The sequence below is a fragment of the Chlorocebus sabaeus genome, chromosome 25 (genome assembly GCF_047675955.1).
Source record: "Chlorocebus sabaeus isolate Y175 chromosome 25, mChlSab1.0.hap1, whole genome shotgun sequence".
Taxonomy (NCBI): domain Eukaryota; kingdom Metazoa; phylum Chordata; class Mammalia; order Primates; family Cercopithecidae; genus Chlorocebus; species Chlorocebus sabaeus.
The window spans coordinates 23,435,305-23,544,664 of record NC_132928.1 but is presented as its reverse complement, the minus strand read 5'-3'; the positions used below and the strand labels follow the sequence as shown (position 1 = coordinate 23,544,664).

Sequence of the window (109,360 nt, the reverse complement as noted above, 5' to 3'; positions counted from 1 at the left end):
GGAATTGATGTCTCCCTGGGTCATGGCACTGCTCTGGCTGCTGCCAGCAGAGCCGCCCATCCCAGGCCCATTGAGTGCTGCGGAAGGACCTCAGAAAGCAATTCTGGACAGGGGCTGGGAGGGTGGGTGGGGGTGTTTCTTGATTTAATTCCTGGGAGGGACAGTCCCTTCCTGACACCAGGTGCCCGTTCTTTGAGACATCAAAGGCTGCACTGTCCTCATCTCAATTGTCCTCCCATCTCTCCAAAAGAAACCAGAGGCTCTGAAGTGGGCTGGAATCTGTGCAAGGGGCTTCAGTAAGGCACCTCTGGAAGTTGGGGTGAAAATTCCCCATGGTGAAATGCGCTAGCTTCAGTACATAATACGGACTCAATAAATATTTGCTAAATGAATGAAAGAGTGAATTGTCTGCAAGCCCAACCCAAGGGATAGTTTGTAGATGTATTGCTTGTGGGGACTAGGGAAACACCCGGGGTCACTCAGAGTTGTCAGGGTGTAGCCAGACAACTGGCTGAAGAAAGCCAGAATTCAAGTGACCCAAGTGTGCCCTGACACCCAGCTGAGGGAAGGATGTGTGCATGGACACTGCCTCGGGGAGCCCTTCCCCAGACCCCTATGTGGACTTAGCTGACAGGTTGCACATTCGTTCCTCTGGCTTCCTCTGCTTCACTCTCATAATACTGACCACAATGAATGGTAATTATGTACAGAATTGTCAGTCTTTCTGCAAACACTGTGAGCTCCCTGAGGAGGGCAAGGGGGCAATGCCTTTTTTGTATCCCTACCCATCTAGCCCAGTGCCCGGCACTTAGGAGGAGCTCAATATAGATTTGTAGAATGAATGAACAATTGTACGATAGAGTCTTTAAACAAAGCAGAGCCAGAGGGCGAGAATTTGTCCATGCATCTTCAGTATTGTCCAGTGTCATGGGTAGCCTGACCTGTTCTAAACTTTGGCCAGGAAATTCCTAGAAAGCAGATGAGTCATTAGGTTCTTCCTGTAGCCAGGTGACAGTGGCCATCAAGATCAAACAACTAAGTCCCCTTGCTGAGACACCATGTCCACCAGGGAATCTTCTGGTTGTTTGTCCTTTAGGGCAGAGAATGCACTGCCCAGCTGGCTGGAGCTTCTAGGGCTGCTTTTGCAGGCATGCTTCTCTTTTAAATGACCCATGGACACTCTGGGCTACCCATTGGTCCAGTGTGAGTTTCATTAATGTGAGTTAGTATCTCCTGAGTCTGACCTACTTTCCATAGTAACACTTGGTTTTCACACAGGTTATTTGGTTTAATTCTTATACCAAACATATAGGTATGTTACTGTCATTTTTTGATGAGTAAACTGAGTTGACTGAAGTGAAATACCTTGTCCAAGGTCACAAAGATTTGGATGGAAGAGACAGGAATCTAACTTGGCTAAAATGGCTTCAAATCCTCTGCTTAGTCTATGATATCATCTTAACCTTTGAGCCTGCGAAGCTAAGGATGAGATCCTATTCAAGACCATACCTTTTAGATACCATCAGGCTCCCTTGCAGGTATAACTCCTAAGGTAACCTGGATGAAGATGTCTGGGGCTTCTGGGACATGTGCTGGAGTTGGAAACTTGTTGTCTGTTCTCCTCAAAACTTTTCTACTGTCTCAGCAAAATTCTGAGCAGGTAGCCCTTGCATCATAGGGACAGTAGGGATAGATGAGCCCAGAGATTCCTCTGAAGTCACCAAGGAAGATGGACAGGGGCCTCAGAATCTGGGGACTGGTCATTGGTGGGAGGTCCAGGAAGAAAGAAAGCAGACCAGAGGCTAGGGAAGCAGAAGACAAGAGGGAGAGTGCCCCTGATGGCTGAAAATGCATCTTGGGGGTATCTTGGGTAGAATTAAAGTGTGGACAAATTTAGGGTTGGTGGAGGGAACACAAATATATGGAGAGACAGGTGACAGGAATAGAAACACAGAGAAAAGGTGAGGGAGACAAAGACTCAGAAACAAAGAGAAAGGAGCCAAGGACACATTAACAGCCATAGCAGCTCAGCCTGGAGTTTTGTTAAATCATCTGTGTTTCATGATGAAAGCGATGAAAAGCAACCCTATGCCTCTCTCTGGAGCAGTATAGAGAATCCTTTGAAAGCAACCTACTTCGCCCCCAGCCCTGGGGTGGGATGCTGCATTCATTCATTCATTCATTCATTCATTCATTCATTCATTCATTCACTGGTAACCCCTTATTGAGTGCCAGGATCCTATACTGGGAAAAATGAAATAAATCAGACACAATCCCTGTCCTGAAAAGATCTCACAATCTGGTGAGGAAGACAGGAAGGTGAAGAGACCACTATAACATGGAACATAGGGTGCTATGGGAATACAGGGGAGAGGCGCCCAGATCAGCCCTCCAGGGAACAGAGAAGGAGCTGGGAAGACTTCTGGCAAGAGGAGGACAGGAAGGTCGGTCACAGCTGCAGCCTGGACACCTGAGCTATAGACTCCAGGCCGGGGAAGACTCCCAGGAAGAAGTAGGATGGCGGCTGCCCCGGAAGCGCTGTTTCTAGAAGGGTTTTCCAGCTTCTTCCCAAGTCCTTTTTGACCTCTGAAAGCACCCAAGATTCTCTGCCTTAAAGCCCATCCCTGTGTTCCCCTGTGATCCAGAGCTTGTGACCACACACACACACAGTCACACTGAACAGTCACACATAACACTGAGTTATGCAGATAAAGCCAAAGTATTCCTAAGGTTCTCTCCTGACACATCTCACCTTTGAGCTGACCTTGCTAAGAAACAGCTGGTTTTCAGATGAGCAAACTCAGGCTAGACCTGCAAAAAGGAGACGAATTCTGCCACCTCTGTCCATCCTTGGGCCTCTGGTCTTATCTGCACCTGCTGGCTTCTTGCACGTGTGCCCTGTGTGGGTGCCAAGGGTGTGGGCAGGAACATGTTTTGGGCAGAGCAGCCCAGTGACTTAAGCAAACACCTTAAGGCTGAAGACAGCAAAGTCTTCACCACCCTGCCCTGCAGTGGCAGGATCTGACCTGGCCCCGCATGGCTGCCAGTTTCATGAGTGCTTGAGAACTGGTGGGACTGCAGAGGTACCCAAGAAGAGGCGAATCCTCACTTCTCTCCCCTGGGAAGCCCAGGGGCTCAAGTCCCCCAGCTGTGAGTACCTTAGGCTGGTCAGGACACATGGAAGGCAAGGTGAGCAGGGTGATGCCAACCAGTGCTTGGTCTTTCAACGCAGGGAACTCCTAGCATGTACCCAGCACTGTGCTAGGCACTGGGCATGCAAGACCCAGTGAGAACCAGTCCTTGGAAGATCAAGACCCTGGCAGGAGCAGGCAGAGGAGGCTTCTAGAATACACACAACAACAGAGCTAGGGGACAGTATGTTAGGAGGAACCTTAGGGTGGACTCTGAGGTGGCAAGGGTCTGGACAGTTCTTGTCTGGAGACAGTGAGGTCAGCATTGATCATGATCCCTGCACATCTGAGGCTGGAGGAAAGGATGTGTCACAAACCATAGAACGGGAGACAAGGAGGGGGCCTTAGGGTCCATCTGGTTCACCCCCCTCGTTTTACATATGAGATACCTGAGGCTCCAGAAAGGGCCAGGGACCTGCCCAAAGTCACCGAGAGAGATAATGGCAATGCTGAGGAGATGGCTCAGGTCGGTGTCTGCCTTAGGACCCCAGCCTATCCCTCCGCCCTGGCTCTGGAGCACAAACCAAGCCCTCTCTCCACAAAGAGGGCAAGAAGTCATGTGGGGACCTCCTCCCACTCCCCATTCGGTCATTACCCAGACACACCCTGTGCTCCGAGGTGCGCATGTGCCGGCTGCCGCTGCAGAGGGACTGTTCTGCCCGTCTGAACTCGGTTGACTTTGTTAAAGGAGTGGTTTAGGGTCGGGGTTGGGGGTGTGGGGGAAGCAGGTCTGCAGTGTCAGGGCTTGGGAGCGCGGGGGGATACAATTCCTAGGTGGGCGAGTCCTGCAGCTTCTAGAAGGAGGAAAGGATTCTGCTCCGAACCAGAAATTGGCCTGGGTGAGGGTGTTCAGGGCAGTTCACACTGCCCTGGGAATGCTGAGACTGGGGCTGGGGCTGGGGAGGAGGTGAGTTCCAGGTGGTTACTGTTGACTGATGGGCCTCCTGGCTGCAATCCTGACACTGGGGCCTTAAGCCAAGCACATATTAACCTGGGCATAGGGGCTGCTTCTAAGGGTGGGATGTAGACCCCAATTCAGGGAGAACTGAGAGAGGTGGAGAAGCATGGAATTGAGAATCTTGGGCACCAGGCCTCACCCTATCTCTAGGATCTGGCTTAGGCAGCGAGGGTATTACGGCAGAGGTGGTGTTTTCCGACTGCAGTAAAGTCGTAGGAAAATTATACCTTCCCATCTCTCTCTTCCTATTCCACATTCTCCAGGAAAGAGTCTGAGACTGGAAGGTGCCTAACACCCACCACCTGATCCAGGCCACCTGACTCTTCCTCCCTGGTGACTCCTGACCACATAGACCCCTGTTTTCTGAATGCCAACAGCTGTGCAGTCTGAACCTCACAGCTGGGGAAGGTGAGGTATTCTAGGTCTTCTAGGTCAGGTTTAGTCCACAGCCTGTGCTCTGAGGTGCGCATGTGCCGGCTGCCGCTGCAGAGGGACTGTTCTGCCTCTGTGAACTCGGCCGACCTTGTTAAAGCAGTGGTTTAGGGTCGGGGTTGGGGGTGTGGGGGAAGCAGGTCTGCAGTGTCAGGGCTTGGGAGCGCAGGGGGATATAACTCCTAGGTGGGCGGGTCCTACAGCTTCTAGAAGGAGGAAAGGATTCTGCTCCGCACCAGAAATTGGCCTGGCTGAGGGTGGTTCCTTGAAGCCCTGAACTGTATCACAAGCACTTGCGAGACATCAGAATGTATTGGAAGAAAGAAAACTTTAGGCTCAGATCTTGGCTCTGGGATTTGCTAGTCATGAGACTTAGGGCAAAGTATTAAACTCCCAGGCTCAATTTATTCATCTGCGAAGGGGGCTGAGTGGCAAAAAAGGAGGTGCGATTGTAAGGTGAATTCCTTTCCTTTGGGCGCAAAGACAGGGCCCAGGAAAGACAGGGCCCAGGAATGACCACTGGTGGCATGGCCATTTGCTTATCTCCATCATCTCTCTGAGAGCACAGTGTATCAGCCCTTCAGCCACACCCCAGCTAGGCAAGACCCTTCTCAACTGCACAATGAATGGCCCTTGTTCCCTTGTCCCAGGGAGCCAGTAGTGCTGAGCTCCCATTTGCAGGTCTTGCCTCACCATCTCCCAGAGATACAGCCAAGTGGCAGAATGGGTTCCAGAAGGCTCCCCTCCCAAGCTTCTCCAGCAGAGCAAAACCATGGTGGCAGTAACTGCACCTGAGCCCTGCAGCCCCAGCCCCCTCTGCTTTTTCTCCTTTTGGAATGTGCCAAGTGGAAAGGGTGTGAGTGAATATGTGTGTGTGTGTGTATGTGTGTGTGGTGTCTGCAGTGTGAATTTTGAACAGGAGTGAGAATGCTTTTCTAAAAGAGAGGGATACTTGGGTATATAGTACACCTTTCCTCTTTCTCCCTCCTCACCTCCACATGCTCCCTAGTGACCAGTGATCTTTGCCTAGCCCTGGATGCAGCTGAGCCCTCTCGCCCTCTAGATACCTGGAGCTTTCCTGCCTAAGGAATAAACCAGACTCTCTAGAGCCAGACCCACAGGTGTAGGCAGCTTTTGCAAGAACAGAGTCTTGCAGCAGGGGCTGCTCCAGTTCACGCTGGAGAGAAGGGAGTGTGGAGGGGCATGTGTCTACCATGAGTGTTTGGGGGACAAGTCCAGAAATTTATCAGCACCCCTCTGCAAAGTAAACCTCCTATTGCTGTGGGGTTTTTTTACCTTCCAAGGTCAGGGTACTTAGCTCCCTGATTCTACCCTCTCCCTCTTTCCAGCATCCTCCCCAGAACTGATCACTGAGGGCTAAAGTGGAGATGGTAGCAGTGTCAAGGATAGGCTTGCAGCCCTAGAGAAAGGGCATGTCCATCCTAGGAAGGAGACTGGAACCAAGCCAGGGCTTTAGTCTGGGACACACTTGGGTGCCCTGAGCAGCCTAAACTCTACTCTCCATCTGGGATTGGGGTCAAGTGTGAACTGTGCATGGGATTCCCTGAGCAAGGTGGGCCCAGTATGAGGGTGGAGGAGGAAAACAGGGACTGGCCTGCTGGGACCTCAGCTGGGGCCACTTCTCTGGGTCTCCCAGCACAGCAGGCAGGCCCTAGGTAGGTGTGACAAAGGCTGGCTGAGTGGCGCTGGGGTCCAGCCCTCAAGAAATACCTTCACCCCCAGAGTACAGGAAACAGACCAGTGAACAAGTGGGTTCTTGGTCAGCTGGGGCTAATTCCTGTGAGCCCTCCAGGACTGTGCTCTGGCCTGGCCTGCTCACAGGGCTGCATTGTTCGCTGGGAGTCTCTTGAGCATTTAGCTTGTCTCATCCTGCTGGGACATTTGTTGGCTGTGATTCCTGCTGAAGACATCTTCATGGGGCAGGCAGGACGCCAAGCTTGTGGGCAGGACTTGAGCGGCTCCACCGAGCCGGGAGCTCAGAAGCAGCAGGGGCTCGCCAGCCTGGGATGTGACCATCTGGGGCTGTTTGCCAAGGGCAGGAGCAAGTTTGCTTGAGAAGTTCTGAGAGCCCCGCTGGCCCTGGCAAGGAGACTGAGTGCAGGCTCTCTCTGCAACCAGTGTCCTGAGATTGGCTCTGTCCCCTCCAGAAACAAGCTGTGTGATTATGGGCGGGTTAATAAACCTCCCTGAGCTCTTGGCCTCCTCATCTGCGAGATGTACCAGCACCTACCTCAGAGCAACTTTGTGAAGATTAAACAAAGTAATGCATGAAAAGCACTTAGCTCAAGGTCTAACACTTTTCAGCTCCAGAGGGCCCAGCCCACTAACACTGCCCTTTCTCTATGCTCTCTCCTCATCCAGCTTGGATTGCTCTCCCTTCTTGCCTCATCTTCCCAAGTACTTCAACTCAAGCCACATCTGCCTGACGCTGCCGCTTGCTCTGGCTGTACCCACACTCCCCTAGCACTCTCAGGTGGTAACTGCAGTTAGATACTTGACCACGTGTTGTCAGGGATTTGGCTCTAATGGGAGGCTTCATTCCTGGAGCATAAGATTTAGGATGTTTGCTTGTTTTGTCTCCTTTGCGGACCAAAACATACTAAGCATTTTAACAAGAGTGCTTACCTGTTGACTGAACGTACCCGTCCTGGGTCCTGCCCCTGGGCAATTAGAGTAACCATAATTTATTGTGGTTGTAGTTATGCTCTTTGGAGATCCGAGGGTTCCAAAGATGTGCTTCAGTTGCAGCCACACCCCACCAGCTGGTGAGCTCATGTGAGTGTGACTTACCCACATTTTGCTGGCTTGTGTCCCCTCCCTCTGACTCAGAGCTCGTGTCCTTCCTCAGCTACAGTTTGCTGTGGTTATGCTTGGGAGTCTCTGGGGTGTCTCTGGGTAGGCTATTCTGCTCCAGACTTGCTCTTACTGTCTCTTGCCCAGAGGTCATGGAGACAGAGTCCCTCCTGAGAATTCTGCCCTCTTGCTCTGGTGCCATGTCCTGGAGCTCCAACCCTCGAGGGTCCATATCTCAGGGCACACTATGACCAGCTGCCACATCGTGTACCATGAGAAGTGTGGGTTGTGGCATCTCTCCAACCTGCATCGCATTGTGTTGTCCCAACCCTGAGGGTGCTATGGCGCAGACTGCTAGTTATCCACCATCAGAGACGAATTATGGTAGGACACATGGTGGCCAAGTGAGACTCCACTTCCCAGCCTTCCTTGGAATGAGGTGTGGCCATGTGGCTGAGTCCTCACTGGACTCTGGAATGGAGAACGCAGCCGGTCACTTACAGGTCTGGGTCTTGAGTTGTTGGGCATGCTTCCTGTATGCCCTCTCCTCTTCCTGCCAGCTGGAGCGTAGATGTGGTGGTGACCCAGCTTTCACTATGCATGATGACAATGGCCTGGCAAATGGGAAAGCAACAGAGGGAAGGAACCAGGGCCTGTGAATGACCTCAGGAAGCGGAGAATGCCAGCAGCCTGGACTGCTCACTTCGAGACTCACTAGTGCCCCAAGAAGAGAAAAACTCCTATACTCTGTAATCTACCATACTGAGGTTCTCTTTATAATGGGACTTTAGTCTTTAACACACACAAGGGCCCTGAGTCTCATTAAGTCCCTGATGGGAACAGCTCTTTCTGCTTCTGCTATAGTGCTGCACCACATCCACCCCGCTGCCCGCCACACCCTCTCTAAGGGCTGAATGGAACCCAAGGGCCTAACTGGGGAAAGAGGTCATAGAAGCCCATTTCCTGAGTTCTCCTTCTCTGCGCCTAGGGATTTGATCACAGGGACTCTTCCTTTCCTGTAAATGCAGGTCTGGAGGACCTTTGATTCACTAGCTCATCAGACCTACTCAGACTCTGGATTCTAGTATAGGGTCATCCGGGTCACCTAGCCATGTGCATCTTTAACAACGGAAGCTTAGTAATTAATGCCCCAGCATAAGTTAAGCCTCATTGAATGAGGGCTCAGTCCTCCTGCTTGGCTCACCTCTGTCTCCTGCTTAGAGTAAGAGAAAGCAAGCATTGGAGATCTTTCGGATCAGAAAAGAACCCTGTGGGTTAGTAACTTCCAGGCCCCTCTTACTGTCTCTTATAGTAAGCAGGTGATAGATGAAGTTGTGCTACTAATCGAGGTTAAGAAAAAATAGTGCTTTAAAAGTTCCTTGCATTTGTAGAGCACTTAGAGTTTATAGAGTGCTTTAGCATGCATTATCTGAAGCTATTTATCCCCATTTTGCATATGTGGAGACTGAGGATCAGTTACCCCCACCTAGGATATGCCCAAGCTTGGGTTAGCTCTCAGGTTTCCCGACTTCTAGCCTTGTGCTCTTATTTCTATACACTGCCAGGCTGAAAAGTAATGTTTTGTGACTTACACTCAGGAAGTTGTGAACATTGAGGATGGCTTCGAGATGAGGGCATTGTGTTCGCTCTGGGGGAGGCATTTCACCAACTGAGGTCTCAGTTCCTTGTGTAAATGTGAAAGACATGCCGACCTCTCCCAGACCAAGCAGAGAGTTTGTTGTTGTCACACACATGGTCCCTATTCCAATTCCTGCCCTTACTCTAAGACTGTAAGGTGAATTGGTCTGTGGGCTTAGATTTGTCTGAGGAAGTTGGGGTTTGAGAGGAAGATGTGTCCTGGGGCCGCTGCTTGCAGGTAAGTTACCCCGAGGTGAACCACACCAGGCTGTCCTCTGGGTGGGGAAGTGCCATCTGAGACAAGTCCTCAGCCCAGGGAGACTGGGATGGGGCTGAGGTGAGGACTTGCTCTTTCACCTCGAGTAGCCCAGCCACACCAGGTGCCTGGGTGGAGTGTGGGATAAAGGGCCAGTGGGGAAGAAAGGTTGGTTTGACCCTAGTGCCCCTGATTTTGCTGCCCCACCAGTTACACAAACACAGCCCTGCACACCTGACATGAGCACACCCACATCAAGAACCACAGACCCCAAGCCCCAGGCCCCTCAGCTTCTATAGAAAAGCAGCATGTAGGATTCAGGTTAGACACAAAGGAAAATTTCCCAAGGTATGGGTATTAGATCAGAGACTGGATAGTGTGGAATTTTCTGAAGGGTGTATGATAGTTTCTATAAACATGAAAAAAATGCTTATCCTCTGGTGAAGGGGGTGGGGGTGGGGCTGGTAGAGACAGTTCAAGTGGACTCGCCTAGAGGTAGCTGGATGAATAATGTGTAAAACCTTACTGGTGAAAGCCTTCAAGCCCAGGCAGAAAGAAAAACAATGAAAGAATGAAGCAAGAGGCACGTAGGAACTATACCCCTTGCTTATGTCTATGCCTGGGAGAGGGAAAGCTCATTCTTGGCTTCGAATACAGAGAAGTGGAACTAATTGCCTGCTGGGCGAGTGGTTACCAGGGAAGCAGGACCCTTTGACTCTCAGAACAGGGAAATGGTGGGGGGTCTGTGAGATGCCGATTTCCGTGTGTCTGGCGGCCCAGTGACAGCTACAGTGGTTATTTGGACTGCCCAAGCAAATGAACTCAGGGGATAGTGTGAGAGGGAAGCCAGGGAGGAGAGCTACAGAGTGGCTGCTGGCCTCTGCTCCACAAAAGCAAACAAACCAAGGCCTTGGGAGAGCAGCTGAGAGGGTCCTATGGAGGTAGGATGATTCCCAGACCCTAATTCTTCCTATTTCCACATTGTATCACGAAACATTTCAAACGTACAGAAAAGTTGAAAGACTTCTATGGTGAACATCGTACACCTGTCACTTATAATCCTCCCTTAACATTTTGTTCTGTGTTGCAGAACACATGTCTACCCAACTACCCATTCCTCTATCCGTCCATAGATCCCTTGTATTTTTGGAAGCATTTCAAAGCACAGTGCAGACATCAGTAGCCATTTAGGCCAATACTTCAGCATCATATCATTAGCAAAGTTCAATATTTGTCACAGTTATTTTTTTCTATGGAGATAAGTTTTACATACAAGGAAATGCACAATTCTCCAATATGTCGCACATGAGTTCTGACAAACACCTACACCTGTGCAACTCAAATCCTTATCAAGGTACAGAACATGAGGATGACTCTAGAAAGCGCCCCCATGCCCAATAAATCCCTGCCCCATCCCCAAGCAACAACTGTTCTGATTCTTTTTTTCTACCAGATTTAGTTTTGCCTGTTCTATGACTTCATCCATATACATGAAATCATACAATATGGACTTGGGTGAAGGTTTCTTCCCTCAGCATAATGACTCCTGCAGACATGGGAAAGAGTCTGCTTTATAAAAAGCCAGACTTTTTTTTTTCTTTTTCTTTTTCACCACCAAAAGTCATGCCCCCACATCTAATCTTCATTAAGTCCAGGGAAGCTGTGTTTACAAGGGCATGGTCAACACCCCAGAGCACTCATACTATTTGTCCTTGACCACCTGAAGGTAAACAGGGCTGAGCCAAGAGACATCTGCGAGCTGGGCTAAGTTTTTTAGCTCCTAGTCTCCTGTTTCTGCTACTAACTGCTCTTTGGGGCACCACCTGCCCCCAGCCCCATGGACTATTCCCACTCCAGGTACATAGGGCTCTGCCTTCTTCATGCCCTCCTCCACCTCCCTAACAAAACCAGAAGGATCTGACCACCAGCCATTTACACTAGATGACTGATAGTCCCGGTTACACTGTAACTGCACTGCCTTCCACGGAGGTGTTGCCTCTACAAGGTATTGACTTGGGTTTATCTCTGAATGGGACCTGATAGGCTCCGCAGCCTTGCACCTCTTGGACTTCTCCCCAAGGCTCCTCTAAGAACGGGGAGTGTGACTGTGTCTCCACAGGAATGCGAAGGTGCAACTCAGCGGCACTCAGTGGGCGCAGCTTCATTCTTAGACACAACCCATAGACAAAGTGCGGAAGACTTAAAACTGTGATGATGTAAAAGTAATGCTGTGGTTCACAGAAACCTGGAGGAGGGGCAGAGGATACAGATTCCCACATCCCTCCCAGAGGCGGGGTGATAGGCACTATCTAGAGATGATGCATTAATAATAAGAAGTAAGGAAAAGAAGGAAGGAAGAAAAGAAGCAAGGAAGGAAGGAAGGAAACAAGGAAGGAAGGAAAGGAGGGAGGGAGGGAAGGAGGGATGGAGGGAAGGAGGGAAGGAAGGAAAGTAGATAGGTAGAGAGATAGAAAGATTTAAAAATATTGAAAGTCCCAAAGGCAGCAACCAGAAGACCCAAAATAACAAAATTAAGAAAAGGGAGAGGAGAGGTTGGAACAGTTTCAGGAGATGTGTCATTGAAGAATCATATATTACCTCAAAAATGCATGTGAGCTGGGTACAGTGGCTCATGCCTGTAATCCCAGCTACACAGGAGGCAGAGGTGAGAGGATCACTGGAGGCTGGGAGTTTGAGACCAGCCTGGGCAACACAGCAAGACTGCCTTTCTTTTCTTTTTTCTTTTCTTCTCTTCTCTTTTCCCCTTCCTTCCTTCCTTCCTTCCTTCCTTCCTTCCTTCCTTCCTTCCTTCCTTCCTTCCTTCCTTCCTTCTCTCTCTCTCTCTCTTTCTCTTTCTCTCCTTCCTTCCTTCTTTCCTTCCTTCTCTCTCTCTCTTTCTCTCCTTCCTTCCTTCCTTCCTTCCTTCCTTCCTTCCTTCCTTCCTTCCTTCCTTCCTTCCTTTCTTTCTTTCTTTCTTTCTTTCTTTCTTTCTTTCTTTCTTTCTTTCTTTCTTTCTTTCTTTCTTTCTTTCTTTCTTTCTTTCTTTCTTTCTTTCTTTCTTTCTTTCTTTCTTCTTTATACAGGGTCTCATTATATTGTCTGGGCTGATCCTGAACTCCTGGGCTCAAGAGATCTGCTACCCTCGGCCTCTCAAAGTGAGCTGCTGTGCCCAGCGGATCCTGTCTCTTACATTAAAAAAGTGCATGTGAATGAGGCATCCACTCCCCACTATGCCCAAGTTTATCTGTGATATGAAAGCAATTCTCCCCTCCCCACACTGCCACATCCGAAGAAAAGTGAGGTGCTAGGTTCTGTGTCACAGTTTTTCCTTCACGTGGAGTTCCCTGACCCACCATGGCATGGCTTCACAGGAGAGGCACAGCCTTTGGCAAAGGCATTTTAGGCATTGATGGGAAATGACAAGTGGTATGTGGGGCCTGAGGGACCCAGAAAATTGCTCTTAGTCCATCCTGCTGGTCCCAAAGGGAAACCCTAGTCGTTCCTTTTATCGGGGCTTTGGTTGGAAGAGGGGGTGTTCCTCCTCCCCAAATGGCCTCTGCCCCTGGGGAAGCTGACTGAGCCACAGGAAGCTTGCTTCTGAAGCAACTCAGAGTGAAGGGGTTCTGGTTCTTTCTCCACTGGTTCTCTCAGCATCAGGAGGCCACCAGAAATGGGCACAGAGCTACCTGCTGCCAGCCTGTTCCCTCCAGTCCTTCCCTTCCCTACCTAGGCTCCCTTCTCCCTCCTGCCCTAACCCTGTGGTTGTTCCTCCAACTCCCAACTTCATCTTAACCACAGTTAGGTTTATCTAACTTGGCTGTATTTCAGAACCTTCTGGAGGAGTTTTTAAAAGTACAGATTCTTAGGCCTTGTACCAAGAAATTCAGGTTGACTGTGCCTTGGTGGGACCTGGTTGTGAGCATTGTGTCAAAGCTCCTCAACTGATTCAAGCACACAACTAGGTTAGAGGTGCCCTGCCTTACCCCCAAACCTACCTTCTTTCCCCACTTGCCTCCCAAATATGTGTTCTATGTTTTCTGGCACACATGACATGACTTTGATTGGTAATTGATGATTTTCCACATCATCACTTTTAAAATCAGATACTCTCTGAAACGTCCCTGTGTCTGCCTACTGTTTCTGCCCCGTCCCTGAGGCCCATCATCTTTATCAGCAGTATCATTGTAGAAGACTCATCCCTGTCTCCCGGAGCTGCTCCTAACTCTGGAGGCTCCAGAAGGCAGCCCGAGCTGGGAGAGAGTGCAGCTCTACATTTTTCTAGCCAAGAGCGAAACAGTCACATTGGGGCCTGGCTCCATGTGTGTCTGTCTCAGCCCCAAATCAAGCCCCTCTTCCTCTGAACAACTGGATTCTTCCAATCTTTTTCGGGGGAGACTCTCCACAGTCCCCAAGGTGAGGAGAACATATTGGTTACGTACATCGGCCAGAACCGGTATCTTTTCCACAGGCACTGCATATCCTTACTGAGCTTACATTAAGCAGTGGAACTGATAATACCATCTCAGCCTGTGACCTCCACTCAGGAAAATAGGCACCAACGAACCTGCTTTAAATGGTTGGGAAATCACCCCTCCTAACCATTCCACCGTATCCATTGTAGGGAAAAAGAAAAAGAAAAAGAAAAGAAAAGCCGGAGACTGAGCAAACAAGCTTTAGGACCAAGATGATAACCCCAAAACAAAATTCCAAGCACCAGTGAAGAAGAGGTTATTCTGGATTGGGGACAGTGTTGTCCAACTCCTCAACTTGCAGCCACTTCCTATGGAACACACCGAATGGAGAAGAAACTAAATGTGTGTGTATGTTTGAATGACACACCTGAGTTACAGTTTGCTAGTTATTTCTGCCTCCTCTGGCAAAGGACAGATAGAGGATTTTCTAGAGAAAAATGACTGAAGTGTGCAAAAACTCATTCGAAAGGTCAAGGGGTGTGTGTATGTGTGTGTGTGTGTCTGTTTTTTTTTGCAAATGACCTTGTTCAAAGAGCTTCAGGCATTTTGTCCTTTAGCAGTCCAGCCCAGGTCCAGGCTGGAGAGTGAGATGGTGAAAAAGAGTCAGAGGTCAAGAAAGACACTCCAATTAGAACCCCCTGATTCTGCTGGGGGGAACCACCTCTCAGCCTCACTCTAGCATGGCTCCTGCTCAAAGGAACATGAGAGTTTTAGCTTGGGGTGGGGGCAACCAGAACCCCCAAAATCTGCTTACTCCCTGGAGCTTTAGCTAGACGACATCAGCTTGAACTGACTGACATCTCCCCTCAGGCCCCTGGGTCTGCCCTGCAGCTTCCCAGGAAAGGAATCACCCAATTAATGAACACCCCAGGCCACCGCCTGGAGGCTAGTGTCAACCTGCTGCTTCCCTGGGTCCGGGGACTTGTGGCGGCCCTCTGGCTTTTCTCCTCCACTCCCAGCAGTCACCCCTCCAATGTTCTGTTTCTAAACATCATGCTTCTCAAAGTTCCATCATGCACAGAACGCTCTTTATCAGTTATATATTTTTCTGCTTATGAAAGTAATTTTTTTGCCCACTATAAAAATGCAAACAAGATAGTAATGTGCAAATAAAAAAGCCAGTCTAAATAATCTCATTTTCCTGAGATAACCCGCCTTAGCAGTTGGGTATACACCCTTTTTGATCTTTCTCTTAAGTGTGTACAAACAGCTTCATGTGCCAAGCTGTTTGTTTCCCCATGCCTTTGCCCATACTGTCTGCCCTGCTTCCTGGAATGCCCTTTCTTCTCCTTTGCCAGGCTGACTTCTGCACAGCCTTCTGAACTTAGCAAACTTTCTCTTTCTGTCGCCCCCCAGCCTGGAACAGGTACCTTCCCCTGGGCTCCTTGACCCTCTGAACAGCGCTGTCATGGCAGCAGCACAGTGAATGATCAACTCTTCTCTGTTTGGGCATCTGTGTCCCCTACTAGAATATAGTATAGGTTAGTGGCGAAGAGGTGAGGGCCAAGGTGGACCCCAGTTCCCTCCCTAGGAGCCCCAGCCCCTCTGACTCTGTCGGACTGTCCCATCCACTTTAGCATCCTCAGTGTCTAGCACACTGCCTAGCACATGGTTGGCGCTCAACAGGTATTTGTTGAATGAGTGAGTGAGTGAATAAGTTCTGGGTCACCACAGGTGTCCCCACTATGGGACTTTTATATACAGGTAGAGAGCTGCAGAGAGGGGCAATCACCCCAAAACAGAAGAACTCCATGTTGCTGAGCCTCCAAAGCTTCCACTAACTTATATTAGCTGTGTAATGTTGAGGGAAGTCCTCTCAGGATGCCATGAGAATAAGAATTTATAAAGTGGGGCTCCCTCCTACCTCCCACCATGGCTACACTCCCACTCCCCCTTAGGAGGCAAGGAGGCCCTTTCCCTCAAGCCCAGTGAAATACCAAGAGCTCAGGTCTCTAATAAAGCTTGGCATGCTTGCCTCCCAGGGGCAGAGCTCCAGATGTACCAGCTGTGTGACCTTTGGCAGGTGCCATAACCACTCTGAGCCTCCTCCTGCAACAGGAAAATTAGAATGCGTTCAGTAATACCTATGTCACAGGTTAGGGAGGAAGACTAAATTACGTGTGAACATTGGAGGCTCTGTCAATTCCATAGCTCTTTGTTCTACCTCCCCCTAACCCCAACCCCAGGGGGTTCAAAGTAAGATCAGGGTGCTAGAAACCTGGACTTTAGCTCTGCCTCTCAGCCCAGGTGACTATGGGTGCATCTGTTTCCTCATCTGTAATATGGAGCCAGGAGTGTTGGACAAGATGGTTCCGAAGGCCCCTGCCAGCCTCTCACATTCAAATTGCTCTGAGAAGTAAAATGTTCTGCAAAGTGCCCCAAGTCCTTGGGCTATCATCTGGTCATGAGAAAAAAGGCTCTGCCAGTGGCCAGCTCGCTCTCTCTTGTGCCATAGCCCCTGCCAGTCAGAACTGGGAACATGGAGACTGGCAGGCCACCAGCTGGAACACCCCTGACCCTGGATTTCTGTGCTGGGCACTGTGACACTACCTGATGCTGCTCCTTCCCAGTCCCCAGCAAGGGACAGATGTGAGGATAGTTTGTGTGATGCGTCTTTTGACTTTTTTGGAATGTGATTCTGCTCTTGAGGAGTGTGGGCTCTAGTTGGGGAGGGAACACTGATGGGTGACCCTGATGTGGGGAGTACTCATTGAGCACTGGAGTCTGCAGGGGCTCTTGAGGGCTGGGGTTGAGCTGGGCTTTGAAAGGTGCTTATGATTTGGGTATGTTAGAGGGAGGGTCTGTTGTGGGGAGTTGAGAGTTGGGTGTCCGAGGGCCAGTGGCAAGGCCAGGCTGGCTGAGGCTGAGTAGGCAGTGTCTATTCAACAGAGCAGGCATTGGATCGATCAAGCACTCCCCTTCTGGAGAGTACCAGATACCACGCAGAGGGAGGACAATGGTTGAAGCCACCTTTTTCTGGAAGCCACCTACCTCTTTGACTACCAGGGAGCTGGATAGATGTTCCTTTTCATTGTTTCTCGAAGCTGAGCTTATGGTAGAAACATAGTGAATACTCAAAGTGAGAGTTTTATACTAGGGGACTGCACAGGGCTTGTCTCATTCATCCTCATAGGGAAGCAGGGACCATGAACCCCACTTTATAACTGAAAATCCTGGGGCTCAGGAATGCCAGTCGCCTGCCCCAGATCACAGACCTAGTTAGCAACAGAGCCAGAATCCCCAGCCCAGGACTCTGCACTTGAAGTTCTGAACACAAGGGTGTCTGGAACTCCCGGAAGCTTCTCTGGGGTGAGAGTGGGTAGGCAGCAGGCTTGCACAGAGACTGATTGAATCTAGAGGTCAGAGCTACAGGAATGGGGTGGAGTCTCCCCTGAACGGGGTGAAGAAGCAGTGGGGGAGTGTTTGCTGCTCGGGGAGGCTCAGGAGCCTTGAGCTGGGCTATCAGGTTCAGGACTGGAGTGACTCCCGAGACAGGGAGGCAGAGATGAGAGGGTCGACTGGACAGGCTTACAGATCCTCACTCAGGCTGGAAGTCAGCCACCACCTGCCCTTCTCCCCACTTCATCCAGCAGCCAAACTTCTTCATTAACAAGGAAGCCAGTCTCTGCTGGTTTGGGGCCTGGGACCAAGTGAAAACTCTTGTCACTGAAGAAGCTGAGGCCAGGCCAGGCTGTGTCATTTCTTTTCTTCTCTGGGACTTTCCTACCCCTTCCTCCTCTGGCTTCCTGCTGCTCTGGGCCCAGAGCTGGGGGATGGTGGGAGAGGGTTTCACTGTCCTTCAGTGGCCAGATCCTAGGTCCTGAGCCTGCCTCTCCATCTGCCTCCTGCTTGATGTGGGCAGGATCCATCCTCCTTGCAGGATCCATCTACCAAATACCTTTGGTGTTTTGGGAAGGTGGTCCGGGAGCAGCGTTCCTGGACCGTCAGCATCCTCTGGGGAGCTGATGAAGAATGAGTTGGCTGGACCTCATTCTAGGTTTTTAGAATCAGAATGTTGGGGAATGGAACCCAGGAATCCTCATTCTAACAAGCTCTCCCAGGAGTTCTTAGGAACAGTGAAGCCTAGAGCCACCACATGAGATCATCTCTCCATCCCCTGGCTGGGGAGACTGCTCTCCCAGGATGCCAGGAGGGAGTGTGGCTTGGTGGCAGTAAGATAAGACTGGCTCAATGAGCAGAGTTTGAGAAACAGGCGGGAAGGCATTCCCCTGGCTGGATGTCCCTGAAGCAGAAAAGTGCTTTCTCACCTCCTGGTCCGCCACTCCCATGCCACCCCCACCTCAGACTTCTTCACTCAAGAGCCCTCTCCCTCCGGCAGAGCCAACCAGGAACGCGCAGGTTCAGGTCCAAAGAGGAAAGCCGAGGAAGGGCTTGGAGATGGGCCAAGGTGAGAGCCAAGGAAGTAATGAAAGATATTTTTAGGATTACTTCTTCCAAAAAAGGCTGAGGAGGCACTTTATCACCATCCAAGAACTGGGAGAGGCTTATTTATCAGACTCTTGACCAAGCAACTGGAGATTAAATGACAGCTGAAAGGAGTCAGGTGAGAGCAGAGGAAGGGACCTGTGAGTTACTGATATGGGTCCAGGAGGGAGCTGTAGACGCTGCCAGCCTGGTGGTTTTGGAGGACAGTTCATTAGTTCATTCAGTTGCTCCTCAAAGGTGTTTTACTGTCTACTACGTGCCTGGCACTTGCTCAGTACAGGGAACAGAGCCTGAACAAGGGACACCTGATTCCTCCCTCATGAGCTGAAGGTCAGGGAGAGTGTCCTGTCTGTCTGGAAAGCCTTTTCCTTGTCCCTGTCCACAGGCAGATACCTGGGTGGCACGCACAGGTGTGGTTCTTGCCCAAACAGCCTGGCATGGCTTGGATCCCCAAGGGGAATTGGGAGGTGGGGTGAGGCTGTACCAGGGATCCTGGGTGGGAGTGGGAGGTTGTGCCTGGCAGGCTGGATGCCCTTCTGTGGAGTCACTCTCCTTCCTGTGGGTGCCCCCTCCCCTGCCAACTGCCTCTCACTTTATGCAGGGACATATCTAGAAGGTCGACTGCTGCCAGCTGTCAAGCATGTCACCTCCTTTCCACAGCAGCCTCCTATGTGACTAAAAGGCTATGAGACAGCCACACCGAGCAGCCCAGGCTGCCACCCAAACTCTGACGTCCTGCTGGGGAAAGCTCCATTTCAGAGCAGGTGTCCCAGTCTGGCTTGCCAGGCCTGCGAGGAACCCTCCTCAACCCCGTGACTGCTGGAGCTGCCTCGGCCCTGCTTTTCCCTAGCTGGACGTCTGGTTTTCAGATACCTCTTTTCCTCACTGGGGCCCTCAGCTCACTTCAGCTTCCTCTCGGAGAACCTGGTGGGGGTCAGGGAATTGTTTCTGCTTTGCTGTCTGTCTCTCAATATATCAGCCAACCCACTTTATTTTTTGAGGGTTTCTATAGCCCAGCATTTCCAAGGGAATAAGAGGAGCACAGGAGAAGCCTCTGTTGCAGCCTCTCAGGGTGACCTGGATTGGTACATATGGAGCAATGATTCAAGCCCCAAATGATTCATTCATTCAAGCCCCAAAACACAGGGAAATGGGAGTAGAACCCCGGGCATCCCAGGTCTGTGTCTAACTCCCATTCCTGAGTCACCGGTGACCTCTGGTAAGTTCCAGAACCTCTCTGGATTCTCCCTCTGTAAAATGGGAGGGTGATTTCTGTGATTCCCAGAACCAAGGCAGGATGAGTAAAGGGGCGGGTGGGATGACGGATTGTGTTTACTGAGCACCTATCATGTGCTGGGAGCGGTGCTGAGTACTTTATATAGTTGATCTCATTTCATCATCTTAGCAGCCCTATGCAGTAGCACTGTTATTATTTCTATTTTATAGAAGAGGAAACCGAGGGGAGGGGAAAGGAGTAACTTGCCCAGCAGTGAGTTGGAGTAGGCTCCCGGCCTGTTGGAGCAGGCTCCGTACTGGCAGTGACCAGGAGAGAGGAAGGGCAGGCAGGGGAGTGTGGCCAGTGGCTCCCAGGCCCCAGGGTTGCCACTGGAAGTTCCGGGCCCAGAGATGCCGCCTCCTCCCTCAGACCTGGAAATAGGACCCCAAGTCCTCTCTCGCCCAGTGCATGCTACAGAGTGACCGCCGGTTGCCTGCCGGAGCAACACACCTGCCGGAAAACACCTATGTTTCTTCTCTCTCCCCAAACTGAGGTCCGTAACGTCCCCTCCACGTAACCATGCTCACGCGCCTCAGCTCCACACAACTCCTTTGCTGTTTTCAGAGCATTCTCCTGCTCTGTCTTTCCAATGCTGTTCTTCCCATTTGCCAGATGAGGGGACTGAGAGGCCTGGGTTGGTTCAGAGACTCACCCGGGGCCGCATGGTTGGTGGACTTTCACCCCAGCCTGCCCTTCACCAAACTGAGGTGTCCATATGGAAGGCCCTGAAAGATTCTCGGCCCTGCTCCCAGGGCCCTTCATGGCCTAACACCCCTTGAATCAGAATTCTGAGGACTCCAGGATGAGGCAGAGCCCATACTTGCTGCATTCATTCAGTCGTTCATTTATTCAGTCACATTTATCTGCCACGTTTAGGAGTTGTGTCAGATGTTTTCAGCACGAAAATGCCTCAGGAGCTCAGAGGCCGGAATAAGGAAAGCAGAAAGTGAGCAGGCCGGCCGTTAAAATACCAGATGTGAGTGCTGAGGAGGAACACCTCAATTTGGGAGGCAAGGATGGCTTCCTGGAGGAGGTAATGAGGTGAAGTCTAGGCTGAGACTTGAAAGATGAATAAAACTGGTCCCTGAAAATTAGGCAGGGAGTGGAAGGGAGGGATGTTCATGGCAGAGCAAACAGCAGTCGTGAAGCCCTGATTGCAGGGGAGCTCAGCGCACCTGCTGCTGCTTACTCAGCTCCCGCCCAGGCTCCCTTGCCCTTGATCTTTGCATCTCCCAACTACTTGTGACCCCCGCCCACCCAATGGGCAATGGGCGCATCCCCCTCAATGGGGAAACCCTGGTGTGGGCATCATGGCATCTGCTGTGTCCACTGCCTTGGCACAGAGATGCCTCATCTGAATGTGGATCATCTCCTTCCGGGGGTAACTGGAGAAGAAGCGCAGGTGAGGCGGCAGGTACAGTAGCAAGGAACATCCTGCTATTGGCTCTGTCCTGGAGACCAGCGGAAAGCCTTTGTCCCAGCGGTGCATAATGGGTTTCAGGAGAGAGCTTCAATATTTGCTGCAAACAGAAGCACAAAGGATGTGGAGGGCTATTGTGGGTTCTCCAAAGAGGAGCTAATCCTCCGGCAAGCAGCCCAGCCAGAAGGGGTTCGAGTGCTGGGTGGGCCAGCCACTGGGGGTGCTGTCATTTACAAGCAACTGCAGGAGATAATAGCGCCCAGGGAGACAATCCCTACACAGGTGGAGGGAGGTGGTGAGAGACACTCCCCACAGGAGGGAGGGTGAGGGGGGACAGCACCTGTCCTGAAAGCTCGGGAGCACAGGCGATGCTCCCCATACCCCCATGCGCCCCAAGCCCCATGCCTGGACTACAGCTCTCTCCAGGCCTGGGCTGTCTTGGCAGCTGTTCCTTCACTGGGGGTCACTTGCGTCTGGGGGTGGGAATGGGGGTAGGGGTCAGCCAGGGCTCTCAGGCCTCTCTCCTCTCTCTCTCCCTCCAGCTTTCTCTCCTGGCCTCTTTTTGGTCCACTGCACACAGACAAGTCATTTCTTGGCTTCAGGGGGCCAAGGAGAGGGAAACGTTATATTTGCATATCATTAGCATAAAGAGAATATATTTGCATGAAGTCTATTTTCAGCTCCTCCCTCCTCCAAATCTGCCCCACCATCTCTAAATATGCTACATAAATGTCCTGTCCAGTCACCAACACAAAGGAGTCGTGAGGGGTGGGGGCTGTTGGGAAAGGAGTTTTCTTGTGGTCGGAGTGGGGTGAAGCAGAGCCCAAGGGAGAAATCTGCAATCCCAGGAATGGGAGAGATTGGAAAACCCAACTCTTCAAGCTTTGTGTTAGCACAAGGAGCTCGGTCAGGATCCCTCACTTCCAGACACCTCCAGGGGTGCAAAATGATGGGTTTGGAAAGAAGAGGGAGAAATGTGACTGATTTACATAAATTTACATAATTTAATGTAATTTGCATGGGTAGAATTATTCAGTTTTTGAGACATCTTTTAATTCAATCTTTTTGTTTCCTAAAAGGTTCTTCTTTCTTTGAGTTTTCTTTCCTTTGCTTCTTGTCAGCTTCCTAAGACGTGGATCTGCCTCCTCTCCAGGAGGGAGAAGCGGACTGGGTAGCAGCATGGTGCAGGGGGTGGGGAGGTGAAAACAGGCAGTGTAGACATCTGAGTGTAGACATCTGAGGTTTCTGCCAGGTCCCAGCAGTACCACCTCCCTCCTCCACCAGTCCATCCAGGATGCCCCAAAGATCCTCAGGTCTGGCATGTTCTCCTTAAGTCCGCCCTGTGGGCTCTAATTTCCACTCACAGATATGTGGGAGTGGAGCAGGGATGGGGCTGGTTTATCTGTTCATTTTTCATAGGGCAGCCAAAGCCACCCAGAAAGCCCGACTCCCAGGCCACATTTTGGCAGAGACCCACCTGCATCTAGAAATCAAAAGCCTTGCCCCTGAGGACAAGACACTGTCTTAAGAAGCATCCTCTGAGCCTCTCAGCAGACACCCTGCCCCAAGCAGTCACGAAGGGCCCCTCTTCTTCCAGGTTATGGGCCTTCTCTTTCCTTGGGGTGGGAAGAGAAGGGGGAAGAAAACTGATCCTTCTCATAGCAGAAGCCTGGAAATCTATTTAGCGATTTCCACTGACAGTCAGTTATGACTGTATATAAGATAAAGGAGGCTGGATTCAGCTGAAGCTAAACTGAAGGGAAACACCAGCAAGAGTCATTTGCTGGCTGAATACCTTTCTCTGCTCCCAGCCTACTTCTACCTTCTCTGGCCTTTTTCACTCTTCTCTCTTATCGCCTAAACAAGCTTTTTGGAAACATTGTTATAATAATTATTAGCAGACTCTAATGTTATTTCAACGATTCATAATTGTTCCAAAATCGACCTCAGATCACATTGCTGTACTACCTGGAAAGCTTCGGTGGCTACCCCCACGCCTGTCCAGGTCTGTTAGGGCCTGTATGGTGTGGACACACCTTCCTCTCACTGCACCTCTTACCTCTGTCTCCCTTTCTTGGGACTCTTCAGGCGCACAGGCCGCCTCCTGCTTGGAGAACTTTCCGAGCTCATGCACACCTCAGCCCTTCCTCCCAGGTCCCTCGAAGGTCTACCAGCTCCCTGTCACTGCTCAGGGCTCAGCTCTGATGTCCCTTCCTCAGACAGGCCTTCCTCCACCTCCCAGCCTAGGTAGGCCTTCCCTGTGGATCAACCCGTGCCCATCTTATTTACGTGATAACTTGTTTGTCCTATTTTTCGCATGGACAGAGACCTCACCTGCTTTCTCCATCTCTGTGTCTCCAGTACCTGGCAAAGCACCAAGAGCATAGTAGGTGCTCAAGCCAGATTTGTTGACTGGACAAGTGTGGATGAGTTGGGGGTTGGTGACAGATGGTGGATTTTGGAGGCTGTTCTGATTGTGGTTTTGTTGCTCACTGGTGAATGGCCATGGGCAGATTTTTCAGCTCTCTGGGCCTCCATTTCTCCCCTGGGACTAGGATAATAACAACTTCTACCCTGAAGGTTAATTTCAGCATTGTACATAAGTGTCTGGTGGTAATTGGCACTGTTAGGGACTCATTAAATCGTGATTATTAATACTAATAATGATACCTTTGTTTCACACTTACTCTGTACCAGGATCTGGTCCTGCCCTCAAATATTTAGTTTATTGGATGACACAGAGACCTGCCTGGCCAATTATGAAACAAGGGTGACTGTAGCTTAGAGGTATGAAAAGGCACCATAGGAACAAAGAGGCAAGAGCAGTGAATGTACAACCTCTTCACGAGAATAGTGTTTTACGGTTTATATCCTATATGCACCTCTATAGTTCATTTGATTGCTCCCTAAACCTTTAAAGGAGGCGGGGCAGGCCTCAGTATCTACATTGTATAATAGGAGAGCAGAGGTTCAAAGAGAAGACACCATGGGCTCAAGGTCACACTCTAGCCCCTTGTTCTGCTTTATTCATCTTCCACAGCATTGAATCCTCTGGACACCTTGTGTAATTGCTGGAATGCAAGCTCTGTGACCGCCTGTTTTGTTCATTGCTCCATGCCCAGCCCCTAGAACAGTACTGGCACATAGTAAGCACTCAGTAAGTGTATGTGGAATGAATGAATGAAGGACAGAAGAGTTAGTGAGTGGCAGAGCTAGGCTCAAACTTCTCAAGCAGGAGGGAGAAAAGCTAGTTAAGGGGACCAGTTTCTGGAGCCGAGCTGTTTGGGTTTGGATCTCAGCTTTGCCACATAATAGCTGTGCAACTTGACAAGTTACTTAACTTCTTTGTGCCCCACTTTCCTCATCTGCCTAATGGGAAAGATAATATAATCTTATGAACCTAGTTCATAAGATTATTGTGACAATTACCATGAGTTAACATTCATAAAGTGCTCAGAACATGCCTGGTACATAATATGCCACAACACTTAAAGAGAAAATACTAGGTATCTTGACTCCAAATCCAGTATTCTTTCTCTGTACCAGATTATAAAGAACTTTATAGTTTCAAAATCACCAATATATTTATGGCTTTATTTTCTCTTTTCAGCATCCTTGTGAAGTAAGCAATAAATCATTACTATTGCCATTTTACAGGGGAGAAAGCTGAATGAAGCTGGAAATGACAGGTCTGGCTCAAGGTCAGAGGCTTTATTGTCTGACTTCAAATATATTTCTCTATGACTCTGCAGGTAATCTCCTTCCCCAGATCTAGCCTGAAAGAAAACAAACAAACAAGCCAAAGGCGGAAAGAAATCAGAGCCTAGCAGAGATTCTCATAAGGTCTAAAAGAAGGCCTATTTTCAGGGTTTGGAAATCCATTAAGTTTCTCTAATCATAGGCTGTCTAAATAAGACCAAAGATGCTGGAGAGTTTAAGGTCAGGGGAAACTCCTATAGATTCAAAAGGGACTGACCCAAGCCTGTAAGCATCTGGGGAGATACCTGCCAACTACGGGTGGCCTTTCCTTCCAATGAGCAGCTCCTTCATGAGGAGCATCCGGTGGGCCCAGAACATGCCAGGTGCTGTGGGGGCAGGGAAGACACGGCGAGTTTGTCCCGAAGGGATCTTTTGTCCAGTTTGGAGGGTGGAGGCAGAATCTTCATGGTGCTAAGCTTGTCCACTACCTGCTTCCAGAGACTCTAAGTAGGTGTAAGAATTGGATTTTAAATTTTTTTTTTTTTTTTTTTTAAGTGACCCCAATGCTAACCAGATGATTTGAGTTCCAGAGGGCATTCAGAGGAGGAGATGTAGAGGTGGTAAAAGAATTCTTGACTTCTTTCGTTTGCTCACTCATTCATTCATTCAGCTCTCATTTATTGTATCCTTAGCCTACAACGGGGAGTCCCAGAGTCCAATGCCCGAATTCACAAATAGATTGTAAAAAATGCTTTGAGTATCTACCATGTGCCGGCCACGTTTCATACATAAGTAGAGTGCTTCGAGGGAAGTATCCTCATCCTGGTGAGACAAGGGAGACTCAGAGGCTAAGTGACATGCCCAAGGTCACTCGGTTATGGAAAAGTCAGTATTCACACCCAGGAGGCCTGCCTGACTCCACAGCTCAGCCTATGGTTTAGATCTTTACACTGGAATATTTGAGTCATAAAAAAGAGTATGTGTTGGCCGGGCACGGTGGCTCACGCCTGTAATCCCAGCACTTTGGGAGGCCGAGGCAGGTGGATCACCTGAGGTCAGGAGTTCGAGACCAGCCTGGCCAACATAGTGAAATCCTGTCTCTACTAAAAATACAAAAAAATTAGCCAGGCATGGTGGCACATGCCTGTAATCCCAGCCACTAGGGAGGCTGAGGCAGGAGAATAGCTTGAACCCAGGAGGCGGAGGTTGCAGTGAGCCAAGGTCGCACCACTGCACTCCAGCCTCGGCGACAGAGCAAGACTCCGTCTCGGAAAAAAACAACAAAAAAAGAGTATGTGTTAACGCACAACTAAGATCGAAAATACGATAATAAAATGACTGACAGTGATCAAGGAATAAACCGTTTCCAATAAGGCCTGTCATGGTGTGTGCCTCACCCCTACTACACTCCCCCGTTTCCCTACCACCCCCACTCCAAGGTGACCGCTATCTAAATCCCAGTTTCATCATTCCCTTGCTATGTTTTTGGTTGTTTTCACCACGCGTTTCTGATAAACATGTGTGAAGACAACCCTTCAGTTTTGTTTTGTTTTGAATTTTATGTGTTTTGTGATGTCTTCTGCAGCTTGCTTTGCATCTTCCACAGGCTTCTGAGATTCACCCAGCTGATATACGCGGCTTCAGTTTATTCATTTCCACTGCTGTGAAATTCCATTGTTTGAACACACTGTACCGCATTTTATGTATCCAATGTCCTGTAGAAGGACGTCTAGGTCATTTTCAGTTGTGGTTTTTTTTGTTTTGTTTTGCTATTGCAAACAACGCTACAAAGAAAATTCTTCATCATGTCTTCTGATGCACCTGACGGGGTTATGGAGGTGCAGGGGTGGGCTTGCAGGGTTGCGGGGCTTGTGTGTAGCATATTTTTACTCAATACAGCTCCAAGGTAGTTGTACCATTTTCCTTGCAGCTTATAAGCTGGAGGAGAGTCTTCTGAGGGGCCACTGTTGAGCTTAGGAAAGGGGGCGCCAAAGTGTTGACTACCTAGCAAACCTTGAAATTAACCTTGAGAACCATCTACCCTAAGAATGGTAATTTATATGGTAGTCCACGGAGCAGTGCACAGGCTTGATATTTATCTCCAGAGCTGAGCCTCTGAGGTTGGAAACACCTGCAGTTACTGACCAGCGTCCCAGGAGAAAACTGGCCTCTTAACTGACACAGGAGAACCAAGAACATTTGTGCCCATCTCACCCGACCTGCGAGACTTGGCATCTTTGCCAGAGCATGTGAGCTTGTGGGATTTTTAAAGCGTGTCCTTCTCTTGCAGCAGAATCTAAATTTGTCAGCCTTGGATTCAAGGGCATGTGATGTGACTGACTGGAGGCAGCTAGATCCTGGCTGAGATTCCGCCTCTTTCCCTGCTTGCTCTTCCTCCTTCTCACTCCCTTGCCTTCTACTAATATTTATGTCCTTCTTTTATATTTTTGATTGGGTAATGCATTCAAAGAGGTGGAAGTTGAAAGTATAAAACTCTGTGAGGGAAAGTCTTGCTCCCACTACTCACTCCCACTTGCCTGCTCCCTTTTATTGAAGGTCATCACTTTTGTTATATATCCTTCTAGAATCGGATTTTGTTTTGTTTTGTTTTTGGTGTGTGTTATTTCTGAAAGTGTCTCACTCGGTTACCCAGGCTGGAGTGCAGTGGTGCAATCACAGATCACTGCAGCTTGGAACTCCTGGGCTCAAGTCATCCTCCAGCCTCAACCTCCTGAGTAGCTGGGACTACAGGTGCGCACCACCAGGCCTGGCTATTTTTAAATATTTTTTGTTTTGCTTTGTTTTTTTTGTAGATATGGGGTTTTGTCATGTTGCACAGGCTGGTCTCAAACTCTTGGGCTCGAGTGATCCACTGGCCTTGGCCTGCCAAAATGCTGGGATTACAGATATGAGCCACTGTGCCTGGCCAAGTTTTTAAATGTATAAGCAAATATGAATATAAAGTCTTATTAAAACCTCCTATTATAGAAAAGATAGCATACTATATACATGATTCTGCCTTTGCCTTTTCTCATAAAGAGGTATCTTGGATGTCTAGTCCAAATCATCATAATAAACATTTTGTTATTCTTTTTAAAAAGCTTTGTTAATATTCTATTGTATTCTACTAATATTTCTCACTTACTGTGCACAAATCTCTTTGCTGGGTGCTGGGGTCAAAATGATGAATCAAAAGAGGTCCTGCCTTTAAGGAGAGTACAGCCTAAGGGCAAATAGACAAACGATTATGATGAAATACTGCAGGAGCTATTCATTCCCAAAATATGAAGTACCAACTGCTTGTCAAGCATTGCTCTGGGCAGAGGGGAGATGATGGAAAATAAAACCCATGAAAATCCCTGCCCCGTGGCACTTCTGTCCTAGCAGAGTTGATGCTCTGGCACTGTGATAAGGGGTGGGCACATGGCAGGGCCCCTAACCCGGTCTGGGGGTCAGGGAAGGCTACCTGGAGGAAATAGGTGGACTGAGAGATAATGAGGGTGGTGTTGGCAGGACTTGGTTGGATTTGACCAGGAGGGAATGGAAACCTCAGTCCTCTCATCTAAAATGAGGCAAATAACCCCGTCCCTGAGCTGCTCTGAGACTCTCTGATACAAGTAAGGCTCAGGGCAGTGGTGCTGTGCCACAGCCCCAGACCCATCCCTTCATCTGCTCCCGTGCTGCCCCCACCTCACCCCGAGCCATGGTGTCCATACTCCAGCAGGCACTCTGCCTTCCTGTCTTCTCAGCCCACTCCCCTCCCCATCACACACACACAACACACACAACACACACACACCACATGCCCACACCACATGCCACACCGCACACTGCACACATACACATGCACGCACCACATACCACACCACACATCACACACACATCACACCACACCATGCACACACACACCCCTCACACCACACACCCACCCACACACATGCACACACCACATACCACACTGCACATCACACACAATCACAACATGCATACACACACCCCCCTCACACCGCACACCACGTACACACACACACTACACCACACCACACATGCACACACCACATTCCTCACTGCACACCACACACACCACATACCACACTGCACACCACATGCACACATCACACCATGCATACACACACACACCCCTCACACCACACACCACATACACACACACTACATCACACAAATGCCACACATGCACACACCACATTTCACACTGCACACCACACACACAACACACACACAACACACATGCACAAACCACATTCCACACTGCACACCACACACACAACACACATGCACACACCACATACCACACTGCACACCACACACACACATCGCACCATGCATACACACACACCCCTCACACTACACACCACACACACACACTACACACACACACCCCACACATGCACATACCACATGCCACACTGCACACTGCACACACACACACCACATACCACACCACACATCACACACACATCACACACCATGCACATACACACTCCTCACACCACACACCACATACACACACACATGCATATACCACACACCACACCGCACACCACACACACACATCACACCACACCACGCACACACACCCCTTACACTACACCGCACACACACAACACACACCACATGCACACACCACATACCAAACACCACACCACACACCACACACACACACCACACATGCATACCCCCTCGCACCACACACCACACATACACTACACCACACACACACCACACATGCACACGCCACATCGCACACCACACACACCACACACACATACACACCCCTCGCACTGCACACCACACACACACTACACCATACCTGCACACACCACATACTGCACCGCATACCACACACACATCATACCAAATATACACACACCCCTCACACTGCACACCACATACATACACACTACACCACACATACACCACACATGCACATACCACACCGCATATCACACCTCACACCACAGACACACATTACACCACGCATACACACACCCCTCACACTGCACACCACACACACATCACACGTGCACATACAACATACCACACCCTACACCACACACACACATTACACCACAAATACCACACACACCCCACACACCAAGCACACCACACATGCACACACCATATACCACATACATGCGGGCACACACACCCCCCACACCACACACACCACACACTACACCACACATACCACACACGCATCACACACACCACATACTACACACAGGCACACACCACACCACATATATCACATACATACACACTTCACACTACACCACACGTGCACACATGCATACACCACACCACATATACACATGCACACCACATACATAGGCACATCGCACCACACATGCACGTATCCACACATCACATATACACCCCTCCACACACACACACCATACACCACACATGCAAACACAGCACAACCAGCCACACCCACCTCCCCACAGACCCCACCCACACCACACCACACCACAAACACCATACACCACAAACACACAACATATCATTCACACACAACACACACATCATACATACACTACACACATCACACATACACAGTCATCATATGCCCACACCACATACCACACACATACACACACACATATACACAGACACTCCACACCACATACATACACACATTACACCACACACACAACACACCCCACATGCACACACCACATACACACTACACCACACATACCACACACACACCTCACACACCCCCTACACAACACACCACACATCGACACACCACATACCACACCGCACACCACATACACACACATTACACCACACATACTATACACACACCACACCTCATGTACACATACCACATACCACACACGGACACACACCACGTACATACATACACACCCCTCACACCACACACCACATACACACACATTACACCACACATACTACCCCCACACCCCTCACACACAATACAAACATATACACACACATTACATCACACATACCACACACAGTACTCATACCACACACATACCACATACACACCACACACGCACACACCACATACTACACACAAGCACACATACACCACACTACACATACACAGGTCACACTACATACAGCACACGTGCACACATACATACACCACACCACACATCATACACATGCACACCACATATATATGCACATCACACCACACATGCCACACATGTACGTACCCACACATATCACATACACACCACACACATTACACCACACACATATCACACATACACACATGCCACCTACACCCACCCACACACACACTCATGCTCAGACCCCACCCATTCACACCACATACAAACACTCATCATACACACACACCACACACACTGCAAATGCACATCATACTATACACACAACATATACATCACACATACCACATACCATACACACACCACACACACACAGCCACATCAAAGACACACACATACCACGTACCACCCCCACACACAACACACACCACCCCCAGACATGTATACAATCTTGGTACAGGCCATTGACCCTCTGCAGGAGTTCAACTTCCTGCCTAGCCTGGCCCGTCCCCATCGCACATTAGGGAGCGTCCCAGAGTGCGCACAGCCCACTGTCACGGCTAGGCTGCCACACACCTCTCAGCCAGTCCAGTGTCACTGCCTGTGTGACTGTTTTGCGGACCCCATTGAATTGTGCGGTCCCAGGACTCCCACATCTTGGGTGCCGCCTGGCACCTGACCTTGCAGGGACCTGCTTGAGGTATTGCCTGTGGCTGGTGGACTCACGCAGTGAGGGTTGGGGACTTCTGTTGAGTGGGAGCAAATGGCAGGAACAGTCAGCATTTCCCAAAATCCCCATGGGCAGTTTGGCACCCGCCCAGGCCCAGCCCAGGTTTATTTGGTGATAAGATTTGGTTTTGTTTTTTCCCAAGCCGCAAGGGCGTGTGCCACCCAGATCCCTGGCCCGGATTACCTCTGTTGTTCGGTGGCAGCCTGGAGCTGTGCCTCAGAGCGGGGCTGTGCTGGACACAGGGTGGTCTTATTCATCCTGGCCCTCTTCTTTATGGGGATGGAGATGAAGGGCTCCAGAAGTGCTGCCTGTACACCCCCATCCAGGCTCCAGTGGGTGCCACTTGTCCCGGCCTGAAGTCACAGCTCCCAGATGCTGCCTTCCTCTGCCAATCCCTATACCTGCTGGGGTGGGCACTGAGGGCCAATCCCAGACTTGGGAGCAGGGTGGGAGTGGGGTGGGGGTGGTGCACAGATTGTTGGCTCAGTTCCCTCTGCTTGGGAGATGGGTTGAGGTGTCCCCTGGTTGTGACAGAATGGAGGCTGTGGGTTCTCAGCCCCTGCAATCCCCACCCTACATTTGGAACATTCTGTCCTGGCTCCTGAGTCTGAAGAAGGTGTAAAATGTGTGGTTTGGAACTCGCATTGAATCTCAGCGTGGCTCTGGCTCTTGCAGACCCCGAATCTTTTCCATTCTAGCTGCAGTGTGTCTGAGACTCATTGTTTGCTAAGGATTGATTTCATGAATGAGTGACCTGCCCTCAGCGGGGCCCATCCTTGATTGAAGGCTCTGTTGTTGCTGTCTTGAAACTCTTAACAATGTCTGAACAAGAGACCCGGCATCTCCATTTTGCCCTGGGTTCTGTACATTATGTAGCCAGTCTCAGTTCACTTTTAGTTGTCTGCCTTTTAGTATCTTTTTCATGTCAAACCATGTAGATATATTTTTATAACTATAAAATCTAAGTAGCACAAAAGATAAAAACAAAGAAGGACACATTTATTATTTGCTGCGACCTTTAGAAATGGTCCACATGTCCACTGCAGTGCACAAGCTGCTATATACACACCACACTTGACAATCCAGTCTGCCTGACTCCCAGGACAGCCTGTGTGATGTGCAAAATGCCATTCCCATGACGGCGCATCATTTTTCCCCGGGACTTCTGAAGGACACAGATAGAGCTTGTGCTCTAGGCCGCGCTCCCCTCCCACTACACCCCCGTTCCTGTGCTGGCTCCATGCTGGTGTCCAGAATGAGCCAGTTCACACTCTAGAGCCAGGTGCGGGGAGAAGCGGCCCCCAGACTCCCCTGCTGATCTCCCCCTGACCCCTAGGTGTACCTTCCAAGTCAGATGACAGTCATAGGCTAACATCCCCAGCTCTGCTTGGAACTCAGGAAAGGATACTTCTGGGTAGAAAGATTCTGCGGTGGGCATGGACTTGGCCATTGAAGACCCTGAGAGGACATCTTGCCCACCCTCTGCAGGCTGGGCCCTGTCTGTGCTGCCTGGAGCCGGAAGCAAAAGATTCCAGCCTTAGAATCTGCTGGGATGGAAACTCCATGAGCTTTCTTGCGTCTCATTCCAGCATTTGCCGCAGATGCTGATTTCTTGCCTGAGTCATGTATATTGAAGTTTTTGCTCATTTCTTACTAGGCTTAAGAAATTGGAATTCTCTGCCTCACAAATCCCAAAGGGCTGAATATGCCCCCAAGCCCGTGAACAAACTTTGAGGATCTGAAGGACAAAACCCCAGCTCCTAAAGCGTTCATGAGCACCCACTTTCTGTTCAGCCTGGAAGAGAAGGAGCACTGCTGCCCTCTGGTGGTCAGGCAGCAGAGCATCAAGGAGCCTCCCAAGGGAACTGGGTCCCCTTCGGTTTGTCTTTGGGACAGTAGCTTTGAGTCTTAGGTCAATGGATGTCTTTTCACTGTTCCTGGAAAATGGCAAGCTTGTTCTTGCCTCAGGGCCTTGGGCCTTGATTCTCCCTCTCCCTGGAATGTTCTTTCTCCAGCTCTCAGGTGACAGCTGCCTTCTCATTCTCTAGCCGTCAGACCAAATGCCACCTCCTCAGTGAAGCCCTCCTGGACCACTTCGTCTAAAATAGCAACTCATCCCAGCCCCTGTCACTCTATCCCATTACCCTGTTTCCCCTTGTTTATAGCACTTACCTGCTATTTGGAAGTATCTCTCTAGAGTCTGCATCCATTGCCTCTCTCCCTCACCAGATGTTGGCTCCAGGAGGGCAGGGTCCCTGTCTGTTTTGTTTGTCACTGGACTTCAATGCATTGTCCATAGTAGATATGCAAAAATACTTGTCAAAGAGGTAAATAAATGCATATCGACAACAGCTACTAGATTTAAGCACAGCTTCTGGTCTCAAAACCGCACTGTGATACAGGCAAGGCAAATATCACCCCCACAGGACAGATAAACAAACGGAGACTCAGAGATTTATGTGAGTTGCCTGAGCACCCAGCAAGGAGGAATGAGCCAGGGTCCCTCGTGCCTTCTCCTGTGCTCCCTCAGTCCTCTACCCTGGAGGGAGCAGAGGGGGTCTCAGGCATGAGAGCTTCTGCCAGGAAGTGAGGCAGGCCCAGCACGTGGGGTCCAGAGCTTTACTCCTTCGTCTGCTTGTTGAGGGAGGCTGAGCTGTGCCACTGTCCAAAGCTTTGCTTGTGGCTGAGGGGTGTGAGGTGGGAGGGGGTAGGGAAGGTCTGTCCACAGGAGGATGTAACCAGACTCCAGTCAGTGGCTGGTCTGCGGAGATATGCGTTCTGGAGTGGGAGTGTTTGAGGGGTGGATGGGTGGGGAAATGTGCAGCCACTGTGGAAACTGTGACTTCTGCAGGGCCAGGGTTTGGCTGTGACATTTCCAGCTTCACCCAGACGCTGTCACTAGACTCAGCCTGAGCCAGCGGCTGCCCTCTGACTCTGGGCCCAGCACCGGGTCAAGGGCTCTGCCGCAGAGCCTAGGTCCCCTGCGCTGTGCTTGGGCAGGCAGTGGGGCTGGAGGGTGATGGTTATCTGTTCTCAAGCCTGGGATGACCAGGCCTGGGGCAGGCTCTGTTTCTGGGCGTCCAGAGCAGGCGTCCGGAGGTCAGCAGCATCTGCTCCTTGACTGGTCTGGCGAGAGTTTGATGGATTCTGTGAGGTGATTCTCTAAGATGCTCTGGTACTGGGGAAGGAAAGAGAGGCCAGCATTCATGTCCTGAGGTGCAGAGAGCACCGCCCACCCTTCATTTCTTAATGGGCCTCAGAGCCTGGGCTCTTGTTTCCTCCCTATTGTACTTGTGGGAAACTGAGGCCCAGACAGGGAAGCCACTGGTGTTCCCCACCCTCCTTCTTCCCTGTGTTCCCCCTCCAGCCTCTTCCCAGGAGCCCAGAGCAGGTCAGTGTCTGAATTAGAGGCCCAAGTCTCCTGACCTCCAGCCATGTCCTATAATTTTCCATTCTCCAGAGGGGACAGCTGAGGTGTCATTTGGGCTCAGGCAGAGGTGATGGCCACTCCTCATTTCTCCTGGAGACCTCTTCCCGCAAATTTTCCAATACCCCCAACCTCCTTTTCATTCTGCCCATCTCCCAGCTTATTTCCCTACTCCCTCTGCCCATTTCCCTACTCTTGCCTGGAAAAACCCAGTCGGTCCTCTGTGCTGGCTGCGTCCAGGGAGCCCTCCCTAAGATGGACTCAATATTAATCCTGGGCCCTTTTGCTTCTCCAGCCTCTCTTGTCCCAACAAGGGTTCAAAGGAAGCCCCTTCTCAGTCTGCCAAGCTTCTGCCTTTCCAGCTGGCTCCACTTCTCACCAAGAGCCTGCCCCCGACCCAGTTCAGGGCTTGGGGTGATATGGAGAGGGCCCTTCTTTAAGCAGATGGGTTCCTCAGGCTGAATGAAGGGTTTCTTCTTCAAGGAACCCATCTCTTCACGCTGCTGTGGCCTCCGCTAGTCACAGAGCTCAATCTCCTTCATGTTCCTCCCACAGCCAGTACTGCGGGCCTCGGGGTGAGTGATGAGCATGCACTCTGTGTGGAAGGGGTTTGTGCTACATTGGCGTGGACCTGAGCAGGGGCGGAGCCTCCTGTGTGTCACGCAAAACTGTCCCTGGCAGTCCATCTCAAGGGTCCTTCTCAGGGGGGCAACCTCCAGTGACAGGGGTGCTGCCTCCTCCTCTCTGATTTTATCTCCCTGGCAGCTCCCAGGCTCAGGCCAGACACCCAGCTGGTGAATGGTCGTGACCCTGGACCTCAGGAGGCGGTATCCATCCCTGCCTCCTGCACCTTGATGATGCTGGGCCCCCCAAATACATAAGAAGATCCCTTGGCACCTCATCACTCCCTGCCATCCCCAGACTGAGCAGTAATTTAACCCGACGGCACAGAGCTCGTGATGCTGAACCTGGGGTCCAGTCCTTCGTCACAGAGTTGATTTCTTGGGGATCCCCCATCCCTCACCCCACCCTGGTAGGATCTTGGGACCAGCAGAGCAAGTGCCGTCGGGGGTAGGTGTGAGAGGCGTCCTCATTTGTTGCACGGGCAAAGCCTGAGGTTTTCATGCCAGTGTTGCCCTAATAACATCCGTACCTTCCCCGGGTCCAAGTCACCGCTGAGCTCTTTCCATTAACGACATCATTTTCACTGACAATGGCAGCATCTTATTCCTCAGATTTTCTGCAACACCTCCAGGCCATAATTAGGTTTCTATGTTATTCTGTTCTCCAGGCCCCAGGCCTCTTGACAACTTGTGAATCTAACTGTGCAAGTAATAAAATGCTATTCCAATGCTTGCAGCATTTCAGTGGGGGTGTGACTGGGGGAGTCTGTCCCTGTCCCCCCCAGTGGCCCAGTGGCCTTGCCTTAAGTCCTGCATCCTGAGGACCGTGTAAAGCTGCTGTGATTCACTGAGCAGCCACCTGCCGGCCCGCTTCCCTCCACTGGATGTGGTGATTCTGTCTTTTTCCAATTAACCCCAACAGAACTGGGCCTCTAGGCGATATCTCATGCTACTGGAGCTGGGCCTGACAAGCCCCAGCAGGGATGGTATTGCTAACTTTTCCTCCCCCTCCCCTTCCCCTCCCCCTCCCCTTCCTCTCCCCCTCCCCTTCCCCTCTCCCTTCCCCTTCCCCTCTCCCTTCCCCTTCTCCTCCCCTTCCCCTTCTCCTCCCCTTCCCCTTCCCCTCCCCCTCCACTTCCCTTCCCGTTCCCCTTCCCCTTCCCCTTCCCCTCTCCCTTCCCCTTTCCCTTCCCCTTCCCTTCCCCTTCCCCTTCCCCACTCCCTTCTCCTTCCCTTTCCCCTCTTCCTTCCCCTTCCCTTTCTCCTCTCCCTTCCCCTTCCCCTTCCCCTTTCCTCCTTTCTTTGACAGGGTCTCACTCTTATGGCCCAGGCTGGAGTGCAGTGGCCCAATCACGGTTTACAGTGGCCTGACTTCCTGCGCTCAGGAGATCCTCCCACCTCAGCCTCCCAAGTAGCTGAGACTACAGGCACGTGCCACCATGCCTGGCTAGTTTTTTATATTTTTGGTAGAGATGGGGTTTCAACCAGGCTGGTCTGAAACTCATGGGCTCAAACAATCCATCTGCCTCGGCGGATGTAATCCCAAAATGCTGGGATTACAGGTGTGAGCCACCATGCCCGGCTGGCATTGCTAACTTTCTAGGAGCAAAACCTCACCACTCCACATCTTCAAAGCTGGTGGGTATCTCTTCTTTAATTATTAGGGCATCCTTTGTTGTATTTTGTAATAACTAAATACCCTAACCCTTGAATGTGGCTAACTTGGTTACTAAAGTAACCTACCTATCTTCTTTCCTTTCAGAATGTTAACTGAACACCTACTCTGGTCTCTTTCAGAATGTTAACAGAACACCTACTCTGATTTCTTTCAGAATGTTAACTGAACACTTACTCTGGTTTCTTTCAGCATGTTAACTGAACACCTACTCTGGTTTCTTTCAGAATATTAACTGAACACCTACTCTGGTCTCTTTCAGTATGTTAACTGAACACCTACTCTGCTCTCAGCAGGTGCCTCACATATTGCTCTTTTTACTACAAGGCTCACTTGCAGAACTCAGACGTTTCCACCTGGTGTCTCGAGGAACCTTGAATTCAATGTGCTCATGTGGACGTCATTACCCCTTTCTCTCATGAAGCCCCTGCTTTCTCCTTTGTTCCCTGTCTTGTTTGGCTCATGGAATCACTAATCCATTGTCCCTTCATTTGCCAAGCTAGAAACTTGGGCATCAGCCTAAACTGCTCCTGTTCCTTTCTCCCTGCACCTGATCATCATCAGCTCCTGACGTTTCTACCTCCAAAGTCTCTTTAATTCACCCTCACCTTGCCAGCTCTATCCTCTCACGCCTGGACTATTGCAGTAGCCTCTTCATCACCACCCATGGAGCCCATCCTTTCGGTAGCACGAAGCTCCCCTGCTGAAAACCCTATGACACAGCTCCATTTAAAAATAGCACGTGGCCGGGCGCGGTGGCTCAAGCCTGTAATCCCAGCACTTTGGGAGGCCGAGACGGGCGGATCACGAGGTCAGGAGATCGAGACCATCCTGGCTAACCCGGTGAAACCCCGTCTCTACTAAAAAACACAAAAAACTAGCCGGGCGAGGCGGCGGGCGCCTGTAGTGCCAGCTACTCAGGAGGCTGAGGCAGGAGAATGGCGTGAACCCGGGAGGCGGAGCTTGCAGTGAGCTGAGATCCAGCCACTGCACTCCAACCTGGGCGACAGAGTGAGACTCCATCTCAAAATAAATAAATAAATAAAAATAAAAATAAACAAAAAAATAAAACAGCACGTAATGCCCTCTCTGCACTACAATAGTATTTTATTTAACCCTCACAATAACCTCATGGGGAAGATATTATTATTTGTACTTTAAAGTTAGGGAAGTGGTGGCTTAGGGAGGCTGCATGACTTGCTCAGGGACGCACAGTGAGACGTAGAGCTGAGTATAAAGCCAGATCATTCCAACTTCAGAGCCTCACCCCAGTTGAGGGCTCACTCCTTATTGTAGAAGCACCTCCCACATCCTCCTCTCAAAACACCCTGGGCTGGAGCAAATGAACCTACGATCTCCCTGGGAAGGAAGGGAAGTTCCTTATAGGAAATGCCTTTGAAAACTTTTCTTTGACTTCAAAATCTATATTTGTAAACTTCTGTTTCATCTTAAGAATCGATGTGAATTTTACATTCTATGCCCAGTTAAGTGTGTTTGTTTTTATGTGAAAATGTTTCTCCTTCAAATTTCTAAGCAAAAAAGACACTGCAGAAAGTTGTGCCCTGTTGGGTTTCAAGGTCCTGGGTGAGCTCCTCAGTACCCTGGGTGGCCTAGCAGTGCCATGTGGAAGGCGTGGGCCTGTGGTATGGCGTCTGAACTCCTGGTCGGGCTTCACCAGGCCTTGGTGGCCTTGCTGGTTTCATCACGAACTATGTCCCCATGCTCTGACATTCCTCCACGCCAGGTTTCTTCTTCTTGCCAACGAGACCTATAGTAGGTGTCTCCTGTAAGCCCCATGAGCTCATGCCTGGGTCTCTGGTCTTGGCCTTCTCTCTGCCCTTCTTCCCCTCTGGCTTACACCCATCATGGCCTACGATCTCCACCTGCAAACTGTGAATTGCCTTCCAAACCTTCTGACATGTCACTTCTCCGAGCAGGCATCCTCACTCATCCTCACCACCAGCTGCCTGGGAGTCACCTTCTCACCTTAATCACACACCCCACAGCACTCACGTCACTCCAGGACAGTCACTTATGGATATCTCACTCTACTGACCTCAAGTGCACTGAGGGCTGTATCTCCAGGTCTAGCCTGACAACTCAATGGATATTTATGGACTCAAATTATTTTCGTTTTATAGAGAGGAAATGGAAGCTCAGAATAGCCATATGTCTTGCCAAGGGGTCCACTTGAAAGAACCAGGGCAGGATTCAAATCCAGGCCAGTCTGACTGCAGGTACCACACCTGTGACTTCCAGACTTCTGATCAGTGCACATGCCCCATAAACATGGGGGACTGACATGGATTGCTACCCATTTAGTCTTTTGCCAAGAAAGGGTGTTTAAAAAAAACAACAAGCAGACAAGCCACTTCTACTAAACAGCACCACGTTGTAACAGCGACAGAGTCAGAAGGTCCTAATTTACCCACAATACAGTAGGAAGGACATCATTTGAAGAAGAAAGGATACTCCTTCCTCAGATAGCACAGGTGTTAACCATGCACAGACACAGGCTGTGGGCTGATGGACGCTTCCTGGTGACTAAGCATTTGGCAGTCGCTGCACTGTGCTTGTGGAGGATTATTGATCAATATCACCACCGAGGGCAAACAGCGTTCCTCAGCACTCCAGGAGGACGGCAAGAGCAGGCACGCCTGTGCTTCAGGAGCAGACTACACCACCTACTTCTTGACCAAGCACTAAGAGATGGACACCTCGCTGCTTTCCCTTTCCCGAGACAGTGAGGGCTGGAGGGGAAGCAGAAAAGCCAGTGAGGGTCAGGGGAACCCTAAGATCAGGGCTCTGAAGCCTGAGGATGCCTAGCTGGGATCTTCTCCCTGAGCAGCCGCTAGAGGTCGCTGCTGCCTCTCTCTGTCTGGGACAACCTCTCACTGGGGCCTGGAGCACTTCTTTCCAGAGCAGCTGCAGAGGGCAGCCCATGGGGGCGGTGGATGCTTCCACATAGGGGAAGCCTCCAGTCCCCTACCCTTATTTGCCCATTTCCTCAATTCAGAACCATTGCTGCGATGATCCCTTCCCCTCTCCTAAGAAGCCCATGTTGATGAGATGTGGCAGAACGATGACACAAGCTGAGCCCCTCCCCCTGCCAATCCCAGGGCTTCCAAACTCCACACCAGACTGACGTTAAAACCACGCCACTGCTTCCAGGCAGCCTTCCATGGTCTTCCCCACCTCCTTGCAGAATTCAGATGTTTTCACCTGGTGTCTCAAGGAACCTTGAATGCAATGTGCTCACATGGACATCATTACTCCTTTCTCTCGTGAAGCCCCTGCTTTCTCCTTTGTTCCCTGTCTTGCTTGGCTCATGGAATCACTAATCCATTGTCCCTTCATTTGCCAAGCTGGAAACCTGGCCATCAACCTAAACTGCTCCCTTCTCCCAATCCCTTCTTCACTTTCCCTCCTCCCCACCCCCTCCCCTGCCCTGTGGCATGGGCTGTCTGTGTGCCCCTCCTCTAGGCCCTACCCCAAGTCCTGTCCCACCATGCCACACTGTATTACAATCACTTAGGGGCCTATCTGCCTGCTTCTTCAGACAGAGGGTCCCGGGGCCTGTACAGTGCCTGCCACACACTCAACACATTCTTGACGAACCTTCATACCTAGGGGTCTACGTCTATTCATCTTTTTGATTGGAAGATGTCAGTAACTCCTGCAGGTTTGATATTTCACTTGGGTGAATGCCTGGCACCTCCTGCCAATGAAGGTTGGACTGGACCATCCCTTCTCAAACCCTTCCTCAGTTAGGATCTCCAGGGCTGAGGTACAGGACTGGAGTTTTTAGATACTCCACAAGGGATTTGGTTAGTTAGCTGGACTGACAGACCGCTGACTGCACGCTCTAAGGTAGCCTTCTACCTCCGGCATTCTGCGGTTCCAGAACTGGAGTGCTGTTGAACCCATTCCATAGCTAATTAACTGAGATGATGAGCAATCCCTTCCCACCCACATCCCTGCCCGTATCCCAGATGTTCTTCTCTGGAAGCTCCTGAGACCCTCCCCAATCCAGGGGGCAGTCTTAGCAGGTCTTGCCACCACAGCCACTCACCCTCGACAGAGCCCGACTGGCCAGCATCTCAAAGGCTTGCACCACGTTGATGTCATTCTTGGCACTGACTTCAAAGTAAGGAATATCTTTCTCTCTACACCAGCCTTGAGCTACTTCCTGGGGTACCTGAATGGGGGAAGAAATAAGTATGGTTCCTGTATTACCATCATCACCATCACCACCATTGCCACCATCACATCCTCACCATCCCCACCAGGCCCACCACCACTCCCATTTATTGAGAACCTCCCAAGTGTCTATAACTTTACTTATAAATGTAGGAGGTGGGAACTGTTAGCTCCATTTCACAGATGAAAAAATGGAGGCCTGGAGAAAAAAAAAACTTGCCCAGAGTTTGTGAGGTTGAGCAGGATTTGAACACAGGCCTGGTGGAATTACAGCCCACTGCATTTTGCTGCCTTCCTAAGGCCTAAACTAAGAACTTCTTCCACCATTTCCTCCTTTGTCAGTCCCTTCAAAGGGAGCTGCACATGAGAGACACCAACCAGGAAGGGCTGGAACGGAGGACTTTCTTCTCCAGCCCAGCTAAGGAGGCTCACACTCAGGAGGCCTGTTGCTGGGCAGAGACTCGGGTCTCGGCTGACCCTGCTTCCCCAGGGTAGGGTCCTAGGAACAATTAATAAGCTCCTACTATAGGCCAAGGCACTGTGTTAAACGTCACTTTATCATATATGAACTCATCTCATCCTCTCCATAACCCTGTGAGATGGGCATTGTCAGTTCCACTTTATAGACAAAAACACTGAGACTCAGAGAGGTTCAGCAACTTGCCCCAGATCACACAGCTGAGAGAAGGCAGAGCTTGGATGCAGCCCCAGCTCAGTGCTCCCCCTGACGTCTGAGTCGCCCTCTACAAGGCGCTGCATAAGAACCATGCCTCTCCTTTTCTGTCTTCCTCTGGGAGCTCAGGGTCAGGAGCTCAGCTCTTGGCCTGGCACATATGAGCCACTAGGCACAGGCTGAATGACTACATCTCCACTCAAGTGCTAATGGCGTTCAATTTGTGATGTTGGCCTGGAAATGCTCTGGAAGCCCTCTGGGTTACTTCCAAAGACAATTGGTACACCGAGTTTGATGTCTGATTATTTGGGGAAGGGGAAATGAGCACATATTGAGCATTTGCTGAGCCTGGTACTTTATAATTATCATTTCAATTTATTTAGGAGAGCCAAGGTCTTTCTCATGGAGAAAGGACCATCCACCCCTCTCTCAGAACACAGCGCAGGCCGAGGCAGATCAAACACTGCCCCTGTTTAATTGTCTCTGTGGCTCCTGCAGGTCCTGGGAATGTCTGTCTTACTGGGATAAAAAGTCCCAGCTGATCTCAGCTGACCCTTTCCTCTGACTTACCATGACCAGATCTACCCAAGTGCCCGGTTATGGCAGACTTTTAATCTCATTTCTCCCTGCTCTCTGTTTGGTTTCGAATGATTGCATACAGACTCCGAAATATCATTGTGATTATGTTGCAAATTAACATTCTTTTTATATCTCCCCCTCCTCCCCACCCCAACCTCAGAAAGCTGGCCTGGAAAGAAAGCTACCCAGACAGTATTTTTCACTTTTCTCTTCCAATCCCAGAGACAGTTTCATGATTTTAAAAATTGTCTCATCTTTTATTTATAAAATGAAAGTTATTTATAATTTAGGCTCTGACTCTGAAAATAAGCTCAGGGTGTGATAACTGGGGACTTGGGAAGTATGACAATTCTGCAAGTATTGCTTGCATTAATGTTACTTTTGGTCAACAATATACTATTGACATTTCACTTTTCTGGTTACAATTTTGCTTGTTCATTTGACAAACATTTGACAAAATTAGTCCAGCTGGCATCATTTTATTTATGATGCTTTTCCATCTCATGTGCATTTAAAATAATCGATTATACAAGTGCTAAAATTAGCATGTCAAATACTAATTTCTAAACCATTAAGCCATCACTAAAAATAACAAAGGATATTTTTAGAAAACATGATCTTAAGTCTACGGAATCACTGGTAAATCAGAAATTACCCACCTGAGCACACAGCAAATAATTCGTGCCCCAGTGAACAAACTCCTGGTAGCACAGATGCCAGCAAAGCTGTTCTTTCTAACAAACTATTTTTTTCCCTATTACCTTCTGTAGAAGGAGCAGGGATTTTTTTTTAAGCTAAATCAGTAATTTCTTTAAAATTATTCTGGCTATATATGCCTGTTTTTATTGTGGTAAATATACCTAATAAAATTTACTATTTTTAAATGAAACACTTTTTTTTTTTTTTAATTTTTGTTTTGTTTTGTTTTTGGAGAGATGGGGGGGGGGGTCTCGCTATGCTGCCCAGGTTGGTCTTGAACTCCTGACCTCAAGCAATTCTCCCACCTCAGCCTCCCATAGTGCTGGGATTACAGATAAAATGTACCTGACTCATTGTAACCATTTTTAAGCATACAGTTCATGGGTATTCAGTACATTCATATTGTATTCACACTGTACATTCCCCACTATTCATCTTCAGAATTTTCTCACCTTCCTAAACTGGCGCTATATATATTATAAACATGTGTGCGTATATATATGTATGTATATGTGTGTATATATGATGTGTGCGTGTGTGTGCGGTTTTGTTTTGTTTTGTTTTGTTTTTGACAGTGTCTTGGTCTGTTGCCCAGGCTGGAGCGCAGTGGTGTGATCTTAGCTCACTGCAGCCTCTTCCTCCCGTGTTCAAGAGATCCTCCCAGCTCAGCCTCCTGAGTAGCTCAGAATACAGGTGTGCCACCACACTCGGTTAATTTAAAAAAAAATTTTTTTTTTGTGGAGATAGGGTCTCGACATGTTGCCCAGGATGGTTCCGAACTCTGGGCTCAAGCTATCCCCCAACTTTGGTCCTCCAAAGTGTTGGGATTACAGGCGTGAGTCACTGGGCCAAGCTGCAGTACATTTTTAAATACTCATTTTCTTCTTATTAGATAGGAGAAGCTGCTGTATTTTCCCAGCTGTCCCTTGGAGATAATAATAAGGAGGATCATTTCCTCGTTCCATTATTTCCATTATGGAAATCACATCCTTCCTATTATTACTCAGTCTCAGGAAGTCTGTGTTCTGGTCTCCGCCCCGCAGAGGAGGTAATGCAGGCATATGGACCAGGTGGGCGGGTGTGAGCCCTCATCCGAGGAGAAGGCGCCCCACAAGAATGTACCTCTTGGCTCCTTCTCCATGTCAACACCTGGCCAGGGGAAGGCAGAGCCCTTGCTAGGTTTGTGCAGAGTAAAGACATTTGAAGGCTGGCACTTCCCAGCTTCCCCTCTTGGGGCTTTATAATCCCAGGTCGTCTCAGAATTAAAGTGCTTCTGTTCTCTCCCACCCACCTCCTCCTCTCCACGTCCCTGTTCTGATTTCACTATCGCTCAGTGCCTCCTCCCCTCCCCTATCCTAGTCCACCTCCCTACAAACCCCATCCCTGGGCCTACCTTGTTGGGAGACAGGCTCCCCTCTCCTCCCTCCTCTCCTCACCCCTCCTCCACTCTCCAGGGACCTCCCTGTCTGGCTGAACCTGGGTTTTTCCTAGAGTCATGCTTCCCCAGCGCCCCCTCTTGCCCTCCGCACTGGGGCTATTTGCAGACTTTACTCATCACAGATCCAAGAGAGGGGGCTGGCTTGCCTGGTGCCTCACTGCCTCTTTCAAACCTTTGTTCTTCCTCTCTCTGGACACCAAAGCTCACCCAACTCTGAGGCTTGGATTGGACCCCCTCTACTCCCGCAAGTCAACACCTGCCCTCCTCACCTTGCCAGATGCCCCTCATTCACTCAACACTTGCCATCTAGTGAGGCTTCCTAACCCCTCAACACACAACGGCCACCTCTCGTGGTAGCCTCAGAAATCCTTTGCTGCCCACATTCTCTCCATGTCAGCCTCTTCCTCTCAGGACCTCTGTAAAAGAAGAAACCTGGTATCCTGTGCTCTGATCTCCTTTCCCTCAACCCCCTCAGGCCCTCCCTCCTGCTGCCCTGCTCCCCAGCCTCTACCACCCCAGCCCTGGCCCTTCCGCCTTCCCTGGTCCCTCTTCTTTCCTTCATGGTTTCTTGGTGCCCTCACAGCTCTGTCCTTCCTCTTCTCTTGGTTGGAAAAGCCCTAGTCCAAAGTTCCTTGCTCCTGGCTTGTACCCTACACAGACCCCACCTCAAACTCATGGTCTCCTCCTTCGGTGGAGTCCTTGGTGTCACCCATCAGATCTTGTCCTTGTCCCCAAGTAGCTCCTCCTCCCACTTCTTCCAAGAGTAACCGGCAAAGCTTCCTCATGGTTCTTAAGCCTCGTATTGGTTTCCTCCCTTTCAACAGAAGATGGCACCTCTTATTTCACTGACTCTTGGTCTTGAACTCCCCCAGCTGCCCTCCCCCCACCCTACAGACAAGAAACAAGATGGAAGTTAAAATGAAAGTTTTGGCAGAGGCACAACAACTGGACAGATGTCAGAGATAAAGCAAGTGGAGACAGTCCACCCTGGGTACATATCCCCAAAGGCTCATGACCAAGACTCTCCTGGATGACTTGAAATCCCACAGCATGGATATAAAAGGCTTGAAAATGAGGATTAGGAGGGACTTCCTTGGAGAGAGTTGTATTGTGGGTACAACTACCCCTGCTTCTCCCAAGAGGAGGAACAGGTAAGGACTCACCTCTAGCTGAAAGATGGTGTTGAGGAGAGTTGTCAATGTACAACCCCTGGAGTTTGGTGGACATGGTGGACTGGTGTCTGACACATACCTGAGATCTGAGGCAACAGGCAACAGGGCAGAGAGAGAAGAGGCTGCACCGAGCACCAGCTTACCCTTGTCCCCCAGTGGAGCCAGAATACATGTGTGTACCTTGTGAAGGACATGTGGATTCAACAAAGAGAGAGAGAGAGAGAACAAGGGAGAGAGAGAGAGTGCACAACAGGCTGGGGCCGGCTAAATCCCACTTAGAAACTGCTTGGAGGAAAAGGTGACCCCCATGGGGTGGGGATGCTGAAAGCTAGGGGTTGAGGAGAATGCAAGACCCTTGTCATGGGAGGTACAGCGAAATGTTCCCAGTGGAGACTTCCGAAGAACCCACACGAGTGACCCACAGAAGAAAGAGCTTGCAACACCTGTCAGGCCAGAGAGTGCGAGACTGTCTTTTTTTTTAATTTTTTTTTTGAGACAAAGTCTCACATTGTTGCCCAGGCTGGAGTGCAGTGGTACGATCTCGGCTCACTGCAACCTCCGCCTCCCTGGTTCAAGCGATTCTCCTGCCTCAGCTTCCCAAGTAGCTGGGATTACAGGCACTCACCACCACGCCCAGCTAATCTTTTGTATTTTTAGTAGAGTCGGGGTTTCACCATGTTGGCGAGTCTGATATTAAACTCCAGACCTCATGATTCGCCTGCCTCGGCCTCCCAAAGTGTTGGGATCACCGGCGTGAGCCACCGCGCCCAGCCAAGACTGTCTTATGATAGTACCAGTCAAATTAGAATTGCCCTGCCCTCCTGACCTCTTCTCCCTCTTCCTGCTTTACTCCTGACAGGGTCTGAAACTGGAATTACTACCCCAGACAAGAGGAGGAAGTGTGGACATCAAGCTTGGCCGTGAGATTCTAAGGACCTATTCCCTCTTTTAGACCACAAGGTTCTCACCCACAGCTGGTCCCAGTGGGGGAAAAAATGGAGACACCTTGCCTTTGAATGGACTTAAGACCTTGCTTATTATCTGAGGCTGGATATTTGTAATTAGAGAATTGACATGGAGTTTACAACCTGAAGTGACCATGGAACAGATGACTCCTACATCTCTATTTCCAGCACATACTTCTCCTTTGAAATTTCATTCTTATGCATTCCAAAGACTGCTGGCCATTTCCAACTAGTTGTACAAGCTCCTCAAACTCAGCATGTCGAAACCAAAAATGTTTCTTTCTCTATGAACCAGAGGCTCTCCCTTCTGTAGATGGTAGCTCAGTTGGAAGCACCATCCCTCCCTCCCTTTCTCCATGCATAAACACACTTCATCACGCCAAATGATGCCTCATTTCCATTGCTTTTCTCAATTTGAACCATTGTGAAAATGCAGTTCAGACAAGATGATCCAGTTCCCCATTACTTTTCTCTATTTGAAACACTAAAAACAGAAACTTGGTTTAAACAGCTCTTTTTGGTGGCATCTGGACTTTTGGCCCAAGAGCATCTTTTACAAATTCAGTCTGCCATATTCTTTCCTCATTAGTAGGCAAGGATTAAAAGTGCTGTCTTCTCAGTGCCCTGTAATGGTAAACACAAGTGGGGTCACTGTAGTCACAGGGCAGACCAGCTGTCAAGCGGTTAACCCGATGGTCTGGTATATGGTTCAGCTAATAAAAAAATTATTACTTCCCCAGAAAACTTGCATACCTAAGAATTTATAAGTGCAGACCTCCAACTTGACCCTAGGCAGAAACCCTGTGCTACAGATTAATTCAAATTCCACTGAGACCTGCCTCCTGCTTACATCTGATGCCTTAACTCCTCTGTTTCCTGTCTCTGGACAAAATTGCCTTTAGTTCTCAGTTTATATCATGCTGTTTATTCAGCCCAGACCCCAACTCTTCTAGGAAGCCTGTCCTATATTCTAGGCTTGGGTAGATGCCCCTTTATTGTGGTTCCTTAATGCCCAAGGTATATCTCTATTATTTCATTTACCATATTGTATCATAATTATCATTTTATTTTATAATTATCTTTTAAAGTGTCTGTATCCACTACTAGACTGTGAAATTCCTGAAGTAAGGACTATGCCTGATTCAGCTCTGTATGTGTGGGACCTAACACTGTTCTGGGCACATAGTGGATGCTCATATAATGTTTGTTGAATGAATAAATGAATGAACGGTACCTTCCGGTCTGCCAGATCGATCTTATTTCCCAACAACACCATGGGGTAGGACTGCTCCATGGGGACAATCTTGGCCAGGACGTCACCCCGCCAGATATCCAGGGCTTCAAAAGACTCCAGGTCGGTGACATCAAAAGCTAGGATGCAGCCATCGGAGCCTTTGTAGAACGTGGACACCATGGAGCGGAACCGCTCCTGACCGCCTGTGTCCCAGATCTGGAGGAGAAAGCAGCCGCCCCATGGGGCTGTGATGAGTAGCTGGAAGGTGGCCCAGCTGGGTTACATCATGTCAAGGCTTCTTGTGCTGGGTAGGGGGCAGCAAGCCCTGGTACAGGTGCATATGGTTCTTTCACACCGAGGCATCTTGACCCTCCCACACACATACACTCCAACACCTCTGCAGTAACATTTAACATCCTGAGAGTAATTTCACATCCGACCTCTCATTTTTCCTCTGGGTCATCAAGGTGGGAATTGTTATTCCCATCTGACAGATTTGGAAACTTGGACCTTGGGAATGTCTTGCCTAAGATCACCTGCCAAGTTTTCCAGAGAACCTGAGACTAGGCATGGGGACTCTCAACTCCTGGATTAATGCCCTTCCTTCTAGATCAGGCATCAGCTTTTTTTTCTATAAGGAGCAGATAGTAAATATTTTAGGCTTTGCAGGTCATTCTGTCTCTGTATGCCAATTATTACTCAACTCTGCCATTGTAGTGCATAACATGATAAGTTAACCAATGGGTATGGCTGTGCCCCAGTGCAGTCTTATTTACAAAAATAGGAGGTGGACCAGATTTGGTCCATGAGCTGAAGTTTGCCCATTTCTGCTCTAGACCTTTCCAGCTCTGGTGCACATTGCTACATGAGTGGCTGTCGGGGCGTGGGGCGGATTTTCAGTGTATGTACTTTGAAGAGGGAAAAGGAAGGCTGCTCACCTGTAGCTTCAAAGTTGTGTCACCCAATATGATAATCTTGGAGAGAATGCTGGCCCCCAGCGTGGTCTGGTATTCCTCATAAAACGTCTTGTGCACATATTGGTGAAGGAGGGAGGTCTTTCCCACACTGAGGAAAATTCCAGACACATGTGAACACACACATGCAAACACACGTGCACATGCTTCCATACCATTCTCAGAATCTCCCCAGGTCCCTCTTGCCACTGTCTCTCCCTGAGATTCTGAATTTCAAATTTCTGTGGTCCATGGACCACACTTTGAATAGCAAGGGAGTAGGAAATGGTTTCCAGAAGTAGAAGCCAAGGAGAGTGAGCAGAGTAGTCTGGAGACAGTGGAATATCTTACAGTGATGGTCAGGTTTTTTCTGTGTGTGTAGGACGTGGGAGGACAGATAGATGCTAAATGGCTTGCCTAATTCACACAGCTGGTTACTGCAGAGTCACTGCAGATCTAGGACTAGAAACCATCTGTTTACACACAGCTTCTTTCTCCCAACTAAGCTTTCTGGAGGGTGGGATACCGTTGCTGGTGTCACCCTGAATCAGAAAGGGACCTATGGGAGATGGGAACATACCGGGAGTCTCACTGTCCTTGGGTGAGGGGCTGCTTCCCAACTCCCAGAGCTGAGCTTGGCTTACCCAATGGCTCCGACGATTATGAGTTTCAGGTCCACCTTCTTCCGGGGATTCATGGAGGGGCTTCAGAGCCTGTAAGGAAACAGAGGTCATCCACATGCTGGCCAGTGTTCCTTACAGCCATTGTCACTGAGTGTGGCCTCTGCTTTCCCCTTTTCAATGGGCAAGTTACTGCCCTGGAGACTGGGTGGGGTTCTCTGAAAAAGGCACGTAATTCAGCAATCTTCATACATCTTCTCCCTCACTTTCTCTGGGGGCCTCCCCAAAGCTGGAAGGGTGGTGACCCTCCAGAACAGGTACATCTCTCATCCCTCAGCTCTACCAACCCAGCTCTTGGAGGCAGCCTGGAGTGCCAAGAAGGCAGGACCAGATTGAACACAGGCCTTGCAGACAGCCCAGCCTGGAGCCAGGGATGGAGGGGCGTGCAGGAGGAAGAGATGGGGGTGGGCAGGACAAGGGGTCCATTGTCAGGACTGCCCAGAGGCTCTGGGTGGAAGAGTGCCCCTCCCCCAGTCTGAGGTCTTGCTGCAACTGCAGAATCAAAAGGCTCCTCTCTAATGCAGCTGGCAGGGGTGTAATTCATCCATGTTTCTGGAAAGCTATTGGCAGCAAGTGTTGAGAGCCTTAAAAATGTTCCCACCCTCCACTTCTAGGAATTTGTCCTAAAGAAATTATCTGAAATGTGAGTAAAGACTTGTTCAAGAATGTTCTTCACTGTACTGTTTATAAATATCCAACACTAAAGTAGTGGTTAAACCATAGCACACAATGAACTATTAAGCAGCCATTAAATGGAATTTTTGAGAATATTACAATAATATGGGAAAACGTTCGTGCCCTAGGATCTAAATAGGATCCTAGGATATCTTAAGATCTAAATAGAAAATGGAAGATGGTAAACTGTACACAAAATACCACCCCAACACTTAAATGAGTTCCCACTTGTATAGAAAAAGGCCTGGAAAGAAATATATTAAAAATTCCAGCAATTCCACCACAGGATATATACACAAAGGAAATGAAATCAGTATGTCTACACTCCCATGTTCACTGCAGCATTGTTCATAGTAGCCAAGATATGGAATCAACCTAAGTGTCCATCAATGAAAGAAAATGTGGTACATGTACACAATGGATACTATTCAGCTTTAAAAAAAACTTACAATTTATGACACCATGGGTAAATCTGGAGGACCTTATGTTAAGTGAAATAACTCAGGCAAAGAGATAAATACCATATGATCTCACTTGTATGTGGAATCTAAAAGAATTGAACTCATAGAAGTAGAGAGTAGAACAGTGGTTACCAGGGGCTGGGCTGGGTGGGCAGTTGGGGAGATGTTGGTCAGAGGATAAAATATTTCAGTTAGCTAGGAGTAAATTCAAGAGATATATTACACAGCATGGTGACTACAGTTAACAACAATGTATTGTATTCTTGAAAATTCCTACTAGAGTTTATATTAAGTGTCCTCACCACTAAAAGATAAGTATGTGAGATAATGCAGGTGTTAATTACCTCAATTTAGCCATTCCACAATGTATGCATATTTCAAAACAACATGTTGTACATGGTAAGTGTGTACAATTTTTATCTGTCAATTAAAAAACGTAGGTTATTAATTCTGGGTGGTAGGAAATTACATGATTTTAATTTTTTTCTCTATGCTTTTTAATACGTTCTTTTTTTTTTTTTTTTACAATAAATATGTCTTGTTCCTATAAGAGAAATGTAAATGTATGTGTGTGTGTGTGTGTGTTTTTAACAAGGTAAAGCAAAACTGTTGTAGGATACATGCTTAACTGGCCCTTTGTTTCACCCATACATGCACATATGCATATGTACTATCCCGGACTCCTGGGTCGTTTGTCTTTGGATGCACTAAGCATGCTGAGTAAACCTTGATTTGACTCTGCTCAGATGAGGTGTCAAAAGTCGGCCAGCTTGTATTTCCCCTGGTACTTGGAAAAAAGCTGTAAATAGGACATCCTAAGGTGTTGGTTCTGGTTCTCACTTTGCCACGGTGTGATCATGGGCCAGTTACTTCCCCTCTCTGAGTCTGGGCTTTCCAACTGGAGAATGAACCAGCTAAGCCCCAAAGACTCAAGATGTCTTCTTGGTGAAAAATGTCTTATCTGCTGGAGCTGGGCATCATTGGCCATGAGAGTTGGGACACAAAGTTAAAACGGGAATTCCCCAGAGATTTAGGATTGTTAGTGTCCCCTTCATGAACCATGTCATGGACTGTATTAGTCTGTTCTCATGCTATAAAGAACTACCTAAGACTGGGTAATTTATGAAGGAAAGAGGTTCAGTTGGTTCCGCGTGGCTGGGGAGGCCTCAGGAAACTTACAGTCACGGTGGAAGGGGAAGCAAGCACATCCTTCTTTACATGGCAGCAGGAGAGAGAAGTGTATAGCAAAGTGAGGAAAAGCCTCTTAAACAACCATCAGATCTTGTGAGAACTCACTCACTATTATAAGAACAGCATGGGGGAACCACTCCCATGATCTAATTACCTCCCACAAAGTCTCTTCCCCAACACATGGGAATTACAATTCAGATTACAATTCAAGATGAGATTTTGGGTGGGGACAAAGCCAAACCATATCATGGACCAAAGGTGATTTGAAGCTCTGCTCAGAGCTGTTTGTCCCAGGAGCTGGAGTTGGTGGCACTGGAACTTCTGCTGTAACCCAAGAGTGCTGGGTTGGCATGGTGAGCAATGGGTCTTCTTGATGGTCCATCCATTCATGCTTCAAATGCCTACATGCCTACTGCATGCAAAGTCTTGTACTAGCCACTGGGAACAGCACAGATATGGAACAAATAGGAATCCACCACAGGGAGTCATCAAAGAAGAAAGGACAGGGGCTGAGTGATGGCCCCAGAGAGAAAGTACACAGCACCCCAGGAGAGGCACAGGGAAAGTGCTTGAGAATTCAGCAGAACTAGGTCCTGAAGAAATGAAGCATGTGGTTGGGGAGGGAATGAAATAACCAAAGCCTTGGGAACAGATGAATGGAGAAAGTGGCCGATTTGCTTCAGGGAAGGGTGAGGTGAAAGGTGTAAAGGAAGGAAAGGCTGGAGAGAAAGCAAGATTAAGATGGACTGTGAATATCTGACCAAAGATCCTGGCATTGACTCAATCATTCATTCATTCATTCATTCACTCAGCAAACATTTCCTATATTCCAACATGTAGAACAAGGCAGTTCAAGGCTTGAACCTGGGCTGGCATTTTGTAATGGATGCTGCTGTCCATGAGGGAAATCAGTCAAAGGAGAAATGGTTCAGAAACCCCTGAAAAAGCATGGCTCTCGAAGTATTTGTTATCACTTTGGAAGGGGCCTAGGAGCAAAGGGAAGCTGTTTCCTAAAGGCATTGATACAACATGCTAGCTTAGCTTTAAAAAGCAACACAATGCCTTAGAAAGAAAGTCAGCACCAAAGGCAGGCAGGAAAAAGTGGGAGAAGAGGCAGCACTGGCTGAGCCCCTGCAGTGGGCTGTGCTAAGTATTCCACCGAGGGCAGGCCATCTTCACCATCACCCTCTGAGACAAGTACAACCAAGCTCCAAGAAGCTGAGTAATCACAACTCACCCAAGCCTGCACAGGGGGTAAGTGGAAGAGCTAGTATTTGAATCAAAGGCTGAGAAGGCAGGGTGCGGCAGCTCAAGCCTGTAATCTCAGCACTTTGGGAGGCCGAGGTGGGCGGATCACGAGGTCAGGAGTTCGAGACCAGCCTGGCCAACATGGTGAAACCCCATCTCTATTAAAAATGCAAAAAAAAAAAAAAAAAAAAAAAAAAAAAAATAGCTGGGCTTGTTGGCGCACACCTGTAATCCCAGCTACTTAGGAGGCTGAGGCAGGAGAATCCTTTGAACCCGGGAGGCAGAGGTTGCAGTGAGCCGAGATCACGCTACTGCACTCCAGCTTGGGTGACAGAGTGAGACTCCGTTTCAAACAAACAAACAAACAAACAAAAAACGCTGAGAAGACTTTCCTGTGTCATGCCTCCTAATCATCAGAGTTTGAACCCATAGAATCTGTGTGCACAGGAATCTAGGGCATTGGGCTCAGATTTGGTGAATTTCAGCAAAATCCTAGGAGAGCTGGAGAAGACAGAGAAAGGCTGCCAAAGTGGCAGAGAGGTACAGTGGGGGTAGAGAGAACTGGAGTTGCCCAACAGGAGCTATATGTCAGGACTGACCACAGGGTCAGAGACACAGCATGCTAGGCAGAGGGCAATGCTTTCACACGCTGTCACAGGACCATGCAGCAGTGCTGGAGTACATCTCATGTTACAAGCTAACATTTGTTTGGTGGGCACTGTGCTGAGGGCTTTGTGAATACACAAATACACAATAGCATTGTGAGGGTTAAACAAATTATACATTATTGTAATACACTGAACACATAGAATACAATATTCATAGAATATTGTTATACATTTACTGGCACAAATTAAGGACTCAAGAAACGTTAGCTATTTTATCGCACACAAAGATAGCCTGTGAGATTGATACTATTATTATCTCTGTTTTACCATTGAAGAAATGGATGCTTAGAGCAGTTAAGCAGTTCAGCCCTAAAGACAGAAAGCCTGCACGTGTCAGAGCAGGGTTTGAAGCTGGGATTGGAGTCCAGGCCTAACCCGAGAGCCGGCTCTCTTAACTACTGGGTTCTACTGTCTGTAAAACTAGAATGAGACTTACATGCCCTGCTCCATAGTGCCCCTGTTAGAGAGCTCAGGGGCTGGATGGGTGAGCGTTTGATGGAGGGAGGCCAGCGGCATGCTTAGGAAGGGAAAGCTGGGGCTGGACGAGGAAGGTAGAAGGTATGTGTGAGACACATAACAGTAGGTCACTATGCATAATGTGTAAAGCACTCATAGATAATAAAAGGCAACACACCTATCAAAAATGAGCAAAGAACATGAACAAGTTACCAACTGAAATCTTATAAAGAATTAGTAAGCTTTGAAAACACACTCAACCTTACTATCAAGGAAATTGACATTTCAAAATACCATTTATTTTCACCCAGTAGAGTGACAAAAATTTAAAAAGATTGATGACAATGTTAGGGGTTGGCAAGTGTGTTGGGGAAACACTCTTGTATATTGTTGGTAGAGTATGAATTAACATGGTCTTTTTGGAAGGCAATTGGACAATATCAAAACTTAATATGCATACAGCCTAGGTTCTCATTCTAGGAATCTGTCCTATAGTAATACTCACACATATGCTCAAACACATATTTGTACAAAGGTGATTGTTAAAGCATTGTTGTAATCTAACTGTCCATCAGTATGAGACTCTCTACATGAAGTTTGATCTATTAATACTCTGGAACAATTGGCAGTAGTGGCATGATCATAGCTCCTTGCCACCTCAAATTCGTGGGCTAAAGGGATCCTCCCGCCTCAGCCTCCCAAGTAGCTGGGACTATAGGTGTATGCCACCATGACTGGCTGATTTTTTATTTTTCTTTTTTTGTAGAGATGGAATCATGCTTTGTAGCCCCAGTTGGTATCAAACTCCTGGCTTCAAGTGATCCTCCCACCTCGGCCTCTCAAAATGCTGGCATTACAGGTGTAAGCCACCACGCCTGGCCAAGGGCAGTTTTAAAAACATGAAATAATGAAGTGGGAAGCTATACATGAGGCCTTTAAGTAAGAAAAAAGAAAATCACTGAACGTTTTATATGGTGTGATACAGAAAGCTAAGGGCAGATGTACATTAAATGATTCATAAGAGAGATGGGAAAGGTAGATTAGAGGCTGAGAGTTATCATTTTATGTTATATATGTTTTGCTTTAAAATTTGTTACACAAGCCTAAGTTGTTTTTGTAATTTAAGAATATCAAATAATCACTTAACATTTCTTTAAAAAGACGTGTGGATGGCAGGCCAAAGTAATTTGAGCGTGATTTCAGATAGGACAAATTCCTTCTGTGGGCAAGAGAGTGAGGCCGTCTGGTACCATGGAGTGATCGTGAGTTCAGGACTCAGAATTCTCATCCCGGCTCCACACATCTGTGACCTTGGGTGGGTTACTGAACCTTGGGGCATTTGTTCCCTCATGGGTAAAATGGACATCACTCGTGGCTGTGGCTTCCTCTGCAGGTGACATGTGTCATGATCTTACAGCACAGCAGGGTCCCCAAGTTGGGAAGGATCCAGATAATTGTTTACCAACTGGGAGAGGGGGTGAGTCTAGAGGCCAGGGTCCTGGTTGGTCATGCTTGCCACTTCCTATGGTGTAAACACTTACACCATGGCTGACTTCAAGCCACCAGCATGGAGCCTGCTCCAGTACACTCCTGCAAGGACCTCAAAGGTCATTGATGCCAAGCACCACCCTGTGCTTGAGTCATCTCTTCCACATCCACAAAAGGTAGAGCCAGACTGGCCCCATGGAGCTGCCTCCCGCTCCTAGGAGTATTTCTCCTGAGGGCCACACAGAAAGTGCTCAAGATCCTTGTAAGTACCTCGGCCTTAACTTTGGACTCCTGCATCCCACCTCCTCCCTGCTTCTTTCCCCTGGATGCTCACTCAGGGTGTGCTGCCACTGTAGGTTCCCCTACCCCATCCCAGAAGGGTAGGAGTTTGCTGAGGCTGCTATTTTATAAGAGCCTAGTCCTTGGGCCCAGTGTCACTAGGAGCAACGAGAGAGTGACTGGGACCAGGTCTGTGGGAATTGGGGATGGCTTGTGGGGTGACACAGGCTGGCTCGCCTAGGAGGCACATGCAGATCTCATACAGTGGTTGGAGTCCCTTTCCATGTCATCTCTGCCGGGCTTTGGCAGTAGCTGTCTTTTTAAGCCTCATCCCACCCACTCAGCTGACTCAGATGCTTCAAACCAGGGAATCCTCCTAGAGGCCAGGCTGAGTCATCCTCTACAGTTAAGTAACAGTGAAAAGCAGGACTGAAATGCAAGACTCTACCTTCTGCCAGCCCTGGTCCACACAGAGCAGAACTTGCAGTGACTCACTCCCCACTGGAGGTCCCTAACTCTTTCCCCTTCTTGCCTAGCAGCACTTCTAAGCCTGGAGTCCTGGTCCTGCCCATTTGCCAAAGCTACAGGGTAGCTCAGCCCCTGTGGAGTAAGAAGGACTGAGTTGTTGCCAAGCCCCTGGGCCTGGGACCAGCACTCCAAAAACATTGGAACCCCCTTCGCTCTCACTTCTCACTTCCTTTCTCTCCTTACCCCGCTGACTCCAACCTGAAACCAGGCACAATCTTCTGTCCCATCTGTGTTGTGTAGGGTATCACTTCTGCTGACAGGAGACTAGTGAGCAGGGGCAGGTGAGGATTCTGAAACAGACAGTCTCCCGCCCCCATCATACTATCTTACCAGGCTCTCGTCCACTTTCAGGACCTTCCCTCCCGATCCCATACCTTGGAAAAGGACAAATATATCCACCCTAAAAAATAATGGGACCTACAGTCTTGGAAGCAAAGTTTGTCTGTGAAAAGAGGCTATGTAGAGAGCACAAGGCTTTGTTACCTCCCAGTAATGCTCACAATTCCGCCTCACCCACCTCAACCCTAGCAGGTCTAGACCTGCTCCCTCTGGGAAGTGCACCTACAGCCCTGGTTTCAGGAGGCTCGGTGCTCTTTTCCTTTAGGTTATTTGTGGGTCTTGTCTCCTCGAGTAGACTGTCCATTCCTGGAGGGCAGGGCTGTGCCTCACACTTCTCTGTATCCCACTAAAGAGCCTGACCAATGCTGGGATTCTAGAGGTTTCCATGAACAACTGTCCATCCACTCATCCATCCATCTGTTCATCTGTCCGGCACAGGCAGGGTGTGCTTACTAAGCCCCAGCACTGTGTAGGTCTAAAGATATAGACAAGTTACTATCTCCGTGGGAACTTTTTGGTGGGAGATTGATCTGTAAGCCCAAAGAAATTATTTGTATTAATACATAATACCTAGCAATTATAGAGCACTTGCAGTTTACAAAATGCCACTGAAGCCCAGTGGACTCCTGGGTCAAGAACAACTAGTTGGTGGTAAACTGGGTATAGAACCCAGATCTGTCTGACCCTATTCATTGGCTCCCCTGGCATTGCAGCACTGGGCAAGGAGAAATATTTATGATTTAGAACAGGAGTGACAATTTCCTACTCCAGGGGCCAAGCTTCCCCTGATGAGACCCTGGCCAACACAGTTGCATCCCAGAAGGCACTCTGTCAATGTCACAAGGGGACTCTGGGTGCCAGCAGGGTTTTGCCCTCATCCAGGGCTCTAGTTTCTGGCAGGTCCTGCAGGTTTGAGGCAGCAGCGCCGCCCTCTTCTGACGGGGCCAGCAGCTGCGTCCTGGGACTGATGGCCTCTGTGGGTCGCGAGCTGGGCCCCAGCTCTTCGCACAGGCAGGAAAGTCCTTTCTTGCTGCCACATCCTGGGAACTTCTCCAGGGTGGGATCTTTGGGCTGGATCTAAACTCTGAAGCTGCCAGATTGGAAATCTCATCCTTGCATTCCCTGCCTCCACTCCTCCACCCAAACACCCAAATAACTCCCAGGGCTGCGGGGGCAGACAGAAGCACTGAGACAAACTCCCGGGGCACTTACAGCTGTGGCTGCGCAGCACTCGGCCTCCGCTCTGAGGGCGGCTGGGAGTCCTCGCTCAGTCTCGTGGTCTCTTCTTAGAGCGATGGTCTCAGCAGGGCCAAGCAAAAGGCTTTGGGACAAAGACGGGCCAAAAAAAAGTCTGTTGAAGCCACGCCACTTCCCTCTGAGTTTTCCTCCTCTCCCTCTCGTGCACAGACTTGGGAAAGTTGCAAAAGAGGCTGGGCCGGGTGACCTCAGCTGTGTGGGTGGAGGGGGTGGAGTGGAATGGAAAGGCTGACTGGATTTGGGCCCTTGAAGAATTTCATTTATAGGAACCCTGGCCCATGGTGATGGGAGCTGTGGGTCAGGGGCCTGCAGGGTAACATGCCCCATTTGTGGGCACCATAAACAGTCTCTGGTTGGCTTTAGAAACTTCTGCTTCTGCTGCTGGAAGGCACCCAGTAAAGGGGCCCTTTTGTTTTCGTTGAGGTTTTAGATACACATGGGTAGAAGATTCAGTCTACCATCAGCCTGGTAGGAAGAGATTCTGGTCCTCATGCTTTGCCCTTACCCCAGTACCTGTACACACACACACACACACACACACACACACACACACACACACTCCTCCCCTAAGCCAACACACACAGCACACACACAGATAAAACATACATGCCACACACCACACACACTACCCACACACACCCCACACATGCACATCACACACACAACACCCACACATATCATGCACAATATACACACAATATACACACCACACACACATACACACCACATACACAAATACCACACATCACACACATCACACAAACACACCATACACACACACCACACACACCCCCCACACATGCACACCACACACAAACACCACACATACATACCACACAGCACACACACTTCACACACACACCACACATACACACCACACACAAACATCACAGATACATATCACATGCAACACACACAACAAACACACTGAACACCACACATACATACCACACACAACACACACTACATAAACACACCACACATACACACCATACACAAATATCATGCATACATACCACAGTACACACAAAACACAAACACACCACACGCAGCACACATACATACCACATACAAGATACACACCACACATATACACCACACACAAACACCATACATACATATCACACACAACACACACTACACACATACACACCACACATACACACCACACACAATACACACATACTACACAAACACACCACATACACACACATACACACATACCACACACACCACACACACATACATACACATCACACACAGAAACAATACATATACATACGACACACAGTATACACACCACACACACAAACTACATACATACCACACACAATACACACATACTACACAAACACACCACATACACACCACACACAAACACATCACATACACACCATACAGACCACCACACACACACACCACATACACACACATACACACACACCACACACACATACATACACATCACACACAGGAACAACACATATACATACCACACACAGTATATGCACCACACACACAAACTACATGCATGCCACACACACACCACACACACATTGCACACACACACACCACACACACGAACAACACATATAGATACCACAGACAACGCACATCACACAAACACATCACACACACCTATGCCACGCACACACGTGCACACACACACACAACACATACATACATACATTAAACTCCACACCAGGCTTGTGAGATGTGAAGTAAGTCCTGATGTCTCCTCTCAAGTGAGGATCGTGACCCAACCTGAAATACCTAGGAGACTACAGCAATTTAAAACGCCGCTAGCATGCGGCTAATTTGGTGTCTCTTTGAGCTGCCTGGAACCGTGCCTGGAATCGCTATGACTGGCGGATGAATGGAGAATGAAGTGAGTTTAAACAGGCCTCGGTCAGGGGATATCAGGCCTTGCCAGAGCCCCCTCAAGGCTTTTAATGCATTGGATGTCCCCTTCTTCCCCCACATCTCTGGGGGCAGATTTTGCCTCCTTGGGCCCATTCGTCATCTAATAATCCTCCGGGTCAGGGAGTTCTTGCTCGTGTCCCAGAAGTCTCTGACTCTGCTCTGTGACCGCTGTCTACGTCTCATCTGGCCGATTAGACTACACATTCCTCAGGGGGGCACAGAGCGAGAATCCTTGAATACCACACTGGGCAGCTCACGGTGCCAGCCACAGGCCTGGCCTGAGTATGTTGTGTGGGTTTCTTCAGTGGAAGAAAAGTTGAAGCTCATTTCATTGTTTCAATTAGCAAACATGCCTGGAGGGAGGAGGCAAAAGTTTCCATGGAGAGCCAAACTGGGCGGCACACACTGAAACTGGGAAACCTCTACCCCAGAGCACGTTCACCCCAAATGTTCCATTTGGGTGACTTGGGAAAGCGGGCATCAGGCCACCCTCAGGCCAACCACTAATGTTTGACGACTGACTTGTTCTTATACTGTTGCCCTTTAGAATATTGTCCCCTACAGTCTTCTACTTGTTTCTGAGGCCAAGTTTTAAGTGAACGTGTGTGTGTGTGTGTGTGTGAGACAGAGAGAGAGAGAGAGAGAAGGGATTAGACAGGGAGCCCGAATAGGGATGTAGAGGCACATTTGACCCTCTTTTGGAGAAGATGTGAGCATTCTCGTGGGGCCCGCTGCTGCCGAGGGTGCTTTGGGAATGGGAAGTGAACTGTCCGTGCTGGTCCTTACAGCCTTTGCACACGGGACTGAAACTGGTACTTTCAGGGTCTATTTGCAGAACTATCCTAACACCTTTGGAAGCCAAGTCGCCAGCCACCCTCAGACTCTAGTCCCCACTTCCTCCAGCCACGTGGATAAAGAGTCAGCCAACTTCCCTTCTGTTCCTGTGACACACGCTCCAGAGGAGAATGACGCCAGCCTCGACCCTGCGGAGGAGGTCCTGACGCTGCATTCCCTCACTGCTTCCTTCCTTCCCTCCTGTAGGTGTTCATTCAATGATCTGAGCCCGTCAGATCCTTTCGGGGGTGCAGAAATGGAGAATTGCATTTTATCAGTGGAGATAAAACACGGAGCAAACAATGGCATAAAAAACACAGCTTAAGGGTTGTGGGGATTTAGAGGAAGGAGAGATTAATTCTAGTTAGGAGACGTCAAAGAGGGCTTTACGGAAAGAAGGAATATGAATTGGAGCCTGAAGGATGCGGAGGATAGGAATGTGCAGATGTGTGGTGAATGGAGCAGGGATTCAGGCTCAATATGCAGAGAAGCGATGTGGGGCCAGGGAGAGGAGATGCTGAACCTCTGGCTGGCAGAAGAGCGAGTGCATGGGAAGGGCTCCAAGTCATAGCTGAGCACCTTCACAGTGCATCCCATGGGCTGAGATTTCAGTCTTGCGTCTCACAGCACTGTGTCTGACAGCTTTTCACTGTCATCTTAACACTCATTGAAAGGGAGTCATTTTGGGGAAACAGCATGTTCCTCTGATGAACAGAAGAGAAGGAATTCTAGGACTAAGTGTACAAGTAAGAAAATCGGGATGATTCCGTTTGGTGCAGGGTAGACTAGATGTCCAGGGAGAACAGGTGGTCAAACTGAGGCAAGGCCCCGGGAGCCCTGGAAGTTGCACCAGCTTGGATTGCATTTGGCGTGCAGTGGGGCACCACTGCGAAGTGTACGGCAGGGGAAGGGTGTGATTAGAGCTGGGCTTCAGAAATATGTACCTATCAGGCACTGGTTTGTCGGAAGGCAAGAGACAGAATCAGTGTCAGGATGTTCCTGGAATATTTCTGGTGAAAGGTAATGACTGGAGGATGGGGACAAGGAAATAGGTCACAGAGGCATTTCTGTGGCAGAACCAGCAGGGTCGTTGTGAAGACTGAATGATGTTGTGTGGCTTAGGCATCATTTTCACACTGCAGCCTCCATCACTCAGACTCCTGGCCAACACCGGACCAGCACATTCAACAGCCAGGGCGGTCCTTGCACAGAAACGGCCCTTCCAAAAACCTGCAGGGGTGCTGTCTAACAATGGGCCTCCACATGGCTCTTGGAGTGCTTTGTCTTAGATGAAAAAATCATAAAACCATTTACTCTAGGGCTTTCTGCCTTTTATGAGACTCACTTATGTGGAGTGAAGGTCTGTGGCCTGATGAGCACAGGCATGTAAGCTAGGTAAATGTTTACATAAGTGCAATGTCATTGCATCCTCAAAATAACCCCATGCAACACAGTCGTCCCTTGGTATATGTGGGGAACTGGTTTCAGAACCCCCAAGTATACTAAACTTTGAGCACACTCAAGTCCTGCAGTTGGCCCCAAAGAACCCACATATAGGATAAATCCATGCTCCATATACATGGGATTTGCATCCCAAGAATACTGTATTTTGTTGTTGTTGCTCTTTTTGAGATGGAGTTTCTTTCTGTCGCTGAGGCTGGAGTGCAGTGGCACCGTCTTGGCTCACTGCAACCTCTGCCTCCTGGGTTCAAGCAATTCTCCTGCCTCAGCCTCCCGAGTAGCTGGGATTACAGGCACCTGCCACTATGCCCGGCTAATTTTTGTATTTTTAGTAGAGATGGGGTTTCACCATGTTGGCCAGGCTGGTCTTGAACTCCTGATCTCAAGTGATCTACCCGCCTCAGCCTCCCGAAGTGCTGGGATTACAGATGTGAGCCACTGCACCAGCTGAATACTATATTTTTGGTCTGCCTTTGGTTGAAAAAATAAAATCTGTGAATAAGTGAACTCGTGCAAGTCCAAACCTGTGTTGTTCAGGGGTCAACTGTAGTTCCTACTATCATGCCCATTTGACAGATGAACAAACTGAGGTGCAGAGGTCCCACAACTGATGCTAGGAATGAAGTCCGAGCCTGCCTGACTCTGGAGCCAGTGTTGTTAACTGTTCTACTACGTTGCTTTGATAGCTTGTTTGGATCAGGCTGTTCTAAATTGACTTTAAAAGCAATAATTTGGTTAAAAAGGAAAAATAAACGTAAAAACCAAACAAAAAATGTATGTGTGCAGGTGTGTAGTTGTGATCTTCTCTGAGCATGACACCCAAATCAGAAGGGAAGGTACCACTCTTAGCCAAGTGCTTCCACCCAGGTAAGATCACGGATTCTTCCCAACAGCTCTGAGGTGAGTGTCTTAGAGACAAGAAGTCATTACCCAAGGCCACCGAGCACAGACCTAAACCAAGGCTATTTGACTTTAAGCCTGGTGTGTCTTCTGTGATCCCTGTAGTCAAAAACTGACAGTCAGGACCTTTCCCAGTTACGTTGCAGGTTTTCGAGTACTTCACTTAGTGTCTGGCATAAAATAAATATTTATTGTATTGGATTGAATTGAACCCCAAATGAACCTAATGTTCATTAAGAGAGGAGCTGATAAATGAATGGACACTGCATAGATGTTAGAAGAATGAGCTATCAGCAATGACAGGGAATCTACTGTTAAATGAAAAAAGTAGTTTAGAGAAGAGTCAGCCTGGCACAGAGTGAACCCCACAACTGGGGTCCAGCCTGGGAGGCCACATGGGTTCTTGACTTCATGCAGGAAAGAATTCAAAAGCAAGCCAACAGAGTAAAGTGAAAGCAAGATTATTAAGAAAAGTAAAGGAATTCAAGGGTAGCAACTCTACAGGCAGAGCAGCGGCACGGGCCGCTTGACCAAATATACTTATGGTTATTCCTTGATTATATGCTAAATAAGGGGTGGGCTATTCATGAGTTTCCCGGGAAAGGGGTAGGGAGTTCCAGGAGCTGAGGGTTCCTCCCCTTTGTAGACCATCTAGGATAACTTCTGGATGTTGCTGTGGCATTTGTAAACTGTCATGGCGCTGATGGGAGTGTCTTTTTAACATGTTATTGCATTATAATTAGCCTACAATGATCAATGAGGACCACCAGAGGTGGCTTTCATCACCATCTTGATTTTGGTGGGTTTTGGCTGGCTTCTTTACCACATCTGGTTTTATCAGCAGGGTCTTTGTAACCTGTATCTTGTGAAACCAGTCCTGTCGACTTCCTGTCTCATCCTGTGACTAAAAATGCCTGACCTCCTGGGAATGCAGCCCAGCCAGGTCTCAGACTCATTGTCCCCATCCCCTATTCAAGATGGAGTCACTCTGTTTCCAATGCCTCTTACATGTAGAGTATGATTCCTTTAGAAAAAGTTTCCTTACCAATAGCCACCTCTGTTAATATGTGCAAAGAAAAGTCTGTATAAAATGACTTCAAATTGATAATGGTAGTTTTCTCTGAGGAATAAGGTCATGGAGGATTTTCACATGCTTTACAATAAGAAAAAACAGAAGATACTTTCATTTTGAAAGAAGCAAAAGTTAAAAGGGGAAAGAAAAAATAGGTTGTTTCTGGTGGCAATAGATACCACCAGAAGGGGGATGTGCTCAGGCCAGGATCCTCCATGTCAGATCTCTCAGGATGGGCCCTCAGTCCCCAGGGTGAAACAGGTGCTCTCTCAATCTCTCTCTCTTTCTCAATATCTCTCTCCGTCTCTCACTCCATCTCCAATGTACTATGAAATATTTTTATTTACAACATACATATGGGCATGCTACAAGGAACCAGGACTCTGCGGGACAATGGCTGATGTCACATATGGGACTGGAAGTGTGCAAGATGGGCTGGAAAAGTTTACAGGAACTAACTTGAAGGTCACCCACTGGCTAAAGATAGAGTGATCTGGCATTAAAGAAAAAACTGGTGAGCTGAAACACATCAAATACATTTAAAATCCTTTGGTGTTTAATATAGCACCAACTCATTCTGAAAACTGGTAAATAAAGGAAATAAAACTCCAAGTAATTGTCTTCTTTCCTGGGCAAATGGTTGATGAGGGAAAGGTTTTGTTTTGTTTTGTTTGTTTTTGAGACAAGGTCTTACTCTGTCACCCAGATTGGAGTACAGTGGCACGGTCATGGCTCGCTGCAGATTTCACCCCCTTGTCTCAAGTGATCCTCCTTCCTCGGCTTCCCAGAGTGTTGGGACAGGTGTGAGCCATCGTGCCCACCCAAAGTTTTTTTTTTTTTTTTTTGATGGAGTCTCGCTCTGTTGTCAGGCTGGAGTACAGTGGTGCAATCTTGGCTCACTGCAACCTCTGTCTCCTGGGTTCAAGCGATTCTCCTGCCTCAGCCTCCTAAGTAGCTGGGACTACAGGTGCATGCCACCACACCCAGCTAATTTTTGTATTTTTTTTTTTTTTTGTGATGGAGTCTTGCTCTGTCACTCAGGCTGGAGTACAGTGGCGCAATCTCTACTCACTGCAAGCAAGTCTTCTGCCTCAGCCTCCCGAGTAGCTGGGACTACAGGTGCGCGCCACCACACCCAGCTAATTTTTGTATTTTTAGTAGAGACGGAGTTTCACCATATTGGCAAGGCTGGTCTCAAACTCCTGACCTCGTGATCCACCTGCCTCAACCTCCCAAGATGCTGGGATTACAGACGTGAGCCACTACGCCTGGCCTAATTTTTGTATTTTTAGTAGAGATGGGGTTTCACCATGTAGGCCAGGATGTCCACCTCGGCCTCCCAAAGTGCTGGGATTACAAGCGTGAGCGACTGCACCTGGCCCATTTCTTTAATAGAAGAATTCCAACAAACAAATGCCAAAGGGATAGCAGAATTAGAAAAAGCCCTGTTCTACAATCCCTAATTATAGCGCGGATCTCAGCAATGATCATCAATGACCGCTGAAACGATCAGGTAAAATGCTGAACTTTGTAATGAATGATTGAAGACAATAACTCCAAACCCACCCATCAGTGTTAACATCACCGGTAGAGAGGCACCAGCATTATCTGCCTCCTGACGGGATACCACAGGAAGTACCCAGCGCCATCTAGGAAGTATTTTTGCCACAAAACCAACCAGACCTCCAGATCTAGCTACCATTTTATAGGAAAGATAAGTTCAGAGAACTATGTCAAATGACACCTCGGGATTTCACGAATGTTTCAAATGTGCTAAACTCCTTAGAAGGAAAGACACCTATAGACATTTCAAATAAATGCAATTTATAGGCCTTGCTTGAATCCTGATACAAATAATCCAACTATAAAAACAGCCAAACATTTGTGGGACAATGGGAGATGCTTGAATTCCAACTGTACATTTAAATTTAAGAATGTTAGAAATATTTATGTACAAAATGATGTAATGCTCAGAATTTGCTTCAAAATAATCCAGGTACAGCATGTGGAGCTGGAGGAGTGGGCAGCAGTGTAGATAAACAGGCTTGGCCGTGTGGATGGGTTGTCAGAGCTGAGTGGAGTTGCATAGGGATTTATTATACTATGATCTCTGCTTGTACATATGTTTGGAGATTTTCATAATCAAATGTGAAAATTTTCTGATTTTCATAATCAAAAGTCAATAAAAAATATAGATATACAACTTAATTCCTCCATCATGACAGTGGTGGGAGTGGTGTGTATGTGTGAAATGTGTGTGTGTGTGTGTGTTCTCATGTTCTGTTTGGTCTTAATTCAAGTTGCAACCCTGGAAACAGCTACATTCTCTGGAAAATAACTTTTTACAGGTGTAAAGAATGCCCTAACCTAACAGATTCAAGGGGTGTCAGACAGGCAGGCACAGACACAAGGCCCCTCCTTAGGGGACTGCTGGGGCCAGTCCCACACGGTTATTCCCACGGTCGAAGACCGAGTAAAACTGTCGAATGAAGACATCCCCCAGGATCCAGAGGGGCCCAGCTGGAGGGTGGATGTCAAGTCCTTGAAAGCCGCTGCTGCAGAACTGCATTCCATCCACGAAGTCCTGGGGTTGGAAAAAAGGATGCGAATGACATGGGAAAGAAGGAAGTAGTGCTCCCTGGAGGCTGCCTGTGTGGTGGTGGTGGCTGGCACTGGATGGCCTTGGACAGCTGGTGGGTTCCACCATTTTGGTTGGTGGGTTCTTCCTCCTGCTTCATATGTCCCTACCTTAGTTTTCTCAATAAATTGTTTGTCTACACAAGTCCATTCTTATGGGCCTGGGATCTATGTTCTACAATTTTGAGAATGGTTCATCTGTTATATACTTCCACCTGCCCCCACCATTATCATTTTACAACTGGGAAACCCTTGTTGCATGGTTAGAAGAGCAAAACTGTTGGCACTGGAAGACCTTGGTTTGAATTCTGGTTTCTTTGGTTTCTAGTGAAGCTCAGCTTGGTTTTTGTTAAGGGAGAGAAATAACTCTGTTAGTGGCTACCCACTGCCATTTTCTTGTTGATGTTCTGGGAACAAACATTTGAGTGACCCCCTTTAGATGAGGCAAGTAGGCATCCCTTGTTCAAGAGAAGAGTGTCACCTTCTCCAATCTTAATTTTTAGTTTGGCAAAGACGTGCTCTACCAGGCAAGTGTGGTCTTTCCAACAATGACTTGAAATTTGAAGTTGCTGATGAGGGTGTGGGAAAATTTGCAGAGGGCTCAGGGAGACTTCTTGAGAAGAAGGACATGAAAAGTCAACGTTTTTACAGCAGTTTAGATGGATTGAGGTGACTCTGATTGAAATCTGCTGGTGGGAAAGAACCATGCGCCATACTGGGAAAGAACCAGCACAAGACCTTGTGATCCACCTGCCTCGGCCTCCCAAAGTCCTGGGATTACAGGTGTGAGTCACCACTCTCGGTCAGGTCATGATCTTCTAAAATGATCTTCTAAAGGAACCACGCACCGTACTGGGAAAGAGCCACACACCTCCCCTCCCCTGGCTTCTAGGAAACTCCCACTCTTTTTTGGGCTCTCCAGCGCCTGGAGCACATCAATGATTTCCACCTGGGCAGGGACTCAACTCACATGGGGGAAGGTGAGAGTGTGGGGGTGCTAGGGTGTTGATGGGCGTGTGGACTGATGAAGAGGGCTCAGTCTAAATGTCTCACTGGTCCTAGTGTGGTGCTGGCAGTGGCAGCTCCAGAATCCCTATGTGGCAGGAGCTTAGGGGACTTACCATGAAGCTGTGTTTTAAAGCAAACATTTGTTTTTATTTGGATTGTCTGTTGGTGGCTTTGGGAAGGAGTTAATAAAGGCTTACAGGTAGGACTGAAGCCCTCAGTCTCTACCTTAGCACCCCTCTTCTGATGCAGTTACCCTGATGCTGTCAGTGACTCTTGGAAAAATTAGTGTGTTGAAGTGTAGTGCCAAATACCTACAATGCTGGAAATTCAGACCAACTGTGGTGTGAAGTGCTCACAGGTGTCCACAAGGTCCAGCAGTTCCCTTTCTACTTCACCCTACAAACTTGAGAATTTACTGCAACAAAGGACATTTTCTTGCTAGAGGAGGAATGTTAATTTGAATGTTAGAACAAATATAATCTTATTCTCCACTCCTCCCTGCAAACAGCTCATATCTTGAACCATTTATTTGACTCTCTGAGTCTCAATATTCTCACCTATAAAATGAGATAGTAATAGCTCCAGTCTGACCTGGTGGTAGAGGAGATTAAACTTTGTCAGTTGAAAAGTCCTACATGGCAATATCAGAAGACTTCCTTAAATGGCTTGCCTGAACTTTACCACTGCTTCACGGCAGAACTGGAAATTAGAACAAGTCCCATGGTCTTTCCATCACAGGCAGCTGTGTCCCTCCCAGAGGGAATGCCACCTCAGAGCAGAACAACGCGGGGCGGGGCTTAGGGTAAAGGCGGGCAAAGTGCAGGCGACTGAAAAGGGGAAGTGGTAGGCAAGTGGGGAGGGCCTTGTGGCCTGCAGAATAAGGAAATAGTTCTTACCAGCAGGGTGTAGGCAGTTGGGCTGAGGGTGTAGGGGACTCCGTTGATGGTGAAGGTGACATCCGGCATGACATTAAGGTTGGCACACTCCACAGCATACTAAAACCCAATACAGAGGATCTGTTTAGAGCCCTCCCACCTCCCAAGAGAAGGCCTGGCTCTCCTGCCCCCACCATTCCCTTCCCCAGGCAGGCACTCACTTCTCCATCCACAGGGGCTGCCCCGATGGCATTTTGCAGCTGCTTAATCTTGTCGGAAGGGCCAGTGATGAGGGAAGTCCCTGTGTCCACAATGGCCTGGCAGCCCTCGGAGCAGAACATCACAGTGCCTCCCACCTGGATGCTGAGGCGACAGAGTTGCAGTCAGCCCACCTTCCCTCCCCTGGCTCCTAGGAAACTCCCACTCTTTTGTGGGCTCTCCAGCACCTGGAGCACATTAATGATTTCCCCCCACCATATGAGTGTTCCTCAGTTGTTTTCTACTGAGATCCATAGGAAGAAATCTGTTTACTTCTTGACCCAGTGCACACACACACCCATTCATGCAATTGAGGTGCACTCTGGTATTTTCTACCACATTCCAATTCATCAAAAAATGTAGGTCATGATCTTATGATCTTATTTATTTATTTATTTGAGATAAAGTCTCACTCTGTCGCCTAGGCTGGAGTGCAGTGGCTCGACCTCAGGTCACTGCAACCTTTGCCTCCCAGGTTCAAGCGATTCTCCTACCTCAGCTTCCCAAGTAACTGGGACTACAGGCGTGTGGCACCATGCCTGGCTAATTTTTGTATTTTTAGTAGAGACAGTGTTTCACCATGTTGGCAAGGATGGTCTGAGTCTCTCGACTTTGTGATCCACCTGCCTCGGCCTCCCAAAGTCCTGGGATTACAGGTGTGAGCCACCACGCCTGGTCAGGATCTTCTAAAATGATGTCATGACCCATAAATAGGTGAATTCCTACAGTGTGAAAAACCCTCAATAGACAATGAGCATTGAGACCTTTTATTTTTTGCATTCCTAATGCCTGATACCTTGCAGGAACTCAATCCTAGCTAAATTGAAACTTGAACTGCACTTTTCCAATTCCTGCATTGTCTAGCACGGCGCTAGGTATGAGGCAGGCATGTAGTCCCACTTCCCCAATTGCTTCATGCCCAGATACTGTATATATTTCCCAGCTCAGTTTCAATGTAATCCCCTCCATGACGCACTGGAGAGTTCTTCAGATAGAAGCTGTCGTGCCTGTCTGCTGGACCACGTTGATGGCACCTCTCTTGAAGCACTGACCACCTTCCATTTTATAGGATAGCGGTTTGGGTGCCTCTCATCTTCTGTACAAGTTTTTTGAGGGCAAGATCTGAATCCAATTCACCTGTGCAAACCCCCATGCTACTCATCCCTCGCCTTGTATGTCAGTGTTGAAAGAACAAAGGGGAGCAGGCTGTGCGCTAGTATTGACTGTCTGTTGAATTAAAGGCACGCCACATGTACAAGGAAGGAAGCTTTGTCTGCTGCCCTGGTTACAGAGGTCCCTTCCTGCACACTTGCTCAGCACCTCCATACCTTCAACCACAGTAAGCTTCTGGCATCCTCTGCTAGCGACCAGTGGTTTTTCAGTTAATTCCGTTTGAGTTGTGCCTCTTTTGAGTTTACCCCTAGTACTGTAACTACTTCATGGGGAATACTCACTTATCCAGCGCAATCTGCCAGTAGCCTTGCTTGGTGACTGGGACCCAATTCAGGCTCCCAGAGAAATGGGAGTGGTCGTAGCCTCCGAAAATCAGCTCACTCCCCGCACCACCTTCTGGGTTACTACGTGGAGAGAAATACAAACTGTCCAGGAAGGGCCACTGCAAAACTCTAGGGGTGAGTCTCAGCTAAGACACTTTGCTTCTTGGTCTCATACCAAGCAGCCAGGTAGGCAGAAACATCAGCCTAGGCTTTGAGACCAGGACTCTGACTACTGCAAGTGGATTGGTCTGGGCCTTTTTGACACAAGATTAGAAACAGCTCCCCTTGACCATTTGTGAATGTCCTTCTGCTTCTTGGATAAAAGGGTTAAGGAGTTGGGAAATGGGGCCAGCAGGTCTGTCATTCAGAACCAAGGCCAGGACCATCCTGGGTGGGTACACACTGTGTGACTTGAAGCAACCCCCAAAGACACCTTTTCCCAAGGTATCTTCCCCCGTATGGTTGTGACAGCACCTGGTGTTTTTATGTTCTTCACTCATTATGTTAAGGCATTATGTTAAGGCAAAAAGGCTGATTTGAATGTATCATGACTTACCAGAGTTTGAACACTTATTTTCATTGGTATTGATATCTCAGATTATGTTCTGGAACCTAGCAAGATTCTGGAGAAATTGGACCTAAGACAGATTCATTTTGAGGAAGAAAAGGATCAGAAAGATACAAAACTGAAATCAGGGTAGTAAAGAAGGAGAGAAGGGAATACCTGTAGGAATTTTAGGACAGTGTTTTTAGAGAGGGAGTGGGGAAAGGAACTCACATTTGTTGATTACCTTGGTGCAAGGCCCTGTACTGGGGATTTTGTCTATCTAAACTTATTTAACTCACATCAACCTAGTGGTCCATGGAAGAAACTGAAACTCAGTGAGATGAAGCAATGTAAGTGGCAGGATTCAAATCCAGGTCGGTCTGACTGCCAAGCCTTGATATTCCCCATTACAGCCCACTTTTCCCAGGCGATGGGAAAAGGAAGTTCTGCACCGGGAAGCAGAAGTGTCTAGACAACCTGCCTCTCTCACTCACAGCTCTGCCTGGGCCTGGTCCTGAGTGCCGTCATGCTGGAGAGGAAGCACAGCTTGATAGGGAAAATCCAGGACCCTCCATGTGGGAGAGGGGAATGAGAGGAATGGGCTTATGCTGAAACAGGGTGACTGCAGGCCAGGTCTGACCTGGAAGAAGTCAGGAAGGTCAGAAATCACCTTCCTGTGTAAGGAGGAAGAGGAGATGACCCTCCAAGGATGCCAGGCAAGAGTGCCTAGAAACATGTGAGCCTCATGACCTTTTCCAACAACAATGCAATTTTTAAAAATTGTTGTAAAAATATGTAACATGAAATGTACTATCTTACCCATTTTTGAGTCTACAATTCAGTAGTGTTAAGTATGTGCACACTGTGTAAAATCCAGACCTTTCATTTTACAGAACTGGAATTTTATACCCATTAGGCCATCAACAATGGTTTAAGAACTCCTCACTTCCCCTCCCCAGGCTCTGGCAACTGGCAGTCCACTTTCTGCCTGCGAATTTGACTACTCTAGGTACCTCACCTAAGTGGAATCATACAGTATTTGTCTTTTTATGACTAGCTTATTTCACTTCGCATTATGTCCTCAAGTTTCTTCTGTATTGTAGCATATCTCGGAATTTTCTTCCTTTCTAAGGCTGAATAATATTTGATTGTTTGGATATGCCACATTTTGTTTATTCATCCATCAGTATGCAATTATTTTATCGTCAGCTTAACTTTTCATTTGTTTCTGCCTGCTCCTCCTGCAGGTGCTGTCTTTCTTGTTTCACTGTGTCCCCAGTGTGAGCATCATACTCAGCATATAATAGGAGCTTGATAATTAGTGACAGCATAAATGAAGAACCAATCCCAGAGATTCCTTAAATTTAAGCCGGTGTAGTAGAGTTTACAAAGTGCTTTCACAACTACTTGATGAAGCAAATCCCATTTCCTCAATATTCAAAGAGGTTAAATGTTTTGACTAAGATCACACAGCTGATAATAGACCAAGCTAAAGACCCAAACCAGGTCTTTTGATGGCTAAGTCAAGTGTAAGTGTTGTCTCCCTATAGTTATAACTGACTTTAACCTCACAGTGTTGATGGGTCTTACCTGCTCATGTAGACAGAAAACATTGGCAAGTCCACCAGGTTCTGAGCCATCATGTTGTCAAACACTGGAGTCACTCCTCCCACAGCCAAGGAGGGGTATCCCAGGCCCAGAATTCCATCAAACTCTGCATCCACAAAGGTCTGGCCTGGCTCTGTGACACTTTCTCCAAACTGCTGGCCAACCACGGTCAGTCCTTCCACCTGGCAGGAGAAAGCCCACAGGAAAATGGCACAGGGGATTGCTGGCAAAGAGTTTGATTCCTGGATTCTCCTCTGTCTTGAAGCTAATTCTTCTCCTTCCCAACTTTCCTTGACTAAATAAGCACAAAGATGCTTGCTATATTCTCAAGAAACAGAACATTCCAAAACCTCAGAAGCCCTCATGCACCTGCCAATCATTGCGCTCCTACTCAAGAAGAGCCAGTCTCCTGACTTCTAATAGCGTATATTGGTTTTGCCTATTTTTTGGATTTTCTATAAATGGAATCATCCCGTATGAACTCTTTGGTATCTGGCTTCTGTCACTCAACATTGTGCTTATTGCACACTGTTTTTTTGGTAACTTGTTTCAGAAAAGTTTACCTACCCTAAAATTTTGAAAACATTTTCCCATGTTTTCTTCTAAAAGCTTTATTGTTTACCTTTCACATTGAGATCTGGAGTCTATCTGAAATGTGGTAATGTGTAAGGTAGGAGTCAAGATTTATTTTTTTCTATCTGGATATTCATATGACCGGGCACTACTTAATAAATACACCACCATTTCCTCCACATACTGCAGTGTCATGTTCAACATAAATCAGATGACTGTGTGGATAGGTTTTGTATTTTCTGTTCTGTTCCATTTGTATATTTTTAAAATTCTGTGCCAACACCACACATCTACATTGCTGTAACTTTATAATAAATCTTAATATTTACCAGTGTTTTTCTTCAGCAAGGTTGTTTTGGTGTATTACACATCCATATAAATGTTAGAATCAGTTTGTTAATTTCTAAGAAAAAATGTTCTTGTTTTAATTGGAATAAAATTGGTTCTCTAGATCAATTTGTAAAAATTTGACTTTTAAATAAAACAGAGTCATTCACTCTATGAGCATGGTTTAGTTTTCAATACAGGTCTTCTTTTCATTTTACTCAGTAACATTTGTGATTTTTATGCAAGTCTTTTACTTTTATTTAGTAAAGTTTTCTATTATCAGAGTAGAGCTCTTGCACATTTTTTTGGTTAAATTTGCTTCAAAGTAGCTATGGTTTTGATGGTGTTATAGTGTCATTAAAAATCTATTTGCCATTTGTTTTACTTGCTACAGGTTGAGCATCACAAATCTGAAAATCTGAAACTGAAGTGCTTCAAAATCCAAAACTTTTTGAGTGCCAACGTGACGCTAAAAGAAAATGCTCACTGGAGTATTACAGATTATGGATTTTCAGATTTGGGATACTAAACTGCTAAGTGTAATGCAAATATTTCAAAATTGGAAAAAATTTGAAACCTAAAAGACTTCCGGTCCCAAATATTTGTGATAAGGATCCACAACCTGTATATATAAATTCAAATGATTTTTCTTTGAGACGGAGTCTCATTCTGTCACCCAGGCTGTAGTGCCGTGGCATGATCTCGGTTCACTGCAACCTCTGCCTCCTGGGTTCAAGCAATTCTTCTGCCTCAGCCTCCTGAGTAACTGGGACTACAGGCGTGCGCCACCACGCCTGGCTAATTTTTGTATTTTTAGTAAAGACAGGGTCTCACCATGTTGGTCAGGCTGGTCTCAAACTCCTGACCTTTTGATCCACCCGTCTCGGCCTCCCAAAGTGCTGGGATTACAGGCGTGAGCCACCATGCCTGGCCCTAAATGATTTTTTTATGTTGACCTCATATCCAACAACTTTGCTAAGGTCACATATTAATCCCAATATCCTTTCTGTAGATATTTTTGGATTTTCTACTTATGGAATCTTGTCATACATTAATAACGACGGTGTTATTTCTTCCTTTTCCATCTTAATGTTCTTTGTTTCTTTTTTTCTTGTTGCACTGGCTAGGATTTTCAGTACAATGTGGAATAGAAGTGGTGAGATTGAGTGTCCCTGTCTCATTCTTGATCGTATGGAGAAGTCTCTCGACAATTCACCATTAAGTATAAAGTTTGCTGTGGGCTTCTTTGTAGATGAAGCCCTTCATCTTTATCAGATTAAGGGAGTTACTTTCTATTCCTAGTTTGCTAAGGGTTTTTCTTGAAGTCATGAATAGATGTTGAATGTTATCAATCTATTAATATAATCATATTGGTCATATGATTTCTCTCCTTTTATTCTGCTAAATGATAAATTCCTAGAAAGATGACCCTTGGTTAAGATTATTATCTTTTTATACACCACAAGATTTTATTTGCTAGTATTTCATTTAGAACTTTTGCATCTACATTCATGAGAGAAAGATTGGCCTGTAATTTTATATCTTCTTTTGTTATAATGTCCTTTTCAAGTTTCATTATTAAAGTTATGCTGGTTTCATAAAATGAGTTATAAAGTGTTTTTACTTTATCAAATATCTAGAAGGGTTTGTGGAATTTTTTTTTTTTTTTTTTTTTTAGTGTTTAGAAGAATTTATCAGTGAGGCTTTTCTTTGTGGAGTTTTCTTTGTGGAAGGATTTTTTTAATAACAGTATATCTTTAAAAGATTCACATTTTCTAATTTTTATTTTTGCATCAGTTTTGGTATGCTGTATTTCTCAAGGCGTTTGTTGATTTTTTGAAGATTGTAAAATGTATCAATATAAAATTATTCTTGATAACTTTAGTGTTCTCTTTCTCATTTCTAATACTGTTAAGTTGCATTTTCTTTCTTTTTTCTTAATTAGTCATGTCAGAGGTTAACCAATTTTATTACTCTTGCAAAGAATTAATTCTTGGCTTTGTTAATTTCCTGTGTGATTTCTCTATTTCATTAATGTCCCATTCTACTCTTTATTATTTCCTTCCTTTTGATTTCTTTGGGTTTGATTTACTACTGTTTGTTTATGGTTTGCTCATTTTCTTGTTATTTGTTTCTTGAAATAGGAACTTAGATAATTGATTATTAGCATTTATATTAATAATACATGCATTTCAGGCTAAACGGTCCCTTTAAGGGCTGCATTAGCTTCATCTACACATTTTGGCATGTCCTATCTTTATTATGTCAGTCACGGTTTGATAAGAGAAGCAGAGCCATTAGGAGGTACTATAGATATAGATGAAATGATATGGATATAGATATTGATTATATGCAACTGTGGGTGCTAGTTAAACAGTGTACTTGTTTCTGGCCTGGTGCTGCAGCTGCTGTCTACAGTTTGCATAGCAGAAAGGGAAGATAGATGTCAAGTGGGAGAAAAAGGGCCAGTTGGAACCCATGAGCGTGAGGGTGGACTGGAACCCGCATTGTTCTCTCCCTGTCCCCAAGTCTCCATCCTCAATGATGGGGATGTACTGCAGCAAAATCTGAGGATTCATTATAGAGGTAAGTGCACACCTGGCCCTGGAGCCAGAAAAACTGAGGGAAGGAGCAGTGCAGTTGACATTGCTGTGGGCTTGGCTGCTGCCCTACACCAGCCAGGTGAGCCAACAGATAGGTGACAAGCTATAGGCGCAAATTCCCCTTTCTATTCCCGTTTCAGTGCCTTCCTTGCATCTCAGAGGTTATTGTGATGATCAGTTTGGGATGTAGCCTTCTAAATAGTTATTTGTACTTATATATATATATTATGTGTAATTGGATATATAATGTATATGTCATAATATATAATTTTATATATCATATAATATATACTCTTTACATATATGATATGTTATGTTAATATATTATATAATAGGTTAGTATATTATATATTAATATACACAACATATTAATATGTAACACATAATATACTATTAATATAATACATTATATCACTTATAATATATAATTCATATTATATAACATATTAATATAATGTATTACATGTCATATTAAGTATGTTATAACATATTATATAATAAAATTATGCAATTATTATAGACTATATCTAATATATATTATATCTATATAAAATATACAGATGATGTATACAGTATACTATATATTATATATTCATACATACAGATATTATATATTATATATGTAATGTGTGTATGCACACACACACAAATAGTTCCAATAGAAAATGCAGTGCATTGTTTTATCTGTATGATATTTTTACATAGATGGTGTTCTTCTGCTTCTGGCGTTCTTTCAGCTGATAATATGTCCTACTCCACCCACTCTAAGGGATGTTGATGAAATCTGTGCCCTGCTGGCCTCGGGAATACCCCCCTCATGGACCAATGCTCGCCAGGAATAGGTCAACCTCTGTTTCTCCCAAGGCCCAGGCATATATTGCTGTCTATAAGCCTGAAAAAGTACCTGGTTCTCTGTCCCCACATTTGTCTGATTCCCATAGTTCTAGGACCCATAGGACTCCAGAGGGAGTCAGAGGGTCAGAGGTCAGAGGGAGTTTGAGGAACAGCTCATGAGCTCAGCACTGAGTTCAGTTTGGGCCTTGGCCTTTGGACAACTGGGTTTCTGCCTTGGCTCTGTGACTGGGCTCCCATTTCAGACCTTGCCTCCTTATTTTACTGAGTCCAAACCTCGCCCACTGACGTGGGCTTCTTTATCCTTCAAGATGGCGACCTGGTCTTATCTCCTCAATGCCCTAGAGACTGGAGATCCAGCTGTGCACCCTGCCAACAGGCTTTGTGCACTGGGCACTGCTTCCTGCCGGAGTCCCCCTGCGCTGTCCTCCCCCAGGGCACAGCTTGCTGTGCAGACTGACCCACTGCTACCATCTCAGGTGGGGAGTGTTGGTCCCCCTTTCCCCTAGAAGTTAGTACTAACCCCTGTTTCCACCCATTCCTGAGGCAGTTTTGAAACCCAAGACCTCTGAATAAGTCTCCCAAGTTTCTGGCCAAGAGAGAAAAGTGAAGGACTTGCACTCACAGAGACTTGGTCGGCTCCAATGATCCCAGACAAGCTCCCAGTTCCATACTGAATGGAGAAAGATTGCCCCGGCTGGCTGTACGTGCTGGACTGGGAAGGCTGGAACCTGGTGTGCGTCTCTGGAAAGAAGTGCATTGCTCTTGCCTATGCCATCAGCTCACTGCCTGCATCCTCGCCCTGATGCCACCCAGCCCCAGTGCGGCAGGATCTCTTTCCTCAGCTCTCAACACTGAGAGAGAGCCCCTAGAAGCCTGGTGATGCCCCTCCCTACTGAGCAACTACATTTCCCTCTAGCTACAGATGTGGCCTAATTGGAACCAAATAGCTGTCCCTGAGCAAATCTGATTGTCCACAATGACCTCATGAGGCACACCAAGATAAGTGCCATTTATCAGGCGCCAGCCACAGTCCCTGCCACCCGTTGTGGGTCAGAGGTTGGCCTTCAGAAGAAACTCAGGGGTAAACAATTGCCCCAGGAAATTACTCCCAACTTTTCTCCCAACCCGTGGACATCTCTAGCCTTGGGGTTTCCAGGGAGATTCTGTCTCTGGGACTTGTCCTGTATCAAACAAGACATCTTTCTGTAGCTCTTCTTTTCCAATCCTTGCTGAAACCTCCGAGTTACCTCTGGCCAAATGGATCCACCCATGCCATTGTGCCCCACCAGCCCCACCTCTGTGCACCAGGAGATAAGGCTACCAAGCCTCCTTGAAGCAAGCAGACTGTCTACACTAGAACCCAACTAACCTACCTGCTCAGAAATAATCAATTAAATTAAACTTTCCCCTACATTCCTTTGGGTGTTCCAAAGGAAGTGAGTCATTATGTCAAAGATTTCTCTTTTCATTGGCTTTCTTTCTATTAATTCTGATCTGTATGGAAGTTGCTCTCTTGAACAGCAGCCACATTTTAGTTCTTCCTTGGCCTTGCTCTATCTCTGCTGTAAGCAGTTCCAGGGCAGACTCAAAGATGGAGAAGGGAAGCTGGTGTGGCAGGGGCCAGTTTCTGGAACCTAAGCCCCACTTCCCCAGAGTACCAGGCTTGGCTTCCCAGGACTGGCCCCCAGACATTCTCTGCTGGTGCTCCTGGCCCCACTTACTGCAGGCTGGGCTGGTGCAGTACACAGAGGGGACCCAGAGATTGGAGGAGCCAGTGTCGAAGATGACAGTGAAGTTCTGTGGTGGGGAGCCAATGGAGATAGTGCCGAAGTATTCCATCTGCAAGGAAGAGTGAGAAGGAAAGCGGGTGTGGGTGGTGGCGAGGGACAAGGGTGCTCACCAGGAAGCCAAGGGAAAGGTCCCTGGGGCCAAAGCCTGGGGTACTACAGACTGGAGTTTACAGAGCCTAGGAAGTGGTAATGCTGGAAAATAAAAGGTAAAAGGAGCAGAGAAATGGCCATGAGTGAGGAAATCAAACCAAGCCTCTGGCTACTTCATTTGATTTTACTTGCATTAACCTGATTCTTATAAATACATTGTAGGGGAGGCAGTGGAGGAAGAACTACCTGTTTTACAGACTAGGGAACTGGGGCTGGGAGAGGTTAAGTAACTTGCCTAAGGGTACACAGCCAGTAAGCTGCCCAGTGGAGAGCAGAAGCAGGGGCCTTCAGTGTGGGATGATGCTTTCACTCCCAGCCCTTTCCTTCTGCAGAGAGCTCTGACATTTGGGTACATTGGGGCCTGCTTAGCCAACTCCATGGCAACCCAGGGAATCAGTCCCCATGGATCATCCATCCAAGTGAAGAAATCCACAATGGCCTTCAGCGCTACTGATATGATACTGGCCATGCCCTGATGCTGGGCCTTCCTCCAGCTCCCACCTCTCCCCAGCCCTGACCCCAGGAGGCCTCACATCCAAGTAGTTGATGAGGGGTTCGTTGGCACTCTGGTCCATTGAGCAGGACTCGGTGAACTGGATCATGTCCAAATTCTGGGATTTCCAGAACTCAGAGAGCTGGCTCCGTGCCCGCAGCTTCTTCTTGAGGGACGGATGCCTCCTGAGGGGCACCCTGGAGACAAAGCCCCATGTGAGGAGGAGATGATGTACTTCTACCTCCCTCTTCCCCCCGTTCCCATCCCATTTTCTCAGGGGCCGACTAGAGAAGACAGAGTGGGGGATCTGCAAGACAGCATGCAGGATACAGGTGGGATCAGCGTCCTCTCTGCCATTCAGACTGCCCGGCCTCATCTCTGCCCTGGAGAGTCTTAGAATCTCAGAGTGGAAGTGGCTCCCCTCCTGGAGCTGAGCTCTTTGAGATCTTCTAGGAAAATGGAAGATGTGGGGAGGTCTGCAGTTTTACATGAACATCACGAAGGGCTGATTTAAAGGGACAGAAAACTCTTGGAGGCAGTGATGGTCAGTCCCCTGGGGAAGTACTGGGGTGCTTTGAGCTACAAATCACAACTGCAGGTTTCTGCTCTTTTGCAACACAAGAAGCTCCCCGGGACTTGGGAAGACACCTCCGTGGAGCTGGAGGCAGGAGGATGACTTGTTGAGGACTGGAGATGAAGGCCATACACAGACGGCCACTGGGTAAGCCTCTTCCATGCATTGATGCAAACCCTCAGCTTCTCCTCCTCTTCATCTCCCCGTCAGCTTTCCTATCCCAGAGCAGCCCTGAGCTGCAGGGCAGGGGACTACCCAGCTGAACATAGCGCGGGGATGTCTCCTCACCTGTGAAGTGATCCTTGGGCCTCTCCCAGGTCCAGGAGCACCAGCAGCAAAAGAAGGAGCATTTTCATTGTGGGTCTGAGGTCTGACCAGCAGCTTCTCCCTTGCCCGCTCCTTTCTTCTCTCCCGGAGGGCAGTGGGAACGGACTTTCCCTAACTCTCAGACCTACCCAGCCCAGTCTGAGGGCTGAATGATAAGGCTCTGGAGTCATTAGCCATGCCCAGAGTAAATACAGCATGTGGAACAGGGCGTTCCCCCTCCACCCCTCCGTCCCTTTCCCACCTACAAGAGGAATGTGAGTCTGGGAGTAGAACTTGGGGGTCCGTGCATTCTCTGTGAGCGAGAGGGTCCTCTGAGGCTTGGCTTCTCCCAGGGCCTTGGCACCTTCCCTGACCCCAAGAAACCCTGTGTTAATGAATCCAGAGGGCAGCACATCCCTGGCTGCCTGGAAGCGCCCACTGAGCTGTTACCGCGAGTGCTCTAGCTGGAGACTCTGGAGGCGTGGGAGCTGACTTGTCATGGGTGGCAGGATTCTCACTCAAAGTATTCATCCGTCTGTTTTCTCAGTGATTCTTCTTCTCTCCTCAGTCTCTCAAATGCTCCAAAGGCAGTTTACCCTTCCCTGGCCCACTTTGAAGCACAAACCAGCACTCCTCAAAGGTCCTGAAATGGGAAAATGTGGTTGTGGATTCATGGAGCCCACTCTCCTGACTCCAAGGACTTGATGAATCTGGGGCTGGGGCTTAGGGGTGTATAGAGGAGAATGCAGGGGCAGCGAGGGAGGGTCAAGGGGGTCGGCGTCTGGAGCAAGTGCCCGCGTGAGTCTACTTGAGCGGCCATGACAAAGTACTGAGGCCTGAAACAACAGAAATTTATTTTCTCACTATTCCGGAGGCTGGAAGTCCAAGATCAAGGTGCTGGCAGACTTGATTGCTTCGGAGCCCTCTCTCCTTGGCTTGCGGATGGCTGCCTTCTCTCTGTGTCTTCACATGGGTCTTCCCTCAGCATGTGTTTGTGTCCACATTTCCTCTTATAAGGACACTAGTCATATTGGAGTAGGGCTCACCCTAATGACTGCATTTATCCTTAATACCTCTTTAAAGACCCTGTCTCCAAATACAGTCACATTGTGAGGTACTAGGGGTTAGGACATCAACATGGATTTTGGGGGACAGAGTTCAGCCCTTAACAGTGCTCAGGGACAATAGGATCTTCTATCTGTTAAGTGGGACTAAGCGCAGGGGTGGAGAGTGGGTGGGGCTCAGGCCTTAGTTACCGCAGTGTGTGAAACCCCCTCACCATCAGCCTATCTCTGTGGCCACCTGCCTCATAAACAGATGGTGGGACTTCACAGCCTGGGGTGGGGATGAAGGGGTTACAGGAAGGAAGACCCTGACCCTGACTCAAGTTAATTGGACCCTCTTAGCCAGGGCAGCAGCGGCCACCACCATGTGCCAATGCTTCCAGAGGGCACTAGCTCAGCAGTAGGAAGTAGGTGGCCTGGGTTTAGCTTTAGCTCTCCCCTGACCAGCTAGTGGTCTGGAAAATCTCTTCAGTGCTATGGGATCTGCCTTTCATCTCTGAAGTTCAAAAGACAAGCAAACGTGGAGTATGGAGCTAAGTTAAACCTACCCTTGGGTCCAAAAATGTTAAAAAGACATCAAAAGGACTTAAGGAACAGCCTAGACCTTTGACCCCTGAACCCAAGGCAACAAAGCCTCTTTGGCATTTCCCAGGAGCCCGTCTCGTTGACCTTTCACTGGGGAGAGCGGTCTAACCCTAGAAGGTCAGCTTCAGTCAGAAGTGGCTAGAAGTGCAGATCATTCATTGTGGCAGTAAGCTCTGCCACGGTTTGCCTATAACTGCTTACTCACCAGATACCTTAGTTTTGTCATCTGCCAAATACCCTACCTACATCAATGGGTTTTTAAGGAGGATTAAATAATAAGGTACAGATGTACTTGTTGTACTGCATTCTGCTTTACTGCACTTTGCAGATACTGCTTTTTTTATTTTAATTGAAGGTTTGTGGCAAACCTGTGTCAAACAAGTCTATAGCACCATTTTTCCAATAGCATGTGTTCATTTTGTGTCTCTGTGTCACATTTTGGTAATTCTTACAATATTTCAAACTTTTTCATGATTATTTTATCTGTTATGGTGATCTGTACTCAGTGACCTTTGATGTTACTATTGTAATTGTTTTGGGGTACCACAGACTGCACCCATATAAGACAGAGAATTTAATAAGTATAATTGTGTGTTCTGATTGCTCCATTGCTCTGCTAACTGGCCATTCCCCTATCTCTCTCTCTTTCCCTCTCTTTCTCTTCCCCTCAGGCCTTCCTATTGCCTGAGACACAACAATATTGAAATTAGGCCAATTAACAATTCCACGATGACCTCTAAGTGTTTAAGTGAAAGAAAGAGTTGCATGTTCCTCACTTTAAATGCAAAGCTAGAAAGTATTAAGCCTAGTGAGGAAGCCATGTTGAAAGCCAAGAAGGGACGAAAGCTAGGCCTGTTATATCAAACAGTTACCCAAGTCATGAATGCAAAGAAAATGTTCTTTTTTTTTTTTTTTTTTTTTGAGATGGAGTCTCGCTCTGTTGCCCAGGCTGGAGTGCAGTGGCCAGATCTCAGCTCACTACAAGCTCCGCCTCCTGGGTTTACGCCATTCTCCTGCCTCAGCCTCCCGAGTAGCTGGGACTACAGGCGCCCGCCACCTCACCCGGCTAGTTTTTTGTATTTTTTAGTAGAGACGGGGTTTCACAGGGTTAGCCAGGATGGTCTCGATCTCCTGACTTTGTGATTCGCCCGTCTCGGCCTCCCAAAGTGCTGGGATTACAGGCTTGAGCCACCGCGCCCGGCCAAGAAAATGTTCTTAAGGGAAATTGAAGGTGATATTACAGTGAACACACAAATGATAAGAAAGCAAAATAGTTTTCTTGCTGATATGGAGAAAGCGTTATTGGTCTGGATAGAAGATCAAAGCAGTGACAACATTTCCTTAAGTCAAAGCCAAATCCAGAGCATGGCTCTAACACTCTTCAATTCTATGAAGGCAGAGAGAGGTGAGGAAGCTGCAGAAGAAAAGTTGGAAGCTAGCAGAGATTGGCTCATGAGGTTTAAAGAAAGAAGCCATCTCCATAGGTGAAGCCTATGGAGATTTCTGCAAGGTGAAGCAGAAAGTCCCAAAGCAGAAGCTGCAGCAAGTTATCCAGAAGATCTAGCCAAGATCATTGATGAAGGTGGCTACAATAAACAACAAATTTTTAACATAGACAAAATAGTCTTATACTGGAAGAAGATACCACCTAGGACTTTCATACTAGAGAGAAATCAATGCCTGGCTTCAAATCTTCAAAGAACAGGCTGAATATTTTGTTAGGGGATAATGCAGCTGGCGACATGAAGTTGAAGCCAATGCTCATTTGCCCATTCTGAAAATCCTAGGGCCCTAAAGAACTATGCTAAATAGAGTCTGCTTGGGCTCTATCAGTGGAACAACACAGCCCTGGATGACAGCACATTGGTTTACAGCATGGTTTACTGGATATTTTAAGCTTGCTGTTGAGACCTACTCTCAGGAAAAAAAAAAAAAATTCCTTTCAAAATTTTACTACTCATTGACAACGCAACTCATTGCCAAAGAGTTCTGATGGAGATTCATAAGGAGATAAATGTTTTTATGCCTGCTAACCCAATATTCATTCTGCAGCCCATGGATCAAGGAGTAATTTTGACTTTCAAGTCTTATTATTTAAGAAATGCACTTTGTAAAGCTATAGCCACCATAGATTGTGATTCTGATGGATCTGGGCAAAGTAAATGGAAATCTTCTGGAAAGCATTCACCATTCTACATGCCACTATGAATATTTATGATTCATGGGAGGCAGTCAAAATATAAAATTAAAAGGAGTTTGGAAGAAGTTGATTCCAATCCTCTTGGATAATTTTCAGGGGTTCAAAACTTCAGTGGAGAAAGTAACTGTAGATGTGGCGGGAACAGCAAGAGAACTAGAAGTGGAGCCTGAAGATGTGACTGAATTGCTGCAATCTCATGATCAAACTTGGATGGATGAGAAGTTGTTTCTTATGGGTGAGTAAAGGATGTGGTTTCTTGAGATGGAATCTACTCCTGGTGAAGATGCTGTGAACACTGTTGAAATGACAACAAAAGATTTTGAATATTGCATTAACTTGGTTGATAGCAGTAGTAGGGTTTGAGAAGATTAGTCCAGTTTTGAAATAAGTTCTACTGTGAGTAAAATGCTGTCAAACAGCATCATATGCTACAGAGAAATCTCCATAAAAGGAAGAGTCAATCCATGTGGCAAACTTCACTGTTTTCTTAGTTTAAGAACTGGGCACAGTAGCTCATGCCTGTAATCCCAGTATTTTGGGAGGCTGAGGCGGGCAGATCACCTGAGGTCAGGAGTTTGAGACCAGCCTGACCAACATGGAGAAACTCCATATCTACTAAAAATACAAAATAGCTGGGCATGGTGGCATATGCCTATAATCCCAGCTACTCGGGAGGCTGAGGCAAGAGAATTGATTGAACCTGGGAGGCGGAGGTTGCGGTGAGCTGAGATCATGCCACTGAACTCTAGCCTGGGCAACAAGAGTGAAACTCCATCTCAAAAATAAATAAATAAATAAATAAAAGAAAAAGAAAGAAATTGTCATGACCACCCCAAACCTGGAGCAACTATCACCTTGATCAGTCAGCAGCCATTAATGTTAAGGCAAGACCTCCACCAGCAAAAAGGTCATGACTCCCCGAAGGCTCAAATGATTGTTAACATTTTTAGCAATAAAGCATGTTTTCATTAAGATGTTTTTAGACACAATGCTATTGCACACTTAATAGACTACAGTACAGCATACACATAACTTTTATATGCATTTGGAAACCAAAAAACTTGTGTGACTGACTTTATTGCAATTTTCACTTTATTGCAGTAGTCTGGAACCAAACCCACAGTAGCTCCAAATGATGCCTGCATATGGAAGTTCTTGAAAAACTGTAACATGTCATGTGAACGAAAGATTGTCACTAAAAAACTTCAGCGTTTCAGAAGTGCTGGAAAGCTTCTTACAAACTCTCAAGGCAAACCCACTTGTATAACAGAATGAGAAAACTGAGGCAGAGAGGCAAAGTGATCAGCCCAAGAGCACATGGTTCATTTAGTGGCTGATCTAGGATTAGGACTCAGCCCTTCTAACTTCTAGGCGGGCAATCTTTCTGCTACAGAATTATAGCATCATTATCACTGAACTGTTGAAAGGAGCATAACCATAACCCCTTCCTCCTTTTCCATCTTTCAGACCTCTCCCCGCATCCCCCTTGCCCCTGTTTACTAAATGTAGAGGGTTTGCCTGGCCCAGGCTTGAGAAAAAGCTGACTGGTCCTTGCAGCTGTGGGCCACCTGATACTGAGTGGAGCAGACAGGGCCTGGACTGCCTGCAAGGAGCCCCTGGGTCTAGCTGGATTTTGGAAAATTTGACAAAGGTTAGGAGCAGGAACACTGGGGATGCTTGTCAGAGCTAATGAGATCTGTCCTCTCCAGAGACACTGGGAGCTGAACCTACCCTGGCTGTAGATTACTGACTTTTTCCAGCAAGAACTAAATATTGCTGTGGACAATTTGAATACTTTCCAAAGAACAAAATACCTTAGGCATATGTGTGGTGGTCTGTGTGTGTCCTTTGAGCAGAGGGAGAGAGAAGAGCATTTGAGGTGAAATAGTATGATGTGGGGGGAAAGTGACACACAGTATAGGCAATGACCCAGACTCTCTGCATTAGGAGAGGGTCTTTGGAGAGAGAAGGAGGGGTGGGGGGAGAGAGAGACCCTCAGGAATGTGGATTGGAGGCTGACTGGATGTAGAGACTTTATTACCAGAACATTTGAAAGCTGGTGGTGGTGTCACTATCTAGTGAACTTCTTTCTGGAGCTTCAGCTACCAGAAAGTAAATTAATAATAAAAGGACATTTGGGAGGCTGAGGCAGGCAGATCACGTGAGGTCAGGAGTTCAAGACCAGCCTGGCTAACATGGTGAAACTTTGTCTCTACTAAAAATACAAAAATTAGCCGGGCATGTTGGCACACACCTGTAATCCCAGCGACTCAGGAGGCTGAAGCGGGAGAATCTCTTGAACCTGGGAGGTGGAGGTTGCAGTGAGCCCAGATTGCACCACTGCACTCCAGCCTGAGAGGCCAACAGATGTCTCAAAATAATAATAATAATAATAATAATAATAATAATAACATAAGGGGACAGTTGCTCAGTGCTCTGTGGATCAGTTTTATCAGGGCTTGATAGCTCCTAGGACAGAGTCTGTTACTATCAGACATGAGCTGGCTCCTGCTCACAGGGGAGCCGGCACTGCAGGATGCACTCCAGGATGCCCAACTCTGGCAACGTTACTGGTTCAGCACAAACCTGGCCAACTGGGAAATGGCCCAACCTCTTTTGCTTAGTTAGGAAATGAGGGAAAATCCGTGATGCTGTGTGTGGTACAGTAGAAAGATGTCTGTACCAGATGAGATGAGATGAGATGCCTGGCTCCAGTCTTGGCTCTGCCACTAACTGGCCACATGACCGCAGATAAATCCTCTCTTTCTGAATCTAGTTTTCTTGTCTATAAAATGAAGAAGCTTGATTGGGTGACAATATCAAGGAGCACTTTGGAGGCATTAGCTCTTTGCCAGGCCCTGAGCTGAGGGACTTACAAGCATTAGTTCATTCAAGTATCTCACCAATCCTATCAGGTAGGTATTGTTTTTAAGCCCATTTTACAGATGAGGTATAACTGAGGCACAGAGGGTTTAAGTAACTTGCATAAGATGCTGAAACCAGGATTCAAACCCAGGTTTGCCTGACTTTGAAGTCAGTGTTCTTAACTGCGGCATTGGATCATCTTTAAGGTCTGACATTCTAAAATTTCTTTCTGGAAGAGAAGGGCACAGAGGAGTGGGAGAGAGGAAAAGGAGAGAGGGACAGAGAATAATTTCTTGCATGGTAAAAATTGGAGGCCTTTTTCTTGTAAGAAGAAATGGGTGTGTGCAGGGTGGGGTGTGGAGGTGGGGAGCTGCATGATGAGATATCTTCTCATTGCATATTTTTGCAAACATGTTCTATTTTGCCTTCAAGGAGCCTCTCAGCAAGGGTGACTATTGTATTGCTGATAAGAGCAAAAACTCCCCCAAATACCTTTCTCTGACCCCCCATCCTTGACACTTAATTCTGAAAAAATAAAACTTAAGGTGCTCAAACCACTTTTTTATTGCCAAAAGAGAGCACCTGGCACTAAAAGCTTACTTTTTCCATGTGTCTTAATTTTCTTTGGTTCGTCAAAGCCTCTTGTTTTCATGCAACTGGAAATAAGAAAGATTCAATGTCTTCAGTATCTCCCAACGTCAAGGATTCAATTTGTTGGAGTCATTTCCAAAACCAACAGCAATTCTACTCCAGGAAAGTGCCTTTCAGACCAGAAATTGCTACAGCACAGACAGCAGAGGGCGCAGGCATTGGGGACATTTCTCACTTGAATGCTGCCTGTGTGTCTTTGTGGCGGGGAGTATGTGTGTCTGCACCTGTAAGCAGGAAGAGCAGCTCATGCCTCAGGCTTGCCAAAAAGCAGGACTGCACACTAACACCACCATCTGCTTTGCTTGTTACTGAGCCCAGGCTTTGGAAGCAGACAAAGCAAGGTCTGAATTCCCAACTCTACCACTTAACACACGATTGTGTGACATTGCGGATGTTCTAGAGCTTCAGATTCCTTCACTACAGAAAAGAAAGAATGATTTCCTTGCAGAATGATCTGAAGATTCCCTGAGACCATCTTCAGGATGAGTGCTTTCTATATATTACATAGCCCAGTGCTTGACACCAAGTAAACCCTCATTATGGGTAGCCTGGCTAAATTCCACTTTATGCCATGCACAGATCTAAGTGTTTTAAATGTAATAGGAAATAGGCCCAGAGAGGGAAAGGAATTTGCCCAAGGCCACACCGCAGGTAATCATGGAACTATGCATGCTGAAGCTCAGGAAGTCTCTCTATGAAATCTGTAATCTTGGCTGGGCGCCGTGGCTCACGCCTGCAATCCCAGCACTTTGGGAGGCTGAGGTGGGTAGTTTGCTTGAGTTCAGGAGTTCAAAACCAGGCTGGCCAACATGGTGAAACTCTGTCTGCTAAACATACAGAAAGTAACCAGGCATGGTGGCATGCAACTGTAGCCCCAGCTATTCAGGAAGCCGAGGCATGAGAGTCGCTTGAACCTCGGTGGCGGAGGTTGCAGTGAGCTGAGATTGCACGACTGCATTCCAGCCTGGGCGACAGAGCGAGACTCTGTCTCAGAAGAATCTGTGATCTTAAACACAACTCTCAGCTGCCATGTATAGTTTACATACATGTTACTGTATATTAACGGATTGAAATACATTCTGAAGGTCATTCGCACTGATGTGTATTTTAATTGTTCAGGACAGTTGCTGAAGTTGCCACCTGTCCTCACTTCTTACTCTGTGATCTGGGGCTCAACTACTGAAAGGCTACAAAATAAATATACTCTTTGACTCTTAGTTTCCTTATCTGTAAAATGGAGTTATTAGGAAATTAAATAAAAGCATATGTGAAAATACATGACACACAGTAAAAACTTAATAATTAATTAACATTTTATTATAAGAAGAGAGAGTATACCATGGCAAATACATCATAAATCTGATTCCTTCCCTCCGTTAGTCTCCATGAGTTTTCTTTTTTACATTTATAGTCACAGGGGCCTCCCTCTGCAGTGCTCGTTTCTTTAATGTTTTATTTCCTATGCCAGGACCGCTGGGCTTTCTGAATCAGTTTCCATCCTGGAACTTCCTCAAGAGGCCTCAGGGAAGGATTTAGGCTGTGGCTAAGTAGAATAAAGGCAGAACTTTAATCTCAGGTTCTGGTTTAAGGTGAATTTGTCTCCATTCCTAAAGACTCTTGTCTTGTTCCCAGCCCATTAAGTACCCTGGAAACCCACAGAAGGAAAACACATACTAAAGATGCAATTAAATTTACGTATATTCCAAGACACAGAGTCACTCGTCTGATCTTCCTTTCAGGTTTAACAAGCTTCTTTTTTAGGAGAGCCTCCAAATGAAACCCCATTACTGAAGTCTTGGGAAACACCACTCATTCATTCACAGAAAAATCTGGATGCTTACTTTCATTGATCTTATTTCAGGAACAAAAAGTCTGAGGCCTCAAGACGGCTCTTCCTCAAAAGGGCAAGACACAAGTATAGGAATCTCAAGAGTCTTCCTGACCATAGATGTGTCCACTGCAATGGCTCAGGCAAGAGACAGTGGTGGCTTAGAATAGAGTGGGGATGGTGGACAAGGAAAGAAGTGGTGGGCTGAAGTTTGTTTTGGAGATAGAACCCACAGGACAGGCTAGCAGATTAGATGGGAATGAAGGAAAGGAAGAATCAGGGATGACTCCTGGATTTGTCTCAGTCTGAGACAAATCAGTCTCTGAGTCCTGCATGAAATGCTGCAAGTTCAAGTTCAAGGTTATTTCTGCATAGGGCATTGTTTGTGATAAAAAGTTTGGAAATAGCCAACAATAAGAGATGGCTAAATAATTACGTCTGTGCAATGGAATGTGGTGGTGCCAGGTTAAAACAATAAAAAAGCCTCAAAGAAAAACATGTAGACCATATTGTTGACTTGAAAAATGTAACAGTATGTATAGTATGATATCATTTGTATTAAAATACAAGGAGAAAGTATACATAGCCCCATTTGCTTATATATGAATAGGATGTTTCTGGAAAGATATACCAAGAAGTCGATAGCATTAGGTACTTCTGGGGAAAAGTTGGTGGGTAAGGACAGGGTGAGACGGAAGCTTGTTGTCTACTATTTTGTACTCTCTGAATTTTGAGTCACGTGACTGTGTTGCTTTGTTAGTTTTCTATTAGTGCTATAACAAATGATCACAAATGTAGCAGCTTAAAACAGTGCAAATTTATTATCTTACAGTTCTATAGGGTAGAAGTTTGACACAGGTCTCACTGGGCTAAAATAAAGGGATTGGAGAGCTGCATTCCTTTCTGGAGGCTGGAGGGGAGACTGTTTCTTGGTCTTTTCTAGCTTCTAGAGTCTCCCTGCAGGCCTTGGCTCATGGTCCCTTCCTCTGTCTTCACAGTCAGCAGAGTGTCTCTGACTCTTCTCCCAAATTCATGTCTTCCTCTGACCACAGAGGGGAAAGGTTACCCACTTTTAAAGACTCCTGTGACTAAATTCAACGCATCCAGATAATCCAAGATAACTCGCCTCGAGGTTCTTAATTACATTCACAGAGTCCCTTTTGCCATGTAAAGTCACATATTAACAGATTCTAGGGATTAGATACGAGTGTGTTTGGAGGCCATTATTCTGCCTACCACAATTACTTATTCAAAAACAGTTTAAAACACAATGAAAAAATAGTGACTCCTCAGCTTTTTGGTTTGAGCCATCAGGTGGATAATTTACAGAGTACAGGGACTGAGGCAGCAGAAACAGGCTGGAGGAAGCAGAGAGTCGCGAGACTTGTTTGGGCATATTAAGTTTGAGACGCCAGTAGACTTTTCAGGGGTGATATCAGCTTGACTCTTGAATGTGTGGGTCTGGTGGTCATAGGCTTGTTAGGACTGGAGATATTAATTTGGGAGATATCAGTGTATAGAAAGTGGTTAGAGTCATGAAACTGGCCAAGAGCACCTAGAGAGGGTTTGTGGATGAAGGAGAAGCCCCAGGACTGTGCTCTGAAGCCTGCAGGTAGGTGAAGGAGGAAGAGGAAGCCAAGGAGGCCAAGAAGGGGCACCAGTGAGGATGCAGAAAAACCCCATTACCTCCTCCGAGAGGCTTCCCCACCCAGCCTGGATCTAAAGAGCCTCCATCCTACTCCCTAGTTGCCTCTATCGCACCCCCTTGTTCATTTTGTTTATGGGATGATCACAGTCTGTAATTCTCTTGTTTTGTTTCTTTGCTTATTGCCTGTCTTTCCCCACCGTATTGTAAGTTTCATGAGAGCAGAGCTTTGCCCATCTTGATTATTGCTGTATCCCCAGCACTTGGTCCAATACCTGGCTCAGAGTAGGCACTCAGTAAATGTTGAATGAATGAGCGAATGAATGGGTGGACGAAAACAAATTTAATTCCTCTACCTTAATCCATAAACAAAGAAAATGGCGCTAAAATTTAAAAGTTAAGGGGAAAAAAAAAGTGCAGCCCTCTTACATCCTCCGCAGACTGTTCCTCATGTTAGGGTCGCATAGGAGTTGTCTACTGAAAGCACCAGGAAGGTACCTCTGTTCCACCTGTGCCATCTTGCTTGAAATCCTACCATTATCATTCCCTGGAGTGAGGCATCATTCTCTAAGCACAGTGCCCAATAGTTAGTAAGCACTCAATACATTTGAGTTCTTCTTTTTTAAAATTATTATTCAGTCTTTAAAAAATCCAAATATCCCTGGGAAAGATGGCCCACAAAGTATTAACTCCTTAGTGTGAATTCGAGTCTCAGCAGAAATAGCTAAGGAAGAACCTGGTATTTCCTTAAACTGGTTGTTTCCCCCACCAGCAGCACACGGCTTCGTTTTTGCATTATCTGAGATTAGTCTACAGGGGTGGAGTTGCAGAAAGGGGGAAAGGGCTTTCCAGAAAATGCTGGCGAATCTAAAGCAAACTTCAATGTCTGGTTTTGCTGAGGCTCATGCCTGCACAGCATGAAGGTTGCTCTGCAAGCCACGTCAGCCACTGGCTTTTCATTTTGGGATTGTTTGAGTCTCCCTGTGAGCTGAGCCAGGCAGTGGAGGAAATGAAGAGGCTCTCAAGGGAGGGGCAGGGGAAAGAGACAGGGCAGGGTGGGTGCAGCTGGCAGTGAGAGACTCTGCCTTTTCAACACGGATGGCTCCTCCCGCTGCCGCTGCTGCTCCAGGAGACAGGTAAACATTCTGTGCAGGGTTGAGACTTCTCTTTCAGTTTCTTTCCTACTTGTCTGGAATTTGGGCTCACACAATAGAAAGTGGGCGTTCTGTAGCCTAAAGGGACTGGAAAGCAAGGCATCCCCCTCTTCCCTTGAGCTGTTTCCTAGGGTGCTATAGTCCCAAACCCCCAAATCAATTACATCATCTGACAACTGCTTGTGTGGACAATGGGAAAGAATATTGTGCTTGGGGTATGTCTAAGGCTTATAAGAAAAGCCTTGAGCTGCAGGTTGAGTATCTTATGATAAGCAGTGTGGGAACCTGCAGGCAAATATATATTGTTGGGTGAATGTTCTCCATCTGTTCTAGATCCCTAACTAGACACTGAGTCCCTTGAGGGTAAACCCATGCTCTAATCTAGACTTTTTGGTCCCCCAACACCCAGCACAGTGGATGGACATGGAGATTTGCCTACACTTCTACACCTGTGCTGTCCAAGATGGTGAGAGCTTGAAGTGTACTCCAAGTGTAAAATATACCCTGATTCTGAAGACTCAGCAGGAAAAAAGAACAAAAAACACTAATAATTTTTAAATGAGAACAAGTTCATATAATAGCATTCTGATATATTGGGTTAAATAAAATGTACTATTAAGATTACTGTTACATGCTTGTTTTTACTTCTTAAGTGCGGCTACTAAAACATTTTAAATTACATATGTGGCTTATGTTATGTTTCTGTTGAACATCTCTGGTTTATATTGTGCTGGCCTCCCCTCTCCCATCCTTTCTTGCTCTCTTTAACCTCTAATCAGACTAGAGAGGTCCTTCTCGCTGGGCGTCTAAAGCCCTCAGAATCTTTTATTGGTCAGATCAGGATCTCCTGGGTATTTTATATTTGTCCAATCACTGATATACCTTAGCAAATGTGTTGATCATGTCATTTAAGCCTTCCCTATAATAGCACCCTTTGTTCTAAGGTAAAGAAATTCAGGCCAAGTGCAGTGGCTCATGCTTGTAATCCCAGCACTTTGGGAGGTTGAGGTAGGTAGATCACCTGAGGTCAGGAGTTCGAGACCAGCCTGGTCAACATGGTGAAACCCCATCTCTACTAAAAATACAAAACTTAGCCAAGTGTGGAGGTGCATGCCTATAGTCCCAGCTACTTAAGAGGCTGGAGAATCGCTGGAACCTGGGAGGTGGAGGTTGCAGTGAGCCAAATCAAGCCACTGCACTCCATCCTGGGTGACTGAGACTTCATCTCAAAAAAAGAAAGAAAGAGAAAGAAATTCAAGCAGCCGCAATTAGGAGAGGGATTGACTTTAATTGAGCATCTTTACAAATGTTGTTTTCTTTAAATTTATTTTCATTTGGTTAGGTAGGCATTGTTTTCTCTGCTTTTTTCAGCTAAAGAGACTGAGACTCAAGAGCTCTGATAATCTGCCCCACCCCAAATCATCCACATAGTGAGAGATGCAGGGTCAGGGCTCGAACCCCGGTGCACCTGACTCAGAGAGCAAGTTTTTCCCCCACCAGTAGCACGCGGCTTCATAGTTTGCATAACTTGAGATGAATCTACAGGGGTCTCCCCCCTCAACCTGCCTATGGAAGGGGCTCATTAAGGACACCCTGTATGATTTATTCTTTATCACGGATTTCTAGATTGTGCAAGGAACAAGTCCATCCAGGTCTTGGAGGACCTGAGTACATTCTAGTACTGGCATCGTCCCTAATTTACTAAGTGCCTAGGACAAGTCACTTCTCGTCTCTATAAAACAAAGAGAACCTTCACAGTTTGTGATCCTAAGCCTGTTAGGTGGGGAAAGTGGAAATTGAATTAGGCTGCCTTTGTCATTTTTTGTTTGCTTTAGGGACAAGTTCTCACTGTTGCCCAGGCTGGAGTGCAGTGCTATTTATAGGCATGATCATAGCTCACTGCAGCCTCCAACTTCTGGGTTCAAGCAAGCTTCCTGCCTCATCCTGTCAAGTAGCTGGGACTACAGGTGTTCACCACCTCACTTGGCCGGCCTTGTAGCTTAATCCCTAATGGGTTACACCTGGAATTAGAGGAATTTTTTTTTCTAAATAAGAATTGAAAAAAAAAATCTGAGAGCCTATTATTTCTTCATGTCAAAATTTCTGTTGAATGTCCTGAACATTAAATTCCAGACAAATGAGTCCATGTTGTGTGGGTGGGCAGAAAACCTCAAGTCCATTTTCAAGGATTAGAGGGCTTTTGAAGGTTGCCCACTCAGCAGGCAGTTTCCAGAGCGGCTTCACGCTGGTGCATGTCTTGGAAGTTGCGATCTGGTATCATTGCTCTAATAGCTAGAAATCCTCATTATCTGTTTAGTGGATCAGAGAGGAGAGCCAGATCCTTTCATAAGTCTGCTTATTAATCCTCCCTGAAAAGCCATGTTATTAGAGCAGCATCAAAGCTGGGACGCCCTTAGGAGTTCCCTCGTTAAGACTCTGACAGCCTCTTCCTTTTTCAAAACTGGATGTAAAGCGTGAATGGAGTCCAGCCTGAGGCTCTTCCCAGCTGTGCTGACTAGTCCAAAGGCAGTTAAGCCCCCATATCCACTCCCGCCCCCAACCACCGCAACTCAGGCTTTACCCAAATTTCTTTATTCAATGCCTGCTGATTGCTGTTAAGAAGGCCTGTGAAGATTAATTTTCCAAATGAGTTGCCATTTCTTGTTCCAAATCTTTGGAGGGTAAATTTAAGTGTCCCACAATAGTAAGATCTTGCAAATGGATTTTGGGCTGACTAGTGATTTTTATCTGTTCAGCTAGGCTGAGCCATACATTAATTCACTTCAAGTCTTTGAGCCTTGATGTTTAAAAAAAAAAAAAAAACATGGGTGAGGGAATACATCCTTTATCTACTTCCCTTTGAAATTTGGTTCTGGGGTTTGAAGGTGGCATTGGGGAAAAGGGACAGAAAGAATTGTTAGTTAGGCCTTGAGAACCTATTTCTTAGGCGTGTCTAGTACCAGTAAGGGCCTGCCTGTTGTTCCATGCATCCCCCTAACATAGTGTAGCTGTAAATAAAAGGAGGAAAAACATTTCATATAAAAAAGGGTCTGATTGAGTTACTTCTGGAAAACAGACAAACTCTCCCAAATCTTTCTTCTTTTGTGAGTGTGTGGTGGAGGGGGAGATGGAGTCTCACTCTGTTGCCCAGGCTGGAGTACAGTGGTGTGATCTTGGCTCACTGCAACCTCTGCCTCCCAGGTTCGAGCGATTTTTCTGCCTCAGCCTCCTGAGTAGCTGGGATTACAGGCTCCTGCCACAACAGCCAGCTAATTTTTGTATTTTTAGTAGAAATGGGGTTTCACCATATTGGCCAGGCTGGTCTTGAACTCCTGACCTCAAGATCCACCTGCCTCGGCCTCCCAAAGTGCTGGGATTACAGGCGTGAGCCACCGGCCCCGACCTCTCCAAGATCTTTCAACATGTCAACAAATGGAGATTGTCAAGGCATATATGTTACCTTTAAATACAATTTTTTTCCTGTAAAAATCCATAAGAAAAGACCAATGGAGGGTAACCTACCCTTGAGAAGCTTTAATGGGAAGAATAAGCTAAAGATGTTTTTCTATAACTGCTAAAGCTTGTTATTTATTCCTTCCCCAATCCCCAAATCCATGACCTTTGAAAACAGGAGGCGTGTCTGAAAAAACAAGCAAAAATTACCTTAATCCTGACAAGGTTGTAAGTACATATTATCAACCTAGGGAACACTGTGGCATTTTTAGAAACTGCTGAGGGAAATTTACGTAAACTTGTAATTAGGTTGAGAGCCTTTCAAAGCAGGGAGTATATACTAGGCACTCAATCAATGTGGAATAAACAGGAACTGGTGAGGAGCCAACTCTTTGCCGACTTGCCATTCTTGCTGGGCCCTGTCGCCTGCTCCTGAAGTGGCTGCAAGGATTCTGCCTCCACTGAAGCACACACGTGCCCATTCTATGGGGGGAAAGCCAAAGGGCCCTTCCTTTGGCTTTGCCCGTGTGGCTGCAGGGCTTGAAATCCTAAGGGATCTGGAGTGGCAGTGCAGTCCAGGGTGTGCTGGGTCTGCAGTGAAGATGAGGAAGGGGATGGAGAAGGAGGATGGAGAGGCGATAGTTTCCGGGAGGGTGCACACTTTCACTGCCCCTAAAGGCACTGCAAGCCCTGGGTGGGAGGCTTCTGGGGCAAACGGCTGGATGGTGGACACCTCTCTTCCCTCTGGGTGGTCCAGGAAGTTCTTCCTGAAAGTGGCACAAAAAAAAAAAACAAAAAAAAAACAAAAACAAAAACAAAAAAAACCAGGCTGGAATGTCTGTCGAGCGATGGAGTGATGGAAAGTAGGTCAGAGAAGGGAATGAGGGGCAAGAGGATCTGCTTTCACTTGCTCTTTCCTTTACAACTCTCCCTTTTACTTTATAGTATACACGTGCTTAACATCTACTCTGCACAAGGCTTTGATTTTCAAAATGAGCTACATATAAAGTGACTCCAACATGACTCAGGCGCTGAGTCTTGGGGACACAGATTAAGGGGACATTTACTGAGATGGGTTTTAAAATAGAATAGGATTCTATTTTAAAACCCATCTCAGTAAAAGTAGAGATAGTCTAACCCTTGCTCATCATATATCAAAATAGATCCATTGCAGGAAAACAAAACAACAAAAACAACAACCGGCTCATTGCAAAGCCTCTTCACTGACCTATATTAAAAGTAGCAGGCATTACTAGAAAGAGATTGGAGTGGCAAGATAAATTACGAGCTCTGTTAGGTGCAAGAAGAAGAGATGCTCTGTAAATAGAAAGAAGAAGAAGAGGAGGAAGAAGAAGAAGAAGAAGAAGAAGAAGAAGAAGAAGAAGAAGAAGAAGAAGAAGAAGAAGAAGAAGAAGAAGAAGAAGAAGAGGAGGAGGAAGAAGAAGAGAAGAAGAAGAGGAGGAGGAGGAGAAGGAGGAGGAGAAGGAGGAGGAGAAGGAGGAGGAGGAGGAGGAAGAGGAGGAAGAGGAGAAAATCTCTAAGGGTTGTAAAAAAAAGTTTAACTGTCAGGAGAATTTTTTTGCCCCCAGGTGCTGCGTTCACAGGCAACTTCCATTATTCCCAGGCTGCCTTTGGCAATTCCTTTCACCTCTCAACACTTCTTTGAAAAAGTATCTTTACTTTTCAAAGCTTGTTTTCTCAGTACCGGAGAGTTTAGCCTTTTCAACTCAGTCTTCCCTTTCTCCATCTCCTAACTCCCAATCTCTCCTTTCTTCCTGGACCACTTCCTCTCTTTGGTTTTCAGCCTCTGGGAGGCAGACACCCCCAGGGGAGGCCAGTTCTCTCTGCATCCTGCTCGTTTTAAAGTTTTTTCTCTCCTCTCCTCTCATCCTTCTCTCTTTTAGCAAAATATATAGTCCCTGTAGAAAAATTAGAAAACAGGTCAGGTGTGGTGGCTCACACCTGTAATCCCAACACTTTGGGAGGTAGGAGGATTGTTTGAGCCAAGGAGTTTGAGGCCAGCTTGGGCAACATAGGAAGCCCTCATCTCTATTTTTTTTTTTTTTTTTTTGAGACAGAGTCTTGCCCTGTTGCCCAGGCTGGAGTGCAGTGGCGCGATCTGGGCTCACTGAAACCTCCATCTCCCAGGTTCAAGCAATTCTCTGCCTCAGCCTCCTGAGTAGCTGGGATTATAGGTATGCACCACCATACCCAGCTAATTTTTGTATTATTGGTAGAGATGGGGTTTCACCGTGTTGGCCAGTCTGGTCTCAAACTCCTGACCTCGTGATCCGCTCACCTAAGCCTCCCAAAGTGCTGGGATTACAGGCATGAGCCACTGCGCCCGGCTCTATTTTTATAATGAAATTAAAATTTTTAAAAAATGGGAAATGCAGAGGTATAATAATAAAGAATATGAAAGTCACCAGAAATCTCAGCACCAAGAGATAATTACTACTCTCATTTTTGGTATTTACTTTTCCATGATATGGACATGGAAAGATGGCCATAATATATTAAGCAGGGAAAGAGTTAACAAGATTACACTTGCAAGCACACATACACACCGCATGTTGATTTCCATGGAGTGTATTTGACATTCTGTTGGCTTATCTGCCTTTTGTTGACCCAACAATATGGTGTGAACATCTTTTCTTGTCGAGAAGTTTGTTTTCCCAGTTACTTTAATGGCTAAATTGTATTCCATCTCATGGATGTCCTACAGTTTCCACAACCATCCCCCACTACTGGGTATCAAGGATGTTTCTCAATTGCTGCTAGTGTAAATGACACAGTAGTCCCCTACTTTACCCCTGGATCTTTGTACACATTTTCTGAATGATGTCATTGGGATTAATTCCTCTAAGTGGAGTTGCTGAGTCTAAGGAGTATGGACATTTTCATTGCCTTTTTTTTTTTTTTTTTTTGAAATGGAGTTTTGCTCTATTGCCCAGGCTGGAGTACAATGGCATGATTTTGGCTCACTGCATCCTCTGCCTCCCGGGTTCAAGTAATTTTTCTGCCTCAGCCTCCAGAGTCACTGGGATTACAGGCACCCACCACCACACCTGGCACATTTTTATATTTTTAGTAGAGACAAGGTTTCACCATGTTGGCCAGGCTGGTCTTAAACTCCTGTCCTTGGGTGATTCACCAGCCTCGGCCTCCCAAAGTGCTAGGATTACAGGCATGTGCCACAGGGGCTGGCTTTCATTGCTTTTTGATACCCACCACCAAATTGGCCTTCAGAGAGATGATTACAAGTTGCCTTCTTGCCAGAAAGTGTCTGTCTGCAGAAGACTTCGCTGGGCTGAGCATTTTAATTATTTTTAAAAATTAGTTTCAAATTGTTTTAACTTAATTTATTTGGTTTTTAGAGTTGGAACTTCTTTAAAGACATAGCTATCTTTGGCCATCTTCACGTGTCTTTCTCCCAATAGGAGCATTACAGAACATCAGTTAGGTGCAGAGACTGGGCAGTGCACCCGTGTGCAAGGACAGGAGACACGCATCCTCCCTGAAGGAGTGACAGTCTAGGGAGGAAGGCAGACTGCAGGCGAGGTAACAGCAGCTCTGTGTGAGGAATGCTACGATTGCAGGCGCTGTGTGGGAGCCCCCCCAACCAAAGCCCTCCCGTGAGGGAGGGGGATGCAGGGGTGGGGCGGAGTGTGCACAGGCAAGAACAAGCCTGGGGCATTGAGAAACTGCAAGAAGCCCAGGCTGGTTGCAGCATAAAGTGTAAGAGAGCTTGGCTGGGAGGTGGGCAGGACTCAGATCATGCCAGGCCTTTCATGCCTGAGTAGGCAACCATTGTCAGTCAGGTTCACGCACAGTAATCCCACACACGAGGGAACATGCATGTGGAAGAGAACGGATGCTTCGCTGGCTGTCCTCTTGCCCCAGTCACTTTTTAACAAATCACTAAAAGGTCCTGGGTTACTATTGACCCCTACAGCACTTGTGTGGGATAAGGAAGGGACGCCCCTAATGAAACAAACACAAGTTGGTTCTATATTAATTACATACATAAAATTATTAAATCCAAGATAATAGAAAATTAGTGTTTTTAGTCACAATATCCAGGATTTGAAAGTCTCTGGGATGTAACAATTCGCCATAAGCTAGTTTTAGTCATAAAATAATTTTCATGGGCACAACATTTTCTGTGGCAATTTTAATACCTGCTTGTTCCAGTTTTTTTTTTTTTTTTTTTTTTTTTTTTTTTTTTGAGACGGAGTCTCCTTCTGTCACCCAGGTTGGAGTGCAGTGGTGCAATCTCGGCTCACTGCAACCTCCGTCTCTTGGGTTCAAGTGATTCTCCTGCCTCAGCCTCCTGAGTAGCTGGGATTACAGGCATGCACCACCATGCCCCACTAATTTTTGTATTTTTAGTAGAGATGGACTTTACCATGTTGGCCAGGCTGGTCTCGAACTCCTGACCTCAGGTGATCCACACCCCTCCTCGGCCTCCCAAAGTGCTGGAATTATAGGCATGAGCCACCATGCCCGGCTCAGTATCTTATTTTCTATAAAAATGGTCACTAGAATTGATAGTCTTTCTTGTGACATTCTGGATAAGTAGCTTTTTATAATTGTTTTAAAAGTATCTATATTTTCCACTCCTTGCTGATACCACCAAAGTTAATGTATCGTAAGAGCTACGACAGTTTTAGGAAAATGTGTCTGTCTGGAATATTATTACTGAAAATATATTGAGGCACTTCATGGGAGGCAATTAGATTTTATTAATCTACTTATTTATTTATTTTTTGAGGTGCATTTGTTGTCTTGCTCTGCCACCCAGGCTTGAACGCAGTGGCACGATCATGGCTCACTGCAGTCTCAACCTCCTGGGCTCAAGCAATCCTCCGCTCTCAGCCTCCCAAGTAGCTGGGACTACAGGCATGTACCAACACGCTGGCTACTTTTTGTATAGATACAGAGTTTCACCATGTTGCCTAAGCTGGTTTTGAACTCCTAAGCTCAAGCAATCCTCCTGCCTCCCAAAGTGTTGTGATTACAGGTGTGAGCCACTACACCCAGCCATGTCAACTAGATTTTAGAAAGCGACTTCAGGATTTTAGTTCCTCTATCACCAATGCTTCATCAGTATCACTCTTCCTCCTATGTTTCTCAATTTCAATGGTATCTTTTTAATGGTTGCAGAAGCTCATATTTATCATAATTTTTCAATTTATGCACGTCATCTAGAATACTGAAAAGACCTTGAGATATTCTTTATTATAAACTTCTCTTTTAAGGAGATATTATTGCTTCCAATATAGAAAAAAATTAATTTTGCTATCGACTTTCAGAATGTAGAGGATTACAGACGTGAGCCACCTCACCTGGACAGGACTTTTTGATATTGTATTCACTATTGGCTTTAAAGAATAGGCAACCTGGCAGGGCGTGGTGGCTCACGCCTGTAATCCTAGCACTTTGGGAGGGTGAGGTGGGTGGATTATCTGAGGTCAGGAGTTCGAGACCAGCCTGCCCAACATGGTGAACTCCCCCATCTCTACTAAAAATACAGAAGATTAGCGGGGTGCAGTGGCGTGTGCCTGTAATCCCAGCTACTTGGGAGACTGAGGCAGGAGAATCACTTGAACCTGGGAGGCGGAGGTTGCAGTGAGCCGAGATCAGGCCACTGCACTCCAGCCTGGGCAACAGAGCAAGACTTCATCCCAAAAAAAAAAAAAAAAAGAATAGACAGCCTTAGAATCTTTTGGGGACTTATGCTGAAATCCATTAAGTTTGTCATAAATTTTTTTCATCTTTGTTGTATCCCTGCTCCCTCAAATCATTATAGCCTATGTTCAGTGTTTTTGTTGGTAATGGTTGACCAAAAACCTAAATAATCCTTCTCCAGCGGTATCATTTACTGTAGGAAAAAAATTAATGTTTACCTATAGATATATTTGAATTTTGAAAATTTACAAATCTAAAAATAATTGTCAACTGTTCCACATGGCTTACATCAGGAAATGTACCTCAAGTTATTTAACTGTGTGATATTTAGCATTTCTTACAAGATTCACAATGATTTCAGTCAACAAATCTGCTATATTTTAATTATTTGGTTTTGCTTTTCATCTGCTAAATAATGTGTAAATGTTATTTGGTGTTTATACAAATATATCGTATATAATATTTGTACAATAATGTACAAGTATATCTTTATATAAACAAATATATAGTATATATGCAAATATATTGCATATTTGAAATGTATATTTGTATACTGCTCTAAGTTCTACTAAGCTTCTATGCTTTTTGTAAATGAAGAAAATTTCTGTTATTATGCTGCTTATACATTTTTGTAGATGATCCTCTGAATGCTAGATATTGTCTTGCCAAAACAGAATTGAGTTTATTATGTATTCAATGTAATATTTTCCTCATCATATAGAATCTGTTTTGCAGCACAAATAATTATATATTTCTAATCAGCTTTGAAATTTGAATACTTAGCATTCCTATTGATGTTTATTTCAGATTCTTCATGTTCACTAAAAATATGTGCTAAATGCTGTAGAATCTTTGCCATTTTCTAGATGGTTTTTTGTTCTCAAAGAGCTGGCAAAATACAGAGTCCTTTGAAGCATAGTAAAATAATCAGAATCTAGTCATTATCATTTCTCCTCACCATTTGGAAAAAAATTGTGTCCATTACATTTCCAAAAACTTCCAACCTGTATTATCTTTTGTAAAGATAACTGATTTCTTACCTGAGTTGAATAATTTTCAGCAAGAGTACATCTTTGTTTCCTATTCAAACTACTTAGCCATATGTTTTAATTCTTTGCATTTTTAAAGTTACTTTTTTTTTAGATTCATTGATTATGGTTGACAATGGAACTAAAAGGTAAATTCACATCTCACATTTCTGTGACACATTCACTGAAACAAACAGCCCTAAACCCTCTATTTTCTTTTGGTATTTCACCCTTTTCTCCCTAAATTTATTCAATAATCCAAATAGTTTTACTTTACTTTTTATCTAGACAGCTTTTCATCTTCTGGTTTTAGTTTGATTTTTTTTTTCTTATCAGTATCCTGGGAGAAATAATATTATATTAGCTTATTAAATGTTAAAGAAATATTATTAAGGCCAGGCATGATGACTCATGCCTGTAATCCCAGCACTTTGGGAGGCCGAGGTGGGTGGATCACGAGGTCAGGAGTTCAAGACCAGCCTGACCAACATGGTGAAACCCCGTCTCTACTAAAAATATAAAAATTAGCTGGGCGTGGTGGCACGTGCCTGTAATCCCAGCTACTCAGGAGGCTGAGGCAGGAGAATCGCTTGAACCCGGGAGGCGGAGGCTCCAGTGAGCTGAGACCATGCCACTGTACTCCAACCTGGGCATCAGAGTGAGAGACTCTATCTCAAAAAAAGAAAAAAAAAAAAAAATATATATATATATACACACACATATATAAATAAAATTAAAACATAATAGGGTAGTTTATCCTAGAACTTAAAACTTTAAAATATATATATAATAAGCCTTGAAACTTTACCAGCAGTTAACTTTTCTCCTGAAGAAATTTTCTTTAACAACCCATAAACAATAGCTATGATACAATTAACAATTCATGATATAATAGTCTCTAATTTATGAATATAAAATAATTATTTTATGAATATATAATGGCCTCGATCATTAATTACCACAAAAGTGAGTTGTGTAATAATAAAAATCTGTAGATCTAAACTAGGAATTCAGAGCTACCATTTAGGCAGACAACATGAACTGTAATGCAAAACTTCAAATTTAGCCAACACACAAATACTAACACAGGAGTTTTTAAAAAATTAGATAAAAATTGAAACAAGAGTTGGAAAACAACTCCTTGTTTGGAAGCACTAGTTATTGTGGCACTCGTTACTTAAGCCAGTAAGGTCTTTTTCAAACACTCTCTGTTTTAGCTTATGAAGTAAATGTCAACCCTGTTAGAAAGCCTATTTCCATCTGAAAGAAAGTTGTGATAAAAAAGGATTTTTGTTAGAGAAGACATTTTATTGTTACTTGCCAGAAAATTATTGTAATAAGAATATGTCATCTACCTTTAAAGTTAGCAGTTACATAAAAAAGTGAACAAAATTCAACATAATGATGTCTGTGATGTGGATAATTTCTTTCTTTTCTTCTCTCTCTCTCTCTCTCTTTCTCTTTCTTTCCAGTTTCAGTCTTGTTGCCCAGGCTGGAGTCCAATGGTGCAGTCTTGACTCACTGCAACCTTCACCTCCTGGGTTCAAGTGATTCTCCTGCCTCAGCCTCCCGAGTAGCTGGGATTACAGGCATGCACCACCATGCCTAGCTAATTTTTTGTATTTTTGGTAGAGACAGGGTTTCTCCATGTTGGTCAGGCTGGTCTTGAATTCCTGACCTCAGGTGATCTGGCCGCCTCTGGCCTCCCAAAGCGCTGGGATTACAGGTTGGATAGTTTCTTTAGATGTCATGCCCTTGAGCAATAGACAACCTGAACAACTGTCCTTAGCTCCAAAATTTACATAGTCATTACAGCTAATAAAGATAATATAGAAACAATCTGTGTAGTAGTTTAAGGGATTGTGAGACCTTTGTTGTTTGCTAACTGTGACCTTGAGCAATTCACTTATCACTCAGTTACCTCAGCTACAAATGGGGTTATGTATGCTTCATCCTTCAAACTGCTGACCGGAGGTTACACGAGATATCCCCAGTTCTGAATAGTCAATGAAATCGTAAGATGTGCATAAGGTTTCCATTTTGCATTTGTTAAAAATGTGCTTACGGCCGGGCACAGTGGCTCATGCCTGTAATCCCAGCGCTTTGAGAGGCCGAGGCCGGAGGATCACTTGAGGTCAGGAATTTGAGACAAACCTGGCCAACATGGTGAAACTCCATCTCAACTAAAAATACAAAAATTAGCTGGACATTGTGGTGGGTGCCTGTAATCCCAGCTACTCGAGAGGCTGAGGCAGGAGAATCGCTTGAACCTGAGAGGCGGAGGTTGCAGTGAGCCGAGATCACGCCACTGCACTCCAGCCTGGGCGACACAGTGAGACTCTTGTCTAAATAAACGAATAAGTAAGTAAAATGTGCTTGCTTAAAATTTTTTTTATTTTGTTTTTAAATTGAATGAAGGATATGCACAGAGCCAGTAAAGGATGGTAATATGGGATCAGTTCCTGTTAAGTCACCGGTGGACAGTTCTGGTTTCACATGTTCACTGGTGCTTTTTTGTAGGCGCCCGAGAGGCTGACAGTTTAATTTTCTTAGGATGCCAAATGTTAAGGCACTTGTTTGACGTTTGCAAATAAGCTGCTGTGCAAAAGGAAAACCTGATGGTGATCTTTAAAGCAACCCCAACCAATGAATGTCTCTGCAACAAACCTCAAGAGGACACAGGGTTTCTATTTTGAGAAATGAAATTCTGCAAAAACAACCAAAAAACATTTAAAGCCCTAGAAATGGTGAGAGTATTGACTTCAGAGGAAGCCAGGAGGAAGTTTGCTCAAACATCCCCCTCCCGTCTGCTCCTGATGGCTCCATTTGGTTAAGGCAGCACATCTGTGGCCAGCCTGAAAATGAGCAAAGGGAGTGTGTCCAAGTTCTCATTCATTCACTGAGCATTTATTGAGGCCTGCTGTGTTCCAGGCACTGGCCTAGAAGCCGGGGAGATAAGTGAAATCAGATATGATTTCAGTCCACTGGGCTCTTGAAGTCTAGTTCATGAACTGTCTTTCTTGCCCTCTGTCTTCCTAGGTTCTGTTCCTCCCTCCTTCTGCATCCTAGGTGACAGCCTTCCTTTCACCCTTAGGTGTGCAATTCTCCCTCTCTTAGCAATGATTTCAGATGTTCATTGAAGGAAAAATGGCTGCATGTTCCAGCTGCCATGCCTTCACTCCAAGCACCCTCCCACCTGGTATATCCACAGCCTCAGCACTGCCTATAGGAATCCTTCCTACGCATCCGTGACCACAACAAAAGCCACCTCCTCCATGTAGTCTTCCCTTGTCACTCAAGTTAGAAACAACCTGCTCCTCCTTTCTGATCCAATAGCCCTGTTTTTGTACATCTTTTTAGCTTTGATTATACACCTACCTTTTGTTGCAGCCGCTATGGTTGCTGTAGATATTTTCCTCGCTAAATAGGGGTGGGGTTGAGCGTGGGGCAGCACTCCCTAAATCCAGGGCCCATGTCTCATTCTTCTCTATCCTTGCAACCCGTCTCACACTGCTAAGGACATACCACATGCTAAAGAAAAGTTTGAATTGGATTTTTTTTCTTTTATTTTAGCTGCCCAGAATTAGATTGGTCAATCCCCGTAGGGGCATTCTTACATCATGGGTCCACGAACTGTTCTTATGTTCTATTTATTTCACATTTTTGAGTCTTCTTTGTTCTCCATTTACCATCCACTCCACCCATCCCACCCCACTCCTGTTATAGACACACCCTCTTGTTTTATTAAAGTGTGACTTTCGAATCTATCTTCCATAATGTTATTTGCACACTTGTGTAAGCTTGAGTGATACTTGCCATTGTTGGGATTGAATTTGCCTTCGGCTAAGGGAATGAAACACCTCCACTGGAATTTCAGGCACCAGCACCTGCAAGGAAGTGTTTTGAGGCAGCGACTCTTGGAATCAAGGCAGGAGGTAGTCAGCAGCTTAGTCCAAGGGCGGTGGACTTATCCTGCTTCCACTTCCGCTTCTTCTCCAGGCTCCCCCAACCTCAGAGCCTCCTTGTTACCTCAAGCCCGGACGCTGCCCGTCTAGTAGAGCCTTTCTACACAGCCACTGCACTACCAGCCAGGAGGCTCCAGGGGGAATTCTTGTGTCCGAGAGATTGCTGTCCTCTTGACACATCGCTATTTGAGAACACCCATTTCTGTACCTCCTGAATCTTTTGGCTTGCACCCCTGGATGTAGCATAGCACACTCTTGGCAAATAAGGCAAGATGCTCCTCTCTTGCCCTATGATGAAGAAATGCCATGGGTCCTTAGGCAGTTCTCAAACTCTTTGGCCTCCAGACCCATGTACACTCTCAAAAATTACTAAGGAACCCAAAACGCTGTTGTTTATGTAGTTTATGTCTATTTATATTGACCATATCAGAAATTAAAACTAAGAAAACTTAAAAATATTTATCTAATCCCCTTAGAAAATAGTACTAAAGCCACTACATCTTAAACATAACACTTTTTATGAAATATAACTGTATTTCCCAAAGCACGAAGAATTTAGTGAAAAGAGCAGCACTGTTTTATGCGTGTGCAAATCTCATTATTCATACCTAGCTCAATAAAAGACAGCTGAGTTCTCAGGTCTGCCTTTGCACTCAGTCTCGTGCCATACCACATGTCACATAGACTTTGGGAACCTCCACTGTATGCTTGAGAGAAACTGAGAGTGAAAAAGGCAACTAGTATCTTAGTATTATTAAGAGAGTGGTTTTGACCTCATGAACCCTCTGAAAAGATCTCTGGAACCCCCAGGGGGTTCCTGGACTACACTTTGAGAACTGCCGCCTAGATCATCAGTTTCTTGATGACAAGGCCATTTTCTGTTCATCCTTACAGACTGGGTTATTTATTTATTTATTTATTTATTTATTTATTTATTTTAACTTAAAGACTAATGTCATAGGACAGACTGGGTTTTAAACAGACTATGTAGTTGGCACTCATAGTGCTTGAATTGTTTGGAAATGTCTGTTTCATGAGGGTTTATCGCTCTATCATCAGCATCCAGGGACGTTCTATACTCACTCTAGTGATGCTGCTGTTGCTGAAGGTGTTTGGATTCTTCTTGGAGGCTGGCCTGTAGAGAAATCGGTAGTTCTGTTGAATATCCTCCGTGATGCCATATCTTTGTTCTCTGAGAAGCACTTTGATTTTTGGGAACAGCCAGAGTGATGAAATCTGGTTTCTAATACGAGTAGTCAAATTCGGTAACACTGTATTTTGGATTTGTAAAAGGGAATACTGTCTTCCTAAAACTGGGACAGCAGATCTACTTTAATGGCCATTTCTGTAATTTTACACATATATTTACACCTATGCAAATGATGTTTGTCACAGTTTAATAATTACATCATCATTTCAAGAGTAAAAAGTGGAAACAATCTAAATTTACTACTAGGTGACCAGTTAGATAAACTGTGAGCAACCACAGAACAGAACACTCTGAAGCGGAAGAAAGGAATGAGAAAAATTCTCTATGTATTAATAATAAATTAACTCCTAGATATATTAAGTGAAAAAGCAAAAGGCAAAACAAAGTATGTAGTATACTATCATCTGTAAAGAAGATGCCTGTATAGTGAGTGTGTGTCTGTGTCTGTGTGTTTGCTCATGTATGCATAAGGTGCACAATAAACTGGGTATGTGGTTTCCTCCAGGGAGGAGAACTAGACGGTTGGGGTCCAGAGCAGGTGAGCAGCTTTTCCAGGACTGTCCTTTTGTACCTTTTGAATTCTAAAACCATCTGAATGTGACCTAATGAAACATAAACTTTAAAAATCCCAAACTGAAAAGATGATGATGTCCTCCCCTTACAAAATTAAAAATAAAAACAATTTTAACACTTAGAAAACCTATTCTCTAAAAGAATTCTGTGTATTTCCTGGCCAATAACACAATTGTTAGAAGAAATGTACAATGTACCAGGTGACATGTGGAAGGGGACAACAGAAGGGGGAAATGACAGGCACTTGTGAAAATATTCGCCTTTTTCTTAATCATGTCTTGTTCCTCTTCTCATCCTTGCTTCATTTCACAAATAGGGGAACTGAGTCCAGGTAGGTGAAGTGACTCATCAGTGCCACCTGGGCTCTTGGTTCTAATGCTTGCCTTGTTAGAGAGGGGATTTCCAGACTGCTTCTGCAGCTCTCTCTGCTAGGATGTGGTAGGAGTGAGGGGAGGAGAGCGTGGCAGATCCTCTTTCATTTGGTCTTAAACGTACCTCCCCCTTTGCCTCTCACCCTGAGCAGGTCTGGCATCTGAGGCCAGTGAACACCTGTGGTGGTGGCTGTGGGACAACATCTTCCCCTGCTCTTTCTCTTCCTTCTTCCCCTTGGCCACCCACACCCAGGCAGGTGTCCTCACCAACCCCAGGACACTGCTCTTGGTGTTTCATAGGCACCTGTCCTCTTTTTCTGAAATTGACATTACCCAGTTCAATATCACCTACTTTACCAGAGTACTTTGGGCTCTTTCAAATCAATTTCTGCTTCAAAGGATAAAGAGTTGTCATCAGCTAAGAGGTTCAAAAGTCTGTGGTGTAGGCTCTCCAAAATTCTGGCAGAGGTCAGGTGACC

The 109,360-nt window shown here is 46.7% G+C and overlaps 2 protein-coding genes across 5 annotated transcripts; both read right to left on the bottom strand.

Moving 5' to 3' along the window:
- Positions 1-32,378: 32,378 nt before the first annotated feature.
- RAB7B (RAB7B, member RAS oncogene family) lies at positions 32,379-58,485 on the bottom strand. Of its 3 annotated transcripts, none has more exons than XM_007988700.3 (6): positions 58,264-58,483; positions 49,683-49,751; positions 49,024-49,150; positions 48,086-48,301; positions 41,198-41,323; positions 32,379-34,578 (listed from the first exon to the last, which is right to left on the bottom strand). In XM_007988700.3, the coding sequence occupies exons 2-6, from the start codon at positions 49,733-49,735 to the stop codon at positions 34,501-34,503; spliced, it is 600 nt and encodes a 199-aa protein (XP_007986891.2). In that variant the 5' UTR covers positions 49,736-49,751; positions 58,264-58,483; the 3' UTR covers positions 32,379-34,500. The 3 variants fall into 3 exon arrangements, with proteins under 3 accessions (XP_007986891.2, XP_007986892.2, XP_007986893.2); XM_007988701.3 differs by lacking the exon at positions 32,379-34,578 and adding an exon at positions 38,137-38,484 and having other exon boundaries at positions 58,264-58,485; XM_007988702.3 differs by lacking the exon at positions 32,379-34,578 and adding an exon at positions 38,498-39,875 and having other exon boundaries at positions 58,264-58,485.
- A 7,765-nt stretch (positions 58,486-66,250) lies between these two features.
- CTSE (cathepsin E) lies at positions 66,251-80,648 on the bottom strand. Of its 2 annotated transcripts, XM_007988699.3 has the most exons (9): positions 80,581-80,648; positions 79,759-79,915; positions 79,007-79,124; positions 77,908-78,026; positions 72,910-73,109; positions 70,731-70,853; positions 69,240-69,381; positions 69,040-69,138; positions 66,251-67,082 (listed from the first exon to the last, which is right to left on the bottom strand). In XM_007988699.3, exons 1-9 carry the CDS (start codon positions 80,646-80,648, stop codon positions 66,918-66,920), a joined length of 1,191 nt encoding a protein of 396 aa, XP_007986890.3. In that variant the 3' UTR covers positions 66,251-66,917. The 2 variants fall into 2 exon arrangements, with proteins under 2 accessions (XP_007986890.3, XP_037841567.2); XM_037985639.2 differs by lacking the exon at positions 69,240-69,381.
- Between the last annotated feature and the right edge of the window lie 28,712 nt (positions 80,649-109,360).

Excerpts from the sequence above, each read along its gene's own strand:
- RAB7B (XM_007988700.3), bottom strand. The coding sequence starts at position 49,735 with ATGAATCCCCGGAAGAAGGTGGACCTGAAACTCATAATCGTCGGAGCC. Across the intron at positions 49,151-49,682 it reads ATAATCGTCGGAGCCATTGG|TGTGGGAAAGACCTCCCTCC; the intron begins GTAAGCCAAGCT and ends AATTTTCCTCAG. Across the intron at positions 34,579-41,197 it reads CCAGTCGGGCTCTGTCGAGG|TACCAGAGCATCTTAGAGAA; the intron begins GTGAGTGGCTGT and ends TTCCTTCCCCAG.
- CTSE (XM_007988699.3), bottom strand. The coding sequence starts at position 80,648 with ATGAAAATGCTCCTTCTTTTGCTGCTGGTGCTCCTGGACCTGGGAGAG. Across the intron at positions 79,916-80,580 it reads GCCCAAGGATCACTTCACAG|GGTGCCCCTCAGGAGGCATC; the intron begins GTGAGGAGACAT and ends CTTTGTCTCCAG. Across the intron at positions 73,110-77,907 it reads TTGGAGCCGACCAAGTCTCT|GTGGAAGGACTGACCGTGGT; the intron begins GTGAGTGCAAGT and ends TTCTCCTGCCAG.